The sequence below is a fragment of the Pteropus medius genome, unplaced genomic scaffold (assembly GCF_902729225.1).
Source record: "Pteropus medius unplaced genomic scaffold, Ma_sr-lr_union100, whole genome shotgun sequence".
In the NCBI taxonomy this organism is placed as follows: domain Eukaryota; kingdom Metazoa; phylum Chordata; class Mammalia; order Chiroptera; family Pteropodidae; genus Pteropus; species Pteropus medius.
This window is the reverse complement of record NW_024344378.1, coordinates 17791272-17922170: the sequence shown is the minus strand read 5'-3', so window position 1 is coordinate 17922170 and position 130899 is coordinate 17791272. Positions and strand designations below refer to the sequence as shown.

Below are 130899 nucleotides of genomic sequence, written 5' to 3'. Positions count from 1 at the left end.
ATTCCCAGGGTGGTAGGTGGTGGCCAAAGAGATAATTGCTAAACTATTTAGCAGAGAAGGAACTTTAAGCAGCCGGAATGGAAAATGTGTGTCATTAAAACGATGGCATTTAATTACATCCCTGGCCACAGAAGAAGCTAAAACACAAGAGTCCTTGGCAAAGTACAGCATTGCTTAGATTCTACTGCAATGAACAGTTGGGTCTGTGGAGTTAAAGATTTAATGAAAAGAAGACACCCTTCCTAGTAGAGGGAGGCTCCTTTTAAGGACGCATACCCAGGAGGACATCCAGCAGAACAATGCTTCCTGATGACTTGTCAGATGAGGAGAGACAGGTTGAGCAACATTTTCCTGACTACACACATCTGCTCCAGGGTGGAACCCAAGAAGAAAATCACAATGGTGTACTCAAAGCCTGAGAAGATTTCAGGAATGACTCGTAGCTCTCAGGGATAGAGTGCTAGAAACAAGGGCCCTCGGGGACTCCAAGCTTACTACTTGCCTTGGGGAAGGCCACACCCAGGGGAGAGGGGGTGAACAGAGCTAACTGCCCCTGAAGTCGTCTTTCACAAGGGATGCAGAGCTCCTTGAAGTCCAGGGATGCTCCTTTTGATATGAGCTCAAGATATGAAGGTGTTGGTTGCAGCTGTAACCTCTTTAAGATGCGATGTAGAACCGAATTTCCAGACTGTAAAAGCATCTAGAAGAGTTTGGGAGGAACTTATTCTCTGCCATTTCTACCGGGATAAATTCCATGTTTCCCAAGCCACTGCCTAGAAGTGGGCAAAGGAACTCCTGAAATCATGAACACTGGAAGACTCTTCAGGTTGGGATTTCACAATACTGCCAAGCAGATATTTCAAAATTCAATAGTCAACACTTAATGCTAGGACCCTTTCCTATGGCTTCTCAGTGTGAAGAAACTTGGTTTTGCAAGCATGTTTGACTGACTAGACTATCCTTTCTAGCAAGTTAAGATTTTGGCAAATTCATCTGGAAAATGAGGATATTGAACTGCATTATCTCTTGCCGCTTAGCTCAAACTATCTTACCTTAACCAATTCTTATATTTTACAGGTAGAATGGTGTTTGTCCACTTGCAAGTTGGGTTAGGTTTTCTGTTTGAAGTTTATAATAAAGACAGCTTATCAACATTCTTATTATGTTAAGCTTATAATCTGGGGTGGTGTACCTTCAGTCACTCAGCATACCTTAAACACTAAGGGAAGCACTAAGAATTTTTATTTCATTAGACCAAAAAGAGTGATGCGTGTATTATGTTACATAACAAAGCAAGAGGCTAAATTGTGATTAAATACAGAATGTGTGGCCTGGATAAAAACTACTGTATGGGTTACAGGAGGTAAACTGGGGGATGAGGAGTCATTAAGTAAGATAACAGATGTACCACTGGAACAGGGTAAGCACTCAGTACGTATAAACTATTATTATTTACTATGGTGGTGGGATTTAAGGGGGAGTTTGAGACTATGGAGAAGCTGTTCATTCATTCATTTGTGAAACATTTGTCAAGCACTATAATAGGCAGTAGGGATAAGAAAGATGAGACGTCAGGTACAGACCTCATGGAGCTTCCATTCTGTTGGGAGGAAAGGGGAAGGACAGTAAACATACCCTGTTGGGAGTTACCATAATACACTTTTTCTTTGCTTTCTTTGCTCTCAAGCAAAGAAAAAGTGTATTATGGTAACTCCCAACAGGGTATGGGATTTACATTAAATAGATCTACTTTCATCAAGTCAGATAAAGTGACATTCCGCCTGCAAACCGTAGATGAAAAAGGAAGATGATACACACACACACACACACACACACACACACACACACACACACACACATAAAAATTTTAAAAAGCTAAAGAAAGCATTCCAGGCAGCAGTCAGGGGTAAGGGTGAATGTCTGGAGGCAAGAAAGTACTTCCCTGTTCCAGGAACAGAAGAGAGTTTCGGGGAGAGTGGTTTTGTATGCAGTTGGAGAGATAAGCAAAAGGCAGATCCTGAAGGACCTCGTAGGCAACAATAGGTTGGGATTTTTATTCTCAGACTCCTTAAGAGAGGAATAATATTGTGTTGGGGTGGGAGTAGGGCAGAGGCAGCAGGATGAGCAAAGCATATATGTGAGCAAGCCAACATAGCAACCTGGCTGGAAAGGGCAGCTGCAGTGGAAACAGACTGGAGACCAGGATTTTAGCTTCATTTGGACGGGCTTGAGTTAGTTTCTACTTTTATTTCCTCTAAGCAATAGGGTACTGTCGGTTATTTATCAGAAGAATGATTTAATGAATTTTAAAAATTGCAGGCATATCTGCCACATCTAGCATACTATGGCAAGGAACACAAAAGTTTGTAAGAAGGCTTCTCTATCCAGTTTACTGACTCTATTCTAAAAATTGTGTCTTAGAAATATTCACCGAATAATGAAGAAACTAGAGTAAGAGAATACTGCTGGGCCTATTGTAGTGGGCCTTGCCTGTATCACTTCTCCTCCTGCATCCTCAGCAAAGGTCTTGCTCAATCCCTGTGATGTCACCCTCTCCTCCTCTCTCTGGCTTCCTCTTGGCACGTAAGCATGCTCTCCCCTCTCTTTAAGTGTCATCCAACTTTAAGAAAACAGCCTCTCTGAAAATCCCAGCCCCTCTTCACTATTGTCCTCTTGCTCTCTGTTGAAAGCTAAATTTCTTGAAAGAGTCATATGCGTTTCCCATCCACACTGCCTCATCTCTAATTTAACCTACCATAATTTGGCTCACCAGAACTTTCAACTAACCCCATCCCAATCTACCTCTCTGTTTCTGAACTCAAGGGGTTCGCTGCTTGAGGTGTTCCATTCAAGAATGAGATATGGTTGTCCTTAGGTAGTTTTATTTTCTTGCAGAAAGAAGACGGGATTCACATCCTACTCTGTCTCCCTGAAGAGAGGCTTCGCCATTGCTTATACACATTATTTAGTTAATGACATGTTGATTTCTTCTTTACAGTGGCTACCTTTATACAACTGGGTTCCTGTCAAGCTCATCTTGTTTAGAGCTGTGTCTGCAAAATATAACTATGCTATATTTTAACGCTTCACAAGAATAGCATTTACTAAGAACTGTCCAGATCTTGAGACCCTTGTCCTAAGTCCACTGAAAAGTCTCTCCTAAGGTTAACAATTATATTCAAATTTTCATACACAATGGATATTTCTCTTATCATTCTTCATCTTTATTTCTGATTTTCTGGCATTTGATGTTGATCTGATCATATTCTCCCCTTATTGGCTTCCTGGTATCCTTTTTAATTTCCCTTCTTCCTTTGCAGTGTCCTATTCTTCTATTTATCTCTTACGCTGATGTTCCTTGAGGTCCAATCTCCTGCCCATTCCTCATCCTATGTACTCTTTCTGAGTAATCTCATTCAAACCTATGGCTTCAATTGAATCAATATTCCAGTGACTCTCACCTGTGCACGTCTAGCCCAGAACTCTCTCCTAACTCTACATTTGAATTTCCAACTGGACTCTCCTGTGTATCTAAAACTAAACCTCTTTCCCCACAGTTCTGCCCCTCTCTTCCCTGTCAAATGAATATCACAACCATCCATCAATTGTCTAAGTCAGAAACCCGGAAGGTTTCATGAAAACCTCCCCCTCTTTCACCCTTAATAACAAAGACCTGTCAATTCTGTTTCCTAAGTATATTTTCTTAATTTAGTCTTCCTTCTTCCTGCTCCTGTTTCCATCGTCTTTCATCATTTATTGCCTGGATTATTGCTGCCACCATCTAACTCGTCCTTCTGCCTTTAGCTTTCACTCACCAATTTATCGCCTATGTTGCTGCCAGGATGATCCTTATAAAATGCAAATTAGATGATGTTACTCCTTTGTCTAAAGTATTTTAATGGCTTTATGTAGTCTGTAAAGTAACATTTAAATTTCTTAGCATTTTATACCAGGTTACTTGTGGCCCAGCCACAACCCACCTCTTGCCTTCTTTAATGTTAAATATTTTCAGTGTAACATTTAAATTACTCTGTTAGTGTTGAAGAAAAAAATGATTATTTTTCAGGCTTATAATCTAAGGATTACCATATGCATCTTAATTTATCACAATCTACTTCAGATTAATACTAACTCTAGAAAAATATAGAATAAACTTTGCTTCAATATACTTCTGTTCCTTTCCTCTTTCTTTGTGCTATTATTGTCATATATATATTACATCTATATATGCTATAAACTCAACAAGATAATGCTATAATTATTTATTTATATAGTCATTTGTCTTTTAAAGAAGGTAATAAATAGTCTTTTATATTAGCCCATATATTTGCCATCTCTGGTGTTCTTCATTTCTCCCTCTGGGTATTGGTGCTCCAAATTGAATGAGCCCCTTGGACTGTGGCAGCGGTATTGTTAGTACTCTTGGCCTGCCCTGCCCTGACAGAACATCTATATTGACCGATCTGGGGCTGAAGGTTGTTCTTAACTGAGGTTCTGCTGTTTTTCAAACATAGATGATTTTCAGATTGTTATCTGCCTTTGATCTATTCTCAGTGCTGAAATAGTTGTTTTGGTCAATTTTGTCCAGTTTCATGCTTGCATTTGGGGGAGGTTATTTGCTGATCTTCTCAACCAGTTATGGCTGGAAGTCTTTGATGGTAGGGCTTGTGGGTAACAATAGGTCCATCAGGTCAGGCAGAATGAAGTAGCTCAAGAGATAAGTGGTAAAGGACTGAATCACAGAACAAGGTCAGAAATTACCCAGCTGGAGAAAGCATTTACTCACAGCCCATCCTGCCTTGTGGAGTTGTAAGAAGATCTCTAACATTTTTTGTCTGACATCTTAGCGAGGCGGCAGTGGTAGCCGCTGTTCTCAGAGCTTAGTTATGCCACCCAAGGACAAGAAGAAGAAGAAAGATGCTGGAAAGTTGGCCAAGAAAGACAAAGGTCCAGTGAACAAATCTGGGGGCAAGGCCAAAAAGAAGAAGTGGTCCAAAGGCAAAGTTCAGGATAAGCTTAAAAATCTAGTCTTGTTTGACAAAGCATCCTATGACACACTCTGTAAGGAAGTTCCAAACCATAAGCTTTTAACCCCAGCTGTTATCTCTGAGAGACAGAAGATCCAAGGTTCTATGACCAGGGCAGCCCTTCAGGAGCCCCTTAGTAAAGAACTTATTAATCTAGTTTCAAAGCACAGGGCTCAAGTAATTTACACCAGAAACACCAAGGGTGGGGATGCTCAGCTGCCAGTGAAGATGTGTGAACAACAGGTCCCATCAACCATACATTTTGAAAAATAAAACTTTATTAAATCAAGAAGGAGAAGGAGGAGGACGAGGGGAAGAAGAAGATCCCTAAGTCAGCTGAAGGCATGGTGTGAACCAGAGTGCAATTCACTGGACTATTCTACTATTCTGGAATGAGAAGAACCAGAACTTACGTCAAGAGATGGCTGAGGGTGAGATACCCTATAAGTCCTTACATTTAAACCAAATAACTTCTCTTTCCTGTCCAAACAGTCTGATTTAACCAAAGGGAATCCAGAGATGAGGATGATGATCTTTGTAAGATAAAGAGAGCAGGAGGTAATGGGCTGGGGTTCATCTTAGAGAATAGAGAATGACTTTCTCATAAGCAACACTTGTGTCCCATGAACCTGAATTGAGAAAGAATTTTGCATTTTGTATTTTAAAAGTCTATATCCTGGAGAAAGTAGGATGGTGGTTTCAGGGACTGGTGGAGGAGAAAATGGGGAATTATTGTTTAATGGGTACAGAATTTGTTTTGCAAGATAAAAGAGTTAGGGAGATTGGAGAGTGGTGATGATTGTACAATATAAATGTACTCAATACCCCTGAAAAAAGGTTAAGATGGTAAATTTTATGTTTTGTGTATTTTACCACAATAAAAATAATGGAGGAAAAAAAAAAGAGTTGTATCTCTCAGAGCAGGGCTGGGCGCAGTGTGTGGTTTGTGGTATGTAAATTTATGTGACATGATCACTCGTGCACCACATTATGCCTGGTCATTTAAGACACAAATCCACACAGTGTCTTGCCAAGGGCGGAGGTTCTGGTGCTTACTGGGTAGTTTGTGACATAGAAGAACTATTTTGAACTGGACTCATGCTCATAATGAGCTGAGTGGAAACAATCATACCTTAGTTCTTCACCTCAAGTCTGGGATGCACACCCAATCTTCCGAGGAAATCTCAGAGTGTTGCTATGACAGATGTCCTTACAGGGGTAGAGCTGGTAACACAACTGCTTCCCTAGAGACCACAAGCTACCAGTGAGCACACCAGTGGAAAATAAATTATCTGTGTCTTATTCCTTTCTATTTTTATCATAAAGATGTCACGGAGATCGGACTAAGGATGAAGTTTTAGAGAAATGGGATTAATAGTCATAATAACAGGCCAAAATAAAAGGATTGCCAAAAACATCAAAAAGAAATGAGAACTTTTCTTTTTATGCAGGATCTTTATAAAAGTTTATAATCTTGATCAAATAAGTTGTGTACAGACGTACATACAATTTTAAAACTAATAAAAAATTATGGTGTGTTTCCTAATTTTTAAATGTTGAGTATATATTACTTATTTAATAACAAATGTATTTTTAGAATTAGCATCCTTTAAATCTCAAAATGTAATGTTGAGTGAAAGAAGCCAGACACATAAGAGGATACACACTGAATGATTCTATTTACATAAGATACAAAACTAGGCAAAACTATTCTACTGTGTTAGAAGTCGGGATGATGGTTACCCTTTAGTTGGGGGTGGTGAATGAGGATAGGCGGCATGAAAGGGACTTCTGAGAATACTAGTCATTTAATGTTTCTTAATTTGTACTTATATTTCAATAAAATATTTTTTCAAGGTTTCATCCCTAGCATTTGAAGTTTAAATTACATTTAAAGTTTAGAGGAATTAGAAAGTAAAAGCTTATTAAATGTATAAAACCCCACATTTTGTGTTATTGTCATTTGCATAGAAAATAGACCATTTTAAATGTTAACAGAATTAAAGAGATGAGATACAGTATTTTCCTGGATTTTTCTTAATTTTTGACCTGCGCCTATAGGCTCAAGTAGCCATGACATTTCATAAGCGTTAGCATAAAGCTAGCCAACTGAATAGAATTCTGTCTCTCTTATAAATTTATAATTTTTCCCAGGGTTACTTTCAATCAAGGAAAAATGGAACTCCCCAGTGATGTCAAAGACAGCATATTGCAGAGGTTAATTAACGAGTCACCCAGAGGAGATTGAATAGGCATTGTGCTGACACTTTCAAGAGCTAATCGGTTCTGATGATGTAATTTGCAGTAGTTAGCTGGATGGGTGACAGCTGCTGTGAGCCCTGATGATTAAAGAGGTGAGCGCTTTCAAATAGAGACTTTTATAGAGCCAAGTGAATTCAACCTGGTCTTGCTGGTTACCGAGAAAGCCTGCTCATCTCGTCTTTATTTACACAGATTTCACCAGGCCTGTCACAATCCCAATTCTAAGCTTATATCCTCCACTCCAGTCAACACTGATGCCCCCTTCCTTGAACTTCTGTAGAACTTACATCAGTATTACACACTTTAGCATTTATTACTTGAATGTTTATCGTGTTCCCCCAACGTGACAATAGTTACTTACAGACATAATTTTTTCTGTATCTCTCACAGCTTGGAACACAATGGTAGGGACAATAAAAAAATAACTGGGGCAAAATGTTGATAACTGTCCAGGCAGAGGGATGGCTACATGTGGATTATTTTTCTACTTTTGTGTGCTTGAAAATTCTCTTGACAGCAGAATTGGCAGATTTAGCAAATAAAAATGCAGGATATCCAACTAAATATGAATTTCAGATAAATGGTGAATAATTTCTTATTATTAATAACATTCTGTTTTATTACTTGTAATCTTCCATACTATTTAATAATACAATTTATAATAATATTACTTATATATACTATTTTATCATAACAGATTGATATTATACTTTTATATTATTATTTTATGTTATCCTGGGACATATTTATACTAAACGTTATTATCTGGAATGCAAATTTAACAGATTGTCTTGTATTTTATCTGGAAAGCTGACTTGCTAGAAACTTAGAAATACAATTGGTGACTAAACCAATGGGTTAAAAGAAAGTGGATTGTAGAAATAGTGCAGTGTCTCTTAAAGTGTGATCTGGTGTCACTTGCATCGGAATCCCCCATGGAGCCTGTTAAAAAGGCAGCTAGCTCCCCATGGTCCTCTACCCTCACCCTAGAGGTGCCAAATTAGTATTTTTGCTGGTGAGACTCTGCATTTACAATAAGATCCCCAGATAATTCTGGTAGTATTGCTAGCTGACCTGATGTCTATGATGTTCCTATTATGATCTTTTATTTCCTTGTAGCCGCCTTATTTGAGCAACTTCTACTGTTTTCATATCACAGATCTGACTTAAGAGATGTTAATATTCCTGTTCCATGACTCATCTACTAAGAATGCAAGTCAAATATTGTCAGATATTCTAGTAGCTGTTGATAGTTGTTACTCCTTGAATATTCATCCATTGGTCCAACATCTAAACTACTGATGTATATTCTACCAACATATATTCATTATTATCAAGAAAATTGTAGTTGACAAATTTGCAGATCCCTTTAATATTTTAGGGCCAGGGCTCGTAGGGCAACCAAACATTCTGGTTTGCTTGCGACTATCCCCATTTCAGCACTGATATTCCCATGTCCTGTGGTATCCATCACTCCTCGTTGCCCCTGGTCATCCTATCTGTAGTAGGTGTCACAGTTTGCCGCCCAGATCCCCATTTCAGGGCCAGTGCTCATAGTATCATCTCACAGTTGAGACCCTACTTAGGGAACTGCCTCGCTCAAAATTACATTTTGTCCCCAGGGGCGGTAACCTATCGATGTATTCCCAAACCTCAATTCTGATTAGCCTTCTTAGCTTCAGAACTCCCTGTTTGGTCAGCTGAGGCCTCTATTACACCTACCCTACAATTCAACTTCTCCCTCTACTCAATCCTGCCTCCTTCACTCCCTCACAGGAGCAGCTCCTGAAAGCTCTCCCTAATATACCCACACAAGAAAATCTCAGAGTCTGAGAGCCTGGAGGAACCTAACCTCCAATAGTTGGTACAATAGTGGTGTGGTCCTAGGAAGCAGATTCTAAAATAAGGCTTTGAAGCTAGGATACCTGCTGGTGGTAAGCTGGAGTCTCTTATGAGTTAGTGGTAGCTGGAGTCTCTTATGAGTTAGCAGTGCAAATGTAAAACTTTCAGCAGTAGTGGATTGGGATGGGATGCCAGTGGAAGGGAATGAGCTGGAAGGTGCAGCATCCTAGGCATCGAGAGGTTCAGGGAAAGTAGTAATTTAAGGACAATGGAATAGGATGGCTGTTATTAGAGAGAGACAAGAGTGATTAATCACCAATTTAAGAGACAAGACCTCTTGAAGTTGAGGCCCAGAACTTAAATTATAAGGTAGCAGAGCTCCAGTGAAAACAGAATTATCAATCCTAGCAAGTCAGCTATGTTAAAGTCAAAGCCTGAATTGGGAAGGAATGAGATCTGGACATATGGGTCAATGTCCTTGTAAATATCAACTCCCCAGATTTCCTCTTCATTCTCTGGGCTGCAGAAGAGGCCCTCTCTCCAGGTTAAAAGTTAGCACTCCCCACTTTTGAAGTTGATGCAGCAATTTTTGTCTTGCAAGAAAATATCTCCTTCCCTCCAAAGATCTTAACCTACTTCACTTCACAACCCCTGCTACCTACTTTAAACCAATAACTAGGGTTAATTTACAATATAAGTGATGGCCCTGCTAAGGGAGAATAGAGACTGTACCTTGAAGGAGCTGTACTGTCAGAAGCTGGAAGAGTATATATAGATCCTGAGTATAAATGGTCAAGTGGGGGTGGGGTATAAAATTGGATACATAAGAATTCATTGCTGAGAGCATTCTCCCCTGCTATATGAGTTCACCCTCAAGGACCTCAGGAGATGGTGCGATCTCACTGCTAAGATGGCTCTTGGAAGCTTGGAGAAAACCGCATCATGTTGATCTGCTGTATCAGTGATACCATATTATTCATACTAGGTGAGCAAAAATTGCCAGCACATGAAAGGCCTTGGTAAGACATATGTGCTTCAGAGAATGGAATTTAATCCCTACAAAGAGTCAAGGCTCTGCTACATCCGTGAAATTTTTAGGGGTGTAGAGGTTGGACTATACTGGGGCATCGCCTCCAAAATAAAGGTCAAATTCTTGTATTTCATGCCTTCCACTACTTAGAAAGAAGCACAATACCTGTTAGGCATTTAGCGTTCTGCGAACAGCATTTTCCACACTCATGAACACTTTTTTGGTCCTTTTGCCAGTAGGTGAGATTTCTAGCTTTCACTGGGACTTTGAAGCAAGTCCAGGATGCTGTGATACAAGTTCTGTCATGTAGGCCTTTCTAGTGAGCAGACCCGTGTGTCTGAAGTTTTTTGCATTGTCATATAAACTCCCCTCCATCGTTTCCCTAAAGTCTTCAGTGAAGATGTACCTCCTACCGTGGGTGCAAGAGGCCATGGAGTTTTACCTCCAGACTCCAGGGCTACAAAACAGACTCTAATACAGAAGTAAAATGCCGCTGACAACCCAAGTACCCTGGAAATTTTCAGAAAACTATGGAAATTGGGCTAAAGATGGAATGAGCAGGGAGGCCCCAGCTGACAAGTGGGTGGCACATCTAATTTATCATTATACAAATTAGGAAGGTGAGGCGTTGTTAGAAATGAGCCTAATGAGTTATAAGAGGCAATAAAATATTAATGCTTTTCACAGTTGTTCTCAAACAATTTGCATAGAAAACATAAAGGTGCTGCTGAAGCTTTAACCCATGTTTCCTGATTAGCCCAGCAAGGGGATAAAATTGGGATCCTGATATAAAATCATGTTTCTCTGGCTCTTTCTGCAGATACCAGGTGGCATCGTCACCACTTCCCATATCTGGCTCTGTTCCAGCTCCCCAGGATTGTCTGTGGCTGAGGCAGCCAGTGCCTGGGCCAAAAGTGCCCTATTTCTCCTACAGATGTCTTTGCTGCCCCAAGGGCAGGGGAGCCACTGCCGAGGCTGCCAGACTCCATGCTGCCCTTGCAGCTGCTGTTCTTTGAGCTCCCAGAACTCCAACTGCCTTCATGGCCTTGACCTCCCTCCATCACAGACTTTCTCTAGGACTGGAACTGGGCAGGGGTACAATGCGGGGAACTGGGCTGGGGAACAATGCGGGTAGCCCACACTCACTTGTACTTAGCAGTGCCATGTTTGGTGATTCAATACCCAGAAGAGATAATATTTTAAACACCCTTCTATAATATGAGATTATTTTCAGTAATCACAAAACAAAATGAAAAGTAATAATGGCCAGAAAAGAAATTCCACAGTGAAAACTTTTTTTTAGAACTTTGTATGTGTAATCATGCTGGTATTACAGTACCAAAAAATAAAAAAATAAAAAATAAGATCACTTTTAATTACATAAACATATTTTTCAACATTTTATTATAAATTTTTTCAAACATAAAGTTGAAGAAATGTTAGTGAACTTTTACATGCCTAGCACCTAGATTTTACCGGTTATATTTTGCTACATTTAGTTTGTCACAAAGTTATCCATCTTTCCACTCCTCTATCAATCTTGTTTTTTTATTTTTAAATAAACTGTTTTAAAATAGTGTTAGATTTACAGAAAAGTTGCAAAAGTGCCACCAAGTATTCCCACATACCCTGCACCCAGTTTCCCCTATTTTTAGCATTATGTGTGGTACATTTGTCACAACTAAAGAAACTATATTGATACATTTTTATTAACTAAACTCCATACTTTATTCACATAGCCTTAGTTTTTCTGTAATATTCTTTTCCTCTTCCAGGATCCCATCCAGAATATTATGTTACATTTAGTAGTCTTGTCTCCTTAGGCTCTTCAAATTTTCCTTGTTTTTGATGACCTTGACAGTTTTGAGTAGTGGTTAGATATTTTGTAGAATTTCTCTTAGTTTGGGTTCATCGATGTTTTTCTTATGGTTATTCTGGTGTTATGGGTTTTTGCAAGAAAGACCGCAGAAATCAAGTGCCATTCTCAACTAGTTCTATTTCAGTAATGAGTAATAACATTTCAAGACTTTTCTGCAAATTGGCTAATGACTTCATGAAAACAGATCTTTGCTTCACTATAGTCAAAGGACATTTGACTCATAGTTGATCTAAGAACACTTTTTATTTATTTTAACTTTTAAAAATTTCATTTACATAAAGTAACAGATGTGCAAAGTTCACAGAAAAGGTAAAATCTTATGGCTGTTACATCAATAGGGAAAGATGTTCAATCTTGCTCTAAGAGAAATGCAAATTAGAATTATGCAATAGTATTTATACTTCTCAGATTGTCAAAGATCAAAGAGTTTGATGACATAATATGTGGGTGAGAATGTGGGAAAACAGGAATGCCACTATATTGCAGATAGAAGTATAAATTGGTGTATTCCTTTAAATTATGGCAATAGCTATCAAATTACAAAGACACATGCGTTTTGCTTCTGCGTTCTATTTGTAGGAATTTTTTCTACAGAGCTAACATATGTCTGAAATGGGGCTTGTAAAGATTATTTACTACAGCATCATTTGTAATTCTACAATTAGAAATAACATAAATATCAATTAATAAAAGGCAGGTTGAATAAATTATATTATTTAAATTAAATCAATTTAAATTATATGCCATCATTGAAAAGACTCTATGAAAAGATCTTCCAGATATATTAAGTGAAGAATGCAAGAATAGAGCTATAGTAACTGTATTAGGCAGGGTTCTCCAGAGAAACGGAAATAGATAGATAGATAGATAGATAGATAGATAGATAGATAGATAGATTGATTATAATAACTGGCTCATGGGATTAAGGAGGCCAAGAAGTCTCACAACCTGCTGTCTGCCATCTGGAGAACCAGGAAACACAGTGATGTGATTCAGTATGAGTCTAAAGGCCTAAGAATGTTCTGATGGTATTAGTCCTAATATGAATCTGAAGGAGGAGCACTATTGTCTGAGGGCAGGAGAAGGTGGATGTCCAGCTGAAGCAGAGGAAGTGAACTGACCTTTTTTCTGCCTTTTTGTTCTATTGAGGTCCTCAGAAGACTGGATGATGTCTACCTGCATTGGTGAAGGTATATCTTCTTAACCTAGTCTACTGATCCAAATGCTAATCTCTTATAGAAACACTCTCACAGACACACCCAGAAATAATGTTTACCAGCTATCCAGGCGTCCTTTGCCCAGTCAAGTTGACACAAAAACTATGATAGTCTCCTCCATTTATTTACAAAATATTTGTTTGCTTATGTAAGAATTATCTCTTGAAGGGTACTCAAGAAATTTATAATAGTGGTTGGTTTTGGGGATAGCAGGTAGACAGTTGAGTGCAAGGGTGAAATGAGACCTAATTTTCATTGTGCACCCTTTTGTCCTTGTGAAATTTTGTACCATGTTAACGTACCTGTAAATGTAACATAATAAACTAAATGTAAATTTAGAATCCTTAAAGAGTATTAAATAACTGCAGAGAGTAGTCGGGGAGTGAGAGCCTTGTAGCTCTGCATTTAGCATCATCCAGGCTACAGAAAAAAAAGAAAAGAAACAGCATCGAGTTAGCACAGTTAAAGGTGGCTGATATTCCAATGATTCTCCTGTCAGGTAAGGAAATATCTGTGTCTAAGGTTCAAATGTTTATGCAAGGAATGCAAAACATAGATGAACATGGGCGTTTCGTAAAACTACATGAGAGAAAGCATTCTAACAGTATGAAGGAAATATTTATATTGAGGATTGGGCTTGAAGTCATCCTGGACTTCCATCTGCCTTCCTCTACATATCTATGAATCATCAAATCCTACCCATTTAGCCACCAAGAGATATCGCAAGTGTCTCTACCACTTCCCTGGTCTAAGCCACCACCAGTCACATTCCCAGATTGACATTCCTTAATCCCTCAATTCTAAATTAAAATCCCTGGTAGCCTATTCTCTTTCAACATATGAGATATTTATGGGCGTACTTGTTTGATTAATGTCTACTTCACCAACTGGAGTATAAGCTCCAGGAGCTGAGAGACAATATCTGTTTTGCTAATCACTATATCTCCAGCTCAAAAATTTGTGCTGAATAAATGAATGAACTAGATTAGTAAACTCATTGGAGAAATATAGCTGTATACATAACGTGAATATTTTTTAACTATGTTGAGGAGAATAAAAGGAGATAAATTATCAGAGGCAATTGTGTCCTTGGTTATGGAGGATGGTCTAGAAAATATGCTAGGTCTTTTTAGTCTATTACTTCCACAAGTGTTCATTGAGAGGTGTCAGCCTAGACGTTCCAATGAGGCATAAGACGTCAATACTAGTAATCCGAACAATTTTCCTTTCTATTGGGAACCTATTTCTCTCTATCTTTCTTTCATATAGAAGAGCAAAGAACTTCTTTGAAGACATGAGGTTGAACAAGACTTCATATATTGTTTTAGCAGCACCTCCCTAGCAAGTTCGTACAGGCTGAGTATGAATTGGGTGGAGTTCGTGGCGAAGTTTTACTTCAGGAATTTCCTGAAATAACTCTCTACAAAAGTTTAGCTCTCATAATTGAGGATTACATTGACCTCATGCACTGCTCTTGCACATTTTAAAACTTTCTGGGAATCAAGACCATCATGAAGAAGTTTCCAGTTTTTATGTTATCAGGTTATAATGATGAGGAGCACTTCGAATGTGTTTTTCTTCATGTTCAGCTGTGATAATTGTAATATACTGTAATATATTGTTTATATGTCTGTCTCTTCTACCTTTGGACTGTATCTTTCTCAAGGGCAGGAATGTAATAGAAACACAATAAGTATTTCTGAAATGAATAACATGAAATCAGTAGTTGGATTTGACTTTTGAAGAAAGAGAGTTTAGTAGAGAGGGAGATAATTTTAGTCCAATATACCACTTGTTAGCACTGTCACACTGAACAGATGGTTTAATTTCTCTTCATTTCCTCACTTTTAAAACAATTATGAGAAATTTAAACATACAGACACATGTAGAGAATAATTAAAATTGACATGTATCTACCACTAAGTTTAATAAAATTTTAATATGTTGTCAATTATGACAGAGAGAGAGAATGACATGTGTTCATCAAATCCTATTTCATTTTCCTCTTCCTGGGCGCACAGGACTGCATCTCCCAGCCTCTTTTGCATTTAGATTAGTTTCATTGGTTCTGCCAGTGGGCTATACGCAGATATGGTGTTATTTCCAGGATAAGCACAGAAGAATGAATTCTCTGTGCTCTTTTTCCTGCTGCAGAGACTATGGAAGCCATGTTTTAAAATGGCAGTATCAGAAGACTCTGGAACCTCCATCTGCCTATATCCCTGAATGACTCAACGGATCAGCATTTGAGACTCTCCCTTGCTATACCTACATCTTCATCAACACTGAGTTTTGTCAACTTTTAAAACTTTTCTGCCGGTTTGTGAAATCATTGTTTTAACTTGTATTTTGCTTATGATTGAGAGATGTTGAGCATCTTTTTAAATTCTTGTTTGTCATTTGGGTTCTTCTTCTGTGAGTGCCTGTTCATATTTCATGATGGTGGTGGTAGGGTTCATTGTCCTAGTGTTTTGTAGGAATACTTTATATATTTTGGAAATTAATCTTTTATTAGTTACAGTCAGTGCAAATACTTTCTCCAAACCTGTAGCTTTTCTGATGTATAGAAGTTTAAATGTATCAATCTTGTTTTACTTTGTGTAAGAATTCTTTCCCATTTCAAGGTCAGAAAGATGTTTTCTTAAATTTCCTTTTGAAAAATTTTAAAGACTTGCTTATTATTTTTCAGTCTTTAACCTACCTGTAATTGTGTGTTTGTGTGTAATGTAAGAACATAATTTTTTTCCCATAGAAATAGCCAATTTTCTAAGACCATTTATTAACTAATCCGTCTTTTTTAATTCTATTGATAGTAATACAGCTTTGCCATATATCAATTTTCCATTTATACAGGGGTCTGTTTAATAGGCTCTTTAATGTTTCATTGGTTTATTTGTCCTTGGGTCAAGGTCATACTGTCTTAATTACCAAAATTTTATGTCTTGATATCTGGTAGTGTATGTTTCCATCTCGATCATTATTATCTTATCTATTGTTGACCCTTGTATTTCAATATGAACTTTATGTTGATGTTATCATAGTTCTACAAATAACTAAGCTGGAATTTTGGTTGAAATCGCATTTGTAATCTGTTGTTATTGTGGTTGAGAATGAGATTTTTTTTCTTTTGCTATTATATTTTCTGGGTAGTACTAGTGATGCATAAAAATGCTGTTGATTTTCGTATATTGATTTTGTACCCAGAAATCTTCTTGTACCCTCATTTAATTGTGTCTGTAGAATCCTTGGGATTTATAGACAATCTATACTCTGTAAATAATAACAGCTTTGGTTATTCCTTTTGAATTCTTAATTGCTCCTATATAGTATTGAATGAAAATGGTTAATCTTATCCTTGATTTTAATGAAATTTCTTTAAAGATTTACCATTAAGTATTTTGTTTGCTCCATTTTATTCTTTTTTTTTTTTTTATGGATAAGCTAATGAATTTAAGGAAGTATATTTAAGGAAGTATATTTAAGGAAGTACATTTAACCTTTTTGTGCCCATTCTCTTCATTTATTTTGTTATGATTTTGTTATGTGGTGATTTGTAGATATCACCACTTGTTTTACCTGGCTTGCTAGGCCATTGGAAGAGTAAATGAGACATCTTCTAGAAAAGGTCTTTGAAAATACTACTATATTTAAATGTCAGTTGGTGTATGTGTGTGTATTTGTTCATTCACTACTGTGTCTTCAGCATTTTCTGGAAGAAAGATGGTAATCAAAAAATATGTGTTGAATTATTGTAAAGGAAGAATATTAATAATAAACAGATGTTTCATGCAAAATAATATTTCTTTACATCTGAGATAACAATAAGAGGCACATGCACTGCCATTCCCTGCATCACCCACCAGTGACAGAAGTCATTAAATTATCTCAGAACTCCTTCTGAGCTTGAACACTCAATCTCAGAATCCATTTCAACTCAGTGTTCTAAGCAGCCATTTCCAATTTATCGTAGGCATATGAAAAAGAACTTATTTACCAATAGTGCCTTAAAATATAACCAGACCAATAGGATTTAATCTCTACTTACTTGAGCATATGGTACTGTTATGAAAGAGAAATTTAGGAATTGAGGGTTTCTTATTTCCAAAGATAAATATCCACAGAGGGCTACATAATAACCGCTAGCACACGGTAAGCCAATTCTGTTTAATTGGTTTATTCTTCTTATATATTTCTTCAAAAGTTGAAAACACAATAATATCTATTAAGTAAAAAGCAACATCAGACCTATACAATTTTTTCCTCTTTATTAGTAAAATGCTTTCTTCATAAATTTATCTTTACTATTCCATTACTAGCTGGAAATGAGAACTGTGAGCACAATTTTAATAATTAGATCAAAGGGCTTCTAGTGAAGCTTGCTGAATCTTCTATTTCTGATAGATAGAAATTGAGGTGAATCATAATAAGACATCCTCTCGCAAATGAGAATAAATAAGCACTAAATTTACAGAATGATTGTAAAGGTCAAAATTTTATTTTGTACATTTATATTACTTCCCATGTTACATTTGCTATTTTCACATCTCTCATGTTATTAATCTATGATTTTAAGTTAAAAGGGACCTTGCTGAGTTTCTCTTCCCATTTACACCTGCCACTTCTCCCTCACCACAAACCCATGCCAATTTCTTCCCTAGAATGTACAAAATTTAGAGATTAGAGACAAAAATGTAAGGTACATGTCACTGGAAAACCATGTTCACTTACTGAGAACTAGGTGATCAACGAAAGCTATTATCTGGTATCAAACCACAAACACCCTACACTTGAAAAGCTTTGGGTTTCACTGTGGTGATAAGTGTCATGTCACACTCTTTGACTCCTTAGAGGAATAGGTGTGCTCCAACTTTGCACTCATGCTGCTGGACTTTTAGAAAATGTGTCATAACATTAAAAAATTCAGATGTTATTTTCTCCACCAATCAACATTGCCAAAATCAAGCCTTCAAGCTCTTATAAAAGATTAAAATTTCAAAGCTAGTATTTTGCAGTGAAGGGCGTACATCATGATTTTGTTCTAATCTGCAACCGCCTGACAGACTTAAGAAGGAATCATGGCCATGAACCAGAATCTCACATGTTTTAAGGTCATTGTTGCTTTTCAATTTTGATTTAGCACATTCAAAATTATCAAGTAAGGAAATTTGTATAATATACTATTCCATGAAAAAGAAAACTTACAATAGTATGATTTATATATATGCATAATATATGTACATATATGGCATTAGGCAAGTTAGCTAACACCTTTAAGCCTCAATTTTCTCTTGTAAAATGGAACTAATAATAGTACCTATCTCATAGGATAGTGATGAGTGTTAAATGAATAAATCTATGCAAAGTACACAGCACAGTGCCTGGTAAGAAAATATACAATAATACATATTTTATGTAGATTATATGTTATTACCAATATTTCAGAACAATGGCTGGATGGATATATACCTGATCCTAACAATAGTTATTATGGGGTGGTGGGATTATGTGTTATTGCTATTTTTTCCTCCTTGGTTTTGACAGGATTTTAAAAATTTCTCCCATGAGTCTATATTACTTTTTTCCTTAATAAGAAAAACACAGAAGTTAGTCTTTCTTGACTGAAAATACTCAGATGGTTTTCACTCACTAGAAAATGGGGAGTATAAATGAGATGAGCAACATTAATGATGTGAGTAAAGTTGCCTGTAGTAGCTCATTATAACACCTCCCAATGAATCCCACCTCCCTATGCCCACACTCCTTTGCAATGTGGCTTTGCTGCTCTTCCCATCAGCAAATGGAGACCAATTTTCTGCCACTTGAAACTCAGCTGGCTTTGTTACTTGTTTTGACTAATAGAATGTGAGGCTGTGTGAATTTCAGAACCAAGACCTTAAGAGACCTTGCAGCTTCTGCCTTTGCTATCTTGCTCCATGCTACAAGAAGCCCAGCTTAGTCTACATGAAGGACAACCATTGGGTCCCAGCAGACAGCCAGCACCAATAGCCAGACATGGAGCGAGACCATTCTTGGACTCTCCAACTCCAGGCAGGTGGTCCAATGGCTACAGCCTTACATAAGTGACCTCAACTGAGCCTGAAAAAAGAAAAGCCAAGATTGTCAACACACAGGATTGCAAATCATAATATAACGCCAATATTTTAAATCACCATGTTTTGGGGGGGTTTGTTACATGGGAATAGATATCTGAAACATGGCCCTTCACAGATGCCCAAACAGCTTTATTTCATAGAGGCTTTGGAAAGAAGAGATTTCTCTCCAAACATATTAATTTATTGTGCAGTTAGTAGAGAGTAAAAAATACTTCATTTTATTTTTACTTTGTGACCTGAACTTAAGCTTAAATGAATGTAAATCTATACAATTGTCACTTGGTAGGTATGAATTGAGGATTTCCTCAACTACCTATCCCAGGGGCAAGAGTGCTCATTTCCCGAGGTCTAGTGTTTGAAACTTTTGAGAAACAGTGTCTCACTGTCACTTTCCTGTTGTATGACCCACATTTTCTGGGAGGATGCTGGCTGGGATATCACAGGGCCAAACATTTATTCATTCATTTGTTACCAAATGATATTATCATTTACTATTCATCAGTTCTATTGAGATATTATACAGATTCATGAAAATATTATCTTGATGGGTTTTTAATTACTCAGAACATCTCTTCAAAAAGAAAAAAAAAAAAGAAAAACAAATGGCCAATAAAAATACTAAGGATTGTATAGACTTAACTCAAAGTTAAAGAAATGCAATTTTAAATAGTGAGTTTTCAGAGCTGCCGCATATAGTAGTTCAGTTAACGCATTGTGCAAAGATGACTGACCAAGGGGAGAGTAGGGTAGCAATGGAGTTCTGAATGGCAAATTTCATGTTCTAGCATGGCCTCTGTGGACCTACAAGATTGGTGGGGGTGGGGAGTGGGGTGGAGAGTGGGGAGTGGAGTGGAGAGTGGGGAGGAAACTTTGAAAATTTATTCACCCAGAGGGGACACCTTTTAAAAGTTCTCATGAAGGCTCTCTAGGTTTGCAGGGGCCCTGTGAAGTAATATTTCCCACCTATTATAATTGGCGAGGATTAGAACATTTTGATATGCTAATAGCTAGTGAGAGTACAAGGAAAGAGGCAGTCTCTTGCACTGATTTTGGGAATTTTTGGAATTTAAATTGGGGCTGATTTTTAGGAAAGAGATTTGGCAATATTTTAAATATTTTTTCTTTAGTTCTCATAGCACTCTACTTAGGAATTTTACTTTTACGAATTTATGCTATAGATGTGCCACACAAATGTGCAAAAATAATATTCAAGGATATTCTTAGCAATATTATTTGTAAAAGGGAAAAACCAAAAACTACCTACGTATTCAAATAGCAAAGTCTGATAAAAATTATGATACATCTATATAATGGCATAATATGGAACCACTGTGAAGAAATCTGTTTTAATCTTCCATTTTATATCCCATTTTATTGTTGAACTATTTTTAGAACTATAAGATGAAAACAAATAAAAGGGTTTTTGGCTCTCCTGTTCATTGCAGAATTATTCACAATAGCCAAGATATGAGGACAACTTAAGTGTCTGTCAATGGATGAATGGATAAAGAAGATGTCACACACACATATACATGCACACACACACACATGAATATTATTCAACCACGAGAAAGAATGACATCTGCTATTTGTGCTACATGGGTGGGCCTCGAGGGTATTATCCTACATGAAATAAGTCAGGTAAGGACAAATACTGTATGATATCATTTATAAGTAGATTTCAAAAAAAAAAAAGCCAAAGTCATAGAAACAGACACTGACATGGTGGTTATCAGGGGCTGGAGTTAGGGTAAAAGGGAAGATATTGGTCAAAAGGTGCAAACTTCCAGTTATAAGATGAATAAGTTCTGGGGATCTAATGTACAGCATAGCGATTATAGTTAATAAGGTTGTATTATATACTTGAAAGTTGTTAAGAAAGTGGATCGTAAATGTTCTTACTACAAAAAAGAAATGGTGATAATGTAATGCATACAGTATTAGCTAACAGCTATGGTGGCCATCATTTTGAAATATATAAGTGTATCAAATCAATGCATCATACACCTCAAACTTACATAGTATCATATGTCAATTACATCTCAATAAAACTAGGGGAAAAAAGAAGTTTTGGGGGAAGCCAACTCTGAGACAAAGATAAGCGTTCTGAAAGTTTATTACCTGGAGAGCACTGTTGGGTTCAACAGCTGTGGAAGGGAAGGGAAGGAAGCAGGACTGGGCAGGAAGAAGGTGGACTGTGAAATAGTCTCAGCAAAGGCCTCGACTAATCTCACTGGGATCTCTGGGGCTAGGATGGCCCTTTAGAGTTTTCCTGCGTTGGTGCAAGAGGGCCAGACTTGAGGTACCCTGGCATCAACCAGTCCATGGATGAGGCTGTCTCAGGAAGGGAATGTGACCTGGAGAGAGGAGACTCTTTCGTTGGGACAATTCTGGAGAGGACTATCTCCCATTACCCAAGGGAATAAATCCTTTGGTCCTGAAGGGAGAACTGAGTGGCACATTTAGCACCACTTCTGTAGCGAAGCCAGTTTTCTGTCATTCTGCCCAATGACACTTTAAATTTGTCAGTAAGACCTCTTTCAAAGATAGCTGAGACAGCTAAGAACAGCACTGAGTTTTGGCTCTTGCTCCTCAGCTTTGGCTTCTTTTGTTAAACTATTGACTAACATCATTTAATTGCTGGTCTTTCCAAGTGCTTCACTTCTCATGTTAAGTAATTGTAAAAGATAAAATGTCTTCTAGATCAGAAATATCACTGCCTTTTTTTTTCTTTCTTTCTTTTTTAAAAACCAGCTTCCCCCCTCCCTTTGTTTAAGACTCATTGAAATAGTTTTAAATTCTGGTTAATTTTCTACCTGCTCTTGAAAATTAAAGGAATATTGAAGTTTTCCTTCTGTGCAACACACAAATAAATAATACTTTGACTATACAGAAACTCTGTTCTTTAATAAAAAGAATGTTTTATTGACGTTAATGAAGCACATCACATTACATTAATTTTATATTAATAATCAAACTAGCTTGTTTTGCCAGTTCGATAGAGTGACTAATTTGAAAATAATTCAGTTGGCCTGGTTTAAAGGAGTTTACCACATTGTAAATGAGTTTATCTGGAGAATCTGGATGCTATCAAAACCTAATGGAACATAACCTCTTTTGGGGAAAGTAAATCATGCAGCTTGAGGGGAAGACAAAGGAAAGCCCTCTGGGAGAAAGCTAGTGCTTCTGAGTTTGTTGATTTAGCAAGATTGTTTCTGGGGTTGGGTAGCAGTAATACTTGGCTTCAAAGCAGTCTTGATCCTTCAATAATTCCCTAATCCTTGTTGTTATGTGAACCAGCAAACATTTGAAAGGCAAAGCTATAGAATGGAATTAGGGTGGTCTCCTAAGTGAGGCATAAAGGCTCAAGGCTCAATGGGAGGAAAGGACTTGCAGGGTTCCACTTGAAGCCTATGTTTTGAGGAATTTAGTGAAAATCGATTAGAAGCAAAATGTTCTACAAATCTCGGTATAATTATTGGTGTTAATCACAGGTATAAAACTCACCAAAGTGGCTTTCATATTATAGGGAGAACCACAAAAGGTGGTGGTGGTGGTGGGGTGGTCCTCTCATTTAAAAGACATTTCTGAAATGCCATGGAATAGTACAAAGCCTAAGACAACAGAAAAGATAGGAAAAAGAACAACCGGTTGTTTAAATGATGACACTGAAGTCTAAGTTAGAGGCCAACACTACCACTACTTTATAAATCATTTTTGTTAAAACAAGAAAAAGGTGTCCCTTTGGGCAGTAAGACTCACAGGCTCTCAGCCTAGGTAATAAAATGTGGACTGAATTTCAGCCTCCCCCTGCCCTTTCATCAGTGGGCTTTTGTGTGGTGCACAAAAGCCAAACAACTGGTCTTTCCACAACCAAAGAGAAATCTAGAAATCAGAATTCCCAACTTGGTTGGTTTGGGAGTGAAGTGATTAGAGTCAGCATAGTTTGAAAACAAAGGTTTTTTTTTTTTCTGTTTGAACCCGTGTATGGAAATCAAGATACTGTTGATCCAGGGTAAATCCACAGTAAAATAAAGAAGACTGATTGGAGAACTCTATTTTCAGGGGTCAAGCTCTAGTAGAGGATTTGAAGGGAGAATGATGACAAGGGGTACCTGGGAAACTGGTCAGTATTTAGTCTGTATAATGCTATACTTTGATGCCGTAGTTTTTACTCCAAAATTCTCTTATGCTGAATTGATACATCTGAGCTGAGACATGGGGGAACTAAATGTATTGGGGGGACTGGGAATTGGTCTTTGATAAGAAAACCAAAACAAAGCCTCCATTTACTTTTTGATGACAATAAAGAATAAATATGAGTGCCACTAGACAGGAGACAGGATATAATCTCTCGATTTATCGAGTTCAGTCCAATGTTGTTTTTAGGGTCTGGACAAATAAGTAGGCAATTTTCAATCAGTATATTATAAGTACGCTGTGTAGTTCAATTTAAAATCAAGTGAGAATTTAAGGAAACATGGAAAATATTCTATGACATTAACATTTAAGTATACATTTCTACTATTACTTTCCAAGTGAAAACAGAGTTTATGTTTTTTATTTTTATTTTTTAACTTATATAGCCATTGATTATGACCTCAGGGACTTTGAAATAACTACTGAGATGCCATCTAAAATTTTAAACTGCCATGAGAACTTTTCAAATAATTTAAAAAATTTTTCATTAGGCAAATTTCAGGTATTTTACTTTATTACCATAATTAACTGTGTTCCATATGAGTTTTCTAGTTAAAACTATCCTGATATTCTGCAATTTTAAGGATCAGAATTTCAGTACTGAATTACTGAAAGGTTAGTCTGGTTTTCTTAAAGTCTGGTCCACTGAATACCAATTTTGCAAGGTGGCACTTTAAAATACAGATTATGGGGTTAAAAATGTTTGCGATACATGGATACTCTTGTGCAGAAACACAAAACATATTAGCCCATTAGAAGTTCTGTAATAAGAGAAACTTTAAAACTTTACTTAACCAAGAATTTCCCAAAGTTCTGTGGCAATAGTACTCCTTTTTAAAGTAAAATTTTTATTTACTTAATATTGTTCCAGTTACAGATTGTTGCTTAGCAATCTTCCCTAAAACTCTTTGCCTTAAATTAATAGCAATCGTTTATTTGGTTTATGAATCTGCAATTTGGGCAGGGCTCAGTGGGGAAGGCTTGGCTCTTCACCATTTGAAATCAGCTGGGGTAGTTTGACCAGATGCTGGACGATATCTTCAAGATGGTTCACTCACATGGCTGGCAATTGATGCTGGCTGTTAGGTAGGAGCTCAACCAGGGCTGAGAGCTTGGGGCCTATGTTCCATTCCACACAGGTCTCTCCAGGTGGGCCTGTCCATGGTTTGTTTGGGCTTCCTCAGAGCATGGTGGCTAGTTTCCAGGAGTGAGGATCCCAAGTGACAAGAAGTGGAAATGGCCAATTTCTTAAGGTATGGGTCCAGAAATTGGTAGTATCACTTCTGTTGTATTATATTGGTTAAGCAGTCATGGCTCCAAGATTCAAGGGGAGGGTTCATAGACCCCCTTACCTCTTGACAGGAGTTGTTTCAAAGAATGTAGTGGCTATGTGTTAAAATTATGCATACAAAAAATGCCTGAGTCCTGCCCAAATTGCAGATTCATAAACCAAATAAACGATTGCTATTAAAATTATGCATACAAAAAATCGTAAGAGCAGAATTTAGTGAATTTTTACATAATAAACTCACTCATGTAATCAGCATCCAGGAGTCTCCCTCATGTCTTCTTCTGGTCACTAGCCCCTCAAGGAAACCAATATCCTGATCTCTAATACGAAAGATTAGTACAGGGTTTCTTAATCTGAACTGGATAATTCTTTGCTGGGGGTGGGGATGAGGAGCTGTCTTGTGCCTTGTAGGATATTTAGCAGCATCCCTGGTCTCTAGCCACCAGATGCCAGTAGCACCCTCTCCCCCATTTGTGACAACCAAAAAAGTCTGTACAAATTGCCAAATATCCTGGGGATGGGTGGCGGGGGGAGAGGGAGGGGAGGAATCATCCCCAGTTGAGAATCACTGGATTACAAGATAATATCTGTTCTTTATTATTTGTTTAAATCTCACGTAACTATTGAGAATATAAGTTGCAAGAGGCTGCAGTTTCCTGTTTGTTTTTTTTTTTCTGTTTTGATTCTGATCAATTTCCCAGTCCCTACTGGGGTATACAGTAGAATACTGCCTAGCATATAGTAGAAAATTGAGACCATCTGTTGAATGAAGGCATGAATGAAAAAAGTGGCAACTCTAAATAGTTATTTAAAGAGTCAGCTCTGTAATATGTATATTTTTATTCAGCCGAACCCTCAATCACAAATAATTTCTTCATTTTTGTTAGAAATGGTCATTTTATAAAGTTCATATGAATAAAAATGAGAATATATATGCCTCTAATAGGAATCTATATTAATTTCCTCCTCAAGTAACATAAAATATGAGCCACAGAAATAGAAAACATTGTGATTTCCTAAACAAATAGACAGTGTCTCATTATTATGTTAACAATTTACTGGAATAAGCCACAAATTGTGGTATCTAATTGTTGGGGCAGCTGTGTGAAACAGGAATGCACAGTAACAAGGTTTTCATTAAAAACCTGCTGTTCTGAAAGATTAGAAGAGGAAAGGAGGAAGAAAACAAGATGATAGTAGGAACTTCGGAAGTTATTTCTTCACAGGAAAACCTGAAAATTTCTTTTAGAAGATAGCCACTGACATTACTCTGGGACTATCCCTCCCAGCCCCCAAGGCATATAGCAGGCTTTCCTATCTCACTAGGTAAATTTCTTAAAGATTATTCCAAGAATAGTTTGCAGTGGAAAGAGGGGTTCTCAATGAATTTCGACAGACAAGTTCTTCTTTTTGAAATTCTGAATTGCATTTATATACTCTTCAGTCACAGTTGTGTCAGAAAAATGGATACGATTACTAGTATATATATATATAAGGCAACTAAAGTTAAGGGCACAATGAAAATAGAATTTTACGGTTGCAAGGGCTTTTAGAGATCACACCGAAGAATCAATCTTCTACCAAAATCTTACCTTACCAGATATTCTGTTTTCTGGGTCATTCTGAATTGTTTCATCTCCCCAAAGTCACCTCTGTTAAAAATGAAACTCAGAGCTAGTTAATGACAGGTCAAATAATTTTGAGCCAGTGCTCAAAACTGTCACATCCAAACTGTCTTATGAAACAAGGACAGAAGAATTGTAATACATAAAAGTATGGAGCAATAGAAGAGCACAAAGGCTTTCGTCAACCCCAACTAATTTCCTGAACACTGCAGCTAGTCAATGTCTGAATGAAAAAAATTCGATAGTGACCATTCAAATCCTTAAAGTTCAAAAGAGGTTACAGCATCTAGATTTTTTAAACTGGAATGTGAATGCCCCTTGTAAAAGAAATATGTCTGTACGGTTTTTATTTTTTTAATTTTTCCATATTTGAATATGTTAGGACTTGTAATTACACTGCTAAATGTTTATGATTCATTTCAGCAGAAGTAGCTAGGGATGACGAGAGGGCGGGACTGTGAGTATAACCATTCTCTATGATGCAGAAAGGGAGATGAAGTAGAAAAGAGGATATTTTTAGATTCCCTCTTTGAAACAAAAATAGCTTATCAGGTGATTTGTTTACTTTTAAAATAGAAAAAAAATGACCAAATATCCAACTTGGAATTTTCTGAATCATGCACAATTCTATTTCAGGAGAGTAATTGTCATAACTGTAGGTTATTTAAAAAAAAAAAACTTTCTAAAAATATAACTCCACAAGGATAGACAAATGTATTTACACCACAGAGTATTTGTACACCAAAGGAATTTGCTACTTCCCTTATAAGCTACACAATAGCATTTAAAGAACTTGCTAGTAAATTTACTGCCTAAATTAGAAATAAAGAGGAGAAAAGGAATTAACACATAATTTGCTTTCACTAGGTGTAAAGTTCTTTCATTTTCATTTATTATTCAACAGAAATTTATGGAATAGGAAGACATTGGGCTAGATGTAGAAGATGCAAGAATGAGCAAGACATGGTACCTGCCCTCAAAATGCTCTGTCTAGAGGTAGAAATATACACATACCCTCACACACATACTTAGATATACATATGCCTACATACAAATGTATCCTCAAATACCCATACACACATATATTTATACACAAACACACATGCTCATATACAAACACACATACATACTCCCATATACTTAATATATTTACACATATACACATACATACATATTCACGTATAAACAGATATACACATATATACCCACGGATCCACACTCACACATACGTGCTTGGGAGCTAACAAAGTGGAGACAGTGAATAGAGTACGTTTTCAGTAAAGGAAAGAAGAAAGAAACAGCAGTGGCAACAATCCTGTGAGGTAGTTATTAAAAGCTCAGTAACACTAAGGAGACAGTCTTAGTGAAGTTAAATGCTAGGGAGTTTGGTTTACCAAGATTTGGATTCCAGTTCAGATCTGCCATTACTGTTTCTGAGGTCATGACCATGCTATTTAACTGTTTCAGTTTTCTTCGCTTTTATATGGGGCCCTATCATAATACCTGCTTCATCGGGTTGATAAGAGGTTTAGATGAGACGATGTTAAAAATCACTTCACACAGTGCTAGCACATAGTAAGCACTCAATACATATTCAATTTTTAATTTTTAATGATATCCTTATTATTATCATCAGTGAAGGTTAGTTACCTGGTAAATTGTGAAGATAGTTTTCCTCCCACCAAGCTGTTAGTGAGAATGTCTTAAAGGGGAGTGGAGCCAAAAAATTGTGTATTAAATGAATACTTCACGTGGTCACTGGAAACTTCACTTTTAAAGGTTTAAAAATTCAAGGAAGCCAAACCATGATTTACAAATAACACAAAAATCTAGAAATCAGGGTCTTTACTGGGAAAATCTGAATCTTTCTAAATGACATTTCACTGGTATTATTAAATAATTTCTGTGGCTATAAATTTATGGAAAAAATGTGTGACCTATTAGTAACTCTATGTCACTAAAGTATGGTAGACTTGATCACATCGCTTGAACAATACTAACATCATTTGATATTATTCATTGATATGATGAGACAATTCACAAAATAAGAAATCAAGGTGGCCGATATACATATGAAAAGGTGTTACATCACTATAATCAGAGAATTGTAAATGAGAGGTTATTTTGGGCTATCAGGTTGGCAAAGATTAAAAAGATAGACTGATACTTTGGTGCTATTCAGGGTGTGGTGAAACTGGCACTCTCATACATTGTTATTAGGAGTATAAATTAGTACAATTCTAGAGGCCAATTTGGTGATATAGGTAAAAAAATTCTTAATATGGTCTTTGACTCAGCAACTCTACTCATATTTTATCTTAAGGGAATATAATCGGACATATACACAAAGATACTTGTATGTGCATGCTCACTGCGATGTTGTTTATGACAAAAAACTAGAAACCACTTAAATGCTTACCAATAGAGAAATGCTTAAATAAATTATGGTAGAGCTATACCCTGGGACTCTATGCACCTATTAAAAAGAATTAGATAGATCTATTTGTGCTGGCATGGAAAAATGTCCATGATCCATATTAGATACCATTTTTATATTAAAAAAGTGTATGAATAGTAAAAATCTAGTTATATATCTATATACCTTACTTTTTAAAAGCAGATGTATTGTGGTAATAATTTATATTTAATAAAATTCACTTATCGTAAGTGTATAATCTAATGAATTTTAGTAAATGTATACGGTTGTGAATCATTACTACAATTTAGTTTTAGAACATTTTTGTTACCACTCCCATAGTTCCCTCATGCACATAGACTTAACTTTAACAAGGGGTTTGGTTGGGGGTGAAGGTGGGTAGGAGAAAGGCAGGAGGGGAGACTTACAGACAGCTTCCTAGTTTATCATTTCTCTATTATTTCAATTAATTTACAACAATGATATACCATCTTTTAATTTGAGAAAACAGTAAAGGTTTTTCTATTTTGAAAAGAACAAAAAAAGGAAACAGACTTAAACCTTTGACCCAAATCCACTTCTGGTAATTTGCCTAAGGAAATAATCAAATATGTGGAAAAGGATATGTGAACAAAGATATTTATCAATGTTTTATCTAAAATAGAGAAAAGTTCTATGTAATCTAAATATCTGATGATGCAAGAAAAAATTATGAATCATACTGAAATATAAAAGTATAGAATGTAAACCTTTAAATGCACTATAATTTAATCCATGTAAAAAAAAAGGTAATGCAGAGCCCAAAAGTCCTGTTTGGAAATATAATAAAATTTTACCAATGGTTATATCTGGATGGTAACATTAAAGTAATTTTTATTTTGTTGTTTTCCAAGATGATTATGTATTATCATCATTGATAATATCTTTACGTCTAGTGTCACCTACATAAGTGATACTAATTAAAAATAGATTAGGTCCACAGCCATGCCACCCTGAACACAACCCATCTCCTCTGATCTAGGAAGCGAAGCAGGGTCAGGCCTGGTTAGTACTTGGATGGGAGACCACCTAGGAATACTGGGTGCTGTAGGCTTTAAAAAAATAAAATAAAAATAAATTAGTTATGGTATTGTTTACATTTGTCAAAATATAAATTAAATATATAATTTATCGTATGTCAATTATATGTCAATAAAACTTAAAAAATAGAGGGATCTTGAGAAACAAAATCATTCTAACCCTCTTACTGGAAGAAGGGTTTTGTTAGGCGATTTTGCGGCTGTAGGGCAAAATGGTTAGGGAGGGGTATGTGGGCGTTATATAGACAGTAACGTTGCCTCTGCACCCATAGCCTCCATTAGGTCAAGTGACCTGCCTTCCTATTATACGCCAGGAATGTGGTCAGGTATTTGGATACCATGATGAGCAACAAGACACTGCCCTGAAAGAGTTCTCCTCTGGCTGAGAGGAAGGCAGGTCACTATCTGATAGATTCCAGCCAACGCCCACATTGCCCCACCAGGCAGTCTTCCAGAAGTGCTGTCCAAGGGGTCGGACGCAGTTCAGGAAGCGAAGGCCTTACTAAGTGGTTCCGATGGAGTCACGAAGGGTGGCACCAGGATTACAGCTGTGGAAGTGGCCAGCTGTGGAAGCGGCCAGAAAGTAGATTACCCTCAACGAATGTCGCGGTTATTACTAGAAAAGTGAGCTTTTCACATATCCGTCCATCTTATCTGCACACTTATAACAGCAAGAACTAAAATTGAACGTTTGCCAGTGCAGGCACCGTACGAAGGGCTTCTATCCATTGCCTCATATACTCCTCTCCACAATGAAGAAACTGAGGCTGGGAGAGGATATCGCCCAAGGTCACAGAACTAGTAATCTCTGGCTCCAAAGTTCCCAGCCACCACACATACTCCCCTCTCACTGTATTCTGGGACCCACATGAGAGCGCAAAAGTCCACTTTCCGGCCCCAATCCGGACAGCTCAGCTTTCACTCTACAAATATTCCCAGATCCATGATGGAAGCAACATCCGCTAACGCAATCAACAGGGTCCTGACCACGGGGGCAACTCCGCCAATGCCGTGGGCAGACCAGGACTTAGGGCTTGGAGAACAAATGGGGAGCAATCATCAAGGAACGACAGGCGCAAGCGTCCACGTCGCAAACCGCGCTGCACGCCCTGGAGCCCCTCCGGGTGCCAGAAGGCTGCGCCCAACGCGCGTGCGCGGGGCCAGAGGGGACGCCTCCGCGCGAGCGCGCGGAGAGCGGAGCGCGCGGTCGGGAGAGTGCGCGGGCGCTGTGCGGCGTCGGCGTCGGCGCGCGCGCCAGACCGAGGCTGTGTGGGCTGCGGAGGGAGGGAGGCAGGCGGCGGCGGCGCCCCAGAGCCAAGGGGACGCGCGGGCCTCGCGCCGCAGGAGCAGATAGGTGTGGAGGAAACCCCAGGCTCGCGGCCCGAGGCGCGAGAGCTCGGCCTGTCGACTGCGGCCTCAGAGGTCGCCCGCCGCGTCTCGCGCCCGAAGTGGCCGCCGCCCCTGGAGACTCGCAGTGACACGGGCCTAAACCGCAGCGGCCGCGGGCGTCCGGACCGCTCCGACCGTCGGGCCGGGCCGGGTTAAGACGAGCGTCCGGGCAGGTGCCGCCCCCCTAGGGCCGGCCGGGGGGCAAGGCGCCCACCGCGCGGCCCGCGGGCTGTGCTCGGCGGAGGGACCGCCCGCGCAGCCCCCCCACCCGGTGGGTCCGAGCCGGAGTCGCGCCCCGCCTTCCCCGGGGACGCTTGGACCGAGCGGCAGGAGCCAGAAGAGCCCGCGCGGGTCGGCGCCGCTCGCCGGGCTCGCGCGGGAGAGGAGGGGAGGAGAAACTTTGCATTTTATTGTTGTTTTAGTCCTTAAGTGCCAGGAACTCTGTTGGGAGGAAAAATGTCCTTCTTCAATTTCCGTAAGATCTTCAAGTTGGGGAGCGAGAAGAAGAAGAAGCAGTACGAACATGTGAAGAGGGATTTGAACCCTGAGGAGTTTTGGGAAATTATAGGAGAATTGGGTGACGGAGCCTTTGGGAAAGTGTACAAGGTAAGAGAAAACGGGAAGTTGCACTTGGAAGGTAAAACAGCCACTGGCCCGGAGTGGCACTGGGATTTACCGTCCTTCTTGTCCCTTTCTCTTTTTGACTTCGTGAACGTACATTGGAACTTTACTTAGGTTATCGTCCAAGGAGCAGCTAAGACAGTAGGGTTTAAAGTTGAACAAAATTGGGTCTGGACGTAGTTTAAAGAGTGATTGCTAAAGGGAGGCAAGGTTATAATGTCTGCTGTCAAACTTTAGAGGAAATGATGATGTTCTTTAAAGCTCGGGTCAGGCTGTGGCCCTCAAGTGTTTTAAAATCATTGTGCTTGTAGAAACCGATACTTTTCAGTAGACTTATATTTGTTTACTTGCTATTTGCAGTCATATGTGTGCTTTTCCTAAGACATTTTCTTTTTTAGGGTCCAGGACATATAGCAGTGTCTATAGCTAACACATAACTAGTCTCTTGGGGGTGAGAACATAGTGATTGCTACTTGCAGACTATTTTTGAGTTGGTCGCTTGACAACATACTGTAAAATGGAATGGAATTTCTGATAGAAAATTTCCACAAGAAAACCTGCATCTGGTACTAGTTTCTAAATGTAATTATAGTGAGCATTGACTAGAAGTCAATACCAGCTCTTAAGAAATTAAAAACACACACAGCATATATATATATGCATATATATTTATTTCAGTAGAAAGAGGTTTGATGTTTCAACCTGAAGGCATTATTATTAACTGTTTACTGCCTCATAAGGAGTATAGGAATGAATGATGTCATTGGAATATTTTCATCCTGAAGGGTGAGGTTATTATGAGACACAGGTTAGGGGGAAGGACCCACAGGTTGCCTAGAAGTGAAAACGTAAATAACTTCTGTTTATACGGGACTTTTCAGTTTTTAAAAAGTACTTTCACATAATTTGGCCCCCAAAAGCCTTGTGAGGTAGGCAAGTCATTTCATAGATGAGGACACAGACTCAGAAATTGTTCGAAGTCATAGTTTAGATTTGAACTCAGGTCTTCTGACCCCATGTTTACTATTGTTTTTTGCTTTAATGTCCATTGGTAAAAATGATAGCATTTTCCTTCCTTTCTAAGCTCCATCCACTTCTACCTTTGCCCTGTTTCAGATACATCTCACTGTCCCTAGTCTTTCTCGTTCTTTATTCAGGCTGAACTATCCACTCCTCTATGTGTGCTTTCAGAACACATTGTCCACCTGGCTGCTATGGCACTTGTCACATATTATTGTTAATGTGTTTGTGTTTTTATGATAAGACCAGGGCAAAAATTATGATGTACATCTGGATTCATCAGTTGTCTTTGCACATAGTCCACCTCTCAAGACATTTGCTAGAAGAATGTGTGTTACCTACATGGGAGTGCTTATTGAAATTATTTAATGCTGTGAAAGTTGGCAAAGTAAACTTCAGAGGGTAAAGTATGGGTTTCAGCAAGAGCTTACTGTATAGATGTATGGTAGGAAGGGCTTTTAGTGCAGTGAGATCACTCTTGAGAGTAAAGAATTGTGTTTTAGTGCTGGCTGTCACAAACCAGCTTTGTGATCTTGGACAGAACACTTAACTTCTCTGAACCTCTGTTTTCTTAGCTGGAAAATGTTTGTTCAGATTTCTTTACCCATTAACACTCTGTGAGTATGCAGTTATTTAGGAAAGGCAAAAATAAATCCTCGAGGCATCTAGAATCCAGTAGTTAGAAGGCAGTAAGTGATTATGGGCAGTTTTCATGGTATAAATGTTTTATTTAATAGGAACACTGTACTATTAAGACACTAGCTCTAGAATTGTACTATATCTGGGCTCCTTCAATAGCAGCCTGTGAGCTTAGACAAAGTACTTAATCATTCCATGTCTCACTTTCTTCATCAATAAGACCTACTCCTCAGTGTGTGAGAATTAAAGGAGATAATAAGTATAAGGCACATAAAAAGGGCTCAGTAAATGGTAGAAATTACCATTATTACGTTTACAGCTCAGAAGCAAAATACAGGATGGGATAGGAAAAGGGACCTATGAAGATAGTGAGTCATTTTCCTATTTTCCCATGGCACAGAATGATTGTGTGGGCATACTAATGCTCTGTGATTTCATTAATGACTCTTTCTGCAAAGTGTAACATATCTTTTTACAATGAGATATCAATTGAAAATTTTCTGAAAAAGAGACTTATTCTATGTAGTCGAACACTATAAAATTGTGTCAAGGATAATTTTTGTGGTCTTGATTATTTTACTGTGGTATTTGGAGAGCATAAATTCTTTGCATCTTTTCATTTCACTCTTCTGTGCTTCTAGGGCTCTGAGATTTTTTAAAAAAGAAAATTTAAACTCACCTGACCTGCTTTACCTCTTTTTCCTGGAAGTTTTTGTTTTCCAAGATACTCTAGAAATTTTAAGTTTATAAACTTCCTTCTGCGTGGGGGAAAAAGCTATCAAACCTTAATGTTGTGGGCAGTAGAAAACTATTTGTAAAATTGATTCTGTCATTTGCTTATGGAAATTGGTAACCGTTATAAAGATTAAATTGTAAGTAGGCAATCATCTTGTGTACTTAGTTTATTTGAAACATTTTCCATCATATAGTTGTATCCTTTCCATTCAGTTCAGCACTACACAACTCTGTGTTATTTTTGTACTTGAAAAATCTTCCCTATTTTTAATTTATTTTCTCTTTTTCTAAGTCTCTGACTTATCTATTTTTATTTTTCTTTTTTTCTCTTTTCAATATAGTATTATTCGACATACAAATGAATATATAACATCCCTCTTTTTTTTTTTTTGCATTTGAATTTCTGTTGTCTTTAACAGAAGAAAAAAGGACTGACATAAAATTATATATTGAATTGAAGCCGAACTCCTGACTGGGTACTGGATGAAAGTGATTGTTTTATGGCACTGATGACATGCACCTTTTTTTTTTTAAAAAAAAAAACTGAAATATATAACCTTTGTATTGAAATGTACAAAAACATGTACATTTAGCAAATAATAATAAAGTAAACTCCTATTAATCATCAAAGTCAGGGAATTCTACTAGTACCCCAGAATCCCTCCCACCTCTGTTCTTAATTGATCCCTCTCTTCTCGTAAAGGAAACCACTATCCTATCTTTAAGTTACTAATTTCTTTGCTTTTCTTTATAGCTTACCATCTAGATATGTATCCATAAACATTATAAATTTAGCTTTTTATGCACTTGAACTTTATTTGAATGGAATCATATTGAGTGTATTCTTTTTGTGTCTTGCCTCTTTCAAAATCAGCATTGTGTTTGTGAGGTTAATCTTTGTTATCACCTGGAGCTGTAGTTAGTTCATGTTCATTATAGCATAGAATTCCATTATATGGTTATATCACCAGTTATTTACCATTCTGCTGTTAACGAGTATATTAGTTGTTTCTAGGTTTTGGCTTTTATACACCAAACTGATGCATATATGCATAAGATTTGCTAAGACTTAACTCAGGAGTAGAATTGTTGGGTTATAGGGTAGTGTATCTTTAATTATGCTAGATGATGCCAAACTACACTAGTTTACACTCCCACCAGCAGCATATGAGAATTTCTTTGCTCTCCATCCTCGCCAACATTTGATGTTGTCAGAATTTTTCAGTTTTGGCAGTCTGATGTTTATATATATATATATTTATTGTGGTTTTAATTCACTTTTCTCTGACTACTAATAAGTAATTCTTTTAATAGGTTTATTGGTAAATTGGATTTCTTCTTTTGTGTTCAAGTCTCTTCATGTTTCTGTTCTATGTCTTTTCTTGTTTATTTGTAGTATATTTTGGATTTTAACCATTTGGCAAATCACATTTCTACCTTGCCAGCTGTTCACTTTTAGTTTTTATAAGTATGGAGCACTAGAGGGAGGCTGCAAAGAGGAGGAGGAAGAGAGAACTTGGCTTTTCTCTGTTTCCTGTGGGCTTCTTGTCTGTTTCCCTGTTAGTCTTACCACCATCCTAGTGGAAATTCTTCATCCCAGCAAGAGCAGTTGAATCATTTGTAGTTTTTCCAACACTTACAGAGTTAATATCATAACCCTTCATAATACCAGCTTCACTTGGCTGGTCCCCTCTTTTTCAAAAGGTGTCCTGGTTCCATGTGACCCCTCTTCCAAGTTCAGAGATGCTGGCAGCAGCCAAGTAGCACACTCTCCTCAGGGATCTGAGTTTCAGCTCTGCAGAACCTTTCCTCTAAGCTTTTGAGTTTCAATAATTCTAGTTCCTTCCCTTGGTTCCTCTGGTCCTAGGGTAGTAGCTTTTTCCTGCAGTTGTTACCTCCCTGACCCTTCACCTTTTCTAATTTTTTAGTTACCTAGTTAACAAGTCAACCATTATATTAAATTCTCTCTATTAAAATAATCAATATGATTATTTCTTTTGGCTGAACCTATCGATACAAATATTAAATAAGTTAATAAATGGGGAGTGCAAAGAACAGTGCTTGGCACAATGTAATTGCTCAATGAATGATATCTAATAGCATAATGCATACTATTATATAGAATAGCATACTCGAAATAATTGGAAGTTTTTATACCTTATTTCTTTGCAAAATACTAAAATTTCCAATTTAACTACATAGCTCAAAAAAGCAAAGATGATAATTGAACTTTATTGATACCGATATGCTCAAATATCATCACCTCAGTGAAGTCTAACTTAACTACGCTATTTAAATTGTAATTTCTTCCCTGTGTACCCCCCATCTCCTCATCTTTCTTATTACCTTACTTTAATTTTTCCAGAGTACTTATCACTAACATACTCTCTTTTCTTATATGTCTTCTCCCCACAATTATAAGTGCCATGAGTGCAGAAGGATTTTGTGTATTTTTTACACTGTCAGCATCTGGAACAGTGCCTGACATCTAGAAGGTACTCAGTAAATATTTTTTCAATGAACAAATTGATCATAGCAGACCAATTCTTGAGCATGCTTTAATAGATTTTTATACTGCATTTCTTTCTGAGAACAAATTTTTGTGGGGTGCTGTGTTTGTCTTTGTGTTTTCTACATCTTCAGCTAATGCCTTGCATGTAGTAAATGTTCATAAACTGTGATTTGGTTGGTTTAGTTTTTGTATTTTCTTATGGTTGAATGTTTTTATACACTGGACTTTTCTTGGTAGGAGGAGGAATACCTTTGAGTTCTCAACCTTGAGATCAAATCATTCAAATTAATAGAATCAGTCCCAGTGATTATTAAAGTGTTTGGGTTCATCTCTTTCTTTTTATTCTTTGTCTTTTAGATTCTTTTTGTATTCATCTTATTTTTTTCCCTCCCCCTTTTGATTGACTAACACCTTTGTAGTACTAAGGTCATCTATATTTTCTATGCTTGGTCTTTCAATTTGTAGCTGAGAATTTTATTAAAATATATTTCTCATTGTGAAAGTATTATATAGTCTTGAAATGTAGAAATATAGGAAGAAAATAAATGAAAATTTAAAAATTACTTATATTGTCACCATCCGGGAAAGTAACTGCTGTTGAAACAAGAGCATTATAAGAGGATATAATTTTTACCCTGATTTGTTTAGAACATGAAACCAGTACAGGAAACTTAATAAGTTATGTTTTTCTCTACCCCCCTATTTGTTTATGTAGAGTGGTCAAGTTCTATTTGTGATTCATGAAAACAAAAACATAGTGATTTTTAAATGATCATGACTGGTCTCTGAAAACTTTTTATCAATATAAGTTATATCTTCTTTAAAGTAATATCTTGGCATCCGTTATTCAATTCTTGTTTTTATTAACATTAGTTATTTCGTTGTCTTCATGTCAAAAATTGTCATGCTTTTCGTTAGTAAATTAATGAGACTGTTTCTTTTATCACTTTATATCTATTATATTTGTTTAAAATAGTTTCACATGGTTATCAATTTTTATTTCAGTTTTGATTTTCAGAGTTCTCTAGTACTAGATCCTGATAAATCAAGTTATTTTCAAGCAACAATGTAGGAGGCACTATACTTTCTAATGTAACTTTTATTTATTACTTATGTTAAACCAAATGGTCCCATTGTTGGTTTAATCACTGTATCTAAGGGAATGGAATAATGAAATTTGCTACTATAAAGAACTTTAGAGATCGTCGAGTGTTAGTTATTTCTCTCCCTTCATGCCATTCTATTCAGAAGTAAAAGATACATCTTTAAAATCTCTCAGCACATCAGTAGAAGCATGAAGAAGTAGGATGACTTTTAACTCCACTCAGAATATGCTTGGTCTCCTACCAGGGCTCATATTTTATAATGTTCCTCTTCAAGGACAGTTCCTCTGGTCTCTTTCTTCCTAAAGTGTTACATAAAAATGATAAGAGAAGGGCTTATCTGTCACTGACTTATTTCCTCTGAATAAGGGAGGGCGAGTTCTAATTATTATTGGCTCAACTGTAGTATCTTCCTTAGAGAAAGAAACTTAATGGCTCTATTTCACCAGTTATGATAAACTGTTTGCTTTTTAACATCTCTGAAATTGGGATATATCCTTTACTGATCAATGCCTTAGTATTATTGTTGGCCGGGTGGAGGTCATGATATGTCTGTCATTGAACTTAGTTGTACCCCCATGTCATACAGTTATAGTCCTTTGATGTTTCAATTAATAAACTATTTGAGGACCTTTTGAAGAAAGAAGGTAAGTCCCGATTGTTACCTAAACATCCTTTAGCACCCGTGGTAAGATCAAGAAAGTAGTATGAGCATTTTGCAAAATGGGAGACAGTGGCTTCAAAGAAAATTTTGGAGACAAGTAGCAGAGGAGCAGTGCTGCTTCACCAAAGCTTCTAATGGCCAGAGAATGATACTGTGTGGAAAACACAGACATTAGATAACTCTGAATGAAAAGTAATTTAGAAGAGTAAAACTTAAATATTAGTACTTAATTTTTCATTATGCACAGATTATAGATATGCAATAACAAATTTTGTCTAAACATGTCCAAATGAGTTTTTTAAAAAAGGCATAACATAGAAATTCTAAAAAATAAAGTGTAATAGTTTGTTGGAAGTTTTTCTTTCTTAGTGAAATATAGGATAATGGTGCATCTTAAAAGGCATCTTATATTTTATAAAATGTAGTAGTTTAGAATATTCTTCTACTGTGGTAGTGAGGACCAGTATAAAGTTATCTTTTTATTCGTAACATGTTCTCTGAACCCCAAACGTTAGGGTTATTTAATTAGTAATTAGTATTTTTGCCTCTGTTTTTCCCTAAGGAAGTAAAACAGCAGTAATGTACTTAGAAAATGTTAAACAAAAAACTTCATAGCCAAAAGTTTTTTGAAAGAAAGGTTTTATTGGGCCAAGTGTTAGCCAGAATAGGACCAGATCCTGGAGCATGAAGTCAAACTACCAGCAGCATGGATAAGCTAGATAGAAAAGACAAACATGCGTGCCTTACTGGCATTGATGGGCACTTTTAGACATTCTGTTCTAGGGAAGAAAGATGTAAGATTTTTAGGAAGAATTTACATTGGCTACAGATAAGCAAGATGGGACGAGGTAAAGTGGGAGTAGTTCTATGATAGGTATACATTCTGTAAGGAAAAAATATTTACTGCTTTTGATTGGTTAGGGCAACAGTCCTGAAAGTTGCGTAGTATGCAGTGGTGTCTAGTGATCAGCTAATAAGACTCTTGAGGTTGATTCAAAGCTCCAGCATACATTCAAGAATATGAGCAGTCTTTTGTGAGTTGTGCCACAGCTATTATCGGGTGAATTATTCCCGTCTCTCTCACTCTCCTGTCTGCTGTAATTTAGGACATCTCAAAATTTTTCTCTTGACAAAAAAATTCGTAGGCTGATACCTGCTTTGTTTATTTTCTTCATCATCATCACCAATGTTAGATGATAGATTACTAAGAAATCTCTCATATACTGATTTTTAAGTACTAATTGCCTCTATAAAAATGATACTTGTCCATTTTTAAAAAATTAAACAATATGTCTACAGCCATGCCACCCTGAACAAGCCCGGACCGTCTGATCTCAGAAGCTAAGCAGGGTCAGGCCTGGTTAGTACTTGATGGGAGACCACCTAGGAAGACCAGGTGCTATAAGTGTAAAAAAAAAAAGTAAGGGATTGTAAGCTGACAAGGTCCTTGCAATCTGTGAGGTCAACCAAGGGTAGCCTTGTTTAAAAAAAAAAAAATTTAAACTTTTTTTAATAAAACTTTTTATTATATATAAAAAAATTAAACTTTTTTTTAATAAAAAATTAAACAATATGAAAAATAATAAAAAATCAAAAGCGCCTGAAATTCTACCATCCTCACTAATGCTGTCTTTCCATTTACTGCTTATGAAGCTCTTCATATGTGAAAATGGATGTGTAGTTTCTGTAAAATTACATATCTCTCATGTTTAGTAATTTGCCTTTTTTCCCATTCAGTGATGTTTTATGGCTGCTATTTTATCTTAAGAAATATTAATTAGCCAATTAATTTTAATGACTGCATAATGTTCCATTGTAGAATTATATTGAATTATATAAGCAGGTTCTTGTGACTAGACATTTAGGCTGATTCATTTTTCCTTACTGTAAGCATAGCTTTGATGAATATTTTTATGTAAGCATATTTTTATTATATAAAATTATCTCTTTACCATAAATTCATGAAAGTAGGATTTGGACATTTATTTATTTATTAAAATACTTATAAGTAGCTTTTAAAAGTTTGGTATTTTTTTCTTAATAGATGCAGTTTTGCTGAAGTGATATAATAATATTGAAATGTCTTTTAAAAACCTAATTAGTATTTTATGATCTGCTTAAGATACGCACTTAGCATAGTGCATAGCATGCATTAGTTAATATTTATGTTTAGGCTATCTTTTAAAATAAGTATGTCAAAAGAATGAGAAGACAAGCCACTAACTGGGAGAAAATATTTGCAAAAGACATTTGATAAAGAACATATAAAGAACACTTGAAACTCAATAATTAGAAAACCAACAAACTGGTTTAAAAAATAGGCAAAAGATCTGTACTGGCATCTTACCAAAGAAGATATGTAGATGGCCAATACACATATGGCGAAAATCCAAAACACTGGCAACACCAAATGCTGGTAAGAATATGGTGCAACAGAAACTCATTCATTGCTGGTGAGAATGCAAAATGGTACAGTCACTTTGGCAGATGGTTTGGCAGTTTCGTACAAAACTGAACATTTTTACCTTATTATCCAATAATTGGATATTTACCCTAGGAGTTGAAAACTTATATCCTCACAAAAATCTGCACATGTATGTTTATAGTAGCTTTATTCATAACTGCTGAAACTTGGAAACAAGCAAGATACCTTGAGTAGGTGAATGGATGGCATACCTGTATAATGAATTCAGTGCTAAAAAGAAATGAGCTATCAAACCAAGTAAGACATTGAGGAACCTTAAATGCATGTTACTACATGAAAGACACCAATTTGAAAAGGCTACATACTGTATGATTCCAACTATATGACATTCTGGCAAAGCACAACTATGGAGTAAAAGATCAGTGGTTGCCAGAGATTAGGAAGGGATGAATAGATAGAGTATAGAGGAATTTTAGGGAAGTGAAACTTCTGTATATTGGTGCATACATGTCATGCGTTTGTCGAAACCCATAGAATGTACTCCCAAGAGAATGAATCTAAATGTAAATTAAGGTCTGTGGGTGATCATGATATGTCAATATAGGTCATCTGTTGTAACAAATGTACCATTCTGGTGTGAATTCTTGATAGTGGGGGAGGCTGTGCATGTGTAGAAGTGGGGAGTATATGGGAACTCTCTGTACTTTTTGCTGAACTTTGCTGTGAACCTAAAACTGTTCTAAAAAAGAATGCTTATTTAAAAAAATAGTAAAATTAAAAAAAAAGTCCGCATTGTGAAATTTCTGATACTTTCATTTTTAGGCCCAGAATAAAGAGACCAATGTTTTAGCTGCTGCAAAGGTGATTGACACCAAATCTGAAGAAGAACTTGAAGATTACATGGTTGAAATTGATATCTTAGCATCTTGTGATCACCCAAATATAGTCAAGCTTCTAGATGCCTTCTATTATGAGAACAATCTTTGGGTAATTATTTTCTGTTGATCTATAGGAGTGGTCAAAATGATTTCATTGTCCTAAAGAGGTTTATTAGTTGTGAAAGTCTACTTTATGTTTTACTTTTTCTTTTTAGTTACTTGTGTTACTTTAATGAGAGTTGGCTAGCTGATGAAAGCATCATTAACAACATAATTATCCTTAGCTTCAACAGATATTCAGATGTATATTTCATTTTGTACCATATTTCATGATTATTTGACATTGGAACCAAATGGAGAAACTTTGTTAAGAATGTTAAATTTCCTAAATTATGAAATTAGATGGCCTTTTCTTGTAATTTAAATCTAAGCGTTTACTTGAAAAGTTTTAAATATTTCTTTTGTTCTCTTAGAAATTATTTATAATTTTCTTATCTTAAACTTTTTTTAAATCATGTAATAAACTATAAAATGCTTACTAGAAATGTTAAATATTTATTTTCTATATTATTAAGCCCAGCTTTAGTACATGATGTAAGTGGTTAAGGCTGTATGTATAAATTTGGTTTATTCTTAGAGAATATTAGGCACAAATAGATACAGAAATAAAATGTTAATATTCATTATAATAACCAGTCACTTCCTTTGTACCAACTCTAAACAAGAGTGCTTTTTGAAACAGTTTTCATTTTTCTCTTTGAAGGAAGAAACAGTGTTATGGGAGAAGAGTAGGTAGGACAAATAATACCTGACTGGGAATCAAAAGGCCTGTATTTTTTGATCCTGGTGCTGGTAGGTAGGAGCTTCAGTAAGTTAATTAACCCTTACGAGTCTGTATTTCCCCACAAGGATGAGTAATGATCTACCTCCCAAATTATTTTTCAAATGATATAATGCATTTGAAAAAAATTTTGTAATTGATAAGCACCTGTAAAAAAAATCAAGTGTTATTATATACAGGGAAAACAAAGCAGGAAGCTATAGAATTTGTTAAGATATGTAATTTAAAAAAATTATCTATAGTTATTATTAATGTCATATCTTCTAATATAGTTGTTCACGGCTCTAGCAGAACATTTCCAGAGATTATAATGAAAATGAACTCCTAGACAATTTAATAAATAGATAAGATCTTTACTCAAGACTCATAAAATAAAAAGTTAGACAACTGTGAAGGGACAGTCTGGTGAGAGAGATAGATAATAATTAACCAAAGAATCATAGTAAATAGAAATTTACAACTGTGATAAGGGTTAAGGAAAGGTACCTGGTAGTATGTACCAGGGAGGTCTGGAAAGGCATCCATCAGGAAGTGATAATTGACCTAGGATCAGAAGGTTTTGTATATGTTTTTTCTATTTTTTTTTAAACTAAAAGTCTATATTTTCAGGATTTATTCCTATTAGTAAAGTTAAAAAATATATTTGGTCACTTAAATCACAACAGTTACCTTAAAAATGAGAGTAATAAAATCTTTTAGTGGTGATGAAATGGATATATAATACTGTTCTGAAGAAAAATTCTGTACCTTGTTATTTTAGAGAAGCAGGAACACTAAAAATGATGATTAACAAAAATGCACATACTTGCAGAATGTATTCTCTTTGTGCTTTCTCCAGTGTATATCATTAAGACTCGTAACACTTTTGACAAAGAAAAGTTTTATGGTCAGCAGCATAACACTGTTTTCATAACTTGAGTTATTTGATAGCTGCTTATCTTTTTTGCTGAGTCAAAGAAAAAATACTCAAACTCAATGTTGTGTTAGACACATGCTTTTTTATTTGCCCACAGATCCTCATTGAATTTTGTGCAGGAGGAGCAGTCGATGCTGTGATGCTTGGTAAATACCTTTTTTCCTTTGTTTGTATCTTAAATTATACTTAATAAAAGTGAAAGGATTTAAAACATTTATATGTTGATATCTTATTGTTAAGTGAAGTTCAGTCAATTAAGAAGTCCGCTTAACTCTATTTTTCTTGGATAATTGTAATAAAGTTCTAAAATGAAATATTGAGTATAACATGTAAAGAAAAGTCTTTGTAGATATTTAGTTCTTCTAGAATAAATTCACTGTATATGATCCTTGATAGTGATGGTGAAGTTACATAGCTTGCCGATATGTTTTCACTGAATAAAAAATGCAGATTTGTTTACTTTTTCCTTATAGAACTCGAGAGACCATTAACTGAGTCCCAAATACAAGTAGTTTGTAGACAGACCTTAGAAGCGTTGAACTACTTACATGATAACAAAATCATCCACAGAGATCTAAAGGCTGGCAACATTCTTTTTACCTTAGATGGAGATATTAAGTTGGGTAAGTTTATTCCCTTAAATAAAACATTTGATTTGTGCTCTGAGATTTCTTTTCCCCTGTATATATGTGACTTAATTATTGTTTTGTTATAACTCAAATATATGAAAAATGAATTACTCTCAATTAATTTTTTAAATACTTCCTTAGATAAGTAATTATTCATCAGCTCCCAGAGTTCCAAAGTATAGTCATCTAATATAAAGACATTTTAAAAAGAAAGTAAGAAAGGATGCATAAAGGCAAGCTTTAAAAAACTGGTTCTTTTTTCCATTAAATTTTTGTATGTAGACTTAATATTTATTAATATAATACATTTGGAGTATGATATAGCATGTAAAACTGCTAGTTTTATCTTTAATTCTGAAACTCATGTCTAATGAGATTCTTTTTTCATGTTTATTATTTAGTTTTATACTTTATTTTATGCATACCTTGGCTAAACTAACAGTAACTAACCATAGAACTGAAAAGGATACCTAAAACAAGTATAAGGACTACAGTTTTTACTTTTGTTTTTTAAGTGGGAGAGTAAATGAAACTTCGTCAGAAGAAATAGATGTAGATTTAAAGGGGAACTTAATTAATTTTATACACACACAAATGGAAGATACAGTCCTCTTTAAGTATACCCAAGATATGAATTAAAAAAAATCTGGTGATGAAGTCTAAATTTATGTATTTCGAAAGCATATTAAAAAGACAAAATATATTCAAAGGCGATGTTGATAGGAGTAATCATAGTCATTTTACTTCACTTTGTCATGACATCTAAACAGGTATTATTTGATATACTAAATTTTAACCTTTTTATTATGAAATAAATACAGATATAGAAGACTACACAATTTTGTACCTTAGTTCCTTAGCTTAAGACAATGAATTGGTTCTCTCTCATCCTGACCAGTATTTTTTAAAATGTTGGTGACCAGTATTTTTTAAAATGTCATAATTAATTCATAAATTCATTTTATTTTATAGGCTTCAAATCTGTTGCAGTTTTTATCTTTATTTAAGCTAACATTGTACCATCTTTGGTGAATGGGAGTTTCTTCAAGTTGGCTTGTCAGTCTTTTTGACATGAGTCAAAGCTTCGATAGCTTCCTTATTATCTATTAGCTTGAGATGTTTCAGGCTCATATTGTATGTTTCCTGCCTCAGACCTGTGATTAGCCATTTCTTCAAGAAACCTTGGTTTCTTTTGGTAGGATGTGGTATTTCAAGACCACAATTTGAGTGTCAGAGGCGCTTATAGTCTCTGGATTGGCAATTGTTCTAGGCCTTTCTAAAGAAGAGAGACTCTCATGAGTTCCTATATGTTTCCTATTCAAATTCAACATAAAGGTCCCCTCCCCACCCCCTGCCGCCCTCAAGCTCTTCTATATTACATCTGTATCTCCTGAGAGTCATGGTTCTCAAGGACATTGATGATTGATTTAGAATATACCATAAATACTCATTTAAATCCTCTTTTCTATATTTATTTAATGCTCATCACCAATCCTTATGTTGATGTCTCTGGTCATGTCGGTTGTCTGAAGTTCATTCTCTGGTAGATTCCTCTGGAAGCGTTCTTGAGTTTTTATATAAGGATAACAGTTCTATTCTTTATATTTTGAAGGTCAGTTTTGTGAGTTAGAAAGTCCTTGGTTTGTATTTCTTTCCTTGAGTACCTGAAATATGTTACCCTGTTTTCTTCTGTCATAAAGTGTTGTTGAAAAGTTCGATTTTCTTTCTCTTATGAGTCATATGCTCTTTTTGCCTAGATGTCAAGGAATTATTTTTCTTTAAGGGCCAGTAATTTGTCTAGACTTTTCTAATATATATGTTTTTTTTTTTTTTTATAACAATTCAGCTTTTTTTTCAGTAAGGTGGTTTGGAATTACTGATTTAGTGTTTGTTCTGTTCCCTTGTATTGACTTTCGTCTTTAGGGACTTTGATTATCTGTTTGTGAGATATACCTGTCATCAATATTTACAACTTTTTCCTCAAGTTCTTTTTATATTTCTTCATTTCTTTTTTTTATTATGATGAAATATACTTAACAAAATTTACCATTTTAACCATACAGTTCTGTAGCATTAAGTATGTTCACATTGTTGTGCAGCGATCATCATTGTCCATCTCCAGAACTTTTTCACCTTCTCCAATTGAGACTCTACCCTTTAAACACTTAAGTCCCCATTTCCCTCTCTTCCAGCCTCTGGCAACCCTCGTTTACTTTCTGTCTGTTTGAATTTGACTACTTTAGGTACCTCATATAAGTGGAATCATACAATATTTTTCCTTTTGTGACTTAGCATAATGTCTTTAAGGTTCATCCATGTCGTAGCATGTGTCAAATTACTTTCTTTTTAAGGCCGAATAATATTTGTTAGATGTATATGCTACATTTTGTTTATCCATTCATCCATTGATAGACACTTTGATTGCTTCCACCTTTTGGCTCTTGTGAATAATGCTGCTATGAACATAGGTGTACAAATATCTGTGTGAGCCCCTGCTTTCAATTCTTTTGGCTATTCCAGAAGCAGAATTGCTGTATCATATGATGATTCTGTATTTAATATTTTGAGGAACCAGCATATTATTTTCCATAGTAGCTGTACCATTTTCCATTTCCACCAGCAATGCACAAGGGTTCCAGTTCCATCCTTGTCAACACTAACAAGGATATATTTTTGATGATAGCTATCCTAGTGGGTGTGAAGTGGTAAAGGGTATGAATTTTATTGTATTATTTGTCCTTGCATTCCTCCTAGTTTTGTCTTTTTTTTTTAAATGATTTTTTTTTCTAGTTTTCTCTTGCATTCTGCTACCTCATTTCTGAGTCTGACTTATGCTACTCTTTTATGTCTTTTGTTTTTTGAAGTCTCATAACTCATTTTGAAATAGTATTTTATAATTTTGATCCATCTTTGGTGATTGTTTTTCTGTAAATATATTAACATTATTTGAATACAGGAACATACTTTTGTGTAAAATAATGCATACCTTCAAAAATAAGTATATTTTGAAGATTTAAGGATGCCAAAATAGTTTTGAGTTGCTTGACATTTAAAACAGTTGCAATTTTTTTTCTACTAATTTGTAAATACTTGCAGAGAACATTCCATTTCTTTGACATCCTGTTATGTGTACATAGATTTATAGAACCATACTACCCTCATGGACCCAAAGTTTTAGGATGATCTTATTGGATCACATTATCACAAATGGAAATAAGTATGTAAAATGTTATCTTAACAGACCAATGTGTACATGCCATGTCATTATAAGTAGAAATACAAAGCATATAGTGACCTTCATTTTCCTTTTTGCATAGAAAATAAAAATGCCTTTTGTTCCTTTTTAGTTTACTTCCTTTTCATTAGAGTGTTTAGAGAGATATGAATGTTGACAGTAGACATTGTTTAGACCTATTTCTGGACCTCCTTCCCAAGTCATGTACTGAGAGGAGAAAGTTAAGAAGAATAGTGTCATAGGTTCTAGGAAAACTCTAGATTACCGAGCTGACTTTACCTGAGTACAGAACCTCTTCGGGCAGGAATATCATACTGTGATCTCAATTTCTTCCTCCAGAAACATAAAAGGAGCCTATAAGTAGAGGAGGTAGCGGGTAATAGGGGTGAAGAGTCCTGAATAAATCTATTTGTTGCATTTTCTGCAAATATATTTTCCAACTATAATATGTTCTGTTTGCTTATTTATTTAATTATAAAACATTAACAAAATATCTAATGTAATGAAGGACTTTGTCTACCACATTAGGAAGCTTGAACTTCATTCCACAGGTAATAGGTAGCTGCCTATTTATGTTTAAGCAGAACTACATGTTCATAAAAAACCACGATACAGTAAACAAATAATTAGAATACAAAGTAAGATTTAATGAGTTTTAAGAGTTCTAACAACAAAATATCACAAAGGTTAAAATTATAGATATGGTTAATAATAGTAACTGCCATTTATTGAGCGTATATTCTGTGCGAAATACTGGATTTTTGGTATTTTATTTTTGAGAATTGTGGCATGTCAAACATGAAACTTTAAAAGATATGTATATATAGTATATAATGGCAAGAGGCAATTCAGGCAGCAGTAACAATTATATTACTATTAATTGTGGTCTGAGCTCTAAGCTTAAATGGTGAGGTTAACATTAATAAAGCTCTTTGTTGCTGTTCTCTGTAATTTAAATCAGAAAACACAGTTCCTAATATTTTTTGTGACAATCTTATGAGGAAGTTAGCAAGAGAAATATTGTCATAAAGGCTGCTTTGGTATAATTTTTGTTTTTCACACTAGAAAAAATGTCTATTTAAATATAATGTAGCCCTAGTTGGCATTTGTTTTGAAGTGGATAGACTGGTCTATTTTAAAGTTACCTTTTTTTCTTCAATTCTGGAGAATTCGTGATCTGAAGATGTATAAACGTGGTATTAGTATATTAATGATGGAATCTTTGGCAGTTTTGGGAGTGAGTGTGGTAGGAAGAGGGTAGTCAGAATTAGAATGATAGAGGTTATTTCTCTCACTCTTTAGTAAGAGCGCCATTATAAAAGACTTAATATGCTTTTCCCTTTTGTTGACAACAGTGAACTTTGCTTAAAAACTATCATTAACACTTTTATATGATTATTTATTTCAAGCGGATTTTGGAGTATCAGCTAAAAACACAAGGACAATTCAAAGAAGAGATTCCTTTATTGGCACACCATATTGGTATGTGTTCAGTTTTATGGATTTACAGTGTTAGTTATATCAGCAGTTATTACATTCATTAATTTGTCTACATAATTGGTGATCTGTTTATCTTTTATGCGGTTTGCAATCCTATTCTTAAGTTAAACATCTTAACTTTCAGTTCCTTGTTTTTATAGGATGGCTCCTGAGGTAGTCATGTGTGAAACATCTAAGGACAGACCCTATGACTACAAAGCTGATGTTTGGTCCCTGGGAATCACTTTAATAGAAATGGCTGAGATAGAACCACCTCATCATGAATTAAATCCAATGCGAGTGCTACTAAAAATAGCAAAATCTGAGCCCCCTACTTTAGCACAGCCATCAAGATGGTAAAGTATTCTAAAGAAGCTTTAAAAAAATTTTTTTTTCCCAGCTTTATTGAAATGTAATAGATAATTAGTTGCTCATATTTACATTGTACAATTCAATGAGTTTTTTTGAATTATAGTTGGCATATAATAATATACCAGTTTCAGTTGTATAACCTAGTAATCAGAGATCCACATAACTTGCAAGACAGTCACCCCACTAAATCTAGTACCTCCTATTCCCCCTTACATATTACATCATTAACCATCTTCCCCATGCTGCACTCTACATCTCCATGTCTATTCTGCAACTATCCATTTGTATCTCTTAATCCCTTTGCCTTTTTTTCCCTCCCCCAACCCCCCTCCCGTCTAGTAGCCCTCAAAATATTCTCTGTATCTATGAGTTTATTACTGCTTTTGTTGTTGTTGTTTATTTGTTCTTTAGATTCCACACGTACGTGAAATCATGTGATATTTGTCTTTCTCTGTCCTTCCCATTTCATTCAGTGCAATACTGTCTCAGTCCATCAAGGCAATATCTTTCTCCATCGCCTTCCTTTTAGTCTGTGTGTGTCTTTTAATCTGAAGTGAGTCTCTTATAGGCAGCATATGTAATTGTCTTGTTTTCTTATCCATTCAGCCACTCTGTCTTTTGGTTGGAGCACTTAATTCTTTTCCATTTGAGGTACTTATTGATAGGAATATAGTTATTACCATTTTTTATTCATGTTCTTGATACATGTTCTTTCTTCTTAAGTCCCTCCAACTTTTCCTGTAATACTAGCTTGGTGTTGATAAATTCCTTTAGCTTATTTTTGTCTGGGAAGCTCTTTATCTGTCCTCCAAATAATAGCTTTTCTGGCTAAAGTATTATTGGTTGTAGATCTTGGGTTTTCATCATGTCGAATATTTTGTGCCAAGCCCTTCTGTCCCACATAGTTTCTTTTGATAAATCAGCTGCCCGTCTTATGGGTGCTCCCTTGTAGGTAACTAACTTCTCTTTTGCTCCTTTTAAGATTCTCTCTTTGTATTTAACCTTTGGCATTTTAATTACGACGTGTTTTGGTGTGGGCCTCTTTGGGTTCATCTTGTTTGGGACTCTGTGAGCTGCCTGGGGTTGTATGTCTATTTCCTTCACCAGGTGAGGGAAGTTTTCCAACATTATTTCTTCAAATAGCTCCTCAGCGTCTTGTTTTCCTTCAGATACCCTTATGACACAGATATTTTTACATTTAATAGTGTCTCATATGCTGCTTAAATTATTATTATAGCCTTGGCTTCTTTTTTCTTGCCATTCTGAATGAGTGCCCTCAGCTTCTCCATCTTCTATATCGGTGGTTCGATCCTCTTCTTTACTCTGTTTTTTTCCATCTAATATACTCTTCATCTCGGATAATGTGTTCTTCATTTCTGACTGGTTCCCTTTTATAATTTCTATTTTAATTTTTATGTTTTTTATCTCTTTGTTAAAGTTCCACTGAATTCATCTACACTTCCCATAAGTTCATTGAGTATCTTTATAACCAGTGTTTTGAACTCTGCGTCTGTTAGATTCCTTGATTCCATTTTTCCCAGATCTCTGTTCTGTTCTCTGATATGGTTTCTGCTTCTTCGTCTTCCTATTTTGACTGTCTTTCTGTGTCTGTTTCTGTGTACCAAGGAAAGCTCTTAAGTCTCCCAGTCTTATTAGTAGGTGTCCAGTGGCACAGTCCTGAGAGGGGTTCAGCTACAGGCCAAGTTTAGCCCTAGACTGTGCCCCTCTGGGGCCACCTGTTAAGATTCAGCAAGCAATCCACAGATGCTGTGCTTATAGTTGCCTCAAGAAACAACACCAGAAACCAAGGCTAGCTGCCACTAGTGTGAATCTTGCCTCTGCTCAGCAAGGAGCACCTGACTCTCCCAGGACACACCTGGATGTGCCTTGGGTGGGGCGGAGTTTCAGGGACTCCTCTGGGCAGACTGACCTCTGTTATCCAGTTTGATGATGTCTCAGCTTTGGTGGTGCTGCATCAGCATACTGGGAGGGAGATGGGCTCAACAGAGGAACAATGGTACCGCGGGCACTTCTGTCTGGGAGAGACCCTAACCTCTGACCCTCACTCCGACAGCTCAGCTTCCCCCTGTAAGTGCCTGTTGCCCTCCGCATAGCCAAACTGGTGCTGTGCTCAGAGCAAGCAGGTCTGTCACCGGGAAAGTCCGCTTGTGAACATGGCCCCTGTAAGAGTTATCTGCAGCTGCTGCTGCCGCAGCCTCCATCACACTCAGCAGCCCCACGTTCTTGCCCCGTCCTACCTTCTGCCGTTGCAGGGTGATTTCTTAGTTCTCTCCATATATGTATGGCTTGTTCATTTAGATCCCAGGTGATTTTCCTTTCTGTATGCTCCTTGTTTCCGTCACAACTTTGATTTGGTCACCAGAGGGATGAACAGAGTCTCTATCATCCACACCATTTTTTTTTTTTTTAAACGAATCTTTTTAAGAAGCAAAACTTGATGCTTTATTCTTCTAACTTTCCTAGGGTACTTAAATTTATGGTACAAAGACTGTATGAAGTAGAAAACTGATTTTTGGTGTAATTTTCAAGGCTTAAGGACCATATAAACTCTTATAACTAACTTTTCCCATAAATTTGAAAATACCAGAGAATTCACTTCTACGTGAAAAAGGTATTTTCTGTACTATGAGAAAGCGAGACATATATGTGTTTGATCTATATTTGTGGAATTTAATATAATAGAAGAATTTTCGTGATTTTGGGCATACTTGTGAATATATGGCTATATCCCAATGGCTAAAACTATGAACTTACTTACATATATGTCTCACTTGTATTTAGAGATGAATAACTTATAAAATCTTAATATTCTCATTAACTGGTTTTCTTTTGTTGAATAATACTATTGTGTACATAATGAAACTTAAGCATAATTTATCAGAGTTTGTTTGATTTTTAATAACAAGAAAGTAAAATAGAATGTTATTGTTAAATTTTTATTTTGAAGGTCTTCAAATTTTAAGGACTTTCTAAAAAAATGCTTGGAAAAAAATGTGGATTCCAGATGGACTACATCTCAGCTACTGCAGGTAAGATAAGAGTAGTATGATAGCAAACCATATAGTTGTTTTAACATCTTCTTAAGAAGAATACAGTTTTAGATTCATTTATTATGTTTGCTTTCTACTCGAATTTCCCTGTGGAAACTCAAAGTTGTTATTTGCTGCCATTACTAAAAGGCATTTAGCTTGTAAGTCATTCCTCTTGTGCTTTTATGATTTAGTTTAATTGTATTCTTTTATTTTGTGGGTTATTTCCACTTTGTTAGTTGCTTCTATTTTGTCTCTCCAGTTACTAGAAAGCATGCACCTTGGGAGAGGGGCATGAGCTAATTAATTTTTTTATATCTCTTACAATGAGGGTAAATGTTCAGTATATAGAGCTGACTTTAAAAAATGGTGTTAAAGTGATTGGGTAATTTTGTTTCATAGCAAGACCAGTTCATAATATTTGAAATAAAATTTTGTCAAAGAATTAATATTACAGGTGGACAAAAAGAATGACAAATCTTGAGGCACTTACTATTTGGTTGAGTATGGTGTAGCTCTTGGATTATAATATTTTAGGTTGATCTGTTTATCTGGGGGGAAAAGCAGGAAAAATTGCCTCGTTCTATGCCAACAGGTATATTCTTGGAACACACTTTCTTTTATTATTTCAGTACCCCCACATTTGAAGGGCTTAGTCTGTGACAGACACTGTTAAGTGCTGAGTATACAGAGCTGAATAGCATGTCTTCTTACTCTTAAGAATATTATAACCATGTCAAAAAAGCAAGTGTTTGTAGACGCTGTTAACAACTTTAAAGCTTTTCGTAATTCTTTTATTAAGGCTTTATACAGGATTTATATGTGTTGTTACTTTTTAAGAATTGGTAATGTATCAACTTGAAAGTTACTTCAAATTTTAAGTTTTAGATTATGAAATGTTGAAGCATACAGAGAAATACATGTACCTACTACCCAGGTATAATGTGTTGTTGTTGTTATTGTTGTTATTATTATTTTCTTTAAATTTTAAATTTTTTAATGATGACATTGCATAATGAAATGTGTTATTATTTTTGACATATTTCATTCAGATTCTTGAAAAAAAGGTAAAGATACAGTTGCAGGCAGCCTCCTACTCCTGCTCAATCCTCATTCCCCTTGCCTCCTTTCTTCCCCAGATATAATGTTATCCGAAGCTGTATATTTCTTGCCCATGTGTTGATATTTTTAACACAGTAATTTTTGACATAGTAATATGTTTTATGTGTTTGAAACTTACTTTACAAGCAAGGGTTTCAGCCATTATTGAACATGCTCTCTTTAATGATCAAACAGCATCCCTTTGTTACTGTTGATTCCAACAAACCAATTCGAGAGTTGATTGCAGAAGCAAAGGCTGAAGTAACAGAAGAAGTTGAAGATGGCAAAGAGGAAGAGGAGGATGATGAAACAGAAAATTCTCTGGTCAGTATTTAGAAAGGAAATTTTATTTAGGTAATTTTTAGAGTTGGGTTTTGAGGTATGATTACACTTGTATCTAAGGATAAATCGATGGGTAGCAGTACAAAACCTTTAATTTTAGAGGTGAAGATTAATAGCAAGTTTGCTCTTGCTACCTGTTTTTGTCATATTTGTTATGTGAAGATTTGTCAGCTCTTTAAATTATTTTTATAATGTGATCAGTTTACTGGATAAAGATTAAATCACATATAAATTAAATAATTTTTAAAAGTATATATTAACATTATTTTGGTCACCATCTTGAAATTATATTTTAACACTAAAAATGTATAAAATCTTTTTTAGCCAATACCTGCAAGTAAGCGTGCCTCCTCTGACCTTAGTATTGCCAGCTCTGAAGAAGATAAACTCTCACAAAATACTTGCATTTTGGAATCTGTCTCAGAAAAAATAGAACGTAATACTCGTAAAGATAAATTTAACAACAGAGTTCTTAATGAAAAACTCATCACTGATGAGCCTGAAAAAGCTGTGGAGGTTACTGATGAACATATTAATGATACTAATTTAGAAGGTATGGCCGAACTTCATACTAGAACAGTGATAATAAGGAAAATGGGAGAGAGGAGAAGAGACCCAGGCTTGAAAATCTACCTGACACAGAAGACCAAGAAACAGTAGACATTAATTCAGTCAGTGAAGGAAAAGAGAATAATACAGTGATAACTTTAGAAACAAGTATTGAGCAGAATCTGAAACCTGAGGAAGAAATGGATCAGGAAAAGCAACAGATACTTGAAAATAAAGTTATAAAATCTGAAGAAATTAAAGATATTACTATGCAAACAATGGATTTAGTTTCTCAAGAGACTGGAGAAAAAGAGGCAAGTATTCAGGCAATTGACAATGAAGTTGAACTTGCAGACACCCAAAAGAATTTGGTAAAAGATGAGAAAACTCAAAAAGATGTGATTGGCGATACAAGCAATGCAGTAGGAACAAATGAGGCAATAGATGTTGCTCGGAAGGCAGTTGAAAATAATGCTGAGGATGCTCAGAATAATGATGGGAAAGAAATGGTTGAAGTAGGCCAGGAATTAGTAAGTAAATCTACAGAGAGTCCTGAGGTTAGTGGTACTGAGGAAGTTCCTGTTAAAGAAATAATTGAAACTAATGAGATAGATCAAAAATCTGTAGAAGGTAAAGATGAGGAACAGTTAATCAACAGTTCTAAGAACAGAGTGGAGACCAATGAGGAACCTAGGACAAATGAAGTTGAGAAAATTACTGAGTTGAGTAGCACTGAAGAAATAGAGGTCAGTGGTGCAGTGATTCATACTGACCAAAAGGCTTTAGGAAGTGAAACGCGAGATGCTCATGAAGCCACTACTCAAACAGATACAGAGCAAAAAGAAATTCCATGTGAAGTGCCAATTAAAACAGAACCTGAAGTTACCACCACTTCAAAGCCCAGTGAACCTCAGCCTGTCCCAATACCCAGTATTAATATCAACTCTGAAGATGCAGAAAATAAAGGAGAAATAGGTGCTTCATCAAAAACTGAAACCCTGCTAATACCAGAATCCGAGAATCAGAAGGAAAATGATACTGATTCAGGCACTGGTTCCACTGCTGATAATAGCAGCATTGACTTGAATTTATCCATCTCTAGCTTCCTAAGCAAAACTAAAGACAGTGGATCAATATCTTTACAAGTAAGTGTACATGGGTCCTCATTTGGGTTTTTCTTTGTCGTTTTGGCAATTTAGAGTTTATGTGAAACTGATATCTTGAAAATAAAATAGTACTAAATCGGTATAGTATTAACCCCATAAAATTCTTAAGGCCTGCGAAGGCAATCAATTAAAAACAAACAAGGAGAGAGGTTCTGGATGTTAACGTTAAATTTTTTGGTAGTACCTGCTTATTTTTTGCCAACGATATAAACAGTGTAACAATTATTTAGTGTGATTTGAGTTCTCTTATTGCACATATCTAGATACTATTTTAGCAAGAATCAATAATGTATGAAATTGTTGAGAAATCGAAGGAATGATCTTTTTTAAAGCACATTTAGGGTGCAAACAGCCCTTGATTTACCGCTGGCCCATACAAAAGATCACTGTTCCTTCATTAGTCGTAGCCATCACAACTACCATGAGAACCATCGTGGGAAAACAAAACCAAAAACTAAAACCCAGAACACTTGCAGTTTTAGACCATAATTGTCAAGTTTAGTGTGCTTAAGAGTTCCTAGGGGGAGCTAAGTAGAAGTATGGGGTGGGACCCAAGATCAGTATTTGTAACAAAATATCCCATGGAATTCTAATACAGGTGAGCCATTGAGTAAAGATCCTGGGTTGACTGTGGAAGAGAAGGCTCTAAACAACAGAAACAACTTAGCAAAACTGACCTTGGGGATAGGACTCCTCAAGGCATGACTGACCAGCCTGCCTGTGTGTCCCAAATTATTACATGTCTTGCCTAGATTGTCTTCAGTTTTCAGTTTATTTTGTTTCACTGACCAAAATTATATTAATCTGAAGTTCATTCACTGACTTAATAGCCTCTTTTAAAAATACAGATACTTCTGTGAGAAGGTGATATTTATTATGGATACTTTAGTAGGAACTTAAGAAATGGAAAGTTTAGCAGTTATGGGGAGGTAGATCTATTGGGGGGGCATACCCATTTTAGATTTTGGAGGAAGCCTGGATAGGGTGCCATGGTCTAGAGCTTAGGGAAAGGAGCATGAGGATAATGGGAACCTGGAGAATATAACAATAAAAGGTTGCAGAACAATGACAGGGAAGTGCCAAAGACAAACTTCAAATTTTAATACATTTTGACTTTAGTATTTTTACATTCCACTTTTTCTCTCTTTGCTTTCTAACCTTTTTCCTCATATCAAAACCAAGTAATTATCTGCTCTGAATACTTATATGTTTACCAGATATGTTTGTATGAGTGTTATGCTTCTATTATTTCTATTTGCATTTAAAAAGCATTTGGATACCAGTTGAGAAATGAAGAATTTGGTCTTAATAAAGAATTGTAGGTAATAGCTAGCAGGCAAATCTGGTGCTTTTGTGGTACAGTAGAGGTGCTTTCTGTCTAGTAACTCTAAAATCACACATTCATCTCTGGCCCTGAGATGGAGGAGGGCTGTTGATACTATTGTTGCTGATGAAATGGATTTTGAGTCCCAATCCTGGTAGTTAAAAATTACCTGGAGGGCCTTTTCAAAATACAAATTCCCAGCCACCCTCAGCCTTATTGATTTAGATTCCTTAAGGAATGAGCCCCAGAAATTCATTTTTAAGTGTTTTGTCAGTGGTTCTGAACCTGAAAAGCAGAGGTATCTGAAAAACTACAAGGTGAAAATATGAAAAAAAAAAAAATGGTTAACATGTAAAAGTTATACTAATTAGTATACTAATTATTGCCTATAATTCTTTATGTGAATTGCTCGTTATCACTGTGCCTGATTATGATGTGATACCGTAAAAAATTATACATCACCAAAATGCATAATATCACTTGAAAAAATTTTGATTTCATCTATAAAGTCACATGAAAGATGAGATTTAAGATGATATAACTGGTTCCACAGGTGGGTCTTATATTGATTTATATTTTCTTTACATATGTAGTCTTCATGGCTGTTCAGTTTTTTATTTTTAAGAAGAAAATGTTTTCTATCTCTAGTATTACCCATATAAAGCTAACTAAAATAAAACCTCATTCAGGAAACAAGAAGACAAAAGAAAACATTGAAGAAAACACGCAAATTTGTTGTTGATGGTGTAGAAGTGAGTGTAACAACGTCAAAGATAGTTACGGATAGTGATTCCAAAACTGAAGAATTGAGGTTTCTTAGGTGAGTAGCGAAAACAACATAATTAAAATTGGTTTTGTGCTTCTTTTCAGTCTCCGCAAAGTCTAAAGAATAGAGAAACGAGGAAAGTCTTGGCTAATTTTGGATTATTTTGTTACTTTTCCATTAGAAAAAAATGATTTTTAAAGTTTTTTTAAAGCATTGCTTCAAAGGTGTAATTTTTGCTATCTTCCTCTATCATTGCCGTTAAATTTTACCAGACGTCAGGAACTTCGGGAATTAAGATTTCTTCAAAAAGAAGAGCAAAGAGCCCAACAACAGCTCAATAGCAAACTGCAGCAGCAACGAGAACAAATTTTCCGGCGCTTTGAGCAAGAAATGATGGTAAAATCTTAGATTTTTGTACCATTTTGTTCATAATGTAATTTTGTGCTTTAAGAAAGAACCGACTGGTGGCGTGTAGAACTTGTTCTCTGATTACTAGAATTTTCTGGCTCTGTGATGTATTTCTGGTCTTTATCTCTTTGGTGTTCTGGATGTGCTTTTTTATTTTTTATTTTTGGCTTCTTGCCCAAAAAGATCTTTCATCTTGACCTTCCTGTCACTGACTTATAGTGTGATGGGTGTCCTCATTTTTCCTTGGTTAAAATCTGTCATGAAAATTTGGAATCATGAAGCTAGTAGATGATTCGCAAAGTTCTTAGATGCTCCTGTTGCTGGATAATTTTTCATCATTACAGTTTGACCCCTCTGATTTTAGAATTCCAAGATTTTAAGACAGTCTAGAGGAGTTGTATTTAAACCTTGCTAAGTATTAGAATTTCTTGGGGGCTTTTTCAAAACCCACTTAACTTCTCTGGCTCCTACAGTTAAGCTTCCACAACCCTATTCATAACTGAAAATTCCTAAGAAAATAACTTTCTGTTCTTACTGAGTATTTTTATGATACTTGTATTCTATTTTTTAGAGCTTTATAAAAACTATTTTTTCCCACAAAATATTTTTCAGAATGTTTTGCTTTTTAATTTTTTTAAAGAAAACACCCTTTACAAATATTTAACTCTACTTATATCCAAAATTGCAATGTTACTAAAGTTTTATATAAGCAGCAATCTTTTGTTGAATGAGTAAATTTATAATTCTAAAAGATTCATTGAAATGAAAGGATGTTTATTTTAAGAATCTTAATGAAGAATAATTAATCTGAAAATGACAGTGGTACATTATTAAAATAGACTTCAGATAAGACCTTTGATTTATCAAAAATTTTATTGGATAAATATTGAAATTTTTCTTACTTTAGTATTTCATAGCAACTGGATATTCTTATGGATCGTCTAAAAATTTTGACTATTCTACTTGTGTAATAGAAAAAAGTACAATTGACTCTTGAACAATGCAGAGTTTAGGAATGCTGACCCCCATGCAGTTGAAAATCTATGTATAACTTTTAACTTCTCAAAAACTTAACTACAGTTGTCTCTTGATATCCATGGGGGATTGGTTTTAGGACCCCCCCCGCCCCCGCTTGCTACCAAAATCTGGAGGTAAACACTTATATAAAATGGCATAGAAAGATGCATATAGTAGACATTCTGCATTCATGGATCCCCAGCTGTAGATCGAAAATAATGTTTTTAATTTGTAGTTGGTTGAATCTGTGGATGCAAACCCTGGGGATACAGAGGGCCAACTGTATATTTATTGAAAAAAATCCATATATAAGATTTGAACTGTGTAGTTCAAACCGTGTTGTTCACAGGTCAACTGTATTTATTTTCCACGTTAGAATATATGCAATGCTTATCTTTTTTGAAAAATTTCATATTTTAGTGCATTTGACTTGTTCTGGTTATGTACTCTTAGTAAACATCTTCATAATAATGAGTTGATATGACTGACAGGAAAGTTAAACGATCTTGAGCAACATTGTTTTACAGAGCAAAAAGCGACAGTATGACCAAGAAATCGAGAATCTAGAAAAACAACAGAAACAAACTATTGAACGTCTAGAACAAGAACACACAAATCGCTTACGAGATGAAGCCAAACGCATTAAAGGAGAACAAGAGAAAGAGTTGTCCAAATTTCAGAATATGTTAAAGAACCGAAAGAAGGAGGTAGGTGTAACTACTTTTTTTAATTATTAAAGCCGGTTTTTTTATTGCACATGTAAGACTGTCTAAAGAATTAGGAATAATACCTGATAGTTAAATAGCACTTTTTTTTTTTTTTTTTACCCCAACAGTCATGTAGGGCAGTAGTAGTAAGGTCAGGTGTTATCCCATTTTACTGCCAAGAAAACTGAAGTAGAAGATGTTGAAATAACCTGTTCAAGTTCACAAATTACCCTTAAAAATGTCCAGCTAAATGTTGAACCGTCTTCATTTTCCTTTTGGACTATCGTTTCTGCCTATGACAGAAATTTTATTTTATTTTTTTTAAATGCCTTCAGCACCTGGTCTTCCTAGGTGGTCTCCCATCCAAATACTAACCAGGCCCGACCCTGCCTAGCTTCCGAGATCAGACGAGATTGGGCACATTCAGGGTGGCATGGCTGTAGATAGAAATATTTTTTTAAAAAAACTTACTATGTTCCGTTTGCAGATGGCAGTAATAAATCATCACACTATTTGTAACATTTAATTCATATTGAAAATTTTTTTCTTGATTAGCTTGATTGCCTTTCTTGGACATGTGCCAAAATAAAAGCTGAGTAACCTGAAATTTGAAATAATATCTATAATTATGTTCATTAAATTGCGAGATACTTTGAAGAATCACAAGTGGAAAATATCTGTAAAGTTATTTGAGTAGAATGAAGTTTTTCATTTTCCTGAAATTATTCCACATTGTTATAGAATCTATTTGTGGTATGAAAGATTGTCTTTGATTGAGATTTACATATTGTGTGTGTTTTTTTCTCCCCAAATTAAAACTAAGAGAGCTTTACATATTAGCAGTTTTCAGAGATAATTTTATCATTTATTATGTACCTTTAGAAAGAAAATGTACCTTTTTATATGATAAAAGACAGCAGGGGAAATAATTATGACCATATCTATTAGATTGGAACCAAAGTATTTCAGCCAAACTAGTGAATGCAGTTTCACTTTTGTTGCATGTCTCAAATACCCAGATTCATTGACTCGAACATTCAAATTATGTAGAAAATTGAACATCATATTGCTGAACTTGAGAATCTCTTTTAAAAAGGATAGAATCAACATTAATAAATGTAGTGTGTTCTATGATTTCTTTAGGTAAAGTTGAATGAAATAATACATAATTTTATTTGATGTAGCTACCATTTCAAAAATTACTGTTTCATCACTGTTTATTATAGTTTATAAAGAATTGCTCTATATCATGATGTATGACTTTTACTGATGCTACTTGTTAATTTTCTTGAAATCATGGGTAGTTGTCATTGAGTGGTTGTTTTTCAATTTCAGATTAAATAAAACTAATTTTATAGGTAAATATTTAATCTTAAATATATAAAAGTCTCTAATTATTGTTAGTGTTTGGGGGTAGGAGAGTTTAAGCCAGTGAACATGTTAGAGATATACGTATTTTAAATAACTATATTATGTATTTTTTTCCTGTCACTGAACTTCTTGCATTTGGGGAGTTTCTTTCTTTTAATGGTGATTTGGTTTCATGAGGAATTACTGATGGGAAATTCTAAATGCACTGTTAAATCAAAATCAGTCTCTTTCATGGACCATCAGTAGCATGTGGTGATTTGGAATCTGGTTGCTTTTGGTTCTTCTACTTGTAAATACATGATCATTTTTCATAGTTGGATTATAGATCTGTTTTTAGGTGGAATACATATCTGGAATTTTGAAATGATTAAAAGAAGGAGCTCTAAACTATTTCATTTTATAATATACTTTATCTGATGTAATAAATCAGCATATTAAAATTATTTTGTGAGTGCTTATATTACTGCTTTTAAAGTTGACAATTAAGTTTGGCTTAAACTGTCCGCAAAGGAGCATGTTATCCTAATCCAACACAAAATCATCAGATATGTTCATTTTTCTCACACCATGTATAAAATGGTGTGTTTTATGAAAAAAGAAAATCTGGTGTCCATTTATTTCTTTTTTGTGTATTCTAAGGCTTATTTTCCCTTTTTCTTTTGGTCTCATTAAGTGGATTTTATTTAAAATTATTTCTTTGGTTTTATCAAGCCAATTATGAAATTTTTCATTTTATAAATGGCATTAGTTTTCCTATATGTCCAGAATTTCAGACAGTGTCAATAAACATGTTTATAATTTTATGATCTTTCAAGGTCAGTTGAGTTTATCACCTTTAGTTCAGCATCACCACTGCAAGTAATCCTTTACTGATTGTCTGTGGATCTTCAAGAGAGAATGATACATTAGGGATAATCAAGCAACTAATTAACCTCTACATGGTGTAATGTCCCTTTCTGCACTGAGATTAAGCATGTTCTGTCCTTTCATTCTTTTTCACCAAACTAACACCTATGCTAATGCATGTTAAACTTTCTAACGGCTTTAATATTTGACTTTTAGCTTGTCTGCTCACACAAATGCTTGCTGTGGAGAAAGTATTATTTCCCCACTTCCTGCATGCTTATACACTGTAGGTTATAAATGAAGTGGAGAAAGCACCCAAAGAGCTGAGAAAAGAGCTCATGAAACGCAGGAAAGAGGAGCTTGCACAAAGCCAGCATGCTCAGGTAACAGCAGCAGCTTAATGCTACTAAAAACAGAAAGCATTCTCACAGCTCAATAAACCATGGTTGAAAGGATAAATTCTAATTATACTTATTAGATGATGTTGACTTCTCATACAAAGGTTCCCAGGGCATTCTTTATGTGGTACTAAATTCACACTAATGGTGACATTTAAGTTGCTAATACGAAATTAAGTGTAATGTTTGGAAAGCTGACTTCAGATGAAGTAAAGAAGTGTGTTAATATATAATCCACTGTATTCTTATTTTAATCATGATAGAAACTTATATTTTTAAGTAGTAATGTCAATGTTTGATAAGGCTTTTAGGATAGAAAAATACAGAGATTGAGTATGAAAAGAATGCCTGTTAAAAGGCCATTATTTATATAAAGTTTAAAGTTAAAAGAAAAATGGTAAATGGTAATGTTAAATGGTCAATCAAACATTTATTAGTTAAACTCAACAACATAAACACCTTAAAACCAGATTTTAAATATTAAGTATGTTTTTCTTTTTGATTCAGAATCTAGCAATTTATAAAATAGGCTGTTTTTTTTACCTATATAAACTTGATTCAGGTTATGATAAGGCTGAGCCAATTAAGATCTTTATAAAACTAGATTAATTAGTATTTTCAACATATTCTTCTAGAATTATTTCACATGACTACAAGGTCTTTTATACTAGGAATCATCTTTTAATTAAGTTTGCCCTCAGCCTGGAGGCAAAGAAGAATGAGCTCAATTTGTAGTTACATAAGTCAAGGAAAGGAAGAAGAGACATGGATTATATATTAACTGTTGCTTTAAATTATCTTTTTAATGTGATTTTATGTGGTTTAAAAAGTGATTCCCAGACTTTTGAATTTTACAGACCCATGGAAAGAAACATAGTAACAACGAAAACTATTGAGGACCATGACAAATGGATTGCTATTCATTTTTTTTTTTTTTGATTGTTTTTGCCAAGTAAGGATATTTTTAAATTGCCATTTACTTGTCACCATCATTTTAAAGGAGAGACTATTTTAACACTATGAGAAATAAGAAAAACACCTCAGAATTCAAAATTTTAATAAAACTAGCCTATTTGAATAAATTTAGTTTTTGCTGTGAACCAGGGAAAATTTTGTCTTGGCTAAATAACAAGCCCAGCGTTTATTATGTGTTAAGTACTGTTCTGAATGCTTTACCTGTATAAACTCATCTAACCTCCCATCGTATGAGGTTACTCTTGTACCTCCATCCTACATCCAAGGTCACATATCTGGTTAGTGGTAGAACCAGAATTCTTGTCTAGGCAAGTTTGACTCCACCGAACCCACCATACCATGCTGCCTCCCATATTTAAGCTACCCTTTCTGTGCCAAATCTAAACTCTCATCAGCCTAACCCAATGGTTGTTGTTCACCATGTCTTGTTACTAGGTGAAGAGGAAGTCCTTGCTGGTCGCACATCTATTTTTGGATAACTTAGATTTCAAGCCAGATAATAATATAGTTTTGTCTTGTAAAGGAATATAGACTTTTTAAATTGCAAAAGGTAATATATCAGACTCCAGAGTCAAAATGGAGACATTAGTGTTGAATTAATTAGGTGATTCTGTGCTTTAATAAAGCTTTGTTGGTGTTTTTTCTTATAATTTTGTGGACTAGCTTGTATTTTCCAACTAATGCTGAAAGCAAAAGTTAATTTCTTTCTGTAAATTTAATGAAGAATTTAGTAGTCTAACATATTTCAGAAGTATTTCTCTTTAGCTACTGCATTTAATGAAGGTGCTATAACTTGATAACTTTACAGAGTCTATTTTAAACTTTTTTTGATAATTTGTAAATAATAGTCATATAGTCATGGAGCTGGAGTATATTCGATTATCCGGTGGTTTTCAAACTGTGCTTCCAGGATTTGAGTTTGGAAGAAGTACCTTGAGAATCCTCTCAAAAGCAAGGACTGTGGGGCTCTGGGCCTTGCTTCCTCTTCAACTCAAGCAGCACCACTTTGTTTTACAAATTTTATGTATTTTTTGGTGAGTTTTTAAAAGAGGGTTTGACTGGTTTAAAAAAAAATCACACCAGCAAACTAGAGCTTGGAAACCATTGATCTAGTTCAAATCTTTCATTTTATAGATGAGAAAGAGGCCCCTGTGTTAAATGACTTGTTCCAGGCTTCAAGAAACTCAGCATTTGTGTAATTATTCTTTCCATTTATAAAAAGTCACTCGGTTATATTCTCACCTGGGAGGTGCATTGTATTCTGATCCACAGGGTGTTGCTCAGGTCATGATTCAGTCTTTTCAGTTGTCATCTTGTGCAGTCTTCAACGCCCAAATACAGGATGTAAGTCCCGCGTGCCCGTAGGAGGATGCCTTTTCCTGTTTTACTTGCTTTTTCTTTGACTCACATGTGCCTTTTCATTGTTAGCTTCATTCGTTAAAATTATTCGTTAAAATCTTAGAAGATTGATAGATAATAATGTCAGTAATGACAATAACTAATAACCTGACATGAACTTTATAGTATAGTTTTCTTCAGAGTTTTCACATTTCGTTCTAATTGGCACCACCCTAACATTGGGATGGAGTGTATTCATTTTACAGATGAAGAAATCAAGGCACAGAAGTCCAAGCGATCTGCCTAAGTTATAAAAGAGATTAATGGTAGAGCTGGAACTAGAACACTTCTAATATAGTGTTCTTTTTCTGTCTACCCCACCACAAATTTTAATTTGAGATTTTCATTTTTTTCAAGAAAGATATTCCCAGTAGTATTTTATGAGCTTTGCACATGTGAGAAATTGAATGCTGTGATTCGATTTTTATCTTTGTGTGAAGTGACATTTTGATTGCATATGTTTATGTTAGACGTTTTAATTATGGATATGGTCAGAAAAGCCATATTAAAAGTGGTAATTTTAGTTACATTTAACTCTAGTTTTCACTATTCAAATTGTCCATAATGAATAGTGAGTTGCTATTCTCCTTGCTGTAATTTTAAATTAAGTCTGGAATTCCAGGCTGTATGCTTTCTGAGTTTCTATAGGGAAGTGATTAGCTTATTTAACAATCTAATTTTTGTTTGTGACGTTTGATATATGCGACTGAAGTAGATAGAATACAGATTGATTTCAGCCCCTCCTTTTCCCTCTCCTGAAATTAGGCTTATTTTTTTTATTATTGGCAGCTGTTGGACCCTATAGTTTTCTAAAAGAGTAAGCAAAACATTAATATTTTAACAAGAGGGAGAAATTGTGAATCACAATCATTTTTCTGATCATTGCCATTTTTAGCTCTTGAGTTAAAATTATCAAATTCTGTAAAAATAGCCCAATATATCATCACTCTAATAGCTTTCTACAACCCCCTGTATTTTTTTGGACCCTGTGTATTTTTAATGTTCGTAGTTATCTGATTAATATGATAAAATTCCTTATTAAAATTCAAACTTGTCCATTTAAAGGGCACTCATTTTACAGTTTATGTGTCCATTTTAAGATTATTTGTTATTTCTAGTGACCAGATTCATCTGTTGTTTTTTTAATAGGATGGATGTAATTTATATAATCTTTTTGGAATGTAAGATCACTTTTCTTTTAGATTGTAAGAGTCATTTCTAAGTAAAAATTCCATTGTGAATGTATTATACTTGGATTTTGAAGTTAGAAAATTGAATGAAAGCGCAATAATGTTAAAATTTCATATCTTTTGATGTAATAAAATATATTAATTACTATGTAATGGACCTTTCAGATAATTTTTTAGCTTTAATATAAAAATTATTTGTGCAGTATCTTTGACTATGTAATCATCCAGACTCAGCTTAATTATTCAAGTCCATATCTCTATAAGGCAGCTGGTATCTTGGCTAACTCTGATTGTCAGGAAGCACTTCCATACGTTGCCTACATTGACTCTTACCTGTCGATCCTTATTGTACCTTCTGAAGCAGCACAATGCTAGTGTTGCCTGCTTCTGTATAACAGTCTTAGCTCTTCTTTTCCCCTCATTTATTATTAGTTGCTTGAGGGCATGTAGTTCTTTTAGTCATTCATTGTGTAGCATGGTTTCTAGACCCTCTGTTTTCAGCTTTTGAGTTTTCTGTGGTTTACTTTTGAATTTTCGAAAGTCCAGTACTAAGGGAAGGGGCCTACTATTTATGTGAACTGAAAACCAGTTTGGAAATAATAGAGTGGAAGCTCTTTAAAGGCAATACTGTTTTTTTATTAAATTTATTAACCCTGCAACTAGTACAGTGCCCAGCATTTACTGAGTGCTCAATAAAGGTTTTCTTTGAACTGAACTCCTAAATAAGTATAGTAAATATGACCCAAAATTTCATTGACAAGAAATTATATTCACTTTTTAGTGGCTCTGTCTTATTTTAGCTTTTTAATTTTCACATAGATATTTATTCACCCCATCTTATACTTTTGTACTTGATTTCTTTGACTCTAAAAGTAATATATGCTAGTTAATTTTGGACCCATTGTTTTTTCTATTCACACAGATATTTTTTAAAAGTCCTATATGCAAACGAATGATAAAAATGTTGAACACCCTTTGATAGGTTATATTGTTTATTTAACAAGTTTGCACATAGAAATTTTATAACAAAATTAGAGAAAATTTAATTTTTATTACTAATGGTAATTACTGTAAGAAAAAGAGAAGCTTGAACAACTTACTTTGTTATAACCACTTAAAAGATAGAGTTAGAGATTTTACATCTCTTTAAATAAAACTCAAAAGACCTTATTCTGTGTAGTTGAGTTTAAATATTCTTTTATTTTTATTTTCTTTACTGTGATAAAGTTATATAGGTGACTATAGTTAAGTTGGCAGTGTATTTTGTAGAGGCAATTCATTAGTCTTTCTGCTGCTACATAAGTTGTATTTATGCTACAATACAAATTAAGATGCAGATGAGACAGCAGCATTTGTGACTCCAAATTAACAGTGTGTCATGAATGGTAAGACCCAATCCTCACCTCCGAAGGCACAGTGGTAAGACAAGCATCTTGAGGAACACTGCTAGACTTACACTTTGTGTATTAAAGGCCAGGCTGGTAGTGATCTAGATCCTATCAGACTCTGTCTGAGGCCTAAAAAATAGTTCCAATAAGGACCTTGGGGTTTTATCTTTTGGATGTGCAAGAGAAGGGATTATAGGCGAAGTAGTGCTTCAACCCTAAATTTCTGAATCAACACTCAGATTGATTAGAATATCCCGTGAGCTAATCACAAACTGCTATAACTACCAAGAGAGGGATGGAGATCCAAACATTTCCTGGCAAAGTTTACATTTCTTGAATTTGGGTATTATTCTTTCTGTAAATGTATGATCTAGCATAAAGACCATAAGTCACTTTAACATTTCCTTTCTTACACAGTAATCGAAGGCTATTTTTAAAATATAAATTTTGCATTTAGGAAAATAGTATGCACTTAGTAAAGGTTTGTTAAATGAATGAGTAAATCCCAAAAGTGTTAGAAGTCTCTGTTTATAAGGAATTTTTTTTATAGATTTATAAAATGTAGCTCACTTTCCTATTTCTCGTTCACATTTTACTAGCAATGCAATATTTCTTATTAAGTCCTCAAACTGTTGTTCTTTTTAGGCCCAGCTGTTGATACAGAAACTATCTTTCTCTGTTAGTGTAGCCATGGTATTTCTTCCTAACTCATTATTGCTTAGAAAAATAGAGAGTTTACAATTCTGATATCTGTTTTATTTATTTGCTCTTTATTGCCTTTCTTTCTAAAAGGCATTTCTTGTTCTTGTTTTAGCCACACCATAGTGGAATGAATAGTCATTTTTAGAAACTGTAAATTTACTATTTTCCCAGAGATGCCAGTATAACAGGGCATAGACTACTTTTGTTTGTATTATTCTTAATAGTGAATTAAGAATAATATGTATTCTAGTACTTCTTTTCTGGACTTGAACCAATACATTTATATATATACTATATAATTTTAGTATTTTTCAATTTTGCTAACTTGAGAAACTTGGTTTAGAAATCTTGTAAACCATTAATATATGCAGTTATATTGATAAATGGATGTTTTGTTCAGTAAATAATTATTAACTGATGGTTAACTATGTCTAATAGGAACAAGAGTTTGTTCAGAAGCAACAGCAAGAATTAGATGGCTCTCTGAAAAAGATCATCCAACAGCAGAAGGCAGAGTTAGCCAATATTGAAAGAGAGTGTCTGAATAATAAACAACAGCTCATGAGAGGTATATAAAATTATGTAGCATATGTATATGTGTAAAATGGTATCAAAAACATTGCTGAGATATACCTTGAAAATTATTTGAATACTTTTTTTGCTAGAGTGGTAGAGGGAAAGATAAAGTTGAGGTAAACAAAAGGAAAAAATTTATAAAATTAACAAATACTGCAAGATATAGAATTCCTTTTTGACAAGTGAACATAAACATAGAGTCCTTAAAACATCTTTTTGTCCAGATGATGCTAGAAATATACTTGAATAATTTTATATATTCATTATGCCTTACAATTGTCGGTATACTTTGTGGCTACATGATAGAATGAGATTTTAAGCACTTATTTCTCCTAAGAAATAGCTTAGATTTTTTATTTATTTCTCATTAAGATGATTAAATAGAATTTTGATGTTGAGGGTAGAGCATTCTCTGTTCATAGGACATTAGAACAGAATGGAAAGTAGCAAAAGATATTATCTTTCCATTGGTAATATTTCAGAATGTCATCATGTGTGTAAGTAGTGTATGTAAGAACACTTTTATGTAAATATTAAAATGCAGCCAAAGTACATTAGTAAAAAGATCAAAGTGACATTTTGAAAATTGCTTTTTTTCTAGCTCGAGAAGCTGCAATTTGGGAGCTTGAAGAACGACACTTACAAGAAAAACATCAGCTGCTCAAACAGCAACTTAAAGATCAGTATTTCATGCAAAGACATCAGCTACTTAAGCGCCATGAGAAGGTTAATGAAAGGAAAATTTATTCACTTTTTTGTTCATTTTAAAGTTTGTGAAGTGAGGATTTTATTTCTGAAGCTTATATTTTAGAGAATGAATTTCAGATTTATTTTATCCTAAAATTTCTTTGATGAAGTTGAGAGTAATTAATTATATGTTGGTTATGATTGCAAACTTCTACAAATTCCACCGAAAGTAATGAATTACAGTGCTTAACGGCCTCTGATAATCTTCATCTCATCTCTCAAAGGTAGTTATTGTGGCTCCATTTATGATTCAAGTATCTTAAAAATGTAGACTACTTATACGTAGTGAAAGAGGGTTTTAGTACAAGACTTTTATTACTAATAGCTTTGTTTTTCTTATAATTTATTTTTTGCCTAATATTTTATATTATATATATATTATATCTACATCACTGGATTGTGTTTAAAACTTTCTTAGGAAACAGAACAAATGCAGCGTTACAATCAACGACTTATTGAAGAATTGAAAAACAGACAGACTCAAGAAAGAGCAAGACTGCCTAAGATTCAGCGCAGTGAAGCTAAGACTCGAATGGCCATGTTTAAGAAAAGTTTGAGAATTAACTCAACGGCCACACCAGATCAGGACCGTGAAAAAATTAAACAGGTAAATAAACAAATTACTTTCTTATATTTTAGGTTAAAAAAATTTGAATGACTTTTAGAAGTGCCACCTGTTGTGTTGTAAACATTTAGAGACACCTTGGGTTGTCGATATTCACTTTGGCTCTATGGGCCGGGGCTAAATATATAACATATACCAACCTAGTCTTCCTACAGTTGTGGCCCCAGAGAGCAGAGCTCTCCCTCCCAGGCCCCACATCAGATCCTGGACTGTGCTGGTCCTGATACCAGCTTTGGGAATAAGATGACTTGGACAGCTTTTTAAGTCAAAACATAATGGCCTCGGTATACTTCTACCATACAAGTGAACTGAGGTCATTACGCAGATAAGGAAGAGCAAGGTTTTAATCAGAAGATCCCCATTCCCTACTAAAGCCATGATGTAGACTCTAGCTTTCAGTGATAGTATATTATTATTTACACCCTCAATTTGTTACACTTACAAGTTTTGTTAAATTCTTTAATTATACCTTTAGAAGATGCAGAAATTACATTGTTAACCATATTTATCTTTTGTTTTTCTTATTATAGTTTGCTACTCAAGAAGAAAAGAGGCAGAAAAATGAGAGAATGGCTCAACATCAAAAACATGAAAATCAAATGCGGGATCTGCAGTTGCAGTGTGAAGCCAACGTCCGAGAGCTGCACCAACTGCAGGTGAGCTATGGAAACGTGAAAACATTGCTGGTGGTGGACGGGCGGCATAGGTTTTGAGGAAAGAATAGCTAATCAAAGTAAACTGCATTTTACTCATAAAACTGCTAGGATTGTTTCCTCTGTAAACCCAAATGAAGATCAGTTTAGTATCATAGGCACTTCTTTTGATTTTATGTAACTGATTAATATAACATGAAGCTAAATTATAACCTAAGAACTTTAGTCTTTCAAAAGCAGTATTTTTTCGTATATTTTGCAAAGGAGATGAACAAAATTTTCAAAATGATGTAGGCAGTCTTGTTATCAGATTCTGAATTTGAAATTTCATTTAGAGAAACAGTTCACTTTCTTCTACATTTTTGAAAAAAGTGATAAACTAAACATGAGAATTTTTCTCCTAAGAAATTTAAAGGTTAACTTTGGAGAAGACTGTTTTGGGCCTTACCTGGAATATGTAGCCCATCTAGTATAGCCTAAAATGTTTAAAATTTCAGAGTAGTGTATACACTTGTGGATATGCTTCATGTTTGTTTAATTTACTATAGTGGAAAAGTTCTGAATCCCACATTCTGATAACCAGGTATGGGTAAAATATATACAAGCTGCCCTCCGAAGTGTCAGTTTTATGAGAAAATCTTAGCAAGGAGAGCTAGGATCAAACTAATTCTAAGTTATATTCATATGGTAACATATCCAGCTTCTAAACTTGCAAAAATGAAGCTATGACTCATTTCATTATTCTTGGCCCTTGGTTTTTAGAGAAGAATTTGAACCTCAGTAACAGCTTAGTGTTTGATGAATAATTTATTATTTTGGAAGATAATTGTATTTGTGAAAAATTGCTTAGTTGATCTGAAATTTTAAAAATCCAAACTTTATTTTCAGAATGAAAAATGCCACCTGTTGGTTGAGCATGAGACTCAGAAATTAAAGGAATTAGATGAGGAACACAGCCAGGAATTAAAGGAATGGAGAGAGAAATTGAGACCTAGGAAAAAGGTAATTTTAAAAGTTTTAATTAAAATATGTTTGCGTTCATCCATCCACCCATCCTCCCCGCTGTTGGCTCTTTTCCTAATACATATCCCCGTCCCCCAAAGGTTCAGAATCTAGTAACAAGCAATGATACTACTGATCCTATTGCTCCGAAGGAGGTAAGTACAGGGTTCAGGGAGAAGAGCTCAATGTATGAGCAAAGAAGGAATAGTGCTCAGATTTTCCCGGGGAAATCAGGAACGCTTCACAGAGGAGTTGCCTTGTAAACCAAGTGAGGCTTGAAGGATGAGTCGGAGCTTGCTAAGCAGACAGACAGATTGGGGTAGGATGGGGCAATTTAAGTGTAGAGAAGACAATGAGTGAAGATCATACATACAGGAATCGTAAGTAGCTCCCCATCATTGGAGCATTGCGAGAGAAAGGAGGACATGATGACAACTTGGTCTAGATGGGTTGACTGGAGCCAGATTGCAAGGCCATGGTATGCTATGTAAATTGATAATCTAGAAAAATAGGAATGGCTTCCCTTCCTTTATCTAGCCAGCCAGCCATCTTCCTTATTTGCAGTTGACTCCCTGCTAGTCTGGTCCAGTTGGTCAACCATTTCAATTGTGTTTTTATTATCACTGTATTATCCTCTTCCTAATTCTCAAACTTAAACTTTTATTTTCTCTTGGGCTTCCTGCCTGCTATACGTTTCAACCATTCCTTTTTTCCATTCATCCAATCAATCAATTAAGGAAATATGTATTTAGCACCTACTGTGTGCTAAATGTTTCTAGAAGAAATAAAATGACCAAGTCAGTTGATAGTGTGGCTTTTTAATTTAGGTTTTATTTATTGTTAAACTCTTGAATAGTGTGATTCAGAATTCAAAAGGTAAGGAAGGGTAAACAGTGAGAGTGAGAAGTCCCTTTTACTAGTCTCTTTTAAGTCTTTGCAGTTTAGCTTTCACCTCAAACTCCCCAGTTGTTGAGAGTGTTCATAAGTGAGTTGCTAATAACCAGATCCTATGCCATTATCTAACTGTTCTTGTTAAAAATCTTGTTTCTTAAAATTCTCTTCTTGCTTGACACTTGTGACATGCTCTCTTTGTACTCTTTATCACTTTTTTTTTGGTCTTCCAGTCACTTGAAATTTAGACATTTTCCCGTTTCACATCCTTAGCTCTGTTCTTTATCTTGATCGCGTAGCTAGTCATGGCTGTTGCATATTTAAGGACAATTCCAAAACTTGTATAGTAGGGGTTATATAGAGCACAGATTCTAAAGTCATATAGATTTGGGTTCAAATCTCAGTGCTGACACCGATTAATTTGTCATTTCTAAGCCCAGTTTTCCTCATTTGTAAACTGAGGATGATACTACCTGCCTAATGGAGTTAAGACAGTTAGAAGAAGTGATGTATATACAGCAGTTGTCCCAGTACCTGAGCTGTGGTCAGAGTTCACTGAATGGTTGCTATTCATTCGTATGGCTGAGCCAAGGCTTGAACCTAGGGCTGTGTACAGCTTATGAACCTAACTGTTGAGCAGTCTGGTCTTCCTTAGGATAATATACAGAGAAATTGTTTGGGGCAAATAGTTTTATCTTGTCCAGCAGAGTAAATTCTGTTTGTAATATTTCTTCTTCCCTTCCTTTTTAAGACGCTGGAAGAAGAATTTGCCAGGAAACTGCAGGAACAGGAAGTGTTCTTTAAAATGACCGGGGAGTCTGAGTGCCTTAATCCATCAACACAGAGCCGGATTTCCAAATTCTATCCTATTCCTAGCTTGCATTCCACTGGATCATAACAATGGGAAGCATTCTGTGGTCCGGTTTGGCTTTTAAAATATGTCATTCTGTTCTGTTCATCCTCTGCCACAGTCTATATTAGAGTGCACGAAGACAATCACCTGCCTCACCTTCTAAGTGTTTTGTTTTTTTGTTTGTCTTTTTTGTTTAGCAAAGATGAAGGGAAAGAAACTAAGACAGATGCTGGGCTGTGTTGGCAAAGTAGCATCTTGCAGTAATTCCCTAAGGTGATTTTGTATATTAATCTTAAAAAATTGTATTCTTTAGACACTATTACCTGCAAAACTCTTAAGAGATATGTTTAAAGTTATTTAAAAAAAACCTGTTACATCACTGAGTATTAATAAATATCATTTTACCTGATCTAATTTCTCAATGATGCCTAAATTCTGTAGTTGAAACTGCTGTTGAGAGTTGGAATAATTTTCTTTTGGTGAATCAGCTCTCACAAAAAAGCTATGAGTTGCTCAAAATATGATACTGATTCAGTAAATAAATCTGTTTTGTCTTTAAGTAGCAACAAGTCTTTTTAAAGAGAAAAATTATTTTGATAATTAGTCTAAAATAATTACCTGTTTATGAGCTAATAATTAAGGGTGCTAGTTTTATTAAGATAGTGCCTAAAACACTAAATTTCATTTGAGTCTAAAATAGGATTTTCTTTTTTGATTCAACAGGGACAAATCACCTTTAGCATTAAGCATTATTGTTTTTTAAATCTTGCTCCTATTACCGTTTGATAGAAATTTTCATCCTAAAACATGTTGTACAAAGTTGAAAAGATGAGAATAAAAGGTAGCTTTTCGATATCCAAATTGGAAATGTAAAACTCACCAAACTAAAAGAAATGCAGATTTACCTGTCCTAGCTTATTTTTAAAAATAATACATGAGTTGATTAAATGACTTCTCCCATCTTAGCAAATTCTGTTCATTGAAAACTCTGTCAGAGGCATACTGGCTCTGAGTTACATTTATAAATGTATTTTCTGAAATTAATCTTGAAGCATTTGTTCAGAATACTTTTTAAAAATTTAAATAAAATATTTAGGTAAATTTCGGAAATGACTTTGTTGTTTTGAAATAAAGTCATTTATATGTTGGTTTTATTTTGTTCCATGTTTAAATTATTTACATTTATTTGAGTGGGAAAAGCCTGAAACCTTTATCATGTGGTTGCTGATATGTGTAATTATTAATGAAATGCTCACTCTTAGTCCCTCTCGAGGCTTAGAATTTCAAGCACGTGTCAGGTCTAACAGTATTATGAACTGTTCTGCAGTGTGTGAGACAGCACATTTGTAAGTGATGCTTGCTGCCCACCATTTGTAACCTGTTCTCTTTTAAGAGTACTAGGTACTGAATTGTACAAGTTTGTTTTTAGTTATATTACATTTGAGGCTGGTGAAAAATTTAAATGTAGCTGTGGGAACACTGATTCATATTAAGAAAATGTAAATATCTGTAGCACTTTCTTGCAGTTAATTTGAAAACTTTGAATGCTGAACCTTATTTCGTCAGTGGTTTAGATGACTTAAAAATGCACGTGTAATTTTCATTTCGTAATTGTTTTGATGAGAAAAATTTACTTGGACAACTTTGTAGGTAGCCTTAACTCTGGCCAAGCTTGTTTTTTATATAAATATATATACATATATATTCTGTATGGTTGTAAATTCATACACTTATCACATGAATGTGTTACTGTATACAAAACTCTTATAATGCTTTATTCCCAAGTGCTGGGTTGAAAATGTTTTGAAAGCCTTTTAAAATATATATCTTTATAAAGTAATATTCAGGATGATGATGGAAATTGTTTATATTATGATAAAAATGACAGTATAATGTTAACTCAGTGTATTTAATGATTTAAGAGGGAGAGAAGAGGAAGGTTCTCATACCACTATCTCCTTTGAAATTTTCAGTTTATTGGCTTTTAAAAAGTTAATACTTCAGGCAATAGACATTTTTTTCAGTATCATTTAAATGATACCCTGTGTACAAAATAGTTTGTGGCACATAATTTGGTCTGAACATTTGATTTTTTATTCCTTTCAACTTGACATTCAGAGCATTGAGTAAAGGAAGGAGGCTCGGAGTAAAATGGTTGACACTCTGGTAAGTTTATTTACATCTCTTGCATATCCCTTAAAACTGCTCTTTGGATTCAGTGCTTATGTGCGAGTCCTCTTTCAAATATGACCTATTCATGTGGGAGCAAGGCTACAAAATGATGCATACGTAGAGGTGAAACATTCATTTTAATATTTAAAGTTACCTAAATCTTTTCAAAAAGTGTTTTATTATAGAATATGCTGTTTGTACTCATCCCTGCCTACTTCTTGTTAGGCTCTATATTCAGATAGATAATACATCTTTCTTGCATGAAGTGTAGGTGGGGAGTAGGGGAGGAGCTCAGACTTCTTTGAAATCAAAGTGTATAGTGAAATCCATTCCTTATTTGGTTGTTTTTTTTTGCTGTGGCAGAATGTGCTATGAAATGCATAAAAGAAATTCTTCATAATGTGCACCCTCATTACTCACCCTCCCCTTTTCTCCCTGCATGCTGCGAATACACCAGACCACCACACTTCTGCAGGTCCAGCTCATAGAGCTTGTTGCACCAGGTTGCCTTTCCTAGTCCTGTCAATCCATAGTTGGGTGTGAATTGCTGAAGTAGCTGCTATTCTATATGGAGTCACAATTAAGCTTTTTCTTACCCTTTTCTATGGGGAAGCTATAGGGTGGTTAAGGAGGAAATTGAGTGCTTATACTTTGCTGAAATTATTAGAACTTTCCTGTGACAGGATACAGCAAATTGTACTTAAATATTAACCAGAACCAGAGCTACCTCTAAGTAGTGTTTCCTCAAGCACAAAGCTCTCAGGCATATGAGACCCAATTTAATGGAGGGTCTCTGATTTCTTGAGCATCAGCGAGTTTCAGAAGTGACTTGTCTTTTGTACTCTTCTAAGTTTCCTTGTACTGACACACTTTTTCCCATTCCACACTGTGCTTAAATGACAAAGTCTCTTCTGAGAAGCCAAATTCTGTCAAATGATTAGCTAGAGATATTATTGATTAAAGAAAAACCTAGAACTGAGGTGGAAGAGGAGAGTTAGTTCCAGTTCTAATAGTTTTCTGATTAAATAAATCTTTTCCAGGAAATGATCTTTTATAGGAAATGGGATATTTTAAATGCTTATCTTACGTTGAAGGCACAACAATTAATGACTCTATTGTTGCTTTACTGTGGCTGACATGGTTTTGATATAGCTTTAAAATTTCTGCTACTAAGCTTGGGATAGAATGTTATACCAGTTTTAAATGTTGGCTGCAGCTTTTTGTGATCCTTTGATTTGCAGTGTAATAATGTCACAAGCTAAATTTTCAGAATTTTGTTTCAGATTATGCTTCTTGTCTCCTTGGGAGCAACATGTTTTTCAATCATGGGGTTGACAAATGAAAAAATAAAGTTATTTCTTAATCTATTTTGAGAAGCAGTCTTTTATTGAGAACTGTCGAAGCTGGCTTGTCCTGCATGAGAACATCTTGCAGCTTTTGTGGTCCTAGTTATATTTTAACACTTGCAGTCCTCCAGGTCTTCTGATTCTTTCAGACTTACTAGAGGTGCTTTAAATATTTCCATCGATATATATATATGTATACATTTTTTTTTCCTTTTCCCCCCTTGGGATGGATTATTTTTCTCACCAAGCATTTCACAGACCATATGACTTCACTTTTGCTAAAAATAACTTCTTTCTGTCATTGATATCTTCATGCAAGATTCAGCAGACACGAGGAAGCATTATTTGGCAAGTGTTCAGCTTAACTGGAGAGAGGCAAAGCATGTCATTTCCTCATCTAGGAGCATTGTACTCTATTGAGCTCATTCTTAACCTTTTTAAATAGAAACAAAGAGGCTCAGAGTCATTGCCATCCAGCTGAGGACTTACATATGCCCATCTTCTTTCTGGGTTCTGTCCAGAGAAGGTAAGCAGATTTGGACTTTTACCCTATTTCACTTGATCGTAGAACTCTACGAAGACTTTTGGAGGGCTTAGGAAGGTAAATCTAGTAAGAAGGGGAAAACTCATCTGTCTGGTTAATCAAGATAAGAATTATTAAAGGGCTTATAATACTCGAGCCCTTGAAGCTACTATTACAAAACTAAATGAATTCAGCCTTTAGGTAAAACTAAAATATTAAAGAGGCACAATGCAGTCATTTATTATACACAATAAGTTTTCATTAGACAGTAAAAAGTTGTTTCAAATTCTGAAGGCTTTATGAACTCAATTTTTAGAATTCCCATATTGATTCAGAGCAGGTAATGATCAGGATATAATAAAGGAGGCAAACAGACAATATAGAATGCTTGGTGCTTGACTGACTAGTGGTTGCTGCTAGCAGTTGTTTGCTATAGTAGAACTAAGTGGTGTTTTTTTTCCCAGGATAGGATGTGAGATAATCAAGAGAGACCACATTAACTCAGTCTTTTAGAAAAGTAGAGGTGTTGAAGTAGATTTCATTTAATCCCAGTTTAAATTATCCAGCAATTGAGTGAGTGTTAGAGTTTGTAACCAAATTCAAAAGTTGGCAAGTATAGCCTCTTCTGAATTTGCTTGTCTGATTTTACTCTGCATTTCTGTGGGGCATTTGATATTTGTGTGTTTTTCCTTAATAAGAGTTTTGGTATTCCATATTACTATCCTTACCATTATAATTCCTTTGCACCAGGATAAATCACTACATTTACTGAAAATAATCTTGTTGCTCATCTGTTCTTCAAGTAACTTATGCTTAGGGAAATCCTTCAGATGCTTTGTAATGGCCCAAATTGAGTTATTAGTTGCAGATCAAGGTCTGCTTTTAATAATCACAATAACTAAAATGCAAGAAACTGTGTCCCAAAATACAACCAGTTCTGCTTTCATGTGTTTGTAATAGTGTTAGGGTCAAACCCAATTAACTCAAAATATTTTCTTTCTTTTTTATTTTGGTTAGATGGATCACAGTACACATATTAAAAAAGGGGAAAAATCCTTTAATTGGAAATTTTACAATTGAAATGACTTTTCATCTAATAGACCACATTGATTTTAGACATTGAAAAGTGCTTAAAAACCAACTGCGCCTAGTCCCCAGTGCCATTTCCTAAGTGCAGAACAGAAGTGACGTCTCCCCAGCAGTAGATGTAGTCTATTTTCCCTCTTCTTCCTTGCCCTTCCTTTCCTCTTTGCTGCAGTCTAGTTCAGTATGAGATACCTATAAACTCTAGCGTGGACCTATAGATACAGATCACAGCTGCAATGAAACTTTGTAAGCAGGTGGGGATATGATACGTAGTTAGAATAACTAATAGAAACCCTGTCACCACCTTCAGGGGAGGTGAATTTCTTAATTTTTTCAGTTGTAAGAGTTGCTTCTTAGCCAGCTCTTTTCCGTGACTAGAGAATGTAGAGTGAACAGGGGAGGAGGGAGCCGATACCACAGCTTTAAGGCATTAACCAGGACATATCCCCTGCCAAGTGTCGCCCCCAGGAAGACATTCCCTTCCCATCTGCCATTTTTCTGGCTCATTTTTAGGGAAAGCTCAAGGACTCTTGGCTTTTAAATGTAACTGGCTTTCCTAGGCTGGGGCTTGAACAAAATGTTAAAGAAGCCAAGGAACTCAGGTCTAGATAGCAGAGAAGTCAGTCCCCTCCTACAACACTGCAGCCATGCGGGTCTACCCAGCGAAGCTGTTTCAGATTGTATGTCTCTGACTGAATTATTTATATATAAAGTTCCAGACTAAAATAAGTGTTCTAGCTGACTGTTTGGCTATGCTGTGTCAGTAGGATGTTGAGACTCCAGCTTTCACTCTTTGGAGACATTTTGACCAAAGCACCGTAAGCCATTGCAAGAACTGGTCCGGTGGATGTTCTCTGCTACGGGTAGCTCATGGCTTGACAGCAATACTTCTCTTTCTCCGTCCAACATAGACTTGGTCACCTGAAAGTTAGAAGATGAGTAAGAGATTAAAAAGTATCTTGTGGTCTCTGGAGACTTTAGCTCGGGCAATTATGACAACTATGACTACTGTAAAACTAATTTGAAAGATGAACTCTTTTGTAAAGCCTATCGATTTAAATTGTTTACCCTATTTTGTTACCAGATTGCTTCTCCTTCTCCTCCCTAAATTGGCACTCTCCTTCCTTTCTCCCTAGCTGTTTGTTTGATTATTATGCAAATCATGTTGGCAGGGTCTGCCTTTAGTAATTAGCATTTGCCTTATTTTTCCAGGCTCCTTATGGAACAAATTGTCCTCCTAGTATCCCAGAAACGGGAAGTTGAGGCTTACCTTTGTCTCCTTTTTCTCCCTTGTGCCCTCGAGGGCCAGGTGGCCCAGGCTGGCCAGGTAGCCCAGCAGGGCCCCGCTCACCTAGGAGGACAAAGCATGCTAAGTAAAGCACAGTTGCGGGGCCTGGAGGAACAGCATAGCACTGGCAAGGGAGTTGCTTTTCAGCAGGAGAGTGTTGTTACATGAGATCCTGGTGGCTGTTTCCCGCCACCACTTACCTTTCGGTCCTGGGATGCCCATCTCTCCCTTCTGCCCAGGGGGTCCTGGAATGGTTCCATAAGCTGTAAGGGGGAAAGATGGTTTTAGACTAGCAATCGCCCTTGAAGCTGGGGAGATAAAGTGATTGTAACACAGGTGGTGGTAGAGTTTGGGCTTGTAGAAGGAAAACAAAGTTTAAATCTGCCAGATTTTCAGCGTCTCAGGTATTCGGTGAAGTTTTTCAGGAGAGTAGTTTCTGTGGAGCAGGCCCCATGTGAGACTGTGCAGCAAGTTATGGGCTGGGAAAACAGAAGATCCTTACTTCGGAAAAAGTCCATGAGGTCCTCAGTCACATTGCTGTAGGCAGAGAAGACCTTGCTGATGCCGGGAGGCCCCTGGGGCCCAGGCCGGCCTGGCGGGCCTTGGACAGTGTAGGCCATCCCTTGCAGTAGGCCCTGACCTGTAAAAACACAAATGTGTGGGTACCCTCTTCACAGTGAAAGTACAGCACCCTATAATTGTCTAAGCCCCGATAAAATTAAACTAGGTTAAGTGACAGGAAAAGCCCTGTGGCTTTCTTGTCCTCCCCTGATGACTGGCACCAGTTTCTGCTGCAGTAGGCTTTCATCAAAGGCTTTTTGCCTGCACAGCTGTGCTGATAAGGTACAGGGAGAAAGGCTTTCTTAGCCATCAGCCTTCCCTCAGCCCCAGCAGAAAACCATTATAGTCATAAAGACTTCTGAGACCCACACAAGTTAGTGGGAAAGCAAAGAACAAAGACACCAACATGCTCTGTTCCCCATAGCCAAGGTTCTGGTCCTGACTGCAGCCCCTTGAACTAAGCTGGCTGAGAATTAGATTGGAGCCTCCTGTCTTCAGTCTCTGTCCATCAGATTCTAGGATTGCTGGCCTCACAGCCTAGGTGCTCTAAAAATGAGAGGAGTTTCTGGAGCCTAGATGTGGAGATGCTCACATGCTCCTCTCACTGCCCCCACTAGCACCGAGGCCAAAGTGTCCCCACTTACGCTGCAAGCTCTCGGACACCCGGACAGCCAGCTCGTTGTAATCCAGACCGCCAGCAAAGCCAGCTCCAAATGATCCACCATCACCACCGTACATGCCACCTGCTGCTGCCCCATATCCTTGGCCCAAGCCAAGGTCTGGGCCGAAGGCACCCCCTTCACCCAGGGAGCCTCCACTGGCACCTCCTATGCCCATGGAAGAGCTGTAGGAGGTGCCCCGGCTGATGCTGTGTGAGGAGCTGCTACCCTGACTGTAGGAGCCATCCATGGACCTCAGGCGGCTGTCTCCAGGTGGTCCCTGGGGCCCCGGAGGGCCTGGGGGTCCAACAATGAAGCTGCGCACATCAGGACCTGTGGGGAGGAAGCTGCATTAGCGGGAGCTCAGGTCTGGGTGGAAAGAGGTGGGAGTTAAGAGTCCCAACAGCCCTAAGCAGGATGTGCATATTGAGGCACTTTTACACGAGCAGGACTGTGCTGGTTGGGAAGAAACTGGGCTTTCCCCAGTTTCTTCTCATGTATTTGGCCTCCCAGGGCCCTTCAAGTACCTTCTGCTCCCCTTACAGGGAGAAGCAAGGTCTAAAAAGGGGACAGAGGAGGGACAGTGATGTTCGGGGCACCTACTTGTCAGGTAGCTAATCAGTTCACTCCGGAAGCTGTCGCTGTTCTCAGCTGCATAGGTTGCCAGAGCTCCTGAGACACCTGGAGGCCCTCGAGGGCCTGGGGGTCCAGGAGGGCCTGGAGGGCCTGGGATGGATGACAAGCCAGCAGCTGCATGGGAAGCAAGAGAAAGATCAGGGGTCACCCTGCTGAGAACACTGCATTCCCAGCCAGGGCTCAGGGCCCCATGTGGGCCCCTCTCTGAAAGGAGGCGATGAGGTGGGGCCCCTGGATGAGGGGAGGAGGAATGACAGAGGCTCAGAGCAACACCCAGGAATGACTGCTCTCTACTGGCCCACTCCCAAGTCTAAGCCTCATTCAACCCAAATCATATTCCCTCCCCCTCAGCCTTTCTGTCACTGAGAGTTGGAACTCCAGCCCTGGTACCTGCTCACACCCTGGCTCATGAGTTCTCTAAGGGCTGTACCTGGGAACACTCCCTACTTTGCCCTTTGCCCAGGCTGAAAGCACCTCAAAGCTCATGCGCCCCTTTCCGGTGCCCAGCCGTGTACGTGCTGCAGGAGGACTTGGTAACTGGTGACTGGCTTAAACGCATGCCCGCCCTTGCTGAAACCCATGGAGCCCTGAAGGCTGGCTGCAGCCCTCTGCCCTCCTCACCCCTGCTCCCCACGCCTTACTACGCAAGTAAGATGAGAGGTCCTCCGCGCTGATGCTGGACCATGCGTTGCCTGGGATCCCCGGTGGCCCAGGGGGACCTGGGGGCCCGACGATGCCTCTGAATTCAGACCCTGAGACACCAAGGAAAAGCAAGGAGTCAGTCATGGCCTGGGCCAAGGGCTCTGCCTTCTGTCCCAAACCGCTTGGACAGATGTCCCCAGCTCAGCCTTACCTTGGAGCAAGGAGAGGAGCTCTTCATAGGATGTCCCCGGCAAGCCAGGGGGTCCAGGGGGCCCGGGAAGCCCAATGCTGATTCCAGAACCTGAGGAACAAAATCCCAAGTTGTAATGGATTCAGATCAGCCAGGGAAGGCAAATGGAGACACCCTGTCAGGGAGGGAGTCAGGCAGACGCAGTGTGAATAGAAGTGGGGCTGAGAGAGGGAAAAGGGGGCGGCAGGAAGGGACCAGCAGAAAGATGGACGCAGAGACACAATCCTGGGTAACGACACCGAGGAAGAGGGGCCCCAGGTAGATAGTGGGAAGAATGCGGGTTAAAAAGGACCCACATCCCTCCTCCCGCTAGGTGCGTGGGAGTGTTTGTGCATGTCGAGCAGTGTATGTGTGGTGTGGGGGGAGGTGTGTGTGTATAGAGAAGTGTGTGTGGAGAAGTGTGCATGTGAACTGTGTCGCTCTGTAGAGAAGTGTATGTGTGAGTTGTGTGCAAACTCCAAGCAGGATGGTGCCCAAGACACTCATTTTGGCTTCCCTTGCCAGGCTCCTTGACCTGCCTGGGGCCACAGGTTTGAAAGCTCTGAGTGCAGCTCACTCCTTCTGGGTTTGGTGTGGCTTGACGGGAGAGGTCAGTGGGCCATTCTGGAGAAGTTTAGCCCCATGCCCTCACCCCGGGCCCTCCCGATCACCCTTGCCTGCAGAGGACAGACACTCACTCGACATGTAGCTGAGAATGCGAGTGCTCAGCTCTGCATAGTCCAAGGACTGCAGGGACCATTCTCCGCCGGTTCCTGGTGGCCCTGGGGGACCCCGAGGGCCCATCAGGTACTGACGCAGATATTGACGCACATCGTCCCCTGAAAGGAGAGAATGCGCTAGCATGGACCCACCTGGGCCGTGGGGTAGCCACTGCCTGGTGTCCCCCACACGGACTGGCTGCTGAGTGACATGCAAGCTCACTCTCAGGCCCACAGGAGGAAACCAGCAAGTCCCCAAGTACCTGAAGGGGCACCTGCCTGGTTACCTAGCATGGGTTGAGGGTATTTGCTGCCCCCTTTCCAGTCAGCTGCTGACTCACTAGTGGTTGGGAGTTAGGGAGTGGCCTCTTGTCCTGAAGAACCATCTACCCTTTGCAGCCCATAAGACTCAGAGAGGGACAAGGTGTGCCTGACAAGGGGAGCCAGGGGACAGCAGAGGGGCTTCCGCCCTCCAGCCTGCCGCAGGCGACTCACGCTGTAGTGCAGCTAGGATGTCTTCAGAAGAGATGGCGGCAGAAGACGAGCTGATGCTGTACCCCGAAGCTGTGGGAAAGGAAACATGGGGTTACCTGTGTACCTACTGAAGCAACACCCCCATTATTGCAGAATCACAAAGGCCTGGCCAACTGTCTGTTTCCATTTGGGGGAGACAAATTGAACAGGGCACAGGAAGTTATTTTGAAAACACAGAAAAGTCAAAGTTTTGCTTTTGCTTGGTAAGAAATGCAGTTTGTTTTCAGGAGACACTCATCCAGGTACAGCCCTTAGCCGAACTCCCACGAGACCCTGCCAACCCAAATGACCCCTTTTCACATGCTTAGGACACATTCATCCACTGCGAGAAGGCTCACTAAACACGGCCCTGCAGTGTTGCTTCATCTGGACAAACCCTTTTTGAAGCTAGCTCCCTCCCAGTGGCCTGATGACCGTGAATTCAGATTTGAACATCATGTTCAGAGGAAGGGCAAAGCCAGCAGTGAATTAAGAGATGAGATTCCAAGAACAAAAGTGGACCCTGGAGGGAAGGGTTGTTTCAGGAGTGAGAGAGGCTTACTCCGTAAGTAGCTCACGACGAGGCTTGCCAGCTCTGAGTAGTCGAAGGTCTCACCCGCGATGGTGGTGACAGGCCCGGGGGGACCAGGTGGGCCTGGGGGACCCTGAACTCCAGACAGATAGGACCTAACGCTGTCACCTGCCAAAAAAGAAAGTCAAGCCTGTCCCCAAGTGGGCATGTCTTCCCTGTGGAGGGGACCTAAAGAACCTGATGAAATACCTACCCCACCCCACACACAGGCCCAAGGCAGGGCCAGCAGGGAGCCTAGACACCCCTTGTTACAAATGGAGACACTGAGGGAGGGGCCTATGCTGGGTCAGGAGGTACTTGAGGGCTATGGGCCACCAAGACTCTAGTTAGCTGCACTTTTGACAAAGTCCTAATGCTCACATTTGCAGAAATCACACACTCACGTCCACAGGGGGCACAGGGATGGGGTTGGGGAGTATACATGTGTGATAGTATGTGTAGCCGTGTGTACATGTGGACAAGCGTGTGGGTAAGCATGTGGGTAAGCAAGCCTCTACTGGGGCGAGGCTGAGGCCATGTGTGTGGACAGCCAGGAGAAGGCAGCAGCTCACGGACCTGCAGTCCCAGCTCCAGGGGTGGAAGACCTGGGTCTGCCTTAGAAACGGCTGTGTATGCACGCACATACGCACACACACACACACACACGCATGCACACACAGTCCGACTGCCACCCGGGCACTCACTCTGCATGTACTCAGAGATGTACTGCTGAATCTCCAGGCCAGAGCTGCTGATGGAACCTGGAGGACCAGGGGGTCCAGGGGGGCCTGGTGGGCCTGGCATGAACATGGTGCTGGATGATGATCCCCCTGGAAGAAAGAAAGCCTTCTGAGCTGGTCTCTCCACCTTAGGGTCAGACAAAGGGGCCCAGGCACTGCTTCTATGGTCTGGGGAGGGAGGGTCTTTCTCAGTAGGAGAAAGAGGACAGTGGCAAAGAGAAGGGCCCCCCCAAAATGAGAGGAAAGGAGTGCCTGTAGCAGTCACTGTCTGCAAGGGGCCCAGAGTTGGGAGCTCTCCAGCCCAAACCCTTCAGCAACCTGCTCTTTGCCCTCATCTCTAAACAGCCCGGCTTCTGGGCCTGCTCTGTCTCCATCTTTTGTCATGTGCATTGTTAGCCATCTTTGTCGTGCAGGGGTCCTTCCCTCCTGCCCCCACTAACTTGCAACCTCCTTAAGGCAGCTCAGAGATCCTAGCACGTGGAGAAAGTACCTAATCAACAATGAATCATGGACGAATGAATGAATAAATGAATGAAGGAATCAGTGTCCGCATTGGCATCATCAGCCTTGCTTGAGGAAGGGGAGAGGAACTTTGGTCACCTTTGGTTCTTACCTTGAAGGAGACCACCGGGAATGCCAGGGGACCCTGGAACTCCGGGATCACCTGGAGTCCAAACCAAGAAGCCCCGTGAACATCACCTCCTCTGAGAAGCCTTCCCTTATTAAGTCTGACCACACTTATCAGCGTCTCTCTTAGTCCATTTCTGCTGTGACACCACGAGCTCCCTTCGGGTAGAAACTGTGTGTCCCCACAGCCCCAACCCTTCCTCCCTCTAGCCCCTTCCTTTCTTTACCCTTTTCTTCCTCCCAAGGCTTTAGCACCAAGTGCCTGCTGCTCACTAGTCAGGCTCTGGGGGGCCAGCCTTACCACACTCCTCACCACATTCTTGGTTGCTCCCTCACTGACCTTTGTCACCCTTGGGTCCGCGAGGGCCGGGTGGTCCCTGTGGATTGAGTCCGAGGGAACTGGAACCTGGAAGCCAACACCACACACAATGCAGTCAGCCAGGGCTGGGAGCGGCTCTGGCCAGAGCCTGCAGTGGGGACGGGGAGGGGGACTCAGCACTTACCTGAGGAGAAGCCGGGGAGGCCTTGCTCGCCTGAGGGACGCAGTGAGAGGGCAGAGGTCAGTTGTGCTGTCCTCCCTCCCCAGGCCCCAGCCCAAGACAGCACCTTCCCCTCCCAAGGCTCTGCAAGATTCATGATTGCTGGGGCTGCACTGTGCTTTGGGCAGTACCTAGAGCGGCCACACACACACACATTCTCAACCACTGGCAGACACACACTCCGATCTACTTTTGCTCAAGTCTCTTGGAAGGTCAGCTTTTCCCACCCCAACGCTCACCCCCACCCCTGGTTTTGTTTGATGCCAGCTCTACTGTACCTTGGTGTCCTCGGGGGCCTGGGGGACCTGAGGGAAGAAGGCAGAGAGTTGTGAGACATGTATTAACCACCTATTGTGACTTCAAGGGGCCCATGGGGAGAGGATGGGGCTCTAGGGCTGGAGCAGACATAGCCTGGGGCTCCTCATGCCTCTCCTCCCACCGGGCCAATGCGCAGGTGGGAATTCTCTGTAGAGCTTCTGAACACCGTGCGCCCCACACCCCGTGTTCCTGGCCACCAGTCCCATATGTCGAGGCACATCTTAATGTCAAGATGCTGTTCTCACCTTGATCTCCTTTGGGACCTGGGGGGCCAGGTGGGCCTGGAGGGCCAGAGAGGAAGGTCTCTGCAGAGGAAAGAAATAGTTTTGAATGTGGGTGCAGTGATGTTCATGAGGGAGTAGCACCTAACACAGTGCCTGGCATACTGTAGATGCTCAATCGATATTTGTCAAATAGATGGATGGATGGATGGATGGATGGATGGATGGATGGATGGACTGATTTTCTACTAGAGAGAAGTTCTGGGATAATGTTTGCTCTAAAGTTATTTCCATATATTTCTATATTTTACTGTTGGCATTGATCTCATTTCATGTCCATGTGTCCTGCCTATTTTATCAAACTGGGGCTCCCCAAGGACAGGAATCAGGTTTTTCCAGTCCAGATCTCCCCAACCGCAGAACTGACTCCCGCCCTCAGGCTAGGCTACCAGGGACTATCAGGGAGGCAGGACTGGCATCATTTACCCTCTCTACATGCAGCAGGTGGCATGGAATTTATGCAAATACACCAGTGTAATGTCAGGAGGAAATGTGGTGACTAGGTCAGGAAGGCCAAATGCTGTGACCACAGAATGTACTGGGGCTAGGACTGAGGTGGGGACAGGTGTGACTTGACTGCACATTACCTGAGTTGGTCAGGAAAGATCCTGGTGGGCCCGGCGGACCTGGCACGCCTTCCCCTAGATAAGAGAACCATCAAGATTTATTAATGTCAAGAGGTGGGCCAGGAACTCTCTGCCCAGGAAAAGTGGTAGGAAAGCTCTTTCCTAAGAGCCAGCCCAGGGGAAGCCTGGGCTCTGGGTCCCATCATCTGGCACCTCCCACCAGGGAGCTCTGCTCTCACCTGCTGGTCCTCGAGGGCCTGGGGGGCCTGGAATGGCACGTCCTGTAGAAGAGAGGGAGGAAGAGGAGGTGCTGAACCCAGAGAGCCAACCCCGCCCCTGCGAGCAGGATTTTGGCTTCCTCACTAAGTGCCTCTACTTCCCTGGCCCCCAAGATTCCTAACCTTCCTAAGATCCCCGACATGCTCACCTGGCGGCCCAGGAGGTCCAGGTGGGCCTGGGGGACCTCGTAAATCAAGACCCTCTGTAGAGAGAAGAAAATAGAAATGAGCAAAAGCTGACGTGGAGCTGCTATCTGCCAGCTTCACCCCTCGCCAGGCTACACTCGCACCCACACGCCAAGCCCTGGGTCAGAGCACATGACCCTCAAGCACACCCTCTACTAGGGGCACCCTTGCTCAGAAGCAGGGCAGGGTTGCTGTTGAACTCCCTGATAGCTAATATGGGTGCTTCGAGCGATGGCTAAGAATGTGGCTTCAGCGTCAGATAGTCTGAGTTTGAATCCCTGCTCCGCCGCTTCTAGTTGGTGACTTTGGGTGAGCTCTTGACCTCTTTCAGCCACAGCTTCCTCCTCTGTAAACCAGACACATATCACATGTGTCACAGGGCCTTATGAAAACTCAGTGAGATGACATGGCACAATCTCTGGCACATAGGGACTGCTGGACCGGGGCTGGCTGTTGTCTTTGCTGTCCAGGTGTCCAGATGCTCAGGTGCCCAAGTGTAGGAGGCCCAGTGGCATCTCTGCCTGGGCTCTTTAAAGGATTTCGGGAACAGGAGGACGTGGGAGTTGGCCCTCCCATGGACTGAGAACCCACAGACCCTTGTCGTTGCCCCCAGTGAGTGGGGGATGCAGTATTTCTGTTGGGGACACTCACCATGTCTGGCTCACTTGGAGGCCCCGCATACTCCTGGTCCTCCCGGAGTTCTGAGGACCTCACTGACAGCTGCCCCATCCCCAGGGACTCATCCCCACAGCTGACAAAAACCCTGCTGTTCCTTCTCTGCTAGCCTTGCATTCCAGAGGAACTGGCTGCCCTTGCCCACATCTGGGGCTCCTCACGGCTCACTGGTGCAGCTGCCACAGCCCTAGTGCACCGGTGTCTCTCCCACTCTGGGCCCCGCGTCACCTGTCCTGGAGAACATGGGGGCACTCACGGGCAGAGAGGATCTCAGAGATGGAGCTGCTGCTGCTGCTAAGGAAGGATTCACCAGCAATTCCTTGCTCCCCTCGCGGGCCTGTGGGGGAGATCACAGAGTTGGGGTGGGTACCCCCACAGCAACCGGTCAGTGCTTTCCCTCGGGATGGGCTGCAGCGGCCCAGGTGTCTGGGGCAGGGCAGGCCAGCAAGCTGGCTGAGAACTGTCCTGTCAGCCAAGAAACACCCAGGAGGAGGTGGATCAGCTTTTCCTAAGCCTGACTATTTTTTGGTATTTGGATAAATCTCTGGACAGTGGCATGATCGTCAAGATCTTGTCACAAGAGGCCTGAGGCCTGTGAAAACAGCTGTACCCTGACCAGGGGGCCACAGAGCTTCAATCCCCCGTCCGAAGGACCCCTACTTTCTCAGAGACATGGAAGGGGATGAGAGGCAGTGTCACCATTGCAACTGAGGCCTTGCAAGGCCCTAGGTGAAGAACTGTGTCACCCGCTCACCCCCCTTCTCCAAATGCATGTCTCTTGCTTCACTTAAAGATCAGAGCCCAAGTCTAGTCTGGGCAGGAAGCCCTCTCGACTGAGTCCACAGTCATGTGTTCCTTCAGGATGTGACATACCTTGCTGTCCTGGGAGACCAGCTGGACCGACAGGGCCTGGACATGGGGTTGGAAAAGAGAAGATTTTGTCACATCTCTAGGGTCACAGTTCTAGAAAGAACTGAAGAAAGGCAGGTCCTGGGTATACATGTAGCTTCCTTATGAGGCATGAAACCGTGGCTCAAAGAGGTCGGTGTGCTTATCTGAGAGCAATAAGCAATCTGAGACCAGCCCTATGGTCCATCCTAGTGGGAAATCCTCTGCCAGGCACCGGGCCCCTGAGATGGGCAGGACTGCCCTCTCCGACACTGTCCAATGATGAGGGACTTCTAAATGCCCACAGTGTCCCCTCTCTCACTGCACTTATCAAGAGGAAAGGCTGGTCCATACTTGCATTGGTCATGTTAAATTAAATATTGTATTTACACACGAACATTTTTAAAGAATTAAAAAGTAGATACAGTTGACCCTTGAATAACACAGGGGTTAAGGGCATTGACCCCCTACACAGTATAACCTTGACTCCTTAAACACTTAACTACTAATAGCCTACTGTGACTAGAAACCTTACAAATAACATCAATAGTCAATTTATTTTGTGTTATACGTATTATATACTATATTCTTACAACAAAGTAAGCTGGAGAAAAGACGTTATTCAGAAAATTATAGTTTGTTTATGAGCTTTTTGAAGTTCTCACAAATCTCCAAAAAATGTTCTAATACATTTATTGAAAAAAATCACATATAAGTGAACCTGTGCAGTTCAAACCATGTTATTTAAGGGTCAACTGTATAACAAAATAACAGGCATTTTGGAAAAACAGAAAAAGGTATTATCCATAATTCCTTAACTTGTAGGCATTTTATTTCTTTTTAGCAGTTTTTTTTTTTGCATCTGGTAAAAATATTGTTGTAACCACAGAGCACACATTATCTAGCAATCTGCTCTTTTAAATAATACCTTTATCTCTTAACAAATTTCTTTAAATCTTCATATTTTTATAACCAATTTCATTATCATTGAACAATTTTGGGATATTTCCTCTAGATTCCTAGCATTTTTGTTGCCCTTGATGCATATTATCAAATTGTTTTTCAGGAGGATGTAGTTTGAGGACCGAGCACTCTGACTGGCTAGACACTGACTCTGGAGGCAGAAGGATCTGGGCCAAATCCTGACTCTGCTAATTCTTAGCCAAGTGACCTTGGGCAAATCATATACCAGCTCGTGCCTCCAACAGTGCTGTGGCCTATGCAGTGCTTGGGATACTCGCTGGTGTGTGATGAGGGCTTTCTCGGCCGTCTGGGAGGGGGCTTTCTCAGCAACCTCATTGCTCTACTTCCCCAGTTTCTGCCCTGTATTTCAGGATTTGGGTGAATGCTGCTACATTCAAATGCAACCAAGGCCTACTGCTGATTTGGGGCAAAGCAAGAAAATGGACTGACCTGGGGCACCTGGAGGTCCTGGGGGTCCCATAGCTCCAGGAGGTCCCGGAGGGCCTGGGACGGTGAGAGTCGATGACCCCTCTGAAAACAGAAGGCACATGGAACGCTGAGTCCCACTCTTCCGGCTCAGGGGTACTGGGACCCATGCCAGGCCAGCACCTCTTGCTCTCATTACTTCTAAACTCCCCCGCACCGCCTCACTGCTGAAAGAGCCCAGCACTGCGTCCTGCCCAAAGCTCCCACAGACTGGCACTTCTTGGAGGCTGTTAAGGCAGAGCTGGGGCAGATGCTGGGTATATGAGAACATACAACACAGGGCCAGCCTACCTGCAGTCATGATCCTGCCTGAAGCGCCTGGTTCACCTGCAAGGGGAGGAGAAGGAGAGTGGTTGTTCCCAGGATCAGTTCGTGGCCTAATAAATCACTTCCAAGGCTTCTGATTGCATTTGAGATCCACTCTTGGGCCTCTAACTGCAGGCTAATGGCATTTTAATGAACTAAGGGGAGTGTGCAGGACGCGTTAAGCACCAGTCTCTGCACTGGAGACCCTGAAGGCCGAAGTATTGATCATCTTGGCCCACATTCGCTTTTGGAAGAAGCTGGGACTCCATGCAGGGGCTTCATTGGTGGATGTCAGAGAGTTTGCCTTTTAGTGATGCTGGAATGAGGCTGACTCAGGAGGCATTCCCACTCTCACTCTCAGTCTTCTACAGATGGCATCTCAGCAGCTGTCTCAGGCCCTTACTGGGAATGGCCTAAGGCAGGAAATGCACTGAGAGGTCAAAGGACGGAGATGTGAGCCTTCCCGGTAGGGCTTGGTTCCAGGGTGCCCCTTGAGACGCTAGTTCTCTGGGACAGTAGTAGGAGCTGTGCAGAGTTAAAAGGGGATTCTGTGGCTGGTAAGCTCTGTTACGTAAATGTTAACAGATCTCTTTTCTGCCTGTGGCTTTAGAGGGTTGAAAACACGGAGGACTTCCGGGAAGGGAATGTCGGAGTCACATTGTGCCACATGTATTGCCTACCAGATGCCATCTCGGAAATCCAGACTCAGGAGCCAAATGAGCGAAGCAGAGGATGGAAAAGGCCTCCCCTGGGGACTTTCAGGGGCCCCTTTTGTCATTTCCCATGGTCTGTGAGCAATTCGGTCACCCGCACATGGGGATGATATTGACTTCCCTCCGAGGGGAAGTGGAGGGTGGGCCTCTGCTGGCCATCCGCCAGCCCCCGGGGTTCATTTTACCAGTACTAGGTAAAATGCTCATCTGTTGTGTGCATTGTCCAGGGAGGGTCTGAAGTTCCCCGTAGGCAGGAAGTCACAGGCCCTCAAGGACGGGGTGCCTGGTATCCTGGGGAATCTGCAAACCTGTGCGTGTCTAACTGAAGGTGCCATCAATCCATAAAAGGACCTATGGACCCAGAGATCTGTCTGGGAAGTGCGAACTCAGTTGTTATTGTTTTTTAATTACATTTATTTGTCCTAAAAGAACTCCTTGGCCCAACTAGGCATTGGAAATAGTTTCTGGAAAGTAGTTATTTTATTCCTTGGGTCTCCCCAAGGTGACAGTGACTGTTCGTGACAGAGCACAGCTCCATAGAATATCAGGGTTCAGGGATAGGAGGTCACAGGGACAGAAGAAGTCCCTAGAATCATTTATCCCTGGACTGGCTCAAGGTTGGGGTCTAAGGGTGCAGAACTGGACAATGGCAGGGGAGCAAAACAGGACAAGAGTGCCACCCTCTGTGTGGGGGTCTCCACGTCCGCTCCAGTCACACCCCAGGGACGACTTTCCCTCTTAACGGCATCTTAGATGTTCCTCCCTTCCTGGATTAAAGCCCCCTGTGTGGATAAAACCAGAGGGGGTGGTTCCTGTCCTGGGGAAATGTCACAGTATGGGGACCAAGCCTAGGTGAGGGGGGATAGGGCATTAGGGGGACATTTTAAAGGTAAGCTAGGGGTGGACTGGCTTGAGGAGGATGGGCAGCACACTTTCAGATCCTCCTCCAGCGAGAGCCTGAAGATGCCCAGGTACTATACTGAGGCTCACGATTTGGGCCAGGGCGGGCGGGTGCTGCCAGCGCTTGAGGGTTCAGGCTCTGTTGATCAGAACAAGTCTCTGGCTTCCCGGCCTCACGGCAGGGGACTGAAGCCACTAGATGCCACTGTTGATCCAGGCTCTGGGCAGAGGGGCTTCCCTCCTGCCAATCCTTCCCCTCCTGCAAAAATGACTAGCGAAAGAAGGACTATCTAATCTGGAAAATCACTTACCTTTAGCCCCTGGTCGGCCGGGGGTCCCAGGAAGTCCTGATGTGATTGAAAACAAGTCAGTCAGGATGAGTAAGGCCCAGCAATTCCAGGCACCCTCTGCTAGTAACTAGCGCTTCCTACGGCACAGCCACAGTGGCCTATGGGAATCTGGAGACCTATCTGGCTTTGCCTTCTGCTCTAGCCCAGGCGGCCCCTGGGGCGGGGGCTGGGGACCAGGAGCTCTTTGTCTGACTGAGCCCCTTCTTGGGAAATGGGGCAACAGCTGGGCTCGAGGGAAGCAAAGGCCCATGGACTTAGCTTTGGGGGATCTAAGTCCCTCTGGGTTATGAGCCCCCAGCAGTCAGAAAAGCAGCCACTGTCCCCACCTCTCTCCTGCAGAGTAGGGAAGTAGGGGCTGGGCTTCCTAGAGCTGAGGCAGCACCCACTTCTCGCTTTTGTCTGCTGAATTCCACCAGTGAGCATTTGAAGGACGTCCCTGTGCACTCAGAGTTTGGGAGGACCTGCTGCTTGATTTCATTTTACGTCTTTGCTTTATTTCCTTTAGGAGTTGGGGCTGGGTATGGTGACAACTTCTCAAATCCAAATGCGTGCGCACTGGTCCAACTATAGGACCGACTTTGACACTGAAGCTGTCGCAGAGAAACTGGGCCCTTCTGTGTGCGGCGAGCTGCCGCTCCCTCCCACCCAGCGCAGCTGCCGGCCTCTGTGGGACCGACGGAACTCCCAGAACTCCCGGGCCTGGGGCCTCCTTGCGGGAATTCCTGCACCAGAAGGGAGCAGGGCGCAGGCAGACAGAAATGGCACATGACCTAACTTCACTTCTACCAGAATGGCTTTCTAGATTGTTCTATGGACACTTTTCCTTCCTCAGGTTCTTCACAAGACTCACAGTACTAGGACCTGGACTCATTTTTGCTGGGAGGCTGAGGGGAGGAGGAGAGGAAACTCTAAGGTGACTGGAGGAGAGGCGCTTGCGGAATTCAGGAAGGCTGGGATGGGAGGCTCGGCAGGTGGTGTTTGGAGGTGGGAGTGACCCAGTGACTCACCCTGAGGTCCTTGGGGTCCCGTGAGACCTACAGAAAATAAAACACAGGAGGGGGGAGTTGAAGGGGTGAGGAGCTGCACCCTCGGCTGCAGGAGCTGGACGGATCGATGGGGCGGGAGGACAAACCCCGAGTCTGGGGCCACCAGACTCCAGGATCCCCCAGCGCTGGCTGGAGAGCAGGTCCTGCACTTGGAGGTGAAGTGACCCGCTGCTCCATCGGGCAATGGTCCCTAGCCCTTTTGGGACCACAGACTCTTTGGCATCTAAGAGCTGTGGATCTAGAAATCTCATACAATCATTGACCCCATGCCCCCAGGTTCTCTCCAGGCTTCCCAACTGGGCGCTTCCCCCCCCCCCCATTAAAGGAGCCGGAGGCCCCTGGTCCCTGCCAGCCTGACGAATTAACAACTCTCGCCTCCTGCTTCTCTTCTCGGCATGGTTTGGCTGTTCCTGCTCAATGCCCCAGGATTCCGGCCTGAGCTGGGCCTTGGCAGAGATGCCACTGTGTCTCTGCTCAGATCTGGTGTGTGCTGGCAGAGGGTCTATAATGGCCAGCCCCTGAGAGAGGAGCCATGGGAAGGCTCCACAAGAGCAAGCTTTGAGGTGGCTAAGCTCTGTGATTTTTAAGACATATAATTTTGTTCTCTTCTCTCTGTAACCCTTGTTTTCCGCCATGTTACATGCCTTCCTTCTATTGCCAGATTCTGATAATTGTAGGTTGGGGACACACACACACACAAGTCAATACTACGGCCACTACTACCATATCAGTCAATACACACATACACATACACACACACACAGAGCAAGGGCATGGCTCCCTCTTCCCACTCTGGTACCTGGCTTTCCTGGGTCTCCAGAAGGTCCTGGTAGGCCTCGGGTCCCAGGCATCCCTGTGAGACCTTGTTCGCCTAGAGAGAGCATGACCAATGTGCGAATGTTTTCCTTCTAGGAAAGCCGAACAGGCCGGCACATCTTAGTCGACGCTTTCTTCGGGGTTTTGCCGAGTGACTTGCGGGCAGGTGGGGAGGAGAACACTAACAAGACCTGGGCTCTGCATGTTTCCACATGACACATGCCCCTCTGGTGTTATGATTAGGGGATGTGGGCAGGGCACAGGGTGGCAGGCAGGGGAGGCAGTGAGAGGGAGGGGAGCCGATCAGTGACCAACCTCTTGGGCCTTGGTGTCCGTCAGGGCCAGCAGGGCCTAGGGAAGCAGAACCACAGTGTGTCAGTGACTCCAGGAGCTACTTCTGGGACACCCTCCCTCTCCAGCCCAGCAGCCTCACATCAGGTTGTCTCCCAGGCAGGGAGCCCATGGGCCCTTCCTCTAGCCGTCCAGTGCGGAGAAAGCCTGGTCTCTGTCACATCACCTGGACGCAGCTGTCTCCCTGCCCTCTTCTCCTAAACCAATGTTTATTTTCCTGTGAAGAGCTGCTCAACAACGCCTCACTGCATCTCTAGTGCCCTTCACAGGACGCAGCACACACCAGATGCTCAATAAATGCCTGCCTCAGGTACTCGAAGTCCTGCAAGTCAAGGTCCTCCAAGTTCTTGTCCCTTCCGCTCTGGGCATTATCCCAACCTCTCTGAGGTCCTTCTGGGACCAAGTCTTGCCTTTCCCCGCATCTTTGTCTTTCCTCCCCCATGTTGTTATCTCTGCACGGAAGTTTCCAAATTGACCACGATTAAAATCTTTCTTACTTTTTAAGACAATCTGAAATGCCACCGCCTTCATTCTCTGGTTGGAAGAAATCTCCCTGCGTATCCTCCTAGCACGATGTACTTTTTGTGGCACTTGTCACCCCCTATAGGCTTTATCTTCCTTTCAGGGAAGTGAAGCATCTTATTTGCCCACCAAGGCAACCTGCATGCAGTCAACACTTCCTGATCATTTGTTAAATGAATGAGAAAGTGAATACACTTCATGCACCATCGGTGGGGCTTAAACCCTTCTGGGACTCGGTGCTAAATGCCTGGCCTTCTGAGGGCCCTTGGCCAGCTCCCACGTCCTGGCTCCCAGGCCCCTCGGTAAGGGTCAGCAAAAGGGTCGAACCCTGGATTCGGCTGTGAGACCAGCCCTGGAGAATCAGGGAATATCATGGGTTCCAAAGGACCCCAACACCTTTCTGTCCTCCCTTGGGGCCTCCTGGGTGGCTTAGAGGCAGAGAGCAGGGTGGAGGCCATGTCCTGCCATACCCCCCATACCCTGCCCCCCCAACCACAGCAGTGAGAAATCCATAGTGATGGTTGCCACTCTCTGAGCCCCAGAGGGTATGAAGGCCCAGGAACGGCCTGTAAATGGAGCCTGTACTAGGGGTTGGGCAGATATGAGAACAGAAGAAGTGGCTCTAGAAGTATCTCAGCCCTAGAGCCATGACGATGACCTGAATGGGGCAGACTTGCTGCGTTTGCTCCTTCGGGACACTCACCCATTGCTCCTTTAGCTCCAGGCTCACCCACAGCACCAGGCAGACCTCTCAAGCCTGGCTCACCTGCAAAGGAAACGGGATGGCCGGTTGGAGGCTTCCAAGCTTCACGTCCTTGGCAGTGGTAGGACGCTGCATCCTCCCTGCCCACTCCAAGCCCGCCACCTCCCCAACCTGATCAGCTTGGGGTGCCAACCGGATGTTGGGGATGCAGTGTCTGCTTAGATTCTATGGTCAGTGGCCCCTGGGCAGCAGGCAAGTTCTGGCCCAGAGCCACGCCTGGTCTAAAGGAGTATGTATATGAGTCTTATTTTCTTGGCAACAGAGAGCTGCCCCTTGTAGGCACAAGTATCGTTACTATTAATTTCCTTTTTAATCATGCGAGTTGGCAGGAGGCGAGTGAATGAGGGGGTGCAAGCAGTGCAAACTCTCTGCTACTTTGGGAAGAGCTTGATTTTCTCAACTGGATTCACCAAAAAGAATCAGAGATAATCATGAACTCCCTTTTCTGCCCTAAACATTTACTGTCTGGACTATACATCTTGATGCTGGCTTATACTCTGTTCAGCGCTCTATTTCATCTTGTGCTTTTCCTAGATTGCAAGTTCTCTGAAGGTTTTTAGACAGAGATTCTGTTTCACACTTTTGTATTTTTTTTTCCCACCTCTACTGCCTGATAGATTTACAAAATTCCTTTAATGATCAAAGCGGATTCCCGTGTAGGACTGACCTGTGAGGCCTCGTGGTCCTTTCTCGCCCTGGTCACCTAAAACAAAAATGGGGTGGGGGTAGAGCAGAAAGCATCAGTCAGTCAGGAGCAAGGACAACATTCTCACCAGTAAGATGGGCGCCAGACTCCTGACACCTGGTAGAATAGTTCTCATTGTACCTGGAAGCTACTGTCAGCAGAATGTTGGAGAAAACTTGTCATTCATGAAGCCAAGGGGGCACTTTGATGTCCCTTGGGGTTGGGGCCCACCCCTAAACTGCCCCCAGCCCTTGCTGGCATACAGTGGGTGCTATGGGCACAAGGAGAACCTGACAAGGAGGACAAGGACCTCATTGTTTACCCTTGTCACACCGAGGGCCACCCAACAACAGCTCTGTATGTGGATGCTTTGTGTCCTCTCTTTGTGCCTTGGTTTCCAATCTGAGAGATTGCACTAGGATGTCCTCCCAGATCCCACTCAGCTTCAGGGACCAAGAGCCAGAGTCTTCTGCATTCTTAGGCCCTGGGGCCGGGGTCACATTTGGGTTCTCAGGAGTCAAGCAGACTCTGGTAATGTATGAGCTGCTAGCAGCAGGAGCAACATACCTTTGGGTCCTGGTGGTCCCATAGGTCCTTTGTCACCTGAAAAGGGGTATGGACATCTTGGTATAAAAAGCTTTGGCAAGGAAGACCAAGAAGGGCAGTGCTCCATGTCTGAAGACAGGCCCCCAACCCCACAGCCTTGACCGCCCCATCTCCTCATGCACTCTTCAGCCTGCACAGGCTGTTGCTTGTGCCCATTAGACCCTTGCTGCCCCCCACCTCAGACCCTCTTCTTGAGTGAGCAGCACCTACAGGTGACATCCCCTCCCCCGGTCCTTCCCTCTAGCTTACCTTTGACACCAGGGAGTCCTACTTCTCCTCGGAGCCCTTGGAGACCTACAGGGCCTGCGAGCAGAGGAAACCACGCAGCAGAGTGAGCACCCCAGCTCTGGAAGGGCCAGACACACACGCAGGCACACTCAGGCACACATACATACACACACATGTACACACGTGCACACAGACACACACCCGTCTTCCTCAGACTCCTCCCCTCTACATTGGCCTGGTCCAGGTTCTTTGGCCCTGTGATTACCAGGCCCTGGGCATACGGACACCTCATGGGACCCTGGCGGAGACACTAGCCTGCATTATAGTGTGGTCTCTAGACTGAGATCCCCAGGAGAGCAGGAGGAGCTCTGGCCCAAGGGATGAGGTAGAGGCAGGCGCTTGCTAGGGTGAAGGCAGGGTGGGAAGTGCCTGCTGCTGAAGCTTCTGGCGGCCGCAGCTCCAGGCCAGGTCAGAATTGCTCTCATAGGACCCCTGGTACACAGCCTCAGCCGCAGGGGACACAGTGAGTTTGTGCCTCCAAGAGGCTCTCTTTATAATTGCTTCTTTTGCATTTAAAATGTTTGTTTTCCTTTTTAGCATCCCTTTCTCTGCCCCAGAAATAGCATCTGTTTATACGAAAAAGCACACTTACCTGGGGGACCCTGTGGGCCAGGAGAACCGCTGGCACCTGGGAAGGACAACAAAAGAATTATTAGAAGAGTCAGGTATAGGCCAGGGACATCTGACCCCATGGTGAAGGTCAAGTGGAGGGTTGAGAGTTCACTTCCAGGTAAGGGCTGTGTATATGGATGTCACCCACACAGTGTGGGTTCTTGCTAGGACCCCAGAGCCAGTGGGTCCACAATGACCCAAGTCCAATGCAAAGTCCTCCTCAAGGAAGAAGCGGCAGCTGGTGAGATCAAGAGACCCCTGTTCCTCTCAGGCCAGAGTAAGACATTTGGGCCAGGGCAGGGGGAGGGAAGAGAGGTGACTAGATGGGCATTGCACTGAGACACTCCATACTCCTGGGTTGTCCAGACATATTTATTTCTAATATGTGCACCTAGGTCCCAGTCAGGCACAACTTCTGATTTCCTGATCCATTCACCCACTTGGAGGTCACATAACAGGGCCAACAAAGACAGAAGGAAACATGGCCCTAAATCCACCACGGCCCCAATCCTGACCCCCAGAGACTGTCTTGTGGAGGCACTCTCCCTGGGCCCATCATCCTTGCACAGGCCTTGGGCAGGGGCTTCGGGCTGTCTGAGATCCCAGCTCCTGGACCTCTGTGATCCATCCTGGACACGGTAAACTTGGGTACCACCCTGGGTTCTTGACTTACCTTTGGGACCCACAGAACCTGGGACACCAGGTAGGCCCTGAATACCGGGTTCACCAGCAGGCCCTGGGGAGAAATGAGCACTCAGAGAGAGTCCCCCAAGTTTGGTTGCCCACCCAGCCTGGTGGTGTCATTTGGAGGATGGCTCCTGCCCTGCCAGTGGCCTCTGAGTCATTTGGTGCCTCCCTGAGGCCATGAATTAACAACACACCAGTCTCTACCCCCAGAGCCTGTATACTCCATGAAGTCTGACACCCAGCAGGTACTCAATAAACATTTGTTGTCTTCTCGAGCAATATTTTAAGAGAAAGAAATAAAACTTCTAGCTCATGATCTGTTGGCATTGAGAGATTTCTGGTTTCTCCTGATACAAACAGACTCATGGTCAATAATCTAATTCGAAATTGTCCCTTCAGGATGGATGGGGCCTTTGTCTTGGACTTTCTGGGCCTTCTTCCTTGAAGGAGAGCCAGGAGAGCCTCCAGGGCCTGAACTCTACTCCGCCTTCCATCAGGCCCTGCCCTGCCACCAGCATTCCCCTCAGCCCTGACTCCTCCCCGCCCAGTTCAGGAAGCCCCTTCCCTGTGTTCTCCAAGGTTCTGAGCACCCCGGCTTCTTAGCCTGAGGCCTGGACCTGCAGCCTGGCCCTCGCCCCTCATTAGATCACTGTTTCCAGAGGGCCAGGCGCAGACCTTGGCTCAAGGTGCCCAGCGAAGGCTAGTGAAATAAGGGTGGGAGAAAGATACAAGAAGGAATCACGGGTGCAGCTACCCCTCCTGGTGAAGGAATTGCTTCTTACCTCTGTCCCCTTTCTCTCCAGACCCAGGTGGCCCTGGTTCACCGCGAAGTCCCATGGGGCCTTCACGCCCTCTCTGGCCCATAGGCCCCTCCATGCCGGGCTCTCCTAAAAACAGAAATGGCCATATCAGAGTCAGGACCCTGTGCCACAGCTGAGGGTTCCACAGGCAGCACCTCGCTGGTGCGACTCCGGCCTGGAGCCTCTGTCCTGGTCCCCTGCACCTCCCCTCGCCCCTGTAGTCCAGGCTCAACCCAGAAGCCACAGTGATCCTTTGAAAATGCAAGAGGATTATGTCCCAACCCTTGCCGCAAACCTGCAAGTGGCTTCTCATTTCACTGGGAGAAAACGCTGAAGTCCGTACAGGGGCCTTCAAGGCTCCATGCGTTCAGCCTTACTCACCCACTACCCTTCCCCCGAACTTGCCTCCTCCCTCCTGGGACCCTGCTGAGGCCTCCTCTTCCTCCTCCTCCTCCTCACTGCTCCCTGACCTGGCCCGCCTTTGCCCTGGGGCCGAGGCTGCTCCCTCTGCCCGGAATGTTTTCCCAAAATCTCATGCCCCCACCCACTTCAAGTCTGCTCAGATGGTGCTTTCTCAGTGAGGCCTTCCCTGGTGGCCCTATTTTAAATGACCCCCTTAGGACTCCCACTGTCCCAGCAGGCTCTGTCTAGCCCATTTCTAAACTGTCTCCTGTCCGGCTGTGTACTTTACTTATTTATCATGTCTATTGTCTTTCCTACCCAAATGTAAGCAGGGGTTTCTCTGTTCACCAATGTCCCCCCAACACGTGACAGGCACTTAATAAATGTTTATGGAAAGATAGAGAGAAGGAAAGAAGGACGGGAGGGAGAGAGGGAGAGGAAGAGTGGGAGGAGGGAAGAGTGAACGGAAAAAGCAATTCTTACCCACGTTGCCTTTTTGTCCCTTTGGTCCTTCTGGACCTGGGTGGCCCAAGAGCCCAGGGATACCTGTGGATATAACGAGAATACCTCAGCCCTGTATTCCTCCTGGAACCTGGGAGCCAGGACCAAGGAGCCTGCAATACCAGCCACCCCATCAGAGGTTACACACCTGGAGTCCCAGGGAGCCCTCGGTCTCCTGTGGGAAAAGAAATAAGAGAGAGAAATCAGCCAGAGGACTCTGGAAATCACCTGAAGGGGCCACTACTCAGAAGAAACTGTGCACCCCTGGCCTCAGAACCACCCGGGGTGTTCAAGACTGCAGACTCCGGGCCCCACCCACCCATCCACACCTGCTGAATCGGAGGCTCTGGGAGTAGGGCCCCAAATCTTCTGGCAATTCTCCTATGCACTGAAGTTTGCAAACCCCACTCAGCTAGATCAAGGGGCGCTGCTGTGGTCACTGGGATGGGAACCCTCTTCCTCCCACCCATGCACCTGTCCCATTGATTGCCAAACCACTTTTCTGAGAAATATATCTATTTCCTACAGCATGTAAGTGTGTGCCACACAAATGAGCACAAGATTGTCCCCCAACTAACTAACACTGTAGGGGCACCTTTTCCTCTGACTACCTTGTGCTGCCTGCCCCTGAAGGCAGGTGGTGCTTCTCCTGCCCAATTTCCCCCACAGGACTCAGGCCCTGACTACTGGGCCTTATTTGCCCTGCTTTCCTCTGCTGAGACCCCTGAGAGGAGGCTGCTCAGCTGGAATGGTGGCTCCTGGCCTGATTCAGCAGAATTAAAACCTGGGGGGAGGGGAGTCAAGCCCCAGAGTGTCTGATTCGGGAGCATGGGATTCCTGGAAGGCCCCAGCAATCTGTGTTTCTAGACATCTCCGTGGGTAAGGTGGGGTTGGGGAGCTGTGTAGTAACAGGCCCTCAGGCTGCCTCTTGGAGCTGGGGGAAATGCAAGCCCTGACACAGGCTACCTCAGGGGCCTTGTTCTGGGAGTCCCTGGAGCCCTGAGAAGAGGTGAAGGACAGTGCCACCCCTGAGATGTAGAACCCTGCTCGGTCTTGAAGCCTTCCCCCCAAAAGCCCAAGGTCTGCAGGCAGCTCTGCGATTCGTGGGTCTGACCACAGAGGGGAGATGGCCAGGGAGAGTGTGAGGTGGCGTCTCTGATACTCAGTGATTGCTTTAAACTGTCAACCCTGACTATTATTTAAGGTAAAAATCTCTATATTGTATTACCTTTAGGTCCTTGACTTCCCATGTCACCTAAAATCAGAAAGATAAAAAAATTGTGACTAGGTGAGAACCCAAGGGCTGTTCTCTCCTGGTATTTTAGACCAGCTGACAGCAGGTGAACTGCGCTTCGAGGTGAGTTGGGTGTGGAGTTTGTGTCACCTGGGCATGTGGCTGGGCCCCTCTTAGAGGATGGCTCAGGTCCTTTCCCATCCTATGATATTCTGACTATAAAGGCAATTCTCAACCCTCCCAACAGATACCATAAGATCTTTCCACCACTCATCTTTCAAGTTGTAAAAAAAAGTTTTCTAATCCACCCGGAAAACCCGGCTCCAAGTACAGGAAATGAGAGCAGGGTAAGTATTCCGTCCACTGCCATACCTTTAGGGCCTGGGCTTCCTAGGAGATTGCCTGGAAGAGAAAACGAACACTGAATTAGGTGCACATCTGTGTGACACACGCACGAAGCAGGTTGCCGTGGTAGATTGGGAAGAGACCCAGGCTAGGACTAGCAACCAGATTCTAAAATGTGCTGGTTGTGTGATCTCGGGCAAGTCTCTCCAGGTCTCCGTTTTCCCAACAGTAAAATGGGCTGATGCTACTGGTCCTCCCCGCCTCCCTCTCTCCCAGGACTGTGGAGAAGGCTGAGTGCAGAGGGAGCGAGAGAGTCCTGTGGGCGGGCACCGCTCCACACACAGGCGAAGGAGCAGGAAGTGGTGGCCTCACCGTTTTCTTGCTCTCTCATCAGCTTGTCCCTCACGAACAGCCAGAGGACCTCCTGACCGTGGCCATCCAGATCAGACTTCCCCAGGCCCTCGCCCGGCCCGGGCGCTGCGCCCTGCAGCCAGTCCTTGCTGCCCCTCTCCGCCATCTTCTCATCGTACAGCTCCACCGAACTCCTGGTTCGTTCCAGCTCATCCACGCGAGCTTTCAGCTTCCTCACCTGCTCCGCTGAAACGGCAGGCAGACGGGCCGCGTCAGCCGGGGCACAGAGCCGGTGCCTTCCCAGCACAGACGCGCTCCTCACGGGAAGCCTGAAATGGGGGCTCTGGGGTCTGTGACAGCTTCTTCATGCCATCGGGGACATTTTGCCAGAATACTTACATGGAGGCAATCTGTTGTGGCTACCATTGGGATTAGCTACTGAAAATTGTCACCGAGCCTTAAAGAAACCTGGCCCAGGGGTCAGTCTTCTCATCTGGGATGGTGACAGAGCTGGCTCTCACTCCGCCTGGGAGCTGGTGTGTGAGCCAACAGAGCGTGGAGGGCGAAAAGGCAACAAGAAGGGATGGCCTGACCACTGAGTGCGACCAGGTGCTCAGGGCACTTGCTGCGGGCAGAGGCCTGGGAACAAGGAGCTGCGTTAGAGTCTCGGTTCTCTCACTAGGTGGCTGTGGGACCTTGGCCATCTGCCTCCTGGAGTCAGTTTCCTCATCTGCAATAACAAGGGGTCTGCACTGCTGATGTAGGGTCCCTTAGCCCCGATGCTCGGGACACTAGTGATTGCTGTCCCTTGATTGGGCAGTGGAGTCCACAGCTCTGCCACCATTGCCACGTACCCAGGGCAATGAGGCCGAAGAGCAGCCCCAGGAGTAGCAGCCAGGTGAGCAGCAGGCCCAGCAACCATTTCCACCAGCTGCAGCAGGAGCCGCAGGGGCACCAGGACGGGGCTGCCCCCCACGGGCCCCCGCCAACACCGCTGCCAACACCGCTGCCAACACCGCTGCCAACACCGCTGCCAACACCGCCGCCTTTAATGCCACTGCCACCATTATGTCGGTCATAGCCGTGGATGTCTGTGGAAGAGAGGGGAAGGGGAACGTGAATGAAAATGGCTCTTGCCCTTTTCCCTCCAAATGCTCTGGCTTTTTTTTGATGACTTCCTTTGGGCCTAAGTAAACGTGAGTGGGCTTTCAGGTTCCTCTGCAGGATGAGGGAGGAATGAGGCCGGCTCCTGGAAAGAACACAGGGCTGTGGCTGGTGAAGAGCAGAAGTCTGACAATCCTGGGCTTGAGCTGTATGACCCCGAGAAGGCCACTTAACTTCTGTTTCCTTTTTTTTATCAAACATGGTTAAAAGATTACCTACTGCATAGGATCTTTGTTGAATAAAATAAGGCATGCCAAATCATTAACAGAGGATGTAGCATGCAGCGCTATGTTTAAAAATCTTGATAATGAATTCTGATCTGCCACAACCTCCTGCATTTTATTTAGAGGCTGAGACCTAAGGCGTTCCCATCTCCACGTCTCAGTATTCACAGCTCTTTCTTTGTAATCCCCAGGTGCCTAGAATTAGACTCAGCACTTAAGGGATACACAGCAATTTTTTTTTTTTTTTTTGTAAAAAGGGTTTTTAGTATCTAAAATGGGATGATAACCTTCGATCTGCCTTTCTCACAAGGCTACAGGCACAGGCGTGAGGAAAGTGTAGAGGGCTGGAGATATGTGTGGTCTCAGTCACCCAGAAGCCTGTGTATGTGTGGGGGGTGGTAAGACAACAGTAGCCCTGTTGTGTTGTTCCTGCCACGTGGGGAGACCCTGGACCTGGGGGAGGTGGAGGGTGACTCGCAGTGTGTGTTGGGGGAAGCTGTGAGCAATGTTTCCTGAACTGAGTTTCTTTTGCAGCCCACTCTGTCCCCCAGCCTGTGCCCTTAGCCACCCTCTACCCTGCTCCCTTCGAGCCTTCAGGGACACTCTTTAGAGTTGGGTGGCTCAGGGGTACACTGGCTCCAGCCTAGGGAGCCTTGTCTGTTCCATCACCATAACTAGCTCGATGGGCTCCTGTCCCCATGGGACCACCTTCTCACCTACCTGCTGAGGTGGCCTTGCCTTTTGTGGACACAGTCTTCACATCTCCTGAAAGACAAACACCGAGAACACACTTTTTGACCTGAGCTTTTAAGCGCGAGGAGACCACAAGACAGCCTGTGTGTAGATTTTGGGCTGGGCTTTAGGTAGACATCCTGCCCCCTCTATCCCCCACCACCCAGGCACCTTGAAGAACAGCAAAATGCAGGAATATCTACTAACTCAGTCTTCACCGATCTGATATTTGCAATAATTACATTGATGCAGACGTGGCTTGGCAAACAATTAATGGTGGAATAAAGCAGTGTCATAACCCTCTCGTGGCCTGAAAACTTTAAAGCCCAAGACATATTCAGAGGACCATGGTAGGGGTGACCTTTGCTTTCAAACAATAAATGTACTTGTGAGAAATGACTCTTGATTTCTTGGTTAAGGGACTTTGAATACAGGTTCCTAATCTGGGGTGGAGGGAATGGGATAGCAAGGGTGGGCTTGGAGCAGGGTTGCTGGTGAGTCCCTGATGCTATTTGACCATCAAGTGTTTGTGGGCATGTGCGGAATTCTCTGGGAAAATTACAGCTTTCATCAGATTCTGAAAGGGTCTTTTGGCTCCACAGCCCCATCTCCACCCCTAGAATATAAGGAACCACTAATTTAGAAGACTTAGGATCAGGCCTTCTCAGGATTATAACTGCTTTCATTTGCATTTATCTAAAATATATTCTATGATGTAACTTTTCCCTTTTTTAATGATCTCCCTAAAATCAGTGATTTGGAGAGATTGTACAGGACCCAGAGCAGTGAAGAAATGTGCTTATCCAGGAGAAAATTCAGCTATTTGGGAAGAAAAAAATAAAGCTAGCAAGTGCCTTGCAAAATATTTTTCTGTTAGTTCTGAAAATTAAAGGAGGACAAGTAAGATGAGGAAAAAATATCACTGTGGACTTTAAACACGGAAGACTTATACTTCAATAATACGCATGCATGAATCAATTGGGAAACTTGTTAAAATGCAGCCCCTGACTCAGCAGGTCTGGCCTAAGGCCTGGGAGAATGCATTTCTGACATGCTCCCAGGTGCTGCCGTTGCTGCTGGTCCAGGGACCAGACTTCAAGTAGTGAGGTCTCAAAAGACAAATAAATAAATGAAATGTGGATTGGCCGAAGGCAAGGTAGACAGCGACCAAATTTGATCTTACCATTAGCTTCCAATAGTAGGCTGGTTTCGGAGGTGTAGGCAGCTTGCTTTTCCTTTTTCAGGGTGTCCTCTGAAAAAGAAGCTGTGCACAAAACCCATGATAATCTAGGATATTCTCTCCCCACTCCCCACCCCTGCCTCTCATCTTCTCCTGTTTAGGGAGGTAGTGGTTAGCCTGGTAGGAAAAGGACCCAGTTTTTCAGGGGTTAATCTCTCGATCTGTGCTAGTGGTTGGGAGTCTTGCTACTGTTGCCAAAGGCCCCTCTGGAAGCTCTTTTCCAGAATTTTCCTGGCTTGTCTGGAAAATTCTGGAAAAGACCTTGGGATACCCTATTTAGGAAGGCATTTTTCCTTTGAGTGGGAGGACTATGCTAGCGTTATGAAAACATCTCAAACTGTCTTGCTAGGACATTCGGTCTCCTCACTGTCTGCCTTTCTCCTGAAATCTGAGTCACATGGGCTCCTGCGTACTTGCAGCAATGCTGGCGGGGGAGGCAGTAAAGACCTTCCCGCTGTCCTTGGTCATGATCAGCAGCTCCATCTCCTTCTTGGCAGGCACATTATCTTTCTCCAGGATCAGGAATTTACAGTCTTTGTGCAAGACTGTTTCATCATTCTGGACACTCGTGGTACAGGCTGGAGAGGAAAGAAGTGGGTGAGGAGGAAGGAAAAGGTGTCAAGAGAAAGAAGAAGGAAGAAATGACCGGAAAAGAAGGAGCAAGAAGAGAAGAGTAGGGAGGAAGAGAGAGGTTAGCGGGTGTGTCTGAGGGTCTCCCGCTTCTTAGTAACTGTAGCTACTAAGAAGCAAACTGGGGATCAAAGACACCCTCCCCTCCTGGCTGGGCCTGGTGATGAGGAAGTTGGGTCGATGTCAGAATCACTGTATAGCTGGCGTATGTGGCTGCCTCTTGCCTGGACATTATAGGATCTTTTGTGAATGGGCAAAAAGTACCCCTTTGTCAGGCAGGCCCTTCTTTAATTAACTCGGTAGGTTCATTTCTATCCTTCAGGTCTCAAGTGCTAGTGTCTGGGGCGGAGGTACCATCTAACATACCTTCTCTACCACCTCATCTATTTCTTTCCTTCAAATTATCTTGTGTACTTTGTCTGCTTGTGTACTTTGCCTCTTCCATTGCAATTATCAGCCTGGCAAGGGCAGGAATCTCTCTTGCCTTGTTTACGTCTGTGCTCCAGGTGCTTAGAACAGTCTCATACAAAGCAGGTGTTCGCTAAGTATTTTCTGAATTAATGAATTGATGAATGGAAGGAAATACACTAGGATCAGAACAATGGAGGAAAGAGCCATGAGCCCAATTAGATAAATAAAGATTCTACAGAAAGTAAGGAGGGTGTGGCAGCTTTGAGCGGCTCCCTGGCTTTTGTGATAGATGACGCATAATAGGAGCAAGTCAGGGGCTTCCAGGCAAGGCTGGGGCCTGGGTGTAGGTGTCTGATCCTAGGCAGGTCTGGAGGGTGGAGTTTCTTGCCTCCCTTGGACAGGGAGGTCAAAGTAAGGTCAGGAGGATGCTCATCTCTACTAACTCCTGGAAATAACTGAGAGGCCATTGAGGTGAGTCCCATTTGCAGACCTTAGGCCACTAGTGGGTTATATTCTCTCTTCCATTGCAACTATCCCATACATCGTGTATCACTGTGTGGCAATTCTCCCTGTGCTGTCGCGTGCCCCTGGACACATCATACCCTGGGACAGCACTCACCAGAAGAGGTGGACACGCCAGTACTCACAACAGCAGGGTTGTGGGGTGCGTTTTTCTTCACACCATATGCTGCAAGAGAGGAACCACTGAGTAAATGGCACCAGTGTGGGAGGGCGGATCCATGCAACTTAGAAGCAGCTTGACCAGCCCTAGCAGACAGGTAGCCTCCCCAGGTGAGTGGATGGCAATAATAATGAATAATAATAATGAATAACAAAATGAAGAATAATGAATAATGAAATCAACTCTCTCCAGCCGTGGAGGCAGCAGTGAGAGTTTAGATGGAACTTTCTTAGTATAATTCTCATCCTTCTAGGACCGTCCAAAGGCCTCCTCCTCCATGAAGTTCTCCTAGACCCTCCCACATCACCTTCCCTTCCCAACTCCAACAGCCCTAATATCTGCTATGTACAACTTGATTCATGTTGTCTTATGGGATTTTCCGATCGTTTCATGTGCATTAGACTTTCAACTTAAAAGTAAGCAACTGAACAGTATAGTAAGTTGAAGGCCAGGGCTGAGGCTCATACTTCTTCTGTTCCCCCGCCCCCAGGTTTGCACAGAGGGTACACGGTAACATCAGCCAGCTGACTGATTTACGGTGACAGTAGGCTGTCAGGGACAGCAGTGAGACATGGGGATATACAGGTGATACCCCACAGCGATGCTCCTCTGAGGTTTCACTTATGTCTGAGCCAACAGATGATGGAGGTTCGGATCTCTGGGGGGGGGGGGGGGGATATTTTGGGAAAGGTTGATTGATTTTTAGTGACATTTCAGTCCTTCTGATCCCGTTGTTGTAAAGGGGTATTGTGAGTTATCGCTGCAAAGAGACATTACTTCCCAGCCCCTAGGCTCCAAACCTCAGCTACTGACCTGTGGAGGTGGTGGCCGCGCCATGGGACAGGGCAGAGGAGCTGGGGCCCAGATTGTTCTGCATGCCAAACACTGTGCAAGGAATTGAAGGCAGGTGAGCACAGGTGCGTAGAGGAGGGCCCTCAGCTTTAAGCGGTCCCCTGCCCCGGGAACCCCCAAACCATTTTCATGATATATGCCTTTGCATATGACAGAGATTCCCAAACTTTCTCAGTTTTCCCATTCTAAATGACAGCCATTTTTTTTAACGCCCCACCTCCCCACTCTGGGCCAAAAGTTACTAACAGTTCCATTTCTTGAGTAGTTAGAGCCACACAACTTAATAGTAGTAGTTCACACAGAGTCTGGCAGATATCTCTATCTCTAAACATTTTTAAATATCCTAGGGATCCTGTTCCCTGTGGCACCCTGGGGTGTCTTGGTACACAGTGTGGGAACTGTGTGCGTAGGATAAGGACGCAGGGGGCCAAGAAGCACTGACTTGGCAGAGCCCTTGTTTTCTCTTGAACTCTACTCCTGACTCAAACACATAAAGCTCCCCTGACCCCCATTATGATTTCAAAGGCCGGTTGTTTGTTTTTAACAATGTGCAGAGGCTCCTTCCTCCCCCAATTAGCAGCTTTTCTTATTCCATCCCATCTAGTGTTTGGGGTGCAAGGTCTGTGGATCCAATATCCTCAGTCAGGACTTTGCAAAACAGAATAACAAAGGCAGAAGAAATAAAGCATGAACCAAGTGTCTTCTGGGTTTGGTGAAATGCTAGTCAATGGGAGGTGCTGAAAATCACAATGCTAAATCTGCATTTGCAGATATGCCAGCCAAGTAAATAAGGAAGGCCCACATCATTATATTTATTAGTCATGCTACTGCAGGGAGAAGGCAGATTCCTTTAAAAAAAGATGTGGCTGCTAAGTTACTTACATACAGGCTATTGCAATGTATGTGGACATAGAGTGAATAAATTTGAGCCTCTAATGAACTGTAAATGTATGAAAAGATCTGAAGTAAGAGCCTTCTAACTTGATGCTTTTCATTTGAACTGTCCTAAGCTAAGCCTCACTTAGTTCCTTTGCTTCCACTTCTCTACCTCTCAGAGAAAATAAAGGGACCAGCGCAGAATGAGTATGTGAGGTCTCTGGCCCCTCCCCCATCAGACCTCTCTCCCTTAGGGACCCAGATGTCTCTCTGATTGAGGGCAGGCTCTGTGCCTGCTAACACAGCCCCTTGGCTGCAGCCTCTACATTGGTTTGTGTGCGGGAATGTCCTCACACTCTTGGGCAAAAAGGACATCTATCCCCTTTTCCTCATCCCAATTTTTTTTTTTTGAGCAAACCATCTAGAAAAGGCAATTAAAGCTGGGAGTACTGACCTGAGGAGGAGGTGCTGATTCCAGGGTGCAGAGTTGGGGAGCAGGATGCCATGTTGTTTGGAACCCCAAAGACTGCAGGGAAGGGGGAAGGCTGGTAAGAGGCACATCTGACCCCGAACAGCGTGGAAGCTCCAGAAGAAACGCCAGGGTTGCATTTTTATATCTTTTAAATTTCTGTTTTAGGAAATCTTAGGCTCTTGCCTTGCAGCAGACAACCATACATTAGTTCTGGTGTGCCTTAGATGCTACCCAAGGGGTAATCATAGGTTGGTCAGGCCTCGAGTGGACACTGGCTTCAGCCAAAGCCCCACTTGTTAGTGACCATTTTATAGAAAAGGCACTTGAAGCCCAGAGAAGATAAACGACTTGCTCAACGTCACAAAATATATCCACATGTTCTTTCCTGTTACGGATACATGGAGTAATACAGTCCTTTTGATAGAAGACTCCTCCTGAAGAAACATGCTAGAGATTGAATTGAATTGAAGTTCCATTGGAAAAGCCTTGGGATATGTAGCCATTTTGGCCACAGAAAGCATCTCTAGGCAGCCTTATGGGTCATTCATCTCCAGGTAAAAGTGTAGAGGGTTCAAAGGTGGAGGGGAACATGCACTGCGCCTCACGTACCTGAGCCTGTAGAATAGGCATTGGTGTTGAGGAGGGACGAGCTTTGGGTTGTCACATTGTTGCGATAAGTTCCCATGGAGGACCCCACCGGCAAGGTGGAAGACCACATGTGGGAGGGAAGGTGGGCATCCAGGATAGTTGTGTCGTAGGTGCCGGACACTGGAGACAGACAGACAGACAGACAGACACATACACACCAGTGAGAGACAAATCAGTATTCTGTGCTGGGATGACCCAGTTGGCTTGGTTTGCTGGGACTTTCCTAGTTTAGCCCTGAAGGTCCTCGTCACAGGACTCCCTCGGTTTCGGGTAAACCGGGGCCACTGGCCATTCCACTTCCCTCTGAAACCTTGGAGTTGGTGCAAACTTTATCTCTGGGATTAGCAATTCTCGCGGCCTCTTGGTAAAATGTGGAGTGGGTAACTTTGGCTCTGGGGTTCGCCCATTTCTCCTTCTAAGCTCTTCTCCCCACCTCTTGGTGCGCTGTCCCCACCAATGTCCTCACTGTCTGTTGCTGACTCCACCTTCAAAGAAGCGGCGAATGAGGCCTCACAGTGAATCCTGACAGAATTCCAGGCACAGGGCACACACAGGTAGGAAGCCCTCACTTCCCAGCCGCACCCCGAGGATGACAGCCTTCTCTGGATAAACTCTCCTTAAACATTCCTACATGCCAACTAGACCCAAGGGGCACTCTGCCTCTAAGAGGAGTTTTTGGTGCCTCTTCAATTGAAGCCAATTCTGCCTATTCCTTATATGAGAGGGAGCTAGTTACACAGGTCATAAAGTACGCAGAAGTTTCAGCTTCGTATTAAAAAACAAAAGGAAGATTATAATCTCAAGGGCTTTTCTTTTCAGTGTCGAATGACAGGAAAGCTTCACATCCTCGCAGGACTGGCTTCTTTCCTCATGTCCCTCCAAGCATCTTCCTATTCCTCTTTCTTCCTCCCACAGAATCTACGTTGTACTTTGTAGGCACGTGATACATGAGTGTTGAATGACACTCATCCAACCTGGCTACGATCTCTTAGGTTATCTGACCTCCCCCAAGGGCCCTCACCTCCACGAGGGTATGACTGTGTCTGCTTTGTTCATTGCCTTTCCTCAGTACCTGGTGATTGGCATAGAAGAGGCACAGCTTCGTAAAGTACGCACAGTACTTCTGCGTACTTTATGACCTGTGCCAATAATAAACATTCATCGAATGAATGAATGAATGAATGACTGAATGAATGACTGAATGAATACACTACAACTTTCCCCAGTTTTCTTCATTCGGGGAATCTGGCCAGCAGATTTTGGCCATCTCCTGGGAGAGAATCTCTAGGATCTAGAGCTCAAAAGACAGGAGTAAGAAAGGCACAGCAAACATTTTCATGCTTCACGAGGCGAATGCTCAGTGCTTTGCCACAGCCTGAAAGGCTTGCCAGTGGCGTATGATTGAATTTCTGGGCCAGAGCAAATGTGACGCCTTGTTCCCTTCCTTCCACGGCAGCCCGGGCTGCAGGGCTCACCTGACTGGGAGCTCGCCGTCACCGTTTTGGTCTCCATGGTGCCTTTCTTGGGGATGGGGAGCGTGTTGGAGGAATTCCGGGTGGGACTCACGCTTGCTGATCGGCTCCCCTTGAGCAAACGTTTAACGTCATCCAATTCCGTCCCTGTAAGAGAATCCCCACGTTTTCCAGTGGGCCCAGGATGCTTTCCTGAGTCCAACTGCAGTGGGAGTCACATTTATGGCATTGTGAATAGTAGGGAGGATGGCATCTGCTTCACACTCTGGGACATTTTTGGTTAGCCTTATAATTTTTGCATTTTGTCAATTTATAGCACTTATCAACCTGGCACTTTGTAATATTAATGGCCTCGTAAATATAGTACCTCTACAAGGAGGTCAAAGTCATCAGTAGCTACTTCCTAATTACACCTCCTCAGACACCACGGGATGATGATTCCGTAGCTGGAAGACACTGTCATCCTGGATCAAGGGAAATTTACACCTAGGGCAGTTAGAGAACCAGACCTCTTGAAACAAATGGTTCAACAGTGACTTCAGCCCCTGTACAGACTGCCTCAGGTGTTAGGTCCCTGACCTTGTAATCTCTGAAGTGTCATAAGTAATTTTTGGCCCATAACTCCTAAACATTATGCTGCTTTCATGTGAGTTAATTCCAAGTTCGTCTGGATGAGATTTCTTATAGCAAGGTAATCTAGTGGAGCAGGCTCTCTGACTTACTCAGCTTCTTACCCCTACACCTAGCCCAGTGTCCCTCTCACAGAAGACCCTTAGACTGAGTCATCGTGTGCATGTGCACACACAAGTAGCCCTGGGTTTCTGGATCCTTTTCAGCAAGACAGAAACCACTTACATCGGGTCGATGGGGACGCACTCTGCAGTCGAACTCGGATTTCACTCTCTGTACAGGGAAGAGATGGAGAGGTCTGTGAATGAAGGGGTTTGGGTCACAGTGCCTGACACGGAGCTGTGTGAGCAGTGGGTAAATCTTTGGGCTGCTCCGAGATGTCTGTGTCCCGGGAACAGGAAACCTAGGTGTACCCAGGATGAGTGCTGCTTAAAAAAGCAATGTCCCCTCCCTACATCACATCCCAGCCTACCCACTGCACACCTCCCAGGTAGAAACCCCAGGCCAAGCAGGTAGCTCCATCATAGTCGTCAATGACCAACCCCTTTCCCGACTGCCGGTACCAAGCTTCTCTCCGGCCTCCAGAGTCTCTCAAGCATTAGTGAAAGAATTCTAAAACCTGTACTATTTACTTGCCATTCTGGCCTCCTCAGAAGTGGAAGGGGCAGGAAGTGGGTCGTTTAACATTCTTAGTTTCAGATGGAGAACTGGCATCTTTCAAGGATTGGCCTAAAGTTCTGGGTGGTTGGTTTGTTCCTAACTTTCAAGTTACTGGAGCAATAAAGCCTATGGGAAGTCTGGGCTGGTGGTGGAGAACTCCCGGAGCCTGTGAAGAATTCTGCCTTTTGCACGGCCCTGATGTGTGTACGATGCTGGCGTGTGCGTGGCACTGACACCTGCTGCCACCCTCACCAGATTCATCAAGAGCAGCTTTCCCAAGGACCAGAGTTCCCTCCTGTAGCCTTCTCCACGGGCAGGTGTGAGAAGTGCAAAACTGTCACAGAGCCCTTGTGCTATTTTTGCTCAAGGGCTTTTGCTCAGTTTTTGACACACAAAGGCCATTACAGCACATCTTGTTAAAGTCAACCAGGAGACCAGAAGAGAAACGAGATGCAGCGTCAGCATCTTCAAACAATCCACAGCAGCAGAACCAACTCCTCCCCGGGTCATTACTATGTGTTTTCATTCCTGCCTCCTCGTTAGATTACCCTTCCCATCCTGGAGGAGCCAGCAAAAGATTCCCAGGATGCTGTAAGCTCAAGAGGGAAGAAATCGTGCCTGATTCATTCTTCTGTTCTCCTCCCGTTTCTTGCCTCAAGCCTGAACACACGTTAGATGCTCAGAAAATACCTCAGTGATAGAGCTCACCTCGTGTTTGGCTCCGTCCTCTGGTTGAAGAAGATGCTGAGAAAGAAAGAAAAGTCATTTTAGGCATATATAAGAGGTGGCCTGCTAAATATTTTTGACATGGAGGTAGCTCTATTTGCAGGACAGAGAGATCGTTTTCACAGTGTTTTTTTCCAGGTAGGAGTTTACATAGGTGGTGGATGCTTCATAAATGATGACCATATAATCAAAAGGCAGAGAAAGTTTTGCAAGGCCCCAGTGCATTTGGGGTGTTATCTAAATGAATGTTGTTAATTCATGCTCAAAGTGTTAAGTTAGCTAAGGTAACTCATTTGGGGGCATGATCCATGTGGACTGGCTGACTACACCCTGATCAAATGTATTGAAAGACTATTAGATCTTCCTTTAGTTTTTTTTTGTTAGATTGTCCTGGTTTTCCTGCTGCAGGCAAATAAATAAAATTATGGTCACTGTACAATGATCATATCATCCATTCGTGTGCACACTGAGTATCCAAGACCACAGACCAAAGACTTAAGACCAAATGAAGATGTAGCCTTGGGTTTCACTTGGCATAAAACATGCCCCACTGAAGCCTGCCATGGTGGAGCTGCTGGGGTGCTTGGCATTTGTGGGTTCTAACACTGCCCCCTGCCCTTTCTCTTCGCTGGGAGGTCTCTGTGCGTCCTGTGGAAGGAAAAATCCTACACTTGCTGCTTGGCCTTAGGGCTTATCTGTCCAAGCCTGAGCCTTGTATAAATAGCTTGTCATGTTAGTAGTGTCAGGAGCAAAGGCTTATGACAGCAAGTAAATGTGGTTGCCAGTCCCCTTAAAATGCTTCAGGGTAAAAAGCAAAACAAACAAACAAACAAACAACATCAACAACAGGTGAGCAGAGGTTAAACTCCTTTAGAAGAATTTGTTTCACTCATGACGTTCCCTGCCCACCTCACCCCATGCATTTTCCCAGTGCCTCCTTTGACCATTTCTTCAGAAAATGAGGACGTACCAAATTCCTTTCGAGGGTACTCTGGAGAAGAGTTGCCACTGGAACTCCCTGGAGAGAGAGAGGATAAGACATTTAGTACAGGCACATTATGCTTTATTGCACCTCTCAGCTGTTGCGTGTTTTTGTTTTGTTTTGTTTTTACAGATGGAAGGGAAGATCCTCCATCGGCAAAAAGATTATGACCAGCTTTATCGTGACACTCGCTTTATTGTGGTGGCCTGGAGATGAACTGGCAGAATCTCTGCGGCCTGCCTGTACCAATGGTCACTTAAGCCCAAACGGCAGCTGAGAGGGCGGGTGCTGCTGGGTCCCTCCTTTCTGCACCTCACATCCTGCATGTTCAAGAGGACGACAGGTGTTGTCCAGCAAGCTCTTGACTAAACCCAGCCAGGGCCTGTGGGACGTGGTTGTGGCTCTTTATTCTGGTTCCTGATTTACTTCGGTGAACAAAAGAAGGCAGGAGGTTTTATTTCCATTTTTGCTTTCCCTTCCTTGACTGCGTTGGCCCTATACCTTTTTTGTTACCGCAGTGCTGGTGCGGGCGACCTATCCCCTGTCAGCACTAGGGTGTCTCTGACCTTGTGAAGGTCATCCCGAGTGTGGACCCTGTTAGAATGAAGGTACTAGCTCCCATGCAGACCTAGCAGCAAAAACCACTTTAGTGACACCATCCTCCTCACATAGATTTGGGGCTCCCTGAGATCCCCCGATAGCTCTGGGTCTTAAATCATTTACTGGGATACCCATCCCTTAATCCTGCTTCTCCATCACCAGTATCCTCCATCACCTGTTTGCTGCCTGGCTTGCCCGTTTTCCACCAGGAACACTAGTAACCTCAGGAGCAGAACCCAAATGCCTCCCTCCTGCCTCCTTCCCAACGCTGAGCACTTTCGATGAGGCCTCCTGTTCCTGGCCTCCCCGCTCCCCTCGAAGACTTCTTCTCCGTGTCCTCTAGCTTCTTTTCTCTTTCTTCCACCAACTTTTTCTTTGCTCCCTTCTGCTTTGTATATTCTCTTCCCCAGCCGACTCCTTCAGTTTTCCACTTTCTACCAGCATCTCTTGGTGCATGACTCCAAAAGGGATGTCCTGTCTAGATGTCTCCCTGAGCTCAAGTTCTATGAGTCCCCCTTCTTGCTCGGTACCCCCACCCAAAAGCCATGCCAGTGGCTCTACTTCACGACCAAATAACTGAACTTATCTGCCTGGGGGCTCCACCTGGGCTCCGTGCTGCAAATGTTGGTGCCACCATGAACCCAACCACCTGTGTGTGAAATCTTAGCGGAATGGCTGACTCCTTTTTCTCCCGTTAAGATTAAAAAAATAAATGGGGACCAGCTTTGAAAATCCCCTGAGCAGACAAAACCAATTTCATCATTCAAACAAAGCTTAATTTAACATATTTTGCAAGACTAATTTAACCTGGGTCACTTCCTGCTTATGCCTCTGAAAATCATAAGCAAAACTTAAACTGTTTCCCTAGGTTGATATGAAGTAACCACCGACCAATTCCTATCACTTAAGACAATTCTAATAATATAACCAATCACTATGAAGCATAAACAGTCACTGTTTCCTCATTGCATAAGCTGCTTTGTAACAATATGCCCCAGAGCCTCACTCCATGTTCGGTTCGAGTGCTCCCAGCCTGCAAACTGCCTTTTTGGTGTGTGCACAATAAACTTTTACTAATTATTACTTCAGTGATGCCTTGGTTTTATACTTCTGTTATTTCTGATCTTCTGACACTCCCTTTCTCCCAACATTTAATCAATTGTCAAACCTATCAATTCTACCTCTGCAGTACCTCTCACTCCAGCTGCTTCTCTCCTCTCCCGCTGCAAGTCCCACCCTAATCCTGGCCACGTTTTCCCTTCCCTGGACTATTGAGCGTGGTCTAATGTGTCACCATATTCGGCCCCTTGCCTCTCTCTTCTTGCATGTAGCTAGTCCTGGGTCTCAAATATGATTGACTGTTTTGTTCAAAATCTCTGTGGCTTCTCGTTGCATGCAGAATAAATTTCAAACACCTGAGCCAGCACCAAATCGGAGTCCCTTAAGCCCGCTTCACATAAGCACCACTGCTGCTTACTACTGAAGCCTGACTCTCCTTCCCGTCTTTGCTGTGCTGCTGCTCCTGCAACCCTGAACGCCCCATCTCTCCACCTCCAGGTATCAAAATCTTACATGACACAAAGGCCCAGTTCAGATGCCACCTCCCCTGTAGAGTTTTCCCTGGAGACTTAGCTGGAAATGATAATCCCCTTCTACTTTGCATTATTGTTTTTATCTGTTGTCTTGACTTGCCTATTAGACTATAGGTTCCTTGAAGACAAGATCCATGTCTGATTCATTTAAGAGTCCATCAAAGCATTCTGCAAGGTTAAAACATGGTAGCTATTTGAAATAATACCAGTTGAAAAAGTGACTAAGGATGAATGAAAGAATGAATGAAGGGGTGGGTAGGTTAACAAAATTGCCAACTAATATCAGTCCATAAAAGAAATGAAGAATGGAGAGAAAGGTGAGGGGGCAGATACAGGTGAATACAGGTGCCAATACTTCAGTCTTCAAGGATGAGTGAAGTTACATAGGGAAGAGAGTGGTTCTCTTTCAAATCCGTGAGACTGATACCTTCGTATGTTCCATGGCGGCTGATGTGAGTTTTCCTTTCAAAGGTTGAACCCGGTGAGTTGGGCAAAGTGGAGGCAGGTGAATGAGCCCTCCTATAGCTAGAGGTGGAGGCGTTGCCTCGTGTGCTTCCACCTACAAGCAGGGAAAAGCGTCAGTCCTCACAGCACATCAGCAGGTTGACATCTAGTTATGTTCACTAAGTCTACCCAGGCTGTTCATAAGAAAAGAAGGCCCTGTGGAGGGGCCGGAGGAGGTCAGTACTGGCGGAGCCTAGTACTGGAGGAGCCCACCTCAGCATCCCACGACTGCTTAGAAATGGTGGAATTGCTCCTGCCCTTCCTTCCCAAGCTGACCACTGGAAGGCAGGGAGGTCCCTTGACGCACATGGCTACAGGGCATAGACAATGGAGGGGCTTCGGTGGAACTTTTCTTAAGGGCCTGGGCTTTAATCGTAGATCACTGCTGGAGAGACTAAAACAATTTGATGTGGAAGGTTCCAAAACGGATAAAGGCAGGCGCTTCTCTTGGTCATCCTGGCCATTTGCCTGTCTTAGGTCTCTTTAGTGTCGCTTCGAGATTTTTTAAATGGCTTTATGGGTTATGTATGTGCTGTTTTTTTTTTCTTCCTTGCCTTCTTTTGTTTTGTTTCGGTGAGAGAGATACCATGAAAGAGGGTTTCATGGGGAACAATAGGCCTGTGTTGGATGCTTGCCCAGTGAAAAAGCAGCCTCCTCCCTATGAAGCCTCCGTAATTAATTATTGTTATTTATAGTGGGGACTTAATGAAAATTGAGCCCATTGTAAGCAGGCATCAGATGCAGATGCCTTTGCTGGGTTGCATGTACTTTACATAGCTCTTTGGGGCATTTGGAATGGATGACAAATAGTTTTGTCCTCTCTTTGCTGGATTCTCTCTCCCTGTCCATCTGCTCTTTCCCCGTCCCCTCCCACTAGCAGGCACTTACTTGAGTTTATGTAGCCGCTGCTACCATGTGTCAGGCTCTGTTTCTCCAGCCGGCTCCCTCCACCAAGAGAGCCTGTTTTAGCATAGCCGTTGCTGGTCCCCCCTTCTGCAGAAACGAGAAACAGGTGACAATTTATGGATGGAGCCAGCCCAGAGGGTCCTCTCATCCCTCGCCTCGTGGAAGCCTTCCCTGGCTTCTCAACCATGACCCTCTTGGTTTGGGATCCTTTTCCCTTCTATACCGCACAATGCAAACTGCCATACTCTTGTTTTGTTTGTGTCCAATATAAATATCAAGAGCAAACGTTCCACCCGATTTAAAAGGAACATCTTCTGGGGGGAGCCTAGCAAGTTGCTTATTAGAAAAATTTAAACATTAGAAAAGATAGCAAGGGGTGAAAAGCATCTTGAGGGCAGCACCTAGGTTGGGTTTGCTTTTTTCAAATGCCCGGTCAGTGCCCCTGACATGGCAGTCCCAAGAAGTGTTGGAGGGATAAGTGACAGCTCTGCGTGGCTGGTGTTCTGCTTGGCTGCTCATCATGCTCCGATCTCTAGTGCTGATGGGTGGGATTTTCACACACACCGCCCCTGTCCATGTGCCAGGCTTCCTGGGAGGTGCAGGGGTAACTTGAGGGCTCAGGTCTCTATCATAGAATCCACTAAACATGAGGAAAGAGTGGGCTCAAACAGAAGCCTGACTGGCTGTTCCTTGCTCCACCCCAAGCTCAGGTTGGATAGGATTTCTCATATTTTAGTGTCCAGATCAGGCAAATCTACAGAGATAGAAAGTAGATTTGTGGCATTCAGGGGCTGGGGAGAGGGGAAGGAGAATGGAGAGTGACTTCTAATGGCCATGATGTTTCTTTCCGATGTGATAAAAATGTTCCAAAATTAGATTATTACAATGGCTGCATAACTCTGTAAATATACTAACAATTATTGAATCACATACTTCAAACTGGTGGATTTTATGGTATATAAATTAATGTCAATATGACTGTAAAAAAAAAAGATTTCAGATATTTTGGATTTGCTCAGCTGAAGCATGAATGCCTCTGGGAAAGGTTACATGCAGAGCCCTTCACACATGACTTACTGAGCAGAAAGCTCTCCAGGTAGTTACTTACTTGGCGGTAAGGATGTAAGTCTTGTAGTTACTGTTTCGGAGATAACTAGAAAAAGAAAAAGAAAAGATGAGATCTTATGTAATGCACTAAAGTCTCTGTGTTTTGGCAAGGTCTAATGTCTTTCATAGGCTCAGCACATCAAATTGGGTTCAACAGAGATTTTTGTATACTTGTGCCTCAAAGTATGTGATCTGCCCCACTACACACGAAAATATGTTCAATAACAATGGGGCTTAATGTACCAAGAAAATAAGTTTATATCCCTTTGAAACCAAAAGTAGGTAGCTACCCATTGATTTGAAAATTGGTTTTCTTGGTGTCAATATTACTCATTTAAAAATTAGATCCAATCTAGGCCCAGATTTACCTTTGAAGAAGGAGCAGGCCCCCAAGTCATGCTCAAATGTCTCAGGTCACACTCTTTTTTTTGTACTGTCCCTTCCAAATGGTCACCCAGTCCAGATGGGGCCAGTGCATCATCTTGGCTGTTTCTATTGTGAAGTGGATAATTACCTTGTACTTTTTTAAAAAATGAATTTGGGGGTATCTTGAAGATATCATAATTCATTCTAAAATCTTCAGGACCATCCCTGAGTGTGAGTAGGTATAGGAAAGAAGGGGGTCGGCAAGTCACATTTGGTGCTTGGCGAAATTAGGGATAAATGAACATCAAAGACACAGATGAAATGCCAGTCTCTTTGCCTCCTAAAATTGAGCTTCACTAGACTCCAAATGGTGATGAGCCTACAGAGGTCATAAGAGCTTTGGCAGTTTTTAAAGCACCAGTTAGAAGAAAGACCGCTTGTCTTCCTGAGTCACCCTCTCTTCTTCAGCAGCATGGGGAAGTGGGTAGAGCCTCCAAACCACAGTGGGGCCAGTTTCATACTCTGATCACGCCCGCCTCTGTTACCTCCCTCTGTGCTAGACATAAAGGCACACCTAACTCCTTGCAGTCACAGGTCTTTAAATGCTCTTCGTGTGTGTGTGCATGCCCAGGCCTATGTGTATGTGTGGTGCGCATGCGCACAGGCATCTGACTAAGAGGGACGAAAGGAGAAAAGGATGGAAGAAGATGGTGCAGGATTGTTCTGTGCCACTTTAAGCTGTGTTGCTCACAACCGCTCCACTCCACACCAGTCTCACTACAAAGCCCCCTTGCTCCTTCCTTCTTTAAACTGCATTTTCCTAATGAGCTTTGCTGTCCTAGCAGAAATGTGGGGTTATGAATGCAGCAGAAACAGCCTTCCATACATAAAAGGAAATGGTTTTTCAGACTAAAATGGCAGCTTGATTTGAATAACGGCCCTGAGCTTTCACTAAAATCTTTCAATGTATGGACATGTGGGATTCTTTGACACATAAAAATAAATTATTTCTTAACTTAAAGTTCCAAGTCTGTGGAGCCAGAATTTTTTTTATTGGAGATATATGGAAGTCACAGGATAAGTGAAAGAGTTAGAGCTGCTCAGGGAACAGTTTAAATGTCTTTGAAGTTATCATTCGGGCAGTTTCGCAAAAGAAATAAGTCTGTTTCCAGTTTTCACAGTAGATTGCAACTGTGACATTAGAGTTATTCCAACTTCGTTGCTTCAATAATGGGGATATTATTCTTTTGAATTTCTGTTGCCCTGTATTCCTAAATAAGGAAATGGTTAAATACACTATGATGAATTCATTCAATAGAATATTATGCAACCATTAAAAATGTTGGTTATAGGTTCTACACATCAAAAGGACAGTTTCATCTTCAAAGAAAAAGCAGAGCATATTTTGATTATAAGTATCTTAAAATAAAAATCAACAAAAGGCATATCATGAGAAGGAATAAAAATCTGTTTAGGAACATGTTTAAAATGATATTGTTTTCAAAAAAGACAAAAATATCCCAAGAAAAACTAAAAACTAAAAACAAAACAAAACAAAAAACATTATACAATAGAAACGATACAGAAATGGTTATTTACTCTTTCCAAATTTTTATTACTTTTGTAATGACATATATCTCATGCTCTTACTTCTTTCAGTGACATCGGTGCCATCTCTTTTGTTTTTCTTGGTTACATCCATACCATAGCCACCTGTGGAAAAAGCCAGAAACCATGAATGGCCATGTCTCTTACCATCACTTTTCCTAAAGAAAGGTTCTCAAACTGAGAACCTAAAACCTGATTTCTAGAATTCAAAGAACAATTATTTAATGTGCATAGTTTTTACATGTGTCATTCCCACTTCTTGTATGAATTATAATAGAGAGTAATTTATTAGTCCCACTTTGGATTCTATTCCTTGTACTGAGATCTCGTTTTTCAAGATCTAACTGAGCAGGCTGCCCCCTGCTGGGCATTAAAGGGCTTACATAGAAGATGTGCTCTGACCTTGACTAGAAAACGATATTATTTGCCAAATAGCTGAAGGATATCCGTCAAAGCACTTAGTGCTTTCAGCTAACTTGTAATCTTCAAGGTGCTATGTGGAGCTCTATGAATATAAGACATTTATGCTTTATTATTTAGAATTCGGGTGTGGAAGTGATGTTTGGTGGGTTGAAAGTAAGATAAAAATCATTATAATGGTCATACTTGCATGGAACTTTACACTTTTCACCATGTGAAACTTGCTCTTTTAAACAAACTGGCTCTACTATGCTTCTTTGTAGACATAAATAGGAAAAATATATTTATTTTTTATTTTTCTTTTTAGGTGAGGCAAACCTTGGTTGACCTCACAGATTGCAAGGACCTTGTCAGCTTACAATCCCTTATTTTTAATTTTTTACACCTACAGCACCTGGTCTTCTTAGGTGGTTTCCCATCCAAGTACTAGCCAGACCCAACGCTGCTTAGCTTCCAAGATCAGACTTGGGCTTGTTCAGAGTAGAATGGCCATAGAGGGAAAAATATATTTAAAAATATGTGTAAAATCTATTGAAATATGTAGGATAATAGCTATTTGTACATTAGCTACATTCTCCCTTCACTCTGCTTCTGGAAAAGAAAATCACTGAGATCTTGTCCACTGGGTGACTGAGGCAGGGCTGACATGAAAGGGTGGGCTGGGGTGGGGTTCAGACCTAAACATGCAGGAGAGCACAGCAAGGATCTCGTCTCAACTGGGCTCTTTCAGCTGTAGGTCCCAGTCTCAGGTTCTGGAAGGACTTGAAATCTGGCTTTCCCTTTGTTTCTCTTCTCCCACCCCCAAATCTCCCCTTCCTCCCAGTTTATTTTTTGGATGAAGTTCAAATTGGATTCTAGAATTCTGGGGCAAGCCACTTCTGCCCAAGATGCCTCTCGCTTGAAGATCTCTCACTGCAAGCTATTTTTTGCCTGCCTGGTGACTTTAGTGCTTAATCCCCATCATACTTTTAGGGGCTCACTAAAATATTTTAATTTCTTTTTAAAATCAGAAGGAAAAATGGACACCATCCAACCTGGATTTTTCCAATGAAGTTATTAAACATATATATATATGTTAAAAACATATATATAAAACATATATATATATATATGTTTATAAAACATATATATATATATGTTTTTCCAATGAAGTTATAAAACATATATAATATAAAACTTTTTTTTTTTTTTTAATGGAGGAAGGGGTTCCAAAGGCAAATGTGTCTAAGGCCATGAAAGTCATAATGCGGTCCCTGAGTAACTTCCGCACTGAAAACCAGGGCCACATGAGACCAGCCAGTCAATTACCTGGTAGAATCAACCAAGATGAGCACAGTTAGCCTCAGGGCCCGGTCAAAAGTGCCAACTTCTTGCTCATCCGAGTTTCTTAAATGCAGCTCTAGGCAAGGAATGAGGCATCACAGAAAATCTCCTAGCTGGACCAGAGAAACCACAGGTCTTTTGCAGGTACGTCCCAGAGCCAAGAGGAGGGGCTCCATAAACAGTTTAACAAGGGATTCCAGCCTCATCGCAAGGCCAAACCTGGCCTGTGATTCTGTCTGCATTCCAGCAATAACCTGTATGACTTATGTCATGCCAACCTATATGCAACCAACACCCTCTCTGAAATCCTTTGTTTAAGCATTAATTGCCTTTGGTACCTCTGAAGTTCCTCTCCATTTTTTTTTTTTTAAATAAATTGGTCATTAGTTGTGAACCAGGAGGAATTTTGGAAATTAATTGTTTAAACGCACCTGGCTGCTGATTGGGGCGCCACCTAGGATGGCACCTGAATTGATATGAAATATCCCAAAAGGAACTGTTTATAAACAATCTATGGAAACTTTTATTTCCCACAAATTATTGCTTGTTTTGATCTTTTAATGAAAGTTGCTGCCAACAGCTATAAATCTGGGATTGGCTGGCTTTATTCCACTTATAGCCATCAAGGCAGACTGATAACAGCTCCCTTTGGTGAGAGTCTCAGAGTCCAAGCAGCAAGACTGGCATGTGTTTTCTTGTTCTTTCTATACTCAGAAAAATAACAGACATTTCTTGGTCCCTCCAACTTTTCCTTAAGTCCTAATGATGGAGCCTTGAGATCTGCAGCAAAAAGCTAAGGGTTCCCCAAGTTCCAGAAGGCACAGAGGGACAGCTTGCTAGGAAATCAAATGCCCTCCTCCAGGGCCTGGGGGGGTTCTCACTGGCAAGTACCCTGAAATAGAACATGCCCAAGGTGGGTGCAGGTAGCCTCTCTTTCAGGCTGAAGCGCCTCAAATGGCTATGTTCCATGGCCATACGGAATGATGTAGGGCCTGAAATGCACAGGACTGAGCTCCGCTGACTTGGCCAAAGCCCTTTTCCAGACCGATAGTCTGAACTGGCGGGAGTGTGTTGGGAGACGAATTCCTTTAAACCAAATGTAAGAGAAAATTTTCTGTGAGTGAGTTATCAAATGGAAAATGAGGGATTGAGGCGCAGACCTTGATTGGGATCATCCCATGGGACCTACAGTATTTCCACAAGACTTTCTTTTTAAGTATTTTAAGTGCTGGTAGTTTTAGAAAGTGTAACTAACATAAGGGAAAGGAAATTGCATGCCCAGGCACGAGGCTGATTTTCTCCTTCTCAGCCATGTTCACTGGCACGTTCTCCTCCAAAAACACTACCTAATGGAATGGAAGTGCGGTCAAGTAGCATAATTTTTAATTTCTTGGATGTTTGGGCCACTTCATTAGAACTAAGGATGAGAAAGTCACTCAAGTTCTCAATTCAAAAGTATGCTAATTTCCATCCATAGTTCTAAGTGGCTGCTTCATGGTTATTTCATAGTTAGTGCTCTGTTGAAAATGTTAAAAATGATCCCATGTCATTTTCTGATGCAGGAAAACACAATTCAAAATCATTTTTCTACTTTCATGAGTTGCTTTTTTCTTTCCACTTCATTTAAGTGATGTCACAATCACCTAAAACTATTTTGATAATGATGTGGTGTAACACACACACAAGCAAGGTCGACTGGCTATTAGCAATCCTAAACAATGGCATTGACCTTATCTTATTCTAAGATAAGATATCATATCTTATTCGTGAAACACTTGGTCATTGATACTAAGGAGGGAATGGAGAGGCTGAGTGTTTTTCTCCCTATTTTCTATTGTAGGAATAAATACTCGGCTAAAGAATCGCAAGTATTTTTACAGCTCCTATTACTTTCAATTTCTTTAAATTTTAAAACAAAATGACAAGGAAATGGCCAAAGTGTGAGAAAGCCATCCATTAGCTATTCATTTGTAAACACAGAAGAACCAAGAAGTTTGACAGGTGGGAAAACCAATGCCCTGGGGTTGACCGCCCCAGAAGCTTTTGTCTCTACCCCAGCAATAGGTTTGTCCTCTTGCTACATTTGGCATCCTCCATTTTTATAGCTTGGGGGAGAGGGAGCTTGGGCACTAGCTTTGTGATTATGCCGCTTGTTTAGCACCATGTTTGGTTAAATCCTACTTCTCTTAGTAACAACAATGAGCCAAACCACCGAGACACTGATTTCTTTCTGTCAGGCATTATCTAAGAATGTGGTTAGCTCTTAGGTCGGGTTGGTTTCGCCAGAATGCAAAGTTTCAATCTAAGCTTGAATCAGGATCATTTGTTTTAATTTTCCTCCTGTGAATTCTGCTCAGATTTGTGCGGGTGTTTTGAAGGGGCGGAGAGTAAAGTAGGCCCCTTCTGATTTCTCCAAAGGGGCCTAGATGGCCGCTCTCATTTAGTTCTAACTTAGATCTGTACCTAAACCCTGAGAGAGAGCAGACAGGGGTGGGAAGGAACAATTCTGCTTTTCAAATAAAAGTCTTTTCAAAATCTCACTACCTTTCATGGACATAACAAATCCAACTATTAGGCTCCTGATTAATTGCTTCTCAAAAGAAATGATGTGCCAGAGGCTTTGCCTATATTTTGAGAAGTAAAGTAGTAATTTATCAGTTAGCCAGTTAATGTGGGTCTGTAAGACACCTCTGTTGGTAATTTTCACCCCAAAATGATTGTGAGGGGCCCAAATTGGCCAGTTAAAGTGTGCACATAGACAAAATTTTCTTTCTTTTTTATTTTTCTTGGTTCTAAATTTGACTCAGGAAATTCCTAGATTAATTATATCATTTCAGATATTTCACTTTAATTTAGATTAGTGAAGTAGTAATTTTAGGGTGTGATAAACAACAGTGTTCGCCCAGAGCCTTGAGCTTAACCAGAACCTGCCAGCACAGAGGCCTGGGCAGCTCTCAGTGCTCAGGGGTTGCTTCTAGAAGGCCCCACTTACCTATACTTTAACTTCACCTCTGTGTTGCTGTCTGGTGTCAAAGGGAGAAAGGGAAATAGAGGTCAGGGGGAGAGCGAGATAAAATGAGAGAGAGAGACAGAGAGAGAGAAATTGAGATGGAGAGGGAAGAAATTATAAAGTCTTATCCTATTCTAAATAAAGCAACATAAGCCATTTTATAATACTGAAAATAATACAAACAAATCTGGCCTCTAGAGCCTACTTTATCTTAACTGGCCTTTTTTCTTCCCTTTACCACTGATGAATCTTTCTCACTATTCCTTTAAAAGACTTACCCTAAGCAGAATGCATAAACCAGAGTAATCAATTATGATCAGTTAATCATTTCAACCAGAACATTTGAAAGTCAACAACTTTATCTTATTTCCTTCAACAAACATTCGAGTTCTAAATGCCAAACCTCAAATCAAAGTCTCAGGAGAAGTGGGGAGAAAGGTCAAGTTTGTCTTGTTACTTACCTAGTCTGAGATTTTGAAGGAATGGGAAACAACTTTGACTTAATCCCCCCTGTCTCTTCCCCTGACGTTTTCTTCTAGACGTTTGCAGTTCCCACTTTTTTTATCCAGACCCAGCCAAGGTGTGTTAAAGCTGACTGATCTTTCAAAAATGTTCACTTTTCCTTCTCTCCCCCTTGTTTCTTTCAGTTCTTTGCTTCCAGACAAGTCCTGACAAAGATGTGCCGGGGTTTAGGCGTTACTCCGCCCTTCCAATGATCTGACACTTGCTGAATTAAAAAAAAAAAAATCTGCCTCCAGGAATCAAACTTTATAGGAAGCAGAAAGTTTCTCCTACTAGGTTAGGTGGATTAACCATTCACGAGCCCATAAGGAGAGAGGAACAAAGGTTCAGAAGAAAGGACATTTCCTTTTATTACTTCTCCTTAACTTCTCTAGCCAGAAATCTGCCACGACTTGGTTTTCCCCTTCCCCACTGCCACGGCCTAACCAACATCCCAATGTGCATGATTTAAGGCACTGGTGGTTCAGTGGTAGAATTCTCGCCTGCCCATGCGCATGATTTGTGGTGTAGCTCAGGACGTGGGGGTCAAGATGCTATGGGTGTGGTCGAGGTGCCTGAGCCCTAGAAAAACTGAAGTTGGCAGGATTTATGTTCGAGAACTTTTCCCCCTCTTTCTCCCATTCTGACCCCAGCCAGGTCAAGTCCACCTTGAGGAAATAGTGGGTGAACTAATTCAAAATAGATATTAATGACTGAAAATGTGGAAGAATTGGTGTCATAGGGATTCATTATTTAAATGAGGTAGCCAGATATAGTAATGCAGACTCCAAAGAGTGACATGTTTGTGACAGAATTTTAGGCATGTAGCCACCTAAATAATGGAGAGAGAGATACTCTTGGAGAGGGTTAAGGACTTTCTTGCCCCTTGAATCAGCAACCACATAGTCTCCACACACATGTGTGGACTCCCAGAGGCATTCCACAGGACAATTAGACTTCCCGAGATAGTCAATTTCCACCAGCCTACATAATTCTCATGAATACCTGGAGAGCATGTGGCTTTCCAGGACCCCAAAAGACTAGCTTAAGAGTTGGTGTAGGTAATATGGGAAAGTTTGAACTTGGGACCGACTCAGATGGTTCTTTGGAGCCATAGCATCTTCTCAGAACCCAATGTCAAGTGTGGATTCCCAATTCTGAGGCATCCCTCCAAGATCCTGGAGGGGGTGGGCATGGAATTCCTGCAGCAGAGGACCAGTGCATATCCTCATCCTGCTATTGTGGGCACTCAAAACACATGGAAGGGTTTGAGCACCACTCACGGGATTCTCACTCCAAAGCTCCCAATATTCTACTTTGGAGTCATACATTTCAGAACCCTTTTGGTGATCTAGAATGTGCCACTATTGGGTTTTTGCTTGCTGAGATGTTCCCGCTTTCCCCAAATAAATACTTACTTAACATGTCTGCTGTCAATCTCATAGGAGGAGAGCACTGAAGAATCTGGAAGACAGAGAATATGAAATTGATATAACCTTGCATCATTTGTTCACTTATTCAATAATTCATGAATTAAACAAAAATATATTAACTCCTGCTTGGAGTCAGATATTGAACTATATGCTGAGAGTTCAGGGGTGAAATATAGGCACATCCTCTGTCCTTATAGAGTTCACAGGCTAGTTGAGGAAGATAGGCCTTAAATAATGTATTATTCTTCTAGGACTGCTGTAACAAAATTCTGGTGGCTTAAACAACAGAAATTCATTTTCTCACAGTTGTAAATGCTAGAAGTCCAAGATCAAGGTGTTGGCAGGTTTGGTTTCTCCTGAGGCTTCTCTCCTTGCCTTGAAGGTGGCTTTCTTCTTGCTGGGTCCTCACATGGCCTTTTCTCTGTGTGTGTGCATTCCTGGTGTTTCTCTCTATATGTCTTAATCTCTTCTTCTTGTAAGGACACCAGTCAGATTAAATTAGGGCCCATCCTAAGGACCTGACAGTAATTTAATTACTTTTTTAAAGGCCATATCTCTAAATACTGTCATATTCTAAAGTACTGAGGCTTAGGCTTCACCAACTAAATTTGGTAAAGGAGACAAAATTCATAACAAGTTATGTACATGACAAACAATTATGTACCAATATATAATTAAGAATGTGATAACTATTGTAGAGAAAGAATTCTGGATTTTATGAGAGAGTGGAAGAGGAGATATATTTTGGGGAAGAATGTAAGAGGGATTCCTGCTAAGAAAATGACATTTAAATTGATAGATGAAGGTTGAATATAAATTATGTAGCTGAAAGAGGAGTTGAGAGTGTTCTAGAATCTAGACAGGGGAAAGAGTATTTGAGAAGACTCTGAAGTGGAAGAATTGTCGTCAATTTGAGGAAGGGTGATGCTAATATGTTTGAATGCGCCAAGCAAAGGGATGGGTGGCAGTGGAAGAGAAGCTAGAGAAATTGGCAAGGGCTAGATCATTTGAGGCTGCATACAAGGTGGCAGGGAGGTGTTTTTTAGTAGTTGGTAAGTATTCTCAAATTGGCATTAGGGAACAACTCTATATAATCACCATATTAGTGTTTGGATTACTAAGAAAGAAGAGAGACTGTAATTAATATTTTCTGAGGTCTATTATGTGCCAGATATTTTATATACATTATCTTGTTTAATCCCTACAGGGTGCACTACTATTATCTTCATTTTATAGCTGAGAAAAGTAGAATTTAGGGAAGATGAGTAACCAGGCCAAAGATCTTACATCTAATAAGTGGCTCCAGAGAGGGGAATGGGACTGGAAAAGGATAATTGATAATTCCTACATGATAAAGCCTTCATAAAAATCCCAACATTATGGGATTTGAAGGGCTTCCAGGTTGGCGAACACATCCATGTTCTGGGAGGGTGATACAACCCAACCCCATGGGGATAGAAGCTCCTGCATTCAGGACACTCCCAGGCCTCTTCCTATGTATTCATCCATCTAGCTGTTCATCTGTACCCTTTATCATGTCCTTTAATAAATTGGTAAAGGTAAATAAGTGTTTCCCTGAGTTCTGCAAGCCGTTCTAGCAAATAATCAAACCCAATTTGTAGCCAAGTTGGATAGAAGTTGTGGGGAACCTGGGGACCTACTACTTGTGATTGGCATCTGAAGTGGAGGGCAGCCTCATGGGACTGAGCCCTAACTTGTGGGATCTGATTGTATCTCCAGGCAGATAGTGTCAGAATCAGGTTAAATTGTAGGACACCTAGCTAGCGTCACAGAGAAGTCTCTTAGTGTCAGAGAGAATTGTGGGAAATCCCTCCCACATATCTAGTGTCAGAAAGGAAGACACAGGAGGAAGA

At 40.7% G+C, this 130899-nt stretch overlaps 3 protein-coding genes and 2 pseudogenes across 3 annotated transcripts; 3 read left to right on the top strand and 2 right to left on the bottom strand.

Moving 5' to 3' along the window:
* The first annotated feature begins 4886 nt into the window (after positions 1-4886).
* LOC120608934 (40S ribosomal protein S25-like) lies at positions 4887-5300 on the top strand. Its single transcript, XM_039870901.1, has one exon. It carries the CDS (start codon positions 4887-4889, stop codon positions 5298-5300), a length of 414 nt encoding a protein of 137 aa, XP_039726835.1.
* Positions 5301-29876: 24576 nt separating this feature from the next.
* On the top strand, positions 29877-29995 carry LOC120610020 (uncharacterized; annotated as a pseudogene).
* Positions 29996-31263: 1268 nt separating this feature from the next.
* SLK (STE20 like kinase) lies at positions 31264-77023 on the top strand. Its single transcript, XM_039871281.1, is given in 19 exon segments — positions 31264-31976; positions 41912-42076; positions 43822-43870; positions 44198-44347; positions 48998-49070; positions 49229-49423; positions 52408-52489; positions 53786-53914; positions 54257-54515; positions 54518-55626; positions 57661-57791; positions 58010-58133; positions 59690-59869; positions 68576-68705; positions 69315-69439; positions 69879-70067; positions 70616-70741; positions 71627-71740; positions 73383-77023. Coding segments are annotated over 19 exon segments (3627 nt in total). The 5' UTR covers positions 31264-31826; the 3' UTR covers positions 73530-77023.
* Positions 60196-60314, bottom strand: LOC120609933 (uncharacterized; annotated as a pseudogene).
* A 2123-nt stretch (positions 77024-79146) lies between the features above and the next one.
* COL17A1 (collagen type XVII alpha 1 chain) lies at positions 79147-127845 on the bottom strand. The gene is made up of 57 exons (XM_039871280.1): positions 127553-127845; positions 122381-122443; positions 120366-120410; positions 119240-119344; positions 118275-118406; positions 115644-115691; positions 114656-114691; positions 113513-113560; positions 112661-112804; positions 111147-111305; positions 110520-110591; positions 109151-109222; positions 108275-108343; positions 107028-107192; positions 106558-106638; positions 105363-105407; positions 104109-104345; positions 103276-103500; positions 102931-102960; positions 102553-102579; positions 101473-101499; positions 101307-101369; positions 100404-100508; positions 99608-99670; positions 98915-98950; positions 98284-98337; positions 97996-98031; positions 97411-97446; positions 96684-96746; positions 95423-95458; positions 95091-95162; positions 94253-94279; positions 93207-93242; positions 91268-91303; positions 90941-91021; positions 89513-89548; positions 88896-88976; positions 87928-87981; positions 87740-87781; positions 87522-87575; positions 86899-86958; positions 86614-86640; positions 86300-86329; positions 86137-86202; positions 85783-85833; positions 85134-85259; positions 84421-84558; positions 83841-83909; positions 83325-83465; positions 82609-82698; positions 82397-82507; positions 81723-81869; positions 81105-81452; positions 80402-80539; positions 80100-80162; positions 79882-79962; positions 79147-79532 (listed from the first exon to the last, which is right to left on the bottom strand). The coding sequence occupies exons 2-57, from the start codon at positions 122430-122432 to the stop codon at positions 79480-79482; spliced, it is 4569 nt and encodes a 1522-aa protein (XP_039727214.1). The 5' UTR covers positions 122433-122443; positions 127553-127845; the 3' UTR covers positions 79147-79479.
* Between the last annotated feature and the right edge of the window lie 3054 nt (positions 127846-130899).

Bases quoted from the DNA above. Each gene is read 5' to 3' on its own strand.
- LOC120608934 (XM_039870901.1), top strand. From the start codon at position 4,887: ATGCCACCCAAGGACAAGAAGAAGAAGAAAGATGCTGGAAAGTTGGCC.
- COL17A1 (XM_039871280.1), bottom strand. From the start codon at position 122,432: ATGGATGTAACCAAGAAAAACAAAAGAGATGGCACCGATGTCACTGAA. The intron at 87,982-88,895 runs GTGAGTGCCCCC...TTCTCTCTACAG, and splicing joins CTCTGAGATCCTCTCTGCCC to AGGGTCTTGATTTACGAGGT. The intron at 79,963-80,099 runs GTAAGTGGTGGC...TTGTCCTCCTAG, and splicing joins GGGCATCCCAGGACCGAAAG to GTGAGCGGGGCCCTGCTGGG.